At 42.9% G+C, this 128,767-nt stretch overlaps 3 protein-coding genes across 4 annotated transcripts; 2 read left to right on the forward strand and 1 right to left on the reverse strand.

Moving 5' to 3' along the window:
- Positions 1-37,015: 37,015 nt before the first annotated feature.
- On the forward strand, positions 37,016-63,369 carry STEAP3 (STEAP3 metalloreductase). Of its 2 annotated transcripts, none has more exons than XM_063288726.1 (5): positions 37,016-37,167; positions 55,021-55,515; positions 56,361-56,888; positions 59,540-59,701; positions 63,024-63,369. In XM_063288726.1, exons 2-5 carry the CDS (start codon positions 55,030-55,032, stop codon positions 63,312-63,314), a joined length of 1,467 nt encoding a protein of 488 aa, XP_063144796.1. In that variant the 5' UTR covers positions 37,016-37,167; positions 55,021-55,029; the 3' UTR covers positions 63,315-63,369. The 2 variants fall into 2 exon arrangements, with proteins under 2 accessions (XP_063144796.1, XP_063144797.1); XM_063288727.1 differs by lacking the exons at positions 37,016-37,167; positions 63,024-63,369 and adding exons at positions 52,588-53,178; positions 57,866-57,942 and having other exon boundaries at positions 59,540-59,630.
- Positions 63,370-72,478: 9,109 nt separating this feature from the next.
- Positions 72,479-88,133, reverse strand: C1H2orf76 (chromosome 1 C2orf76 homolog). The gene is made up of 5 exons (XM_063288728.1): positions 87,999-88,133; positions 86,347-86,397; positions 77,004-77,041; positions 76,805-76,886; positions 72,479-72,773 (listed from the first exon to the last, which is right to left on the reverse strand). Exons 1-5 carry the CDS (start codon positions 88,129-88,131, stop codon positions 72,697-72,699), a joined length of 381 nt encoding a protein of 126 aa, XP_063144798.1. The 5' UTR covers positions 88,132-88,133; the 3' UTR covers positions 72,479-72,696.
- A 17,012-nt stretch (positions 88,134-105,145) lies between these two features.
- DBI (diazepam binding inhibitor, acyl-CoA binding protein) lies at positions 105,146-113,455 on the forward strand. Its single transcript, XM_063288729.1, has 4 exons — positions 105,146-105,317; positions 106,305-106,422; positions 111,873-111,935; positions 113,197-113,455. The coding sequence occupies exons 1-4, from the start codon at positions 105,309-105,311 to the stop codon at positions 113,271-113,273; spliced, it is 267 nt and encodes an 88-aa protein (XP_063144799.1). The 5' UTR covers positions 105,146-105,308; the 3' UTR covers positions 113,274-113,455.
- The last annotated feature ends 15,312 nt before the right edge of the window (positions 113,456-128,767 follow it).

Genomic DNA, 128,767 nt, shown 5'->3' on the forward strand with positions numbered 1-128,767 from the left:
GAAAGGGCCGACGAACTTAGAGTCCAATTTCTTGGAGGGTCTGGTAGAGATCAAGAACTTGGTAGAGAGCCACACTTTGTCTCCTACTGCGATCGCTGGCCCCTCCTGCCTGTGAGCGTCTGCCGCCCTTTTGTAAGCACTCTTTGCCCTGTTCAGCTGCTCCTTTAACAACTCCTGTGCGGCTTGTTGCTCTTTAAGAAAATCAGCTGCGGCTGGAACAGTTCCCTGCTGGGAGGAGGTGGGCAACACCTGAGGGTTAACCCCGTAGAGCGCTTGGAACGGAGACATCTGGGTAGATGACTGCACAGAGTTGTTATAAGTGAATTCTGCCATGGGCAACAGGGCTGGCCAATTGTCTTGCCGATACGTGGTGTAACACCTGAGATACTGCTGTAACCACTGGTTAATTTTTTCGGCCTGCCCATTACTGGCAGGGTGATGCGCTGATGACAGGTGGATCTGGACCCCTAATGACTGGAAAAGGGCCCTCCAGAACCTGGAAGTGAACTGTGGGCCTCTGTCACTCACCAAGTGATTCACCATGCCTCTATACCTAAAAACGTGGTCTATGAACAACTGCGCGGTGGCTGGTGCAGATGGGAGGCCCTTGCAAGGAATAAAATGTGCCATCTTTGTGAAAAGGTCCACCACCACCAGTATGGAAGTCAGGCCCTGGACCGGGGGTAAATCAGTGATGAAATCCATGGAGATCGTATCCCAAGGCCTACTGGGGGTGGGTAGGGGCTGCAAGAGTCCTGTGGGCTTCCCTGGGAGAGGCTTGGCTCATCTGCAGGTGTGACAAGAAGCAACGTAGCCCTTAATGTCTGCAACCATCTTAGGCCACCAGTAGTCTCTCAGAGCTCTATGGAGAGTTTTGAAAACGCCTCCGTGGCCTGCTGTTTGGTGGTCATGACACAGTCTCAGTACTTCTTCCCTCAATGAAGGGGGAATGTACAATCGCCCACTATGCCAGAGGATTCCTGCCTCCACATTGAATGGGGAGGCAGTGTCTTGCGGGGCCCTCTGGAGGTCATCCATCCTGGCCCTGGCATACGGGTCCTGTTGCTGCTGAGCTCTGGCTCTTGCAAATAGGTCCTCTGCTTGGCTGCCTGCTGCTAAACTCTCCGTTTGGCTCCCCCTCATCGGCTGATCAAAGTTGTGAGGTTGTAATATAGCAGCCTGTACTTCCTGGTGAGTGGGGGGGTCTGCCTGAAAGGATCGAGACAGGGCGTCTGCCAAGCAGTTTTGCGCCCCGGGCACATAAGAAATGACAAAATTGAAACGGGAGAAAAACTGGCTCCATCTGATCTGGCGTGGGGTGAGGGATCTGGTGTTTTGTAGAAGCTGTAAATTCTTGTGATCGGTGCAAACTTTCACCGGAAAGGTTGCCCCTTCTAGCCAGTGCCTCCACTCTTGGAATGCTGCTTTAATTGCCAGCAACTCTCTGTTAAACACATCATAGTTTCTCTCTGCTGGTGAGAGTAGGCGTGAGAAAAAGGCACAAGGAAGCAATGTATTCTCTGCCCTGTTTGTATATTGCAATCTTGTACGGTCTGTGCATCAATAAAATTAGTTGAAGCTCCAGAATCCACGAGGGCCTCTAGCTTGACCTGGTGCTCTGGGTTGACTTGGACTTTTACGGGTAAGTAGTAAAAGTCTTGCCTGGAATCTTCGGAATGAGCCCTCCTTAATTGATTTACGGTCTCCCTGCTGAGCTCTTGGGAGGGAGACCAACGGAGTTTCCCTGATTGGAAACAGAGGCGGGGATGGGTCCTGCTTCTCCTCCAAATTTCTCTGGTAGACTGCCCTGTGATCTCAACATTACCGGTGGGGCTGCTGCTGCTGCTGCTGCTGGTGCCGGTTGTGGGTTAATCGGAGCTGGTTGTTGCAACTGCTGTAGCATGGCAGCTTGTAATGTGTTGATCTGGAGATCTACTTGTTGCTGGTGTTGCTGTAGGGCTGCTGCCAATTGCTGGATGGCGAGCCGCATTTCTTGGTTTTCTGAAGACATTTCTAAACGTATCTGTTTAATTGCTTGTTCCTCCCTCTTTCGATGGGAGTAGGAGTTTGTTAGGATTGATGTCCTGATTACCAGGAAACACACTGAGGCGAGGACTTGGTCTCTAATATTTATTAGTAGTACTTAACAAGAATCCTAACAAACTGAGAAAGCGTGGGAAAACCCAGCCATATAAACCCCAAAGGTTAAGGCGGTCCCGATCTGTGTCTCTTTGAATGGCTGAACAGTTCCTCGGTGCTACGCATGCGCTTGACAGTCTGGGTGAGAGCCCCCTGCTCGCCATCCTTACTCATGACAGGCGGTGAAGCCAGGATGTTGGTAGTATGGTTGGTCTATGAATTAGAGTTTTACTGGGGCCTCAACATTGGGGGGTTTTTTTCTTTAATGGTTTTCTGATAATTATACTGTGTTTTTATTTTTGTTTGCCATCTAGAGTTCCTTTTGGTATATGGGCAGCCATATAAATGTGTTTAATTAATAAACTGAACAAATAAATAAATAAATATTTTCTCAATCCAGTCAGTTCTAAATAATTATAAAGATGTAATCCAGTATGGGCTGATCATATTATCCCAGTATGTCCACTTAGGCATAACAAAATGCTATGACCTTATGGAAACCCAAAGATTTTGTTTGTATCAGATATCTACTGAAAGATTGTCACAAATCCTCAACCATCTTAAGTAGGAGATTTTTGATATTTAGATGGAAAGCAGATAACAAAGCTTTCAGTGACATTCTTACAAAGCATCTTGCAATCTAGCTTCCACAAGTTACAGAAGCATTTCAAAATCATTTCTATTTAACAGAGAAAGAGCCCAGAAATAGGTCTGGCTGCAAAGGAAATGTTGGCTGCAAAGGCAGAAATAATGACACTGGAAACCAAGTGAGAACTTTTGCCATGCAATTGCCGTAATGAATGAGCATCAGCCTCCCATGGAGAGCACTAACACCAGTTGTAAGTGCATCCTTCTTCTTCAAGATTGTTCCCAGGCCTTTCAAAATGAGAATGTGAGAAGCACCTGTTAGAAAGACCAAGAAACCACCTAGTTTAGAATCCCATTTCAGTGATGGCCACCTAAATGCCTCTGGGAAGCCTTCATGCTGTATTGGAGGTATTAGGACAAGAAGTAGTCAACAAGTAGAAAATCTGAACAACAGATGACCCCCACAGAATAACAAAGCCCATGACCAGAAGATTGGGAAAGCAGTGAATGCCTCAACATGTTCATTTTCTGCTGTTTGTCAGTATTATTAAGGATGTGCTTTCATTGCCAAAGTAACTTTTCCTTTTTTTGTTTTCGGTTAAGACATACTACATACATGCATTCTAAGCTAGCAATTCAGACATAGCTGCTTCTCTTCCAGCTTGCCCTTAGCAAAGCAAGCTGCAAAGCAAGCTGCAATTAGCAAAACAAATATGAGGGTTACTAAGGATATAAAGACCCTCGTGTGGCGCAGAGTGGTAGGCAGCAGTATTGCAACCAAAAACTCTCCCTGCAACCAGAGTTCGATCCCAGCAGAAGCTGGATTATCAAGTAGCCGGCTCAGGTCGACTCAGCCTTCCATCCTTCCGAGGTCGGTGGGGAAGGTGACGACTGGGGAAGGCAATGGCAAACCACCCTGCTATAGTCTGCCAAGAAAATGTCACGAAAGTGGCGACCCCTCCCCAAAGGGTCAGTCATGACTCGGTGCTTGCACAGGGGACCTTTCACCAAGGATATAAAATGAAGAGTTCACTTCAGAACAATATAATACAGGCATCTGTAGTCATCTTACCTGTCCCACTCATTTTGCCCTATGAGCAGGATCATTCTAGGATTTTGTTGGGCAAAAAAATGTTCTATATTTTCCTTTAAAGTGTTTTTATCTTCAAAAACTCTATTATCATGCCTGTGAAGCAACCTTTGACACCTGCACATTATATAGGATGTTCTGTACAGTATTCAGAATCATATTTTTATGCAAGAAGCTGTCATTCCATGTTTGGTCTTACCAATAGCCGACGTGAAGATACACACGATCCATCCCTACACTGCAGGAAAAATCAATAATGGAGGACAACATGTTCATCAGGAGAAGCTGAACTCAAGGGAAAAAGCATGGTCAGCTTCTAAAACACTGCAGATTCTCAAGAACCCTGTTTGATAGCCAATTAAAATGCATTATCTTCTACTGATTATGGAGTTTCAAATATTCAGTTCATAGTCACATTTTCTCCAATTTAGGTCTTAGAGCCAACAGATTTCTGGCTGCCATTAAAATGAGTTCCTTGGAGATATCCACCTAAAACAATGTCTCCTTAAATCCATGAGCCTGACAGTCATGAGCCATTACTTGAAACAACAGCTGTAAAATGTCCTGTCTCGATTTTTTAATAGAAAGATTAACCAACTGTGTACATATAGTACCTCAAAAACTTAGCACCGAATCTGCTATAGTTTGATTGATCCATTGAGAATTGACAATATGTAAAATATCAACATATTTGACATCTAACCCTCTGGAGGAGAATCTACTTACTCAGTGATCTTCAGAAAGTATGTATATGTATATGTATATGTATACATGTGTGTGTGTATAGTTTGTGGGTGTGAAACACCCACACCTTATCAAAGTTTCTCCCCATTGTCAGTTTGATGCTTTTTCAAGTTAATTGGCCAAAGAGTATTGTAGATGCACTTCTGTAAAGCACTGGCTTTATGATTTAGACCAGAGTAACAAACTGGCTTTGCTCTCAGCCTATTTTGCCAAATAAGGAGAGTGCCAGGCCACTTGCTAGTTAGACAGTAAAGCTACTGTGCTGTTTGAATGAAGCAAAATGATCTTGGACACAAAGTGGAAGGATAAAATATTTGCCAGATGGGAGAAATGAATGCAAAGGAAATAGACAAGAGTCTCTCAGAATCATCCCTGAAAATACCTGCACTATGCAATGCATAGTGAAGGCCAGAAAGAGCAAAATCTACTCAACCTAATAACACAGAGAGGCCAGTCACTCTACAAACATGCAGGGAGAGAATTTTATTCATTTATTTGTGGCACTTGTCTCAGAGGACCCCATCTCCCTACTGAGATTTCCTGTTCAAGCTATTGCATCCAAGAGGGGAAGAAGGGTTTTTTTTTCCTCTCTCTCTCTCTCTTCATGGCTAAACAATTACACAATTTCTTTTTCTGTGAGATTTATTCTAAGCCATGACTGAAGCTCCAGAAACTACTTTTAACATCAAGCCTTAAGCAGGGAACACCAAAATACACCTGACCAGGCTTGAGAACATGCAACGGATGCATCCTCACACTGTTTTCTGAAAAGCTGCTGCCCCAGTGAATTTCCATATATCTACCCTGGCCAAGAGAAATATTTCAGCCCCAGGCAAATGACATTCCTCTCTGAGGATTCTTATTACTTCTAATTGGCAACAGGGCTGCTCCCATTTAGTTACTGACTCTTGTTCCATATGGCAGATTTCCTCAGCCTGGTCCCTGGCCAGTGTGGGAGGACCACAACTCTCATAACTCCCAGCCTGCATGACCGTAGGCTGTGGAAAAGGCTGTGTTGTTCAAAATGCTGCAGTCTCCACCCTAGATCTCACTATGTCTTCCCAAGAGCAAAAAGTTCATGCAGTCATCAAAACAGGCAGGGAAGAAAACGTGTGGAGTTCTGGAAAAACATTCATTCACATTCATCGGTAAGAGAACCTGAGATAGGCAATCTAATTCAGGTAGGGCTTGAGTCTGTTCTGACACAGAGGGACCACCTACTGCTTCTACTGAAGACCATGTGGTCACCTTGTTCTCAGTATTGTAGCTCCCCTCTATTCTGCCACTCTTGGTGTCCATTCATGGTTTTTATGATACGTATTCCTAACGTGCTGCTACTATCTAATGTCACTTCTATGGAAGATACTTCATTTGTTCTAATCAGGGTGTATTATATACCTAGGATCTCTACAAATACAGCATGATTTGCAGACATAAGTGTGTAAATTACAATCGTAATTGTCAATTAAAATTAACAGTGGAGTTTTAATTCTATGTTCAGATGGGGTCAGCAACGTTGTACCAGAAAATCCCATCCCACTTGGAGACTCTTATGCAGGATCTTGTGATACTTGAGGTGAGATCAGCAAAAATCTGACCAGATTTTGAGTCTCATGAAAGTTCAGTTGGGTGGGGGAAAGTTTGTTTTTTTCTTTCTTCAGTGACTCTCTGGAGCAGAAAAAAAATGCTAATCTCTTTGGCATGATATGGACTTGCTTATCTAGTATAAAGTGAAAGCAGTTGAGTGTCCCATATTACAATACATTTTCATATGCAGGACTATCACCATAAATCTTGGTTCAAGAATTTGAAGAAGAATAAACAATAAATCTTGGTTCAGCCACAAACTGGGGTTGCTCTTTGCCACTCAAGGAATCTCTATTACTGATTCCACCTATCTTCAGCTTTTCCCTGAGCTTGAGCAAAATAATTTTTCTCATTTTACCACCTCAAATGTCCACATTAACCTGGTCAAATTCTCTTCTTAAAGCCAATTCTTTTCCTTTCTCCCCTTCCTAACGTCTACCCTTGGGTTCAGTGGCATTAATGTTTATATGAAATACAAACGGAGGGTCACATTGGGCAACAGGTTTTTAAAAACTTGGAAGCCAGTGTGGTTGGGTTATGGCTTGAACCACTTAGAACACTCAATGGTAATCTCCCTCCCTGCAAATTACGAAGTTCATTTTCTTTCAGCCCAACCTGTTCTTGTCCCAAGTTTTGGCATTTTTCCAGTTACTTCCAACTTTAACACAGTGTTTCACTGAATTACTGTTTTCATTTAGTTTCTCGTGTATTGTAAATTGTTTGTTTTTAATGAATTGTGTCCTGTTTGAGGATTTTTTTAAAATGATGAAAATGTGCAGGATGAAAAAAATTATAAATGAGTTTACTTTTTTTTAAAAAAAGCTCCACTTAGAAAGTTGCTGTTGAGGAGTCATCTCATGTATGCTGTACTGAACTTTTTAAAAGAATGGAAAGATTGCATATGTCAGCAACGAAGAAATAAACCCAGCAGGTATGTATAAAATATAACTGAGGAGGATAGCAGGGGAGTTGATACCCAAGAGTTCAGCCACTGGCATCAGGATGATATCTCCAATTTCTGCTGGCTTTGTAACAGGGAGCATGAATGGCACCTTCACAGGACAGTTGGTTTGTATTTTACATGGCACCAGGAACCTTCCATCAATCCCCTTCCCCACCCTGATGTGACTTCTGCTCTTCCCCGATATTCTCCGTTTGCAAACACAAAGCCGCTGCACCCTCTTCTGTACAAACACAGCTTGTGTGGAGCACTGGTGACATGTTGTGGCTAGGCTAGCTAATCACAGGTGCTCCGCGGTTGCCTTAAGGCACTCAGCTCCTGATCTGCCTGGAATTGCAAGTCCTGTCCCCCTGCATTGTGCGCCAGTGGAAAGTGCTCAGGGAATCAGAAGCAATGACAAATATCCAAAAGGCACAGAAGTCCTTTTGTGCTTATCAAAAGGCAAATTACTCAGAAAAGGCTAAAAGGCCTGGAGCTGAAACAAAAGGAATTTGGTTGGTGTCCTGTATTTGCAAAGTTCTGTGCAACAGTCACTCAGTTGGGGCAGAAATTGGCAAGGCTGCAAAGGGAAGCAAGCTAGGGCACTGTCCACCTTGTCCCTTCACTACTCGCCTCTAAATTGGCTTTTGTCTGGAATTCAGATTGGAGGGTAAACTTCTTTCACAAAGATTATCATGAGAATGCAGTGGTATAAACCAGGGGTTCCTAAACTTTTTGCCATCACACCTCCCCTTAGTGTAATCTTAATGTACATACCTCCCTTAAAAATCCAAAATGAACACAAATGAACAATGAAAACAATACAAGGAAACTGTGGGAAAGGTGGATTTATTGCAACAACATACAACTAAAATGTTCTTCACACCTCCCTTGTACTCTGTCTGCACCTCCCCAAAGGAGGGTCACCTCGCAGTTTGGGAAACCCTGGTATAAACAGACTTGTGCCACCATGAGCATCTAAACAAATACAGATTAGCGATGGGTAGAAAAAGAATTGCCAGACAGCGGCCCATGTCTGTCTGTTGCAATAACAACAAACATATTGGGACATCTTAGAGACAAACAAGCATCTGCACTTTCATGGTTATGCATGCAATAAAAGCTTGTGGCAATGGTGAGCAACTGCTTTTGGGGGGCCCAGAGTTCACCCCTGGCAAGCTTGAAATCAGGAGATCTCGTAGTATAACATACTTGCCATTGTAAATTATTTCTCAAGTGCATCAAGACTCACTGGAATGCACCCTGCATTGTCCTCCCTCCTGAATATTGTATTAGCAGGTCCTAGAAAGTTTCCCTATATCTTTGAGGCTGGACTAAGCTAGCCTTTTTACATTGGATATATTTGCAAATAAACTAAGCTCTAGGGATATAAACAGGAACAGAGCAAATTTCGGCTGCTGCATATTTTGCCAAGATTCTACCAGGTCCAAAGGGCAGAAGCAGGTCAGATGAGGAATTTCCTGAAATAAGGTTTATTTAAATGCATGTCTTGTAAACCAGTGGGAAATTGTTCATCTGGCTTTCAACTTATTTTTAAAGACAAATTGGTACAGCTGCTGACATGCTATGACACCAACTCAAGGATTTCATAGGCATCAATTTAATGTTGCCCAATTGGTTAAGAGCTTTCTATAATTACTGTTTGGGCATAAAATAATATATAATCACATCAGGGTTTCCTTAAATAATTCTGCCTCTGAGCTTAGGGGTTGTTCTTGTTTGGTGGGCTTGTTTTGTTTTGCTTTTTGTAAACCAGCAGTGGATTGCCATTGCTGTAAGAGTTAGAGTCTCCTGAACCCTTAAGGCATGGCTTGAAGGAGTCGGATGAACTGATTCTGTCAAGAAAGGTTTGTATAATCTTCCAGGCTTGTTAGGAAAAAGGAGGGAAATCTAAATGCATTCTGACATTTGTTTTTCAAACGTTATCTGTCAATTCTGCAAGGAACAGGATCATAAATTTCCTAAGCCTCACTGTGGCTATCTAAGGTATCAGTAGCAATATGTAACTCATACATATGATTTAGTTTGAAAGTCAAATGTCTAAAAATACAAGGAAATTTCTCAACTGCAGATGCGTACACAAACATTTAGAGTGTTTTCAACAATGGGATCAGGAGAAAAGTGACGCCTGACAAACCTATCTTAGAAATATAGATAGATCCAAAGAGGTCACAAATTTGTGGGACTGTAACATATGGCATACAGGGAGAGACATGCAGATCATAGAACAGCTGGAAATATTAACTGTTTTATTTGCGTGAGGAATCAGAATTTAAGACTATTCCACCTTCCTCCACCCTGCTTTGTTTTGTTTTCATTCTGAACCCTCCTTAGGGATTATGCATACAGAAGGCCTATCGATAAAAACCACATGTCCTCAAAGACCTGCCCACAGAAAGGAAAACAATTGATTTCTTTCGTACTCCGACTCACCAATGCAGCATGGAGCATGTAACTCTTCCCCCAATGTCCATATAGACCAGCCTTTCTCAACCTTTTGACCCTGGGGGAACCCTTGAAATATTTTTCAGACCTCGGGGAACCCCTGCACATTCAGGCTCAAATATAGGCCACAAGGTACAAAATTATTATATTCATTTCATGGGTAGGCCTGTATATATGCATTAACAGTGTTCTTAAACTAAAAATAAAGAATGAAACTTACCTCTTTAATGTGAAGTTGTCTGAATTTGAAATAATTTTTAAAATAAATCATGATCTCCCAGGGCACCCCTAGTGACCTCTCACAGAACCCTGGTTGAGAAACCCTGATACAGACAATAAGAATCCATTTGTGTACATCGTATGAATAAGCTCACTCAGTAAAAGGGTAGCCCTGGATGTTCTGGCTCTCATAGAAGTCTCACCTGTAAAGCTGTACACACGAAAAGCCACTGCTCTGTGGACATTCATTATATGTGCATGGACATATGCAGGAACTATGGGATGATCACAATAGCAGAGTGGAGCTACACAGTACTGCCCTACTTCTGGCATGTTTTCCGGAGACGATGTACACAAGTCTTATACTGCAAACATGTACATACTTATCCAAGGACAGCTTTCTCTTGATGCCTTCTTCTGAATAGACTTCTTGCACTCTTTGTTTGTGAGCAAACAAATTAATATCATTGAAAGTCAAGGACTTTTTTCCCCCATACATAGAGTTTACGTGTAGATTTGTCTCATTACAGGAAAAAATAGTACCTATATTGTTGGGTTTACTTAGTTCTCTATTTTCACACTGGCCCTGACTATGTCATTGCTATCAAGTGAGAATTTCCATTTCCATTTAATTTGCTCAGTATAATTGCTGCCATTGCAATCACATTCAGTCAAACCCACTCCAAGGTGATCTGACTGATAAGCTTCCAGCAAACACATTAGATTCCTATTTCCCATCTGTGCTTGTCATTTTAACACTATGCAACAAGCCCTATTATTAAATAAAATGAAAATATATTGCTCTGGACACACTTTGGAATGTAATATACTGCATTGCCAAAGTTAAAGCAAGCCCCACCTCCCAAGCTTACTATGTATTAGAGTAGCTGCTTTGATCTGTACACAGAGAATGCACAAACCAATGAGACATTGTATGATAGTATTACAGCAAAATTACTGATGAGATATAATGTAATATAGAGAAATGCAATGTGTTCTCAGCTGTATTCATGACTGGATTCCAGGATGAATCAAATAGGGGTTTAGAGGAAACATTGGCTTCTCCAAATTATTTGAAATCACACATAGAGTGTTGATGGGGTTTTATTTTAGCTGATGATTATATTTCCAAAATAGAGTGCTATGGTTGCCCAGCCAGAGGAGGACCATAACTCATTTGTTAATCACCTAATCAAACATCAGCCTGCAAGTCAGGCCCATGAAGCTATGAAAATAACAGGTTAAGGGAAGCATTGACATGAATCCTGAACCCAGGGGTATAGAGCATGGACCTCTATGAAAAGTTGGAATAAGATTTGTTCCATAGTCAATATATTTCAGTCTATTTTTGCAGCACTGTGAAGGTGTTTCTTCTACAATTTCAAAGGAAATCAGATGGGAAAGACATGCATGGTATTCCTACCAGGGAGTTACTGATGTATCTGTGAATCAAAGTCAATCAGTTGATTTGCATGGGATGAGTCCCTCAGTCAAGCACAAGTTCCTGCTTCCACATGAGGGAACCTTTGGCTGATTTGTTTCTAGTACCAGACTAAGGATAATAAATATGCACACTGGTTTCAGTTACATATTGACAGAAGAGCTTGTATACCAGCTTTCCCCAATATTGGTACCCTCCAAATGTATGGATTTCAACTCCCAGAATTTCCATCAATGGCTTCACTGGCTGGGAAATTCTGAATGTTGAAATCTACACATCTGGAGGTTCTCCAGGTTGGGAAAAGGACTTGCATACCAAGGAAGTTCTATATTCCAAAAATGTACTTTTTCTCTCCTTTACTCATCTTGAAAGTGTCACCTTGTTTTCCTTCCTCCTTCTCCCCAGCACCAGTTTCTCCTTTAAGTTCCAAATTTGCTTACATGATAGCATTCCTGAAATAAATATATCACACATATTGTTGTTGTTGTTGTTTGCTTTTGTGACCTCCATCTACTAAAGAATTCAGTGCAGTGTACAGTGGTGGGAGTTTGCTGTCAAGCCTAGTACCGCATAGCCCCTATTTTAATCAAAGCAAGTAACTAACCTTTCCACAGAAATTCTGAGAACTTTTTTCTCTTGTCAGACCAATGAGGGCACCTGGCATTCTGATCGTGTCAGCCGTTCATTCAATAATAACATCAGCAGAAGAATCATTTCTATGCATTCTCCATTTTTGCAGCACTAAGACGTTCCAAGGCAGGATTTACAATGCAGGATTTGCAATTTATTTCTCATTTTTTTTGCTACCTCCCATCTCCCCCCCGAGAGGGACTCTGAGCAATACAATCTTATGGAAGTTAACTAAAAAATCCATGTTGTATCATTATTATGAATATTATGGGATTTCAGCTAGGACAGCACTAGCCTGTTTGACAATTTAGCTTTAAGTCAAAATGATCTCAAGAGGAAATCATGTACAGGGACAAGTTCAGATATTCTCAACTGTTCTGTAAGTTTTGCCAACCACTTGAATGGTTTATAGTTGGAGAAATTCTACTTTAGATGAATCACTGGAGACCTGCCAACTCTTTATAAAGGTTTTTTTTTACAAAGTTATATACAGAGCAAACAAAGATTAGCAAACTTTCCCAGTCTGTAGTGAACTACCCTGCTGGTTTATACCCAGTTTTATCAAACATCAGCAAGAAACTACACTGAGAAATGTAAAGAGCTTCAAGAAAGGTGTGGTGGAAAAAGCTAAGAACATGGCAACAGCTGGAGAAGATCCAACAACTGGTATAAACCAATTAAAGTTAGCAAGTTACAGTGAGTTGTACAGCTGTTAAAGTGAAAAGAGTCATCAACAAAGTTTGTACAGGGTTACAGAGATTGAAGATGAACATACAATCCATTTGATCATTGACAAAGAATTGTTTTACGACTGAAAAGGTATACAGATAAGGGTACTAAGGAATCTGGGCATCTCTGTGTCCAGAAAAATAACATTTTATAATACAGGGCACTCAGCCTTTGAGAATATGATTGCCAACCAAATTAGTCTGTTTGATCCAGCATCCCTCTTAGAATGGGGAGAGTTGTAAACATACCCTTTCTCAACATCCTTGAGACTGCTGTGGTTTACGGAGGCATACAGTTTGCAAATCAAAGGACATCTAACAAAGGGTGCAACTTCAGAAGATTATACATCATGAGGGAGGAGCTGTGGCATGTAAACAAGGAAGATTGTTAAGCAGTTAAGGCCAATGGTGGCGTTGACTTTTTACGTAAACAGGCAAGCAAAGATAGAGATATTCAGGAACTATTGATGACCTAGGTATGAGCATGTAGGAGACATTTCAAACAATAAGAATTCCCTCCACAAAGGAGGGATATGGACTTCCACAGTTGACAATATTCCTTTTTTCATATGTCTAAACAAGAGTTTAAGCCAGCCATATAACAACCAGAAAGATAGAGAAGGGAATTTTCCTTCAGAAGCAAAGAGCAGCCATTGTGTGTGTTTATTGATACATGACCTATCAAACTGAACACCTGGTGCAAACTTTGAAAGGACAGCTGACCTCCCCAAGCTGGGCTGCCAAGCCAGTGGGTGTCCTCAGACTCTTTTAGGTAGGGAAACAGTAATTCCAAGAAAGGAAAACTCCTCAGGCTCAGAAGCCTAAGGCTACAGCAACTTCTGGCCCTTTCCTCCTTCAAGCTGCAGTCAGATCCAGTGACAATGGCAAGGGCCACCAGAGAGAGGGGAGGACTTGGGCATCTGTCCCTCTTTCCTGCCCTGCCCTGCCCTGCTCTGTCTACCCTTCATCACCAGACTGGTGACCCAATCTAGGTCAGCCTGGCCTGATCAACTTGTGTTTGAGGAAAAAAAACAATCTTTCTATCATATGGAAAGATTTATTATGAGAAAGCGGAGGAAGGTTGACTCCATGGGCTGTGACCTGTATTCTGCCAGTACTTCTTACGCAGGGTATAACATGAGTTGCTCAATTGGTATGTGAATAAAGAAAATCCTCACAGATTAAACCTGTGGATGAAACGGTGAAGCAGAAACCAGAAACACCCAGGGACCTGCTACTTGGAAACAAACATATGAGCAGCTTGTCTGTAATTTAAAAGTAGGCAAAGTTTATTGCAGTTTTTACAGTTTAGCAAATCGGATGACTGTTCCTCCTCCAAACACTTCAAGAGATAAAGCATGTCTATTCATATTCATTTCTCCAGCTGGAAGAAAGGGCTGGAGCCATCAGCATTCTAACTTGCACCATACATCTATCCATGCTGTAGCAACTTATAAACCTGGAGTAAACATTTCTTCCAGTTTTTTAGAAGGTAAACAGAAGCAAATGCAGGAATCTACAGCAGAACTGTGGGCCATCTTATCATCTCTCCGATATCGACTCTGTCAGGGTGTCACTATCTATGGCCACCTTGGGGGAGAGTTCCCACAGCCACCATATTCATCCAATTTGACAAAGCATGTTCTGTGTGGATGAGACACCCTAAGTTTCATTCAGTGGCTTTGTCCTCCCAACTCTCCATACAGCACTAAAAATAACAGAAAGTCCATTTCTATTGTTTCATATCCTCACCTATTACATGAAACTTTTTTGGACACCTATTACGTGACTGAGACTAGCAGGAATTAAGAGCACAGATTTGTAACTCCTGACCCAGTCTCAGTAAAGGTATGCCTGTACTCACTGTCTCTATCACTTCAGTAAACCAATTCTATTTCCTCCCATGCTGGCATGCAAGCTACTAATCAAAATGATTCTTGAAAACAGTCATAGGCAGATATATAAACTGTATTTGCAGAATGGGGCAACTATCCTGCTCCAGGCCTTGCAATTTTTTCACGTTCAGTGACATGGCAGAACTAACACATTTAGCTACATTTTATGGTTCCCTCTCCAGATCTACTGAGGGCATTTTCATACATGTCACTCAAAGCACTTCTTGATCTCATTAGTTGCTGATGGAAATGTAAAAGCTGTGTTGGCCACAGGCAGTTTGAGCCATAGCTCTGAAAACACTCATTTGCAGCAGGCCTGTGCAATCTGCAAGCTACCAAGATGAATGCAATACACCAGCCACAATGGCAGCTCTCTAGGTGTCTGATAAAACTTCAATTTTCCTGCCAGCCCTGGGGATGCAAAACCTTGCAGGGCAAAACGGGTGAATGGAGGGTTACATTCATTTTCCCAAAGGTGAAACTGTGCCTGTCAAGGCCTTCATTTCCTCAGGGCGATCTGTTGGGTGTTGCATGGAGCTCACAAACAGAGACAAAAGTGACGATGGACATTTGTAGAAGCTCATCAAGACCTTATTCTGAGCCATAAAGTGTACTTAGCATATTATAAAAACCAGCCAACTGTGGCTTATTCAAAAAACAATTGCTAAAGCAAACATGGTTTAGTACAATGCATGAATCCAGCATTTCTTTCTGATATCTTCCCCTTTTTCTGACAAATCTTTTTCTCATTCACTTTCTAAATTCTCTCTCATGAAGCAAATTTCAGGGAAGAAACAGAAGTCAGAGGCCTACCCTGATCTCTTGCTAATCATTTTCCAAAATAAGCCACATGAAAGTAGATTGAGGACCACCTGCAACCCTATAGCTGCAGATTGCCCGTCCCAGTTTAACAGACACATATCTTGCTTTCCAACTAGTTTACCTCATGACACATGGGCAGACACACAGAAAACATACTTGCTGTGACATGGTCCTCAAACTTCACAAGCTGGATTCCAGTACAGTATGAATATTTCCATTCATTAGAAATTTTAAACATAGCATTAACTATTTAGCTCACAGCACTTTTTGCTCCACTTCTGCATCAGCTCCCATACCTCACTGTTCTCAATATGTTTTGGGGATGTGAATCAATTCATCTCTGATCTGTTAAAAACCACAGAGAAGCTGGTATTCTTCTTAGAATCATTGGCTCTCCTAAACATTCCCATTGGTGTGAACTTTTGCTTCATTCCTCCTCCTGGCTGCTTGACTCAGACCAGCCATTGTTCTGCCTGCTCCTCCCCCATGGACTTATTTAATGTGCATAGTTTTTGGTGTCCTGTTCTTGGAACTCATTTCTTCTTGTAACATTTAGAACTTACCTCCCTTCATGTAACATGTCCACAGCTATTGGAAAATGTGCACAGGTGCAAAATTGCCATTTGACCGTTGCAACTCTCAGGGATTTTTAAATACTGTAAAGAAATAGTAATAAAGCAGCTGAGAAATTAGGAGAGATTTCCATGTTTTGTGCTTATTTTTTACAATTTTCCATTCATAGTTTCCCTGTATAGCAATCACTCCAATTTTTTAGCAAAGCACCGAACAAATGTGTGTACTGAGAAACTTTTTTTTTTTGGTGTAAGGATTTTTTGTTACTCCAGAAGTGGTAGTAATCCAGGGGCAGGACACTGGTTGGATTATGTCCTTTGAACTCTCGTATTGGTCAGTTGGAGTGTGAGCACTGTCTGGCCAATGGTATTTTTCCTTTTTGAGGTCAACCAAAATGATGACGACCACAGATCAGTTTCAGACTGCATCTTCTTTGTTGCGCTTCTGAGATGCAATTAATTTATAAAATCATGCCTATTTTCTGAAGTCACATACCACTGAGATAAACCGTACTTAATTGGCTGCACAATTCCATATGTCAGCTTTGAGCTTACATTTTGCAAGGAAGCACAAGATGCAACCTCCCACATCTGTAATTTCCTTCCTTTTAGGGTGCGGTGTGACTAATCAACACCCAAACAAGGGTATGATGATTTTTTTAGTACAACATATGCAAAGAGACTACAGTTTCTATATTCTGTGATCCCTTCATGTAGAACATGAGTACATAAAAATATCATTTTGTTTATCACAGTGCAGACTTTCAGCAATGTAAACTTTATTTTTGAACTATAAATATCAAAGATGCAATAGTCACTTGGAACATCACTTGGTAGACCAGGCTGCTGACAAGTGGAATCCTTCAGTATCTGTGTAATATTGTGTCCCTGCATGTAATATTAGGAGAAGAGCCTGTGGCTGCACTTTTATAAAGTGCATTGTATTCAGAAGTGAACTGATGGTACCTCAGAGTATAAACAAGCTGCTACTTTATTCACTTAGCTGTACAAAAGCATTGCTAGAGTGCGCGGTGGCCCTAACCAACAGCTACAAAATATTTTACAAATCACAGCAATGTTAAGTAGAGTCTAAAAAAGAAGTTTCAAAAAATGTTGAAAGCCAGGTAAAATATGGTGTTTTCACTGCCTGCCTAAATGTCAGCTTATTCCCAAATTCCATCCTCCATTGAAAAGGGTATCTCACATTCCTACCATACATTGTTTTGATGGCCCCCCCCCAAAAAAATTCCCACTGAAATAAATAGCAAAAATGATAGTACTTTTAATAGATGCTGTATATTCATCCGTTGTTATTGACCAGACATTTGGCTCTTCAATGTAGAAGAAAACTTTCAGTTATGAAAACAAATGCATAGTCAAATTCCCCAGTGGAATGAATAGCAATGTTCAAAGTTCTCAGTTCTTTCTTCAGGCAGGCAGAGATTTTTCTCCCCCACCAATTCATATCAGTTCTTCATATTCTAGCTTCATTTTCTTTCATCTTCCCTTTCAATAAAATTGAATTATTGTGATCTTCTTAGCTTCCTTTGCTTCTCTGAACTGTAAATTCAGAGCAAAGACTAATTTTGATTCAACACTTAATTTTAATTCTCTTTTTTGTTCCACAAACCAAAGATACGTTCATTTACAAATCTGGCTTTCAAGAAAATACTTTAAAGTTTCTGATCTTAGGAGGTCAGTGAAGAAATTTGTCTGGAAAAACTGTTGCTCAGTTCACATTCAAATCTGATTCCAATCACACATCTCCTCTATCTTATTTCAAGGAATTAGGCTTTTCCAGTGTAGAAATCCACTCGCTTTTTGCCATATACTTTTAATTAGCATGTAAGACATATTTGCAGTGAAACATACAAATCCTGTTTTTCAGATCCGCTACATTAAAAAAAAATCTACAAAATCTCAAAATGCCTAAATTTCCTGCATTAAGGACATTTTAACATGATGCAGCAAAACTAGCAATGGGCGCGTACATATACTTCTTTTGTTGTGTGTGGGGCGGGTATTCTCAGCAGGCCCACCCTAGAGGACTATGGGGCAGGTTCAGTTCTGGCAAGGTGTATAAATGGGGGAGACTATTTGAGGGAAACAAACACCGGAATGTCTTCAGGTCTCTTGGAATGGGCTCAGCTCATCAAATGCTTTGGGGGACACCTACAGTGTCCCATCAGAACTAGATGTTTGCCACACAGCTGTTAAGCCAACTGTAGTATTTCATGGGAAAGTGTACATTTTTCAAGTGAAGAATGCTTCCTCTTTATCCTTTGAAGATGTAATTCATTATTTATTTGTTCTTTATATTTACTTGTACTGCATTTTATATGTAAGTTCTGTAAGCCGCCTACGATCCTTCTGGTTTCAGGCGATAGACAAAAAATAAATGTTTTCATTCATATGTATGGAACAAGAAGTAATCCCAAGGCCTTCCTGTTTTACAGCAACCTTTCTCGGCCTTGGTGCCCTTCAACTGTCTACCCTTCTACTCCCAGAATTCACAACAATGGCCATGATGGTTGTGGATTTCTGCAAAATGAAGCTCTCCCTATCTGGATGGTGCTTAGATTAGGGAGGACTCCTCTGAAGCTTCCAGAGGTTTTGAGAGGTCTATAATCCACTATTGTATCTTTCTTCCAGAGACACACTTGCTTAGCATCTGTTTACCTCCCAATCAATGTAGATTTGGTCTCTATCCATCCACTATTGCCACCTGCTGAATTTGGGGTCATTACAATCAATGACCCCGCTATCTGATTATGGCAGCACAGCTCTCCACATATTTTCTCTGTATGAGCTTAAGGCAAGTTCCAAACATGTTGCCTCTTTCTTTCTTTGCTGAAAATACTTCAACCATCTTCAGTGACCACTTCACTCAATGAGCTAATTAAATAGTGTTTCAGGGTGTTTTGTTTTAAATGCCTTTTCATCTAATCCGTTTCAAAGTGAAAATGATTTTCCCTAAGGAAGTGTGAACAGCTGCTAGGGGATGTGTAAAGGTGTCATGACCTCGTTGAAAGGCACAAAGAGCCTCACAACGTAGATCATGATCATAAAGGAATAGAGGAAGGAGATAATTTAATCAGAGATTAAAACAAGCACCCAAAGCACCCACACCCATGGACTCATATACAGCAGAAAAGAAGGGCTTCCGATAAGCAGAGATAAGCCACACCTGGTGGCCTGGACGACACACCGGAATCAAGAGGACAAGGGAAGACACCGGGGAAACGCCCACGCAACCATCAAGGCACCCATCAAGAGAGATTAGGGACAATGAAGAGTGGAGAAGCACGGGACCCCGAAAGAGGGTATAAACAGGGCGCCTCACCACCGCACCCCCGTTCCCGTTTTTCGTTCTGTCAGCTACCATTCCAATAAACCGGAAATCCTTAATACCCATTAAGTGAGTCCGTGTCTTATTGTGAAGCGAGCCTGACCCTGACAAAAGGCTTTTCTGGCCTGTGAAGAGACTCTCCATAAACAAGCTTTGCTTTGCAGAGGACGGCAAGGCTTGAATGCAGTTGTGTCTTTTTTGACTGAAGGAATGCATTGCTAGACCTGCAGCGAAGATGCAGCAGTGTACATGTTATGAGGACAGACTTCCATCATTGTAGCTTTTCTAATTTGATTTTCTTTATCGTAGTGATATACATAGACTGCAATTGCTGATCACGCCATAACTGCCCTGTGTCTAGGGCACCATTGGCATCCATCAAAATAATTGCAGAGTGGATCAGGGGCACCTTCCAATTCATGGATTAGAAACTACTTATAGCTCTGATAATGTCTTAAATGATAACTCTAAAGTTGCCCCAATCAAAACACTAAGTCTTTTCATTCCTGGTTTAAGAACAGAGTTAAAATAGAGTAACTGGGCAAACCCCATTCTTATTTAATTACCATTGTATTCAATAGGCTTATTCCCTTGTAGGTGGAGTTTAGACTGTAGGCCTAAATGTGTTTACTAGAGAGTAAGTTCTGAATACAAGGAGCTGTTGATTAAGCATGGATAACTTCCCAGATCGAACGACTCAGCCCTGTACTTCCAACTTGCATCTTGTTTTGAAAAGTTCTTGAAAAAGATAGGAGGGATTTTTAAAATGTGTTCTCTTTGCTCTTTACACTAATTGCTACTGTCTTCCCTCCATCACCATCCCAGTATGCAGAGAAGTTTCTAGATACTAAGCAACTTCTTCCCTCATCTTGCCTGGTCAGACTAGAAGGAAGGCACACCTAAATACACTGGAAAGATCACCATGGGAAATCAGTCACAGATAAAAGTTTCCTTTGCTCTGTAAATGAGCCTCCATGCTCACCACATTCAAGTAGGGGTGGGGGACTGTGGCTATCCAGATCAGGCCTGCAGAACATACAAGAACATACAAGCAGCCCTGTGCAGCTTGTCAGCATTTAAAAAAAATCCGTACTGTAAATTCACCACCACCACCCCAAAAGAGCACTGCTGACCACCTTCATCGCCTCCAAGCATCACCACCAGCTTCAGCACTGCTGCCACTCTGCAAGCCACCAAACAGCTGATCTGCACACCAGACATTCCTTTGCAGCCCATGATGCTGTTCCTATAGTGGCAATCAGGTGCTTTTGGAAGGCCATCAACAAAATTTGAGCACAATGATTTCCTGCAGGAACTGATACTGACACTATTGGAAACAATGACAATAATCTTATGTCTCCCATAACAACTGCCTGGCCGATTCAGTCCTGCAAGGTTGGCACGCTCTAGGTTCCTTCGATTAAGCAATGTCATCTTTCGGGGTCCTGGAAGCGTGCCTTCTCTGTAGCAGCCCCTGCCCTCTGTAATGAGGTTTCCCCAAGATCCAGATGGCCCCCACCCTGCTGTTGTTTAGAACAGCCACAAAGACCTGGCTCTTCACGCAGGCTTTTGTGAGGGAGAGGGAGACCCCTCGCTTCATCATGTTTGTCATCTTTTGTCTTTATATTTTATGTTTTGTTGATTTTATTGTAATTTCTTTGCTTGATTGTTGTGAGCCACCCAGAGTCATTGAGAGTCGGGTGGCATACAAGTTTAATAAATTATTCAATTATTATTATTAATAAAAGACACCAACTGTTAACAACTTTGTTCTTCAGGAATTTGTCTAACCTCTTTGGAAGCTATCTAAGTGGCTGCCATTTTGTAGTAGTGAATTCTTCAGCTACAGTCCGGAACAATAGGTGAATAAGTCAGAATCATTACTTAGGAATGTGTTACCAACAGTTGTTCCTTTTTCAGGATTAAACAAGGAATGCATTCTTGAAGTCTTTCTAAAGTTGAAAAAAGTTTCCATTTTGTCCACTAGGTGGTGATCAGAGTGATTGTTCCTCCCAACTATGTTCAAAAGAATACTTTTCAGCTTAGTTTTCCTTGTAGTGAGAATGCTAGATACATCTCTATCACAGAAATTGTTATAATTGTATTGTTGGCTAAGGAAATGTCATCTCCAGGGAGCATGATTAAACTGAATCTGAACTGAAACAAGAAGCCAGTTCATGATCAATCTCACCAAATTGTTCAGCAGCAGCTTAGGTTTTTGCTCCATTTCACAGCTCCACGGTAGAGTTCATACAGCCATTGTCAAGTCCATTCAGTGTGACTTTGCCCTCCAATGTTGCAGGCGAAATGGGTTAAGCACAGCCAGTTCTCACCTGTCACCCTTCCCGTGCTACGAATCTCAAGAGATGCTGCTTGGAGAGAAAACAAAACTAAACAAAACACGGTCTATTCAATTCCGTTCCATATATTTGCTCAGCCAAGAGTTTATGAAATGGACACTTTCAACAGGCAATTATCACTGTGTGTAGCTCCTGCATTTCATTTCCCTCTGAATTATTTTTATCCTAATGTCCCACCCCAACAATGGATGGCTGGATGGCCTTCTTGCTAACCTAACCTTGTCTTGTTTGTATCTGTCACGGCCGCTTCACAGAAGACATATTTCAGATAAGGAGCTGCATAATCCCCCATGTAACTCACTGAATTGCTGGACACTGGTGTACTATTATGTACCTCACGCTATTTTACGTGTATGATTGCACTGAAGACGCAAAGGAGAGAGCAGAATATAAAAACGAATACAAGGGGAGGAGAAAAGGAGGAGGAGGAGGAGGAGGGAGAAGAATAAGAGAGAAAGAAACTGGGGGAGGCGCAGGGAGAAGAAGCTGCTCAGAAGGTTGGTTGAAGGAACGATTGAATACTTATTCTGCACGGACCTGACGTTTTCTCAGCACATTGTGCTAGCCAGAAGCTCCGGTGGTCCACGCATCCACAGGGCATCAGGCCACAATATATATTTAGTTTGCCAGCCAACAGAGTGCCCTTCATCCCTTGTCCCCAGGCTGCTTGGCTAAATGCCAGGATTCCTCCCAAGATTAGAAAGTGATTCTAGGGTAGCAGCCAAAAATAAAAACAGCAAGGCCATGATCTGCTGTTCACTGGCTTCCTTGAAACTGCCCCTTCCCCAACCTGCATTTTCACAAACAAACACAATGGGAAAGGGAAAAGAAGAAACAAACATTTTCCTTTGTATTTATGCAGACATCCAGGTTGTGGTCATCTGCAGTTCTCATGCTGAGTAAATAATGATAGTCAATTTTCTGGCATGAACTATGGGTGTTAGTTATGAACTTCATTTTTTAAATGCCTTTATGATTCTGAAATGTATGAAAACTGTGACTCTATAGCAGAATCCTGGAATATCTATGATACCTAACTGTTAGTGAAGAATACACTTATATTCGGAAACAGAGTAGACAGAGGCTGAGAAAATTAGTATCAGGAAAGGAAACAACACAATACCACTGTCATTACAGAATAAACCAGTGTTTCTCAAGCTTGGCAACTTTAAGAGGTATGGACTTCAACTCCCAGAATTCCCTAGCCACCCTTGCTGTTTTTTTAAGTCCAAATTCATTGCTGGCTGGGGAATTCTGGGAGTTGAAGTCCATACCTCTTAAAGTTGCCAAGCTTGAGAAACACTGGAATAAACACATTGTTAATATCCTGTTGTGAGTGACTTCATTTGGAAAGGCTCATGAATCTTTTAAAATAAATAATAAATAAATGTTGGCAACAGCTGGAATTTCAGCACAATGAAGTTATGGCACTGAAATTCACCTAATAAGTCTCATAATGTCATGGCTCAGATGTAGCTCCTTTGTACAGGAATGGAGAGAGTACATCTATAATCATTTGTTTTGATGCTACTACAGCTCTACTAGCAGTCAAGAAGGGTTCACAGGGGCACACAGCTTGCAAATACTTAACCCTTGAGAAATATTGCACTGTATGTTTGTTTGTTTGTTTGTTTGTTTATTAAATTTATATCACCGCCCATCTCCCCCAATGGGGGACTCTGGGCGCTTTACAATAAAATAACACTAAAAACATAACCACCTAAAAATCACCATTAAAATATACATAAAAACAAATGTAAGATCCAAGTGGAGATGGAACACAATCGCTAAGAGGTGCTATGGCACCAGCCATCCCCAGGTGGAGCTGTCTCTCTCCCCCTCCCAAGCATATATATATAGTATGACCTTTTCTAGTCACCCAATTATCATTTCCACAAATCTGTTACGAGATATTTCTCTATATCTCAGCTTTCACTTTAGAGAAAAGTGGAAAAGTTTATATTCTTTTACTTATGGCAGCAAAGGGGAGGGGGGACCTAGCAGTATATGAACCATTTTTTTCAGTAAAAAGTATGGTTGCCCCAGTGTCCAATACCATAGCTACTAGAAATGTTTTGGGTGAAATCTTTTATTTCTAGTAATTAAAGATCACTGTGCAAATCCTTGCTTTTTTCCTGAACTGATTTGTGTGTATGTGGAAAGAAAAAAAAGGCAAAAGAAGTAGAGAAATATGGGAGTTTTATAAATGGAGAGCAACTTTGTCTGAACACTTTGTAAAATTCCAGAAATGATGTAGGGTGATTATACCTTAAAAGCCTCTTCTGGATACCCTGTAAGGTTAATATAAAAGCTTGGGTAATCAACACCTGCACCATTTTATTAAATGTATGTGTCTGTAATGGTATATGGGAATGACCTTGGGACACAGGGGGAAGAGCTGAAGCTGGGGCAATGGTTAAGAGGCAACTTAGCCCACAGCAGGAATGTGGGTGTGGCAAATGTCTCAGAAGGGACCCTCCCTAGTTTCTTGGGCTGTAAAGGTGACAGGAGAAATTACTTTCAGACTTGCAAAATTCTGTTAATGTAACCTTACAGTAAAGTATAATTAGTTCATCTGGGTGTGCTTCTCTGGACTACTTTGCAAGGCTGACATCAATCTTGCAAGCCGCTTACTCTCTTCCAAAGAGACACAGAAGATCCCACTCAGAATTTTAGGAATGGCCCCTTATCTGACCATTTCCCTGGCTGCGGCTCTTCCCCATCTCCAAAGGTCATTCCCACATGCCATTACAGTGTCACAGCAAGTCTGAGCCTGTAGGGTGAACAGCTAGAGGTCTTTCTTTCCTAGAAGCCCTTTGGGATTATACAGCCTAGCTGTGTCTCCTGTCTTGGTATGCATCTTGGTAATCACTGCTGCCACCACTTATCTTCCAGGGGGATGCCTTTACCTGTGGGTGTGTCTGAGAATAAAGTTTCCCACAACCCATGCATCTTACAGACAAGTATAAGGGAAATAAATTATAAAGTACCATCTCCTGGCCCTTTAAAATTGAAAGATGTGTCTAGGGAGGTCAGCCCCTTCCCCCTTGTGAGAAGACAGACCAATCTCACAAAAGATAAATACAATCAAACATTAAAAAAGAGAAAAAGAATGAAAGTTAAATGCTTCTTTTTAACTCTAAGGACAGGTAGTCCTCGTTTAGTTAACACAGTTAAGATGGCAACTCAGTTGTAAAGCGAAGCAGTTGCCAAGTAAAAAATCACATGACCACAACTATGCTTACCATTTTACTTCAGCGTTCCTTTGCTTTAATACAGCATCAGAAGCATACGACCCCAAACAGCCGGGTGAGCCTGAATGGTGGGAAGGTTTCCAGAACGCATCTCATGAGGAAGCCAGGTAAAAGGGCAAATCTTATAGCCCTTTTTCCCTACTCTCTCACCTTTTGAACTGCTCACCCCAGCAATGGGATAATTAGCAAGAAGAGAATTGATGTTTGTAGTTATTTTCATTGGGAAGGGTGGGATTACAAGAGAGTAAGCAGGCACACAATGGGGAATACACATTGAAAGGAATGCCTTAGCACAGCCTGTTTGCCTAGCCACTGCCAGCCACTTAGGAGCAAACAAAGGTCTGTAGTGTGAAACTGATTAGGGTCTTGTCAATTTCAGGCTGCAGCTGCATATTTTAAGGTCACAGAGCTGAGCTTGCTAACTGCCTTTAGCACTTTTTAGGGCAGCTCAGGAAGAGATCCTTGTTTAGGCAATGTCTCTGCTCTGCGAGGGGGGGTAGAAGAAAACAGGTCAGGCACAGGACAATGCACAATAACTGACTGTAATGGCGAACACATACTGAGAGATTGTCATGAGTGCCGTTGAGCTGAAGTCATCAGCGCAATGGCACACATGACAATAGCAAGGAAACAGGAGAAGGGGCTCAAGATAAGTAGCCATCAACTCACAACGACTAACGGCCAACAGACAAAAACTAAACGGATCACGGAGCACACCCAAGCCATCAGCGCCAATACAACGGAGATCGCCCAGCTGACAGCAATCACCGGATGAATAGAAAACCCGATGATGGGCGATCCCGGAACGCCAGCGGGGCCTCACAACCCCTCACCCACCGGCAGGGCAACGTATTGGACAAAGGGGGGTGACGTGACCGCGAGTGAGGGGGCGCTGACCGGCGCGGGGTATTTAAACCCCGCACCGGCACGCTCCTGTCACTCTCAGCTTTTTTCTTCCAACGCTGTAACTGCGCTGTGAATAAATCAGAGCCTGATCCATCGAACCAGTGTCTGAGCCTTATTCAGAGGCAGGCAGCGCATGACATAAAGCTGAGAGTCATAAACTCAGCCTCGCCGAGCCCCACCGGACAACAACAAGCCGCGGGAGGAATAGACGGCGAGAAGACCAGCAAGATGAAGCCGGAGCGACGCGGGCAAGGAGGGCGAGCCGCACGGCAAGAGACAGAGGAGGACCGACCAAGGCCAGAGGCACCGCGGACTCCCGGAGCCATGGACGCCCACCCCACCCGACCCAAGCCTCAGCTCCAACCCCAAGGGGAGATGGCGACGGAGGCAACCCGACCGCGGGAGGGAGCAACATGCCTTCCGAAACCAGCGGAGGACCCCGCGCCCCACATCGCACCCCAGCAACGGGCGTGGAGCGACAGCCCAACGGCGGTCAACACGGAGGAGGACGATGGAGACACCCAGCAGACGGAGGAAGCGGACCAGCGGCAGAGGGAGGATGAACCCCGCCGGCAACCCACCCCCGCCGACGCACCGACGGAACCGGCCCCAGCGGCGGCGTGGGCCGTGGACGAGGAGGCACGAGCTGAACTCGCGGCCATGCGGGCCCAACTGACGGAACTCCGGACCATGCTCCAGTCGCTTATGCCCCCCGCGCCACCCAACGACGTCCCCGCACAGGCCCACACCCCGAGCGAAGCACCGAACCCCCACGGGCCAGCGGAGGGTCAGCAGACGGCCCAGGCGGACGACACCACAGGCCGGGAAGCGAGAGGCAGGGCCACGCAAAACGCCCGGGCCCCAAAGGACTTCCCCATCTTCTTCGATGGGAACCCCACGAAACTCTCGTTCTTCGTAACGAACGCCAGGGAGTTCATGGGGAGGCACGGACACTCCTACGACTCCGAAGCCGACAAGATCGCCGCCGTGGCGATCAAACTACAAGACAGGGTGGCGGACTGGTACGTCCAACTGTACGAGTCCAGCTCCCCCGCCCTCGCCACCTTCCCTGCCTTCATCAATGAGATGAAAAACTACTTCGAAGACCCCCTAGCCAAAGTAAGGGCGAAAAGCGCACTCCAAAGACTTAAACAGGGCACACGCACGGTCCCAGACTACGCCCTGGAGTTCAAAGCCCTCGCGGGGAAGGTCAGCGACTGGTCCGAGACCACCCTGCTGGAAATGTTCAAAAGGGGGCTCAATCGCGACGTTCTCCAATGGGCCCTCTACCGCGACGACCCAGAAACGCTACACGGGTGGATCCACCTCGCGGGGAAAGCCGAACACGCGCACCGCACCTTCCTCATGACAACCACGGAAGACACAAACTATGCCGGCAAAAAGGTACCCGCACCACACGTGGGGATGGCCGGCCCCATATACCCAAAAAAGAAATTCAATCGGGAGCCCTGCGGGAAGTGTGGCAAACTAGGGCACAAGACGGTGGATTGCTTCGCCAACCGACCGCCGACCAGTGCGCCTAAACCCACCCCGAAAATTAGCCCCAAACCACCCAACCTGGGGCCACCCCCTCACCGCCGAATGACCGTGGCCACAGCGACACCAGAGGAAGGCTGGGACGCCTACTGGGGGGAAGAGGATAACGTAGACCCCGACCAGCCGGCGGGAAAAGCTCCCCGCCTGCCCTGAAACGCGTTGCGAGGCAGGCGGTGGGACAGCAGCGCGGACCACCTCGACGGAACGGCGAAAGCCCCGTAATAATGGCGGCAATCAAACTCTCGGGCGGCAACGGAGCCACCACGGCCGCGGCACTAGTGGACTCGGGGTGCTCAAAAAACCTCATCCACCCCGACCTAGTCGCCAAACTCGACCTCCGCTGCTTCCCCCTCCCCACGCCGCTGGCATTCCACCAGCTAGACGGCTCTACAGCGGGAGGGAAACCAGCCACGCTGCAAACTGAGCCGGTCACCCTGCAAATGGGCACTCACACCGAACGCACATCGTTCGTCGTCACTCACATCGGACGGCCCATTGCAGTCCTGGGGATGCCATGGCTCGCGACAAACAACCCGCGCATCAACTGGGAGACCCGCACCTTCACATTCGGCGACGGCGAGTATCGGGCACCAGTTCCAGCGGGCAGAACCAACCCCACTGTAGGACGAGCAGAGGCGACTACACAGGACAACGCCGCTACCACAGCAGACCTACTGGAACAATACGCCGACTTCTCCGAGGTCTTCGGAGAGGTGGAAGCTGACCAACTACCCCCCCACCGCAAGACGGATTGCCGGATCGACCTACTGCCCGACGTCCCCTTACCTAGACCAAAGATCTACTCGATGACCCCGAAGGAGATGGCAACCCTCCAGGGGATTCATAGAGCCAGCATGCTCACCGGTCGGAGCCCCCGTCTTATTCCGGGAGAAGAAAGACGGCACCCTACGGCTCTGCACCGACTACCGGGGCCTAAACGCGGCTTCCCTGTCCAACAAATACCCCTTACCCCTGGTGAAGGACATGCTCGCCCACCTGTCCACGGGCAAAGTCTTTTCCAAACTGGACCTTCGCGAGGCGTACTATCGCATCCGAATCAGGGAGGGGGACGAATGGAAGACTGCGTTCAACTGCCCCCTAGGCGCCTTCCAGTACAAAGTGCTGCCCTTCGGACTCGCGGGGGCCCCTGGGGTGTTCATGCAGCTCATCAATGAGGTACTGCATGAACATCTGTTCAAAGGGGTCCTGGTCTACATCGACGACGTCCTTATTTACACAAAAACGCACGAGGAACATGTGACCCTAGTCAGGCAAGTCCTTGACAAGCTCAGAAGGGCGCAGCTCTATGCCAAGCCTACAAAGTGCGAGTTTCACAAAGCGCGCCTAGACTACCTGGGGTACCGAATCTCCGGGGACGGCATAGAAATGGACCCCGCAAAAGTCGAGGCGGTGCTAAACTGGGAGCGCCCCCGCAACAGACGCCAACTCCAGAGCTTCCTCGGATTCGCGAATTTTTACAGGTCATTCGCCCGGGGATTCGCAGAGATAGCCCTCCCCCTAACGGACCTCCTCAAAACCAAAGGGGTGGGGGACACCCGACGCGCCAAGAACCCGGGCACAGTGTTGAATTGGACTCCCGCGTGCCAGACCGCATTCAACAAGCTGAAAGCGCTGTTCACCACGGAGCCAATCCTCGCGCACCCGGACCCAGAACGGCCGTTCGTGGTCCAAGCCGACGCCTCAGACTTCTCCCTGGGGGCCATCCTGCTCCAAAAGGACCCCACGGGACTCCTGAAACCATGCGCCTACCTGTCAAGGAAGTTCTCCGAGACAGAAAGGCGATGGCACGTCTGGGAGAAAGAAGCCTTCGCGGTAAAATCAGCGCTGGAGACATGGCGACACCTACTCGAGGGAGCCACCCAACCATTCGAGGTCTGGACCGACCACCGGAACCTCGAGGCCCTACGAACGCCCAGACGCCTTAGCCCAAAACAGGTCCGATGGGCCCAATTCTTCAGCCGCTTTAATTTCCAGCTGAAGTTCATGCCGGGCAAAAAGAACTTCCTGGCCGACGCCCTCTCCCGACTGCCCCAAGACGAAGAGCCCGCCCCAGACACCATTGGGACGGTCCTATCCGCCTCGCAACTGGGGATGGCCGTGACCACCCGAAGCGGCGCTCGGAGGCAGCTCGACTCTACGGCGCAGCCGACGGCGGGACAACCTGCGACCGGAAGAAGCCAACCGCAACTACCAGGGGGAATGCGCGCGGACCTCGCCGCCGCCCTCAAAACCGACCCCTGGTTCCTGGCAAACCCCGACAAGGTAACGATGGCACAAGACCTGGCATGGGGGGAAGGCAGAATCTATGTCCCGGACTCGCAACACCAGGCGATCTTGCATAGGTCACACGACGCCAAACAAGCGGGACACTTTGGGTTCCTCAAGACCCTACACCTAACACGGCGTCAATTCTGGTGGCCCGCGCTCAGGCGAGACGTAAAAGCATACGTAGCGTCCTGCCCAACGTGCGCTAGGGCCAAACGGGCACCAGGCAAACCCGTGGGGCTATTACAACGGGTGGCAGAACCCTCCCACCCATGGGAGGAAATCTCTATGGATTTTATAGTGGACCTCCCACCCAGCCAGAAGAAAACGGCCATTTGGGTGGTGAAGGACTACTTCTCAAAGCAGGCCCACTTCATCCCCTGCACGTCGGTCCCATCCGCACAACAGCTAGCCAAACTCTTCCTCATCCACGTGTACAGGCTACACGGATGTCCCGCACGTGTGGTGACCGACAGGGGCACACAGTTCACCTCCAAATTCTGGCGGGCCTTCCTAAAGCTGACGGGGACCCAACAGGCCCTATCTACGGCCTGGCACCCCCAGACGGACGGAGCCACAGAGGTTCTTAATGCCACCTTAGAGCAATTCATATGCTCATATACTAACTATCACCAAGACGAATGGGCTGAACTGCTCCCGTTCGCTGAAGTCGCATACAACAACGCCGTCCACACGAGCACGGGGAAAACTCCGTTCGAAGTAGTCTCGGGGCGCGACTTCGTCCCCATACCGGAGCTACCTCAACCCCCGGAACCCCAGATGGACGCTAGCAACTGGGGATGGAAGATCGCGGAATCATGGCCAATAATCACGGTGGCGCTGAAGGATGCAAAGGCAGCCTACAAAGAGCAGGCCGACAAGCACCGGCGCCAACAACCGACGTTCCAAGCGGGGGATATGGCCTACCTATCCACCAAGTTCCTAAAGTCTCCCCAACCCTCGAAAAAACTGGGGCCTAAGTACATCGGGCCGTTCCGAGTCACCCAAATAGTGAACCCGGTAGCAATACGCTTGGACCTGCCACACAACCTACGGAGACTCCACCCGGTGTTCCACACCAGCCTCCTGAAACCGGCAACCACCTCTCGATGGCACCCAAGCACGCCACAGCCCTCACCGGTGATGATCGACAGGCAACACCACTTCGAGATAAGGGACATACTCGACTCCCGCAAGCAACGAGGAACTCTACACTATCTGGTCAGGTGGAAACACTTCCCCCACCCGGAATGGGTGGCGGCGCACAACGTTAACGCGCCTGACCTGACCAGAGCATTTCACCGGGCATACCCCGACAAGCCACAACCAAGGTCAGCAAGCCGTCCCCTGCAAAAACCCCCCCCCGCAGGCCCCCCCCGCCTCCCGTGCCCCAAGGGAAAGGGCCCCCCCCAAGCCCGCGACTTGGGTGGACCTCCCCCCCCTGGGACTCACTCCCCCCGCCCCGGGCCCACGAGGCGGTGACAAGCGTTCGCCAGCACCCTCCCCCCGCCCCCCGGCCGCGGGGGAGTGGCAAGCAAGTCAACAGGGCAACCTGGGGGCAACGCCCAGGAGCTATAACAAAGGTGACGCACTTTAAATAAAAAAAAAGAAGGGCCCTACCTGGAGCTGATAAGCACCCGACCAGCCACGCCTCTCTCCTCGCCGAACTGAGCCAAACAAACAGGGTGTGGCTGGAGCATGCGCACGCCAGGACGTGACCCGGGCGTGCGCACTATGGACACACCCTGGGAAGGCACGTGGTAGAGGGAGGAGCAAAGGGAGGGGCGACAACTACTCCGGCGGGAATTTCGGAAAAAAAAAAAAAAAAAAAAGTGCCGTTTGACAGCTCCACCGAAAAGAAAAAAAAAAAAAAAACCAGAAAACCGGGGGGGAGCACTATTCGGACAGGGGGCAGTATGTCATGAGTGCCGTTGAGCTGAAGTCATCAGCGCAATGGCACACATGACAATAGCAAGGAAACAGGAGAAGGGGCTCAAGATAAGTAGCCATCAACTCACAATGACTAACGGCCAACAGACAATAACTAAACGGATCACGGAGCACACCCAAGCCATCAGCGCCAATACAACGGAGATCGCCCAGCTGACAGCAATCACCGGATGAATAGAAAACCCGATGATGGGCGATCCCGGAACGCCAGCGGGGCCTCACAACCCCTCACCCACCGGCAGGGCAACGTATTGGACAAAGGGGGGTGACGTGACCGCGAGTGAGGGGGCGCTGACCGGCGCGGGGTATTTAAACCCCGCACCGGCGCGCTCCTGTCACTCTCAGCTTTTTTCTTCCGACGCTGTAACTGCGCTGTGAATAAATCAGAGCCTGATCCATCGAACCAGTGTCTGAGCCTTATTCAGAGGCAGGCAGCGCATGACAGAGATGCTGCAAATGTCATAAATGCAGGCATTGGTTGCAAAGTTACTGTTTCATCACTGTAGTAACTGCAAACGGTCACTGTCCAAGTACAGCGGACTACCTGTAGTCAAATTCCTTGGCAAAGCATATAAAATGTAGAGCTACTCAAAAGACAGCATCTGAAAACAACCGCCAACAGAAAAATATACAGGACAACAGAAGACTCTGAACTGATCATAAGATGATAGATCTGTACTAATAAATGAAACAAATCTGAGAGGTACCAATTTGCATAAAATCACAAGTGAGCTTGTATAGAAATAATAACTAGAGATGATAAAATGGATTTAAATATACACACTGTTACACACTATGTAGTAACCTTCCACACTATTTCTAGCTACACTTGTTACCTATTCCTTAGGATGAGTGCTGCCTGAAGGTACTAAATTCCCCTTGCTTGTGTTTGTGGAATTTTTTTCAGCTTCTTTTAGTTACTTTTTTCAATAGAAGCAGAAGACCATCCTCCCCGCATCAGTCCACAGCTACTTCCTTCTTTTTTCCCCAGAATTCTGTATGGAGACTTCTAGGACCAAAATGCTTCCTCTCCAGCAGAAGGGGAAATCTGGCTTTGTAACAATTCAGGGCCAGCAATTTTCGCTTGTCCAAATTAGTCTAGCGGTGAAGGCACCAAACTAGAAACCAGGAGACTGAGAGTTCTAGTCCCGCCTTAGGCATGACTTTGGGCCAGTGTCATGACCCCGTTGCAAGGCACAAAGAGCCTCACAACGTTGATCATTAAGGAAAAGAGGAAGGAGATAATTAAAACAGTGCTTAAACCAAGCACCCAAAGCACCCACACCCATGGACTCATATACAGCTGAAAAGAAGGGCTTCAGATAAGCAGCGATAAGCCGCACCTGGTGCCCTGGAGGACACACCGGAACCAAGAGGACAAGGAAAGACACCGGGAAAACGCCCACACAGCCATCAAGGAGCCCATCAAGAGGGATTGGGGACAATGAAGGGTGGAGGAGCACGGGACCCCGCAAGAGGGTATAAACAGGGCGCCTCACCACCGCACCCCCGTTCTCGTTTTTCGTTCTGTCAGCCACCATTCCAATAAACCGGAAATCCTTAATACCTATTAAGTGAGTCCGTGCCTTATTGCGAAGCGAGACTGACCCTGACAGCCAGTCACTCTCTCTCAGCTCAACTCACCTCACATGGTTGTTGTTGTGGGGAAATAGGAGGAGGAAGGAGTATTTGGTATGTTCACCACTTTGAGTTATTTATAAAAATAATAAAGGCGGTATAGAAAATAAAAAATAAAAATAAATGCAGATTCCACATCTGAGTTGGGTGAAGATGTGTTCTCAGCGAAGGTGCAAAAAGAGCCTGCCTGCCCATTCATAACACGTTGTTAAATATTACTAAAACAATACTATAAATTACATAACCTGCTTGTTGCCTGGGGGGGTTGTTTGTTTGTTGCTCATCCTGGCTTGAAAGGTTCCCCTCCTTCTCAACAAAGCACTACAACTGTTTTTGGACTTGAGCCAGTCTCACACAGCACCAGACAGTTTTTCTAGTCCTCTTTTTGACCTCTTGCAATGTTAAGCTTCCCTGCTATAAATTCCCAGCCTCAACAGCAATAGATACTAGGTTTTCCTCCCAGGAATGGCAACAAGGTGGCAGCAACCTCTGAAATCTTCTCCTGAGGTTGAACTTGCCTATTTTCTTGTTTATAAAACAGCCCACCTGACTGACTGTAGCTGGAGCCCTTTGCTATCAGATGATTACATTCATAAGTTTTCCTTTCTTCGCAGCACGGGTTAAATATAATCTTCTTGGCTTTGGTATAACACTCTCTCTCCCTGCCTTCACTTGGCAATCCTGGTATGCATTTGGGGACTAATGGAATGGAGCAGCAAGGGGCCAAATTAGCTACATTATTCTCAGGACATCAACATTCTGCCTGTCTATCCAGGGTAAGTTCTATTATCTGTCTTTACACCCTTTGGCACTTTGGGGGCTGTAAATGACTGGCTACTGATAGCATGCAGAGAAGCTACTTAAAAAAAATCATCATACCCTCCCACAGAATGAGGCCACATATCTGCAGTATAAAATGCGCTGGCTAATAGAAAATTAAAGTCTAAGTCGGTCTCCTGTCTGAGAAGAGAAACTGGTGCTATCTTGTCACAGCATGCTGATGGCGGCATAATCCACCTGTCATTATTTCTTCTCTGTGGGTTTCTGCAAACTGGATTTCACGTATAATCAGCTCAGCAGTCGTGAAGCCCTCTCCTTTGCCCATTTTCTGCCTCTCAATTGCTATTGGCTTAAAGCTTGGTTCACATAGAATGAGGTACAGTACTAGTATATACCAAACCTTTCAAAACATTCTTTTTCAATGGTATGCTTTCCAAAATGCTTCTTTTGGGGGTAGGAATGAAAGCTGATACATCAGGTATCATAGAGGAAATTTCAGTCTGAATTTCCATGTAACTTTGCTGGCTTTCTACTTGCAGGGAAGTTTGTTGTTTGTGTTTTCTAGAAGGAAGTGCTCAAAAATGGGATCTGGAGAAAGAACTGATACCATTCAATTTAAACAGCTCATTGGGCTGCACATGTACACATAGTTCAGTTTTCTCCTGGTGCTGCCCATATGTGTTAAAACTACAACTCGCAGAATTCCCAGGAAACAGTGGCAGTGCTGGTTGAGAATTCTGGGAAATGTAACTCCAAGACATCTAGAGGGCATTTGATTGAGGAAGGCTGATAAAGCTTCAGAATACAAGGAATAAAGAAAAGTCCACAATTGCCTGGATAATTTCTCATAGTCCCTCCACACCTACACACACTTGGCAGCAGTGACACTACAAACTGAAGGCATTCCTTCAGTGTAAACAATCAACTTTCCAGCCTTCTCAAAGTTTCTATTTATAAAGCACCACAAAGTGCTAAGTGTCTGACAATCTTCTTTTTTCCTGCTTTAGCCAAAAGCAATGCTGTTCATTGAATATGGGAGATGGTAGAATATTATTCTGAACTGTAACACTGTAATTTGCAAATAATTGTTTGCAGTATTTTTCTACATTTTGCTTTTTTCTTAAAGGCTTCAGAACCCCATTTCTTCTCCTGGAGGCTAAGACAGTTTAAGGCTTATACTGTTTTTTTTTTAACTTTCTACAGGCCTATTTTGGGAGTTCTATGAAGAAGCAGTATATAAACCTTATAATAAATCATGATTCCCCCAAGTGTGGTTTTCTATGTTCTTTCAGCCCTTTCTCTCTTTCAGTGTTGACCACAACAAGGAGAGAAAAGCAGAAAACTCTACAACCTCAATTTAAATAGGGAAGTTTCAGTGAATGAAACCAGACTCAAGGCCCAGGTGTTACTTACTTTATCTGGGGCAGAAATGCTTGCAGAAACCTCACGAAAGGCAAAAGCTGTCTCAGAATCTGGCAAGCACATTTAGCTATTGGTTCAGAAATCTCCTTTTAAAGCTCTCTAAACCAGGAGCCATCACATCCCCAAAGTCCTTTTGAGATATCGGCACTGAAGAGTATTTGAGGGCCATAGCAAGCAGAGAGGCAGGGACATTAGTATATCTGGGGCCCAAGATCCCAACCTACATATCAGAGACCTGGATGACCTTTATAAGTCAGGATAGAAACAGCAGGCTTCTTGCCTAGGCCTAATTGCCACTCCAGAAAGGAGAGGCAGCAGATTTCCATTGGAAAGGAAAGAATTAACCCTGATTACTTTCCACATGGCAACTATGCATAGAGAAAAAACAAAGTTGGCGTCAATAGAAGTTTGTGAGCAACTCTGTTAACATGCAGGAGACTGGGAAGTTTGCCCTGCATGCTCTGATCCCTCCATGCAGCAATTAAGCTTGAAGGAAGAAAGCCCTCTTCTATTAATCCCAATGGAAGCTTTTTAAAAGCCCAGCTGCAGGGAAACATACCTGTTCTCCAAAAGGAAAAGAGAAAGAAAATGACAAGAAGGTCAGAGAGAACGAAAGAAACACCTTTACTGTCCAAGAATAAAAAAAGCAGGCAGGAGGCCCTTCCCTAAACATCCTAGTAGACTTGAATATATATTTGTAGTATGGCACCTATACTTTGTACTATGGCTTGCTTTGCACATGTGCATACATCACACACAAGTTACTTCTTTCTGTATGGATAAGATCTCTGTGTGAGTGCTGTAGTATGGGAGAAGAATCAAAAGATGCAGAGAAAAGAAAAAGGAACTCCCAATATACAGGTAGTCCTCGACTTACAACCATTCATTTAATGACAGTTCAAAGTTACATCGGTGCTAAAAAAGTGCTTTGCAACCAGTCCTCCTGCTTACACCATGGTGGCATCCCTATAGTCACATGATCAAATTTCAGGAGCTTGGCAACCAGCAGGATTTTACAATGGTCGTGTGGTCACCATTTGCAACCTTCCCAGGGGACTTCCAACAAGCAAATTCAAGGGGGGAAGCCTTGGATTTCTTGGTGGTCTCTTCCCAAGGAAAAAGCTTTTTCAAGATCAACTTAAGGAGGCTCCCTGCTTTGGACACAACTTTCACTGTCTTCTAATGGAATTTATGTACTGCATTTACCTCTTGGAGCTCAGAGGAGATTTTACGTTTTAGCACCAAAACACCCCAGCAAGGTAGGTTCACCTGAGATCAATTGGCCCCAAAACCACTCAGGGGTCGCAGCTGTTGCAAATTGAAACTGATTTGGGTCGAATTAACGGTATAATTCGCTTTCCGGCGTTTTGACAGGGAAATTATTTAGCTAGCTTTGTCTAGGGTGAAATGTTAAACATATTTGTTCGAAATTTGCACGCGTGTTTCTCCCTATAGAGTAAGGAAAAGTGAGACCGATTTGTATCCTGGAGCCGGCCATGCTTTGAGCCACCCACCAGCAGCTTCCCCAGCCTTTGGGCCCAGAAAGGCAGGGAGCTGGCGAGCGACGGGGCATTTCCAGCCGCGACCGAAGCCCCCGCGTAACACGTGCACCAGCGCCGGGCCCAGATCAGGAACGAGCGGGCAGGTCGATATCGCTCGTGTAGTGAGGCGGGGAAAGCAAAGGCGAGCTGGCGGGAGGAGAAGGGGTGGAGTCCAGCTTTTTTATTCCGTCGCTCTCTGAGCACCGCAAAAACATTACCCATTTTCTCCTTGCTTCGCTGTCTGTCCTGGCCCCCATAGAGCGGTGAGTATACAGCCCGAGCGGGCAGCCTAGCCGGGGACCTCGACAAAGCGTCCCTTGGGCTGGATTCAGATTTGGTCGTGGCTCCTTGCGCGGCGGGGCTGCGTGGCTGAATGCCATTTGCTGGCCGTGCGTGGAAGAGCAACGGGGAGTGCGGGGTAGTGAGCGCCTGAGGAAGGGGCTTGGACGCCCGGCTCTAGTGCGAACTCCTGAGGCGCAGGAAAGGGCCCGACCGAGGGGTAACGCCGCCCTTGCCTCTTCCTGCTCGGCAAAGCATTTCCTTCCGCAGGTCCCTCTTGTGAAAGACAGGCCGCCCCTTAACTGGAAGGTGCGCTCTCTCGAGGCGAGGATTCACATCCAGCCCCGCAACTTAAGGAGGCACGCTTTGCGCGGCTCTGTCCCCGTCCCGATAACCGTTTCTCTCCTGGGAATCCTGGCCTCGACGTTAGCTTGCCTCTCCTCCCAATTCCGGGCAGTCCCGCCTCTCATGCTTTAATTTCTCCCTTTCTCCTCTTTGCTAAAGCCGAGGAGACTTTATTGTTTCTTATTTCAAAGGATCCTGTGTAGAAAAGAGTTGGTTTCTTTTTCATCTTCCACGCCTTCCGGAAACTAATCGTTTGGCAGATAAAAATCTAGGAATAATCTGTTAAGAATTAGATAAAAGAGGGCTGTTTCCTGTGCTCGGCTGTTTGAAGCGTGTGTACATAGGTCTGATCTGTGGTCGCGCGGTGCTGCTTAAACCTACAGTGAATGCCTCATTGAATAGAAGACCAAACTGAAACCAGTTTGGGACGAGTGGCCGTGTTGATATTTCTTGCAGCGCTACTCCATCTCCTGCCTCTTGTTTTCCAGTAAGTGCACCTGGGTTACTTTAATGTAGGTGGTGTTGCCTTGAATCACTCTGTTGTGGTCACCTTAACCACAGCAGTTGATTTTAGGGGGGGGGGGAACTTTTCCAGTAAAAAGCTTTACATCACCACACTACCAATACTAATTTAAAAAAACACACAACCTCCTGTTAGGTGCTTCCCCTCCATCCCCCATTAATGTTGTTAGTAAAAAAAAAAAAGCCTACCTAGAGCTGGGTTCTATTCCTGATTACTTCATAGACATGGTTTTCTTGGCAGCAATATGAAAGTTGTTAGTCACTGCTCTTTTCCAGGGTATTTTGTTTAACTTCCCAGTCTAACTTGCAGCCCTATGTTTCCTGGTGGCCCCCCATTCAAGCATTAACCACATTCCTGTTAGGGTTTGTTTGTTTTAATCAACAAAGGACAACTAGGTGCTGGGTCTGAGCAGGGCAGACACACAACACTTAACTGTCTGAATGCTGGATTAAACTTGTTTAATTTAAAATTACAGATATCAACTGTTATTTCATACCTATTGTGAACAGTTAGTGGATTAGAGTGGGAAGGTATGGGATTTCTCACCCTCTCAGTGAAAGTAATATGGGGGAAAGGATGAGCTTTTGAATGAAGTGCTCAATTGTTTCCCAACTTGCCTCTAAATTTTTTATTGTGGCATAAACTAACCTTCCCAGTCTGGTAACCTCAGGATTTGTTGAGACTACAAATTTTAGGCTATGCTGGTTAGCATAAGCTTTCATGGATGAAAAGCTTCATTTGAGAAGTTTTAAAAAAAAACACCATATGTTGTTCAGCCTATTCATTGTGAGTTTCTCTGCTGTCAGTTCTGAAATGTTTCCTAACTTTCTAAATGTGATCGTGAAATATAATAAATTATCTGTCATTAAACATCCTATACTGCACCTCTCTTGATAAGAATTTGCCTTATGCCTGTCAGTATCTCTTACAAGCAGCATTTTTGTTTAAACTAATCATTGAGAGCCAATGTGGTGTAGTGGTTAAGGCACTAAGCTAGAAAGTGGGAGATGGTGAATTCTAGTCCTGCCTTAGGCACAAAGCCAGCTGGGTGACCTTGGGCCAGTCCCCCTCTCTCAGCCCTAGGAAGCAGGCAATGGCAAACCACTTCTGAAACCTTGCCAAGAAAACTGCAGGGACATGTCCAGGCAGTCACCAGGAGTCAGCACTAACTGGAAGGCAAACAAAAAAAAGCTAATGATGAAGAGAGCATACATTTATATTGGTTGTTACACACAGCAAAATGCTAATGGCCAGGCTGGAAGTGAAAAGAGTGGAATTTTGTCAGAAAAGTGACCTTGAGTTTTTGACTTTTTTTAGAAACTTGTGTTTGTTTTAGAAACTTTTTTCTTAAAAAAGGGACTGTAGCAATAAAGCAGAACTTATATCCTTAATTTCAAAGGGAAAATGTTAAAAACAGACTCATTTACTGATTTTTCTAGTAGTTGGTATCAGTTGGAAGGGTAATGCATGCATTGATTCTAAGTTTCAGTGCTCTTGAGAAGTACATTAGCTATTTTGGTACCTGTGACAGTAAGTGACCCACTGCCTCCCTGTATATCAATATGGTTCCCTGGTGACTCCTAATTATTTCTGGAACACTATGAAGTTCTTTTGCCTGGTTTGCTGCAGTACGTAGCTCACATCAACTGCAGCAGGGCTGTATGTAAGAACTTGTGCTGACTTTGTGTGGCCAACAGACTTCAGGTGGAAGATGTCATATGATCTTCAAGATCTCCAAAGGTCCCTCAAATTCAGAAAAGGTAAAAACAGGCAAAGGAGTATCAGATATATTCTGAATACAGTATGTGAGGGCAGAGATCAAATGCAACAAGTTGCTTAGTTGAAGAAAGTTAATGTATCAGCTACAGTATGTTTCCATTTGTATTACGGTCTCTAACATACAGTCTCAACTCTTATTCTGGCCAGGACAAATGTGCATTTATTACAGGAATGTGATCTTTCCTCCTAAGAACATTTAAATTGCTTCCTGAATACAACATATGCCTTGAAATAATCCACTTCCTTGGAGTGAAGGCCAAACAGGCTGGGAGAGGCTGTAACATAAGAGTGTTACATTTTCTCAACCTTTTCTTTGTTTAAAAAAATTAACATATTAAGCTTTATTGGGCTGATCATGATAAAGGTCAGTACTTTGATAGTACTGTTTTGAAAGCCCTAAATATACAGATAGCAAAAAGTAAACTGACAAAAAACAAAGAGGACCAACTAGGACATGGAAAAGGGAAGTGTTCAGAGTGGACTTAATACTGATTTAATGCTGTGTCCACATATATTTCTCAAGATAGACTATAGATTGCCCATAAGAGAGCAATTGAGAATCTTTCATCTAAATATTTTAAAGCATACTATAGCAGACTTAATTCAGCTATTTTGTAAAAAAAAAAAAAAAAAAAAGACACCCCCCCCAAATAAAAGATAGTAGCATAATCCATTGAAAACTCAGTGGGCTCTGAAAACAGTACTATTTTTTCAGGCTTGGTAGATTGGGGGGAACCCTCATGGAGAAGTGACAAACCATGTAGTCACCAAAATTATAACGCAAACCAAAACAGAAAACATGAACACATGGAATTAATCCTTATCAGAATCACATTAAAACTGAATACAATGCCATGTATTTTAAAGCCTGTATGTAACAAAAGGTTGAAATTACACATTACAAAAATAAAAAGAGAAGCTAGTTATTCCAAATGTAGAAGTTTTAAAACACATTGATATCTGTCTAGATGATACGGTGAAGTTCTATGCATGTTACTATGGAAATGCACTCTATTGAGCAAGCAGGTACTAGACTGCACAAGTAATCATATAATAAAACAATTTTAAGATAGATTTTTCTATTGCAAATGGAAATGTAGGAGACCTGGTACACTCATAGATATATCCAGGGACGCAACTAGTGTCTGTGTCACGTGGGGCAAACATGGATTCCATGCCCATTTTGGCGCGCGCCCCCAGCGCTCATTTTGGCACCCCACCAGTGTGGCGCCTGGGGCACATGCCCCAGTTGCCCCCCCCACCAGTTGTGGCCCTGGATATATAGGCCTCTAATATCCTTACTAATATCTAAAAATATGTCTTCTGAAAGAACAATGCAAACAAAAGGGTGGCATAACCTGATTTACATGGATCTATGGATCCTTCAGATAGGCTAATTGAGGGACTTGATAATATCATCTTCTACTAGGGAGGCCTTGTTTTTCAAAGCAAGCTAATATTAAGTTATTGCAAAAATGCAAGGGACGGGAAGTGAAAAAGACATTGGCTCCATGGTTAAGATCTAAAACTGCTTCAAGTTTTACCATACGCTGAGCTATTGAGATCAGCTGAGAATACATAGGAGCAGCAGACTAAGAATAATCCAAAGCACAGAACCAAATCTACATATTAATCAAAAAACAAGTTACCTAGTTTCTTACTGGGTACCTGGTGACATTAACCACTTGCACAGCTACACTGAGGAGTAATCAATATTAAGATAGTTCCGTAAATAACAGTGGTCAGTCCTGGAATAAGTCCTTGGAACCCAGTCACAACTTGTCTTAAAGATAGCATCATGTGGTATAAAATATTGTGTAGGTCCTGAAAAAGAGTGGTTTGGGTTTTTGGGGGGAGGAGACTAAATTTAGGGGAAAGAGGTTTTGTTTCTGGTGTTTCTGAGGACAGAGATCATGCCTTTCTTTGTCAGTGTGCTTAGTTTGCTGAAAAAATTATTATTCTTTCTTGCTGTGATTCTACTTCATCATCACATGTGAATCTTTCAACTCTTTAAGAGTGGATTTTGTAATTTTTTTCCCAGTCAAGTTATGAAATGTATCTTCTATATCTATATCCATCAAACAACGTTGCATGTAAATTCTAAAAATGATTCTGGACAGTGTTTAGTAAAAAAAAATGAATTAAACTGCTAAACAAAATCACATGGACTTAATTGGTCAGTGCCACCAGAACACTGATGGTACCCAGCTATATATTTTTTGTTGTTTATTCATTTAGTCACTTCCGACTCTTCGTGACTTCATGGACCAGCCCACGCCAGAGCTTCCTGTCGGTCGTCAACACCCCCAGCTCCCCCAGGGATGAGCCCATCACCTCTAGAATATCATCCATCCACCTTGCCCTTGGTCGGCCCCTCTTCCTTTTGCTCTCCACTCTCCCTAGCGTCAGCATCTTCTCCAGGGTCAGCTATATGTGCCTTTTCCATTTAAAGCTAAGGGAGCTGTTCAAAGGTCAAATTAGCGCAGTCAAAAGAAGGGTTGCTGTTGGTCATTCGAAAGGCAGATCAGAGAATAGGGATTGTCCTTGTACTGAACAGGAAGACACATTACCGTACTTGAAGAATTGGGTCTGCTGTTTGAATATGCCTACACTGACTTAAAAAGAAGTATGGCTAAATAGCTGGTGTCTTTCTGATGAAGTGAGGCAAAGTTACATCTCATTTAGACAGTTTGGGCTGTATATGGGCCCACCTTTGAAAAGAAAGTCAATATTTCAACTATCCAGACTGATACACCTAAACTATTAAGAATTTAGCGTTAGACAAGTCTTTTTGAAAATCTTTATTTTCAGAAGAGACTAATTGCGCATAGCAAGCAGAGAGACACAAAAGTGCTTGCTTTGTATGCTGTAAATAATAGGATAGAATTTAGATTTTAAAAAAAGTTATAACAACTAAGTCCTTAGGATTGCCTCTTGCAATTTTTTTTTTCAGAAAATTATCCACCATGAGAATTCTAGAAAATGTTTTAGTTTGCAGTCCCCAATTCAGCAAATATTTATATTAGTGTTAGCTCATCAATCAGTAATTTCTATATTAAGAGAAAGTATTTGTGAGGCTGAAATCATGGCTGATCTGTGTAGGATGAAAGGGTACAGAAATTGGGTAAATGTAGGGGGGGAAAAGCAACAGGAGGTATCAGTCATATGTTACATCTTATTCGGTATTAATAAGGGAATTGATTTTTTTTTTTACTGTCACTAGGCAAAGTTCCAAGAGATTTAACTTTAAAGAATGCCAGAGGCTTCAGATCAATTATGCCTCCCTTATCTGATTACCGATAATAAGCTGTAGCAATTGTCTTGGAAAATACAATCAATTCTACCTAAGTCTTTTCATAAGCAATGGGATAGGTGTAATGGTTGCCTAATCCCTGCTTCGAACGCCTGTTGACAGGTTGGAGTCCATTTAAGGAGCGCTCCTGGGTTTTTTGAACGCCGCGTATCCCCCTGCGCCCTAGTTTTCAACAGTTCAGTGAGGGGGAGGGGGATTTCAGCAAAATTTTGGGCGAATGCCCGATAGAAATTGGCGAATCCAAGGAAACTTTGTAATTGTCTCCTGGTACGGGGAGGCTCCTATGCCACAATGGCTTCCACTTTAGCAGGGTCCATTTCAATGCCCTTAGCGGAAATTCTATATCCTAGATAATCAATTTGTGATTGATGGAAGGCACATTTAGACAGTTTAGCATACAACTCTGCTTTTTTCAATTTAGCCAGCACCTGACGCACCAAGTGAATATGTTCTGACATGGTTTCAGTATAAATCAATACATCATCCAAATACACAAGTACTCCCTTAAACAGGTGGTCATGCAAGACCTCATTGATTAGTTGCATAAAAACCCCAGGCGCCCCTGACAAACCAAAGGGTAAGACTTTGTATTGAAAAGCCCCGAGGGGACAGTTAAACGCCGTTTTCCACTCATCCCCTTCCCTTATGCGAATACGAAAATAAGCTTCTCTCAAATCTAGTTTTGAGAAGATTTTGCCTCTGGCCAGATGTGATAACATATCTTTGATCAAGGGCAAAGGATATTTATTTAATATTGAGACCGCATTGAGCCCGCGGAAATCGGTACAAAGCCTCAATGAGCCATCCTTTTTTGGTCTAAAGAGGACAGGAGCCCCTACCGGGGAGTTAGCAGGTTCAACGAAACCCCTAGCCAGGTTTTTGTCAATGAACTCCCTTAGCGTGGCTAGCTCTTTGGGAGACATGGGGTAGATTTTTGGGTGAGGTAACTTTACATTTGGTAAGAACTCAATGGCACAGTCTGTTTTTCGGTGAGGTGGCAAGCGATCTGCTTCCTTTTCCCCAAACACATCAGCTAGATCCTGATATTGACTGGGTAGTCCCTCAAGAGGTTGAAGTGTTTGTACAGTGGTGTGCGCTACCCCTCCACCCTCCATGTCGTCTAGGAGATCCTTTTCGGGTACTTTGTAAAATCCATCCGCAAAGGTGACAGTTCTATGTAGCCAGTTGATGAAAGGATTTTGTTGTACAAACCAGGGCATACCTAAAATCACTAGGGGGCCCCCCACTGGAGCTACAACAAATGGTAGCTTTTCCCGATGGGAACCCATTTGTAAAGCCACCAGTCCTGTGGAATGAGTGACTGCTTTTCCCCCCGCCATAGTTCCATCCAATTGGGTGAAGATCATAGGTCTTGGCAAAGGGAACGTAGGCAGTTCCAGAGCCGCTACGACATCAGGGTGCATAAGGGAACGGGAGCAGCCCGAGTCAAGCATGGCCCAAACTTCCACAGTTTTGGTCTTTGAGCCTAGTTTAATTTTTACAGTCAGCGTAGGGAAATTCCCAATCACCGAATCGTGGTCACGCCCGGTTTCTTCCACCTGCCCAACGGCGCCCTTCAGGGCAGGTGGTAGCCTTTTCCCGCCGGCTGTTCGAATTGTAATTCCTCTTCTTCTTCCCCGAATGGTAGTTCTGGTGGTTCTAGCTCCGCGATGGCAGCTTTCATTTTCCACGGCAGGGCAGGCGACTTCCCTGAAGGTTTCGCCTGCCGTTCCTCCGGACGGCGTCTAGGGCACGAAGTGGCGCGATGCCCTTCTTTTCCACATCTCAGGCATTGACCTTTGGAAAACCGTCGTTCCCTTTCCTCTTCCCAGGATTTTGGTTTAGGGCGGCTGGCCAGCCCCGTCGTACGCGCTCCTCTGGCGATTCGGGATTGTCTAAGTTCTTTAGTATGGGCATAGGTCTGCAGGGCGTTCTCCGCGCTGCCCGCCAACTGAATCCATCCGTATAGCGTTTTAGGGTCGTCTCTTCCTAGCGCCCAACGGAGGATTTCTGGTTCTAGCCCTTGCTTGAACATTTCAATTAAAGTTGGCTCGGACCAATCTTCCACCTTCCCTGATAAGGCTTTAAATTCCAGCGCGTAATTGGCAACGGAGAGGGACCCTTGATAGAGTTTCCTCAGGGCATTTTTTGCTGTCTCTTGGGCTAAAGGGTCTTCGAAGTGCTGTTTAAGTGCCCACAAAAAGTCATCGAAGTCCTCTAACTCTGTTGCCTCGGTTTGGCACAGTTGCACATACCAATCAGCTGCCCTCCCTCTCAGTTTATTGGCAATAAAATTGATTTTGCCATGTTCCGACCGAAAGCTTCGGCCCCAATCCTCCATATAATGCTTGGCATTGGTAATAAAGAAGGAGAGTGTAGTGGGATCCCCATCAAACTTCACCCCAAACGGTGGGAAGTTTCTTACCGGCTCAGCTGGCGGTGGCGGCTCCGTAAACGTCAACGTACGCCGAGCCCCCAGGGGTGGCCGATCTCTGGGCAGTCTTGCCTCTCGCCCCCCCCAACTGGCGGGACGCTCGAGTCTTGCTCCTTCCCCTGGGTGGCAGGGTGCTGTGTCTTGGGTAAGCCAGCTGTGACGGCTCTTCCTCCCAATCTTCCTGAGTTGGCTCTGCACCCCTAGGGAGATCCTTAAGGATTGTCACTATCAGATTCATTTTATCCTCGATTGCTTTTATACGAGCAGGAGTGACCGGCTCTTCCATAGGTTGGTTGGTTACCACCACCCTCGGTGACAAGGGGATTTCGGGCTCCCAGGATAGTTGTGGGGACCCCCTCCCCATGGCTCTTTCCACTATGGATTTGTGTTCACTCCTGAGGCTCTCCTGCATGGACATCAGCAACTCATCTAATTGAACTTCCCGCATCTCTCGACGTGCTGCTCTTTGCGCTCTCGAAGTTAGAGCGGGCCGGGTCCTTGTCGACTCCTGCTCTTCCTCGCTCCCTTCACTCACGCGAAGCTGTTGGTCGGTCATCGCTAGCGCTCCCTCTTATCCAACGTTTGGATGGGGCTAGCGGAAGATGATTGAAATGATTCTCAGCTTTATGTAATGGTTGCCTAATCCCAAATACTCAGTCTCACAAGCTCGGGCTTAAAGATAACTGATTTATTAAAGGAATAGTATGCAAATACAGAGAAAGCTGAGAATGAGCAAAAGCGCGCCAAATACAAACTTAAAGCTTTGCCTGTGAGCCAGTCCCACCCCAATCACCCGTCAGTGCGCACCCCCTCCCAGGTGCTAGGAACCGTTACACGCGCCTGGGAAAGTAGCCTTGAACAGGAGCGCAAACCCAAACACACATTCCAAGGCTCCAAAACAACGGAGGGCGGAGGAATGGAAAAAGCCTGAACGGGCTAATGAACACGGGAAAGGAGTTGACATGTGAAACGTTACAATGTTAACAGAACATTGAAATGGGAAACATGACACAGGTGATTTTACAACAAAGTAGGGAGCAAGAAACATCTGAATTTCCACAAATCTCTTTTCGACCCAGTTTTATTATCTGAGGCATCCAAGATTCTAGATCAGTTCACATTTGGATTCAGTCCAACAGAAGCTTTCAGTAGTAAAAATCTCACTCTGAAAGCCTTTCTGGCTGAAGAGCAGAGCATAAATGCTTTAAATAATATATAAAAGGCAGAAATATATGGATTGCTAGCTAGGTCCATATTATTTATTTATAGTCAGTTTTGCTGACTTTTCCATGTAAAGGGGGTGGGGTAGAGTGTTCCCATTTGTGGTTATCCTCACAGCAGCCCTGCAAAGTAGGTCACAAATATTCTTATTTGACAGCCACACCAAATGAATGCTAAGAAAAAGGGATTCCATGAAGCTACTATTTCATCAAAGATAAAACCTAAACCCAGGTTTCTTAAATCCAGGCCTACCCCCTGGGGAGTAGATTGCCTCTTGTAAGTCTCTGGTTCAGAAATGAAAGGTCTAAATTCCATAGCAAGGAACTAGTTAAGAAAGGCTAAAATAAGTGGTGGATTTCTGAAATGGGAAAATGAACTGTACAGTATTACAGACTTTAGGTAGGTGATGCCAATTTAAATTGTCCTTTGCTGCAGTGTTTTGGGACAAAAGGTGAGATGAAATTGTTTGTTATTAGATTTACCTGAAAGGAAGACCAAGTCTTCTCTCCAAATAATTTACCTTTAAACTTGGAGAGTCTTCGATTTGCTGAAAATATGGGAATGGATGCAGTTGAGGTTCCTTTCCCTGCATGGGGGAATCAGTTTAAAGTCAGCCTCTTTTCAAATGATTGTTAAAAGTGCAGTTAATGAATTCTAGCAGTGATTTAAGAGGGCTCTTTAAAATCTAAAGAGAAAAAAGTATTTTGAAGACTAAATGAAAGATGTCCAAGTTTCTATATCAATGTTAACACCAAGATAAGCAATTGAATCAACTATGATATTCTTTTGATTTTCCATAATAGTTTTTTTTACTGTAACTTGCATCTTTTTATATTATTTTATTCATATAGTACTATATTACTTTGTTGAAAAAAAAGGACAGTGATCATGCAAAACATTACAATAGGTATATTACCTTGATGAATGCTGCTTATTGATTATATAAATTAATCATTCCATCAAAAATTTAGATAGATTACATACATTTACATGACTGCTGTATTGTCAAAGGAATATAGTTGTCCAAGTCATAGTGATTCATAATAGTAAAAATTAATGGAGATTTATAAATTATCAGTTATCTGGGTAGAGAAACATTTTCCAAAGGCAGTTATTCCCCACTCATTCTAAAGCCACCCAAAATGAAATGGGTTAAGGAGATAGACTATGAAAAGGCATTTTGGAGTAATCGCCTTTGTGAATTTCTTGGCAATGAAAGATAGCAGTCACAAATTATTTTTCTTTGACCAGACAAAAAAGAGGGAAGGATTCTAACTTTAAACCCTTAAGAAAAAGATAGTCTCGGCCTCTGTTAAGAATGAATGGCTTCCCTGCACCTACTGTTTGGAAGAGAAGGGAGACAAAAGAGGATTCTAGGAAAGAACAGGTGTTCCCGCCCACTTTGGGACCTAGTCTGGTTCATGGTTTCATTCAACACATGCACACATACACACACACGCAACACACACTGTGGCCCTCAGTCTAATTCCTTTCAAATACATGGCTCTTTAAAAATATTTTTTTCCAAAGTGGCAATTGATTGATTTAATAATTTAATAATAAATAAAGAAGTTATTATTTAATAATAAAGACTTTAATAACTGAGAGTATATACATAAATGTATGAAGATAGATAAGATAGATCAATCTTGAGAAACATACATTTTAACTTAACATCCATGTTCAATAGGTGTGTCCAAAATGACATTTATACATGAGAGGATATTCGATTGTGGGAATTATTAATTCAGCTAATAAATAGTGACTATATTTGACCTTCACACTACAGTTTGACAATGCTCTTTGTTGCTGTGTTAATTTTTTTAAATACTGAGAATCCAGTAGGAAAATACAATCTTCTCCAGTGTTTTGCCATGACAACCCTAGCATTCTCATGCCCAGGACCAAATTCTGTAGATTAAGGCAGACAGCTGAGTCAGATCTTAACAAATTCAAGACCTGGAGGGAAGGTGGGGATGAGCTTGCCCTATTATTGGAGAAGGTCTAGAGAGAGTGGGACCCCTACGGAGTCAGGATTCCCTATTGTACAGTGAACATATACCTGTGCTATTGGTGGGAGGGCTTAAAGCAGATGGGGATAATGGCAAATATGGGCAGGATCTCCTCCCTCCCTCCCTCTTTTCCTCCCGCCCCCCTTTTTTTTCCAGCCCAGCAAACTGCCAGGAAGAGGACAAATAGCCCTTGCCAGGGGTCTGAATTAGTCACTGGGGGGTGGGAGAGAGGAAATTAGGCCAAGGACAGCATGAGGCCCTAGGCTGCAAGTTGACTCTCTCTCCAGCTAGTCCACAGGCAGCATGTATCACTAGAAAATCGGGGATTTTGCTTGCTTGGAAAATGTGACTTCCTAGAAGCAGTGCATAATTTGGGGGAAGGCCATGCAGACTGCCCACTGCCATTTAAAAAGCAGCAAGCAAATGTGCTGAAAGAGCCCTGAAGTGATCAGTCATTAGCCGTTCATCACTGTGGGCAAGGAAGCAGCCTCTGTGTGCCAAAAGCAGGCTCTTGTGTTGTATCCTGTTAGTGCTTTGTTTTGCCTGTTCACTTGCTAGCAACCTTGCAGATGGCTGTGAATCTGTCTTGCCTACAACAAAGCATTTATGCTTTTAATCTGCAGATTTAGCTAAGCCTGTAGAAAAATGATTCAATTCCAAAGGGATTCAGTTGGCTCTATTAGTGCAGAAGGGAATGCTGGGTGTAACTCCTTGACTCCACTTCTACAAAAGCAACTATATTTATACCCAGTAGATTATACAATATGTCTTAAACTTGAATGATGTGCTCCAGTGAGCAACAGCATTAGAGAGTAAATTATCTAATACTAGGGTTTCAGTTGTTGGAGCAAACAGAAAGCATGTTGTTTTTGTGTGTGTAGCACAGATGTACCAGTTGTATTTGCTATGCTGGGTGGACTGGTAGCAATTCACCCCACTGCGCCAGGATTTAATTAAGCACCTATGCAGTATGGGTGAGCTATATGTGAGGATTTGGGGAAGTTTGAATGTATGGAGGTGTGAAGGTGAGTCTCCTTTCAGTCAAGTTTGACTCGTATCCAGGTGACTCCATGGACAAGTTGATGTTACATTCTTGTCAACAGTGATTTGCCATTTCTGGATTTACATTTACCTACTCTGCCTAATCTGCAGCTTGTGATTTCCTGATAGTCTTCCATTCAGGGACTAGCCAAGTATCACCCTGCTTAGCTTTCTTTCAAGCTAGGTTAAAAGTACTTGGTCACTGAGGCATGGCCACCTCCTGTTATTGTAAACCTTGCAGTTTCCAAAGCCATCAAAGAAATTTACTGCAATCCCACCTGAGTAATAATAGCACTTTGAAAGACAAGAGCAGAATATAGAGGCAAGACCACACCCCCATAAGAGATGAACACATGAAATTCCTGATATGCAAGATTTGGCAATGGTAATTCAAGATTATGCAATCTTAAACCAGAAGTTGCTATCTTCTAGTTTTTGTTTGAATTTAGATATGTAAAAGATAGGTAAAAGAAAGTAAACTCTTTTTCAAATGGAGGTCATCCCCTGGTAGCTTCATAGTTGCATCCATGTAGTTTTCTTAGCAGCATTATAGAAGTGGTTTGTTGTTGCCTTCTTCCAGAAGTTTTTAAAACTTCCCAGTCTGGCTGACAATCCTTAGATTCCCTGGTCATCTCCCATCCATGTATCAACTAGACCTAACTCTGCTTAGCTTTCAAGTCCAGATAAGATCAGCCAGGTGCTGGACCTGCTGAGATTTAGATGCATACCATATATGTTATTCAATGCGGTTTGATCAGTTGTCAGTTATTCTTATGAACAGTTCATGTCCCATTTTTCCAGGAAGAAAATTTACACATTGAAGATTTTTAGTGAAATTAAATGTTTGATAGATCTCTTCTGTGTCCTTTTAAACTAACCTATTTTTCTGAACTTGAGAGTATGTAGCAAGCAACTGTTAAATAAGTTAAAGTCATTAGTCCCTTAGTCTTTCCAAATTCTGTTTGTTCAGATGGCATGTTGGCTCCAAGTCCATTCAAAAATCCATGGTGTGCATGTGTGAATGTTGCAGGGGAAAAAAACTCTGCCTCTTCAAATGCTAGAATTTATGTATTTTCACAGTTAAGATCTCTTGATTCTCATCCAGTAAAACTTTTGATGTACACACATACATGACTTCTGCTGATACTACCAAAGTTATCTGCATTTTTATCAAATAAGTGAAGGGCCCCTCAGAAATGCGCTCTCCTCACCTGTCAATGGGATGATACCAGTGGGGCTCGTGACATAGCAAGGGAGAAACTAGAATTAATCATTGTCAGCAACCGCCACCCCATATCAGTAGCTAGATGTGAATTGTCCTTTTGCAAGGTACAATCAGTCAAGAAATAACTAGCTAACATTACCTTCTCCAACTAGCTGAGAATTCTGAGAGCTATAGTCCCAGTGAATCTGGTACACACCAGCTTGGGGAAGGCTTTCTTGAGTGATGGACCTTATATTCTTGTTGAAGCTATACGAGGGAATTGTCAGAGGATTCTCTGTTTTGAATTCCATTGTAAGGTACTAAATAAATAAAGTAAGATGATAGAAGTTATTTATCAGAGTATTTCAGTTTGGTCTAGTGGTTCAGGTGCTGGGCTAGAAACCGGGAGACTGGGAGTTCTAGTCCCGCCTCAGGCCTGAAAGCCGGCTGGGTGACCTTGGGCCAGTCACCTTCTCTCAGCCCAACTCACCTCACAGGGTTGCTGTTGTGGGGAAAAGAGGAAGCAGGAGTATTAGGTATGTTTGCCGCCTTGAGTTATTTGTTGTATTAGTAGTAGTAGTAATAATAGCGAGATAGAAAATAAATAATATAATATAAATTTCTCTCTCTCTCCTTTCTCTTCCCACAAAGATAGATAAGTGATTAAACTAATTTTCAGTGGTTTCACATACCTCCTAATAATGTCATGGGCAAGCTTGCAAATAAATACTGCGAAGTTTGCCATCTCAGCTTAAAAGGGTCCTATCCATGCCATGGAAATGCCACATTCCATTCTTTTTACTGCATAATGATACAGCATCCATTCTTTTTGTTCAGGCGAGCTGTTCTGGTTGTTGCTTCTGTTCCCTTGTATATAGTAATCTGGTTTCTTTTATTGTGTGTCCAAATAACATGTTTGCTAAATGCTGGATGTTGTTGTTTTCCCCCCATTTCTTTCCAACGGTAAGGAACAGTAAGTTGCAGATTAAATTGCCCTGAAATATCTACTGCATTGAACAACATCATCATCAATAAAAGCTTAACTCTCCAAAGTTGTTGCATTTTTATAAAGACTGTTTTGGCTACTTCCCTCCTAGTCTGTAATTATTTATCTATTTAAAAGATTTGTAGACTGCCATTTAAAATAAAACCTCCCAAGACAGCTTCCTGTATATATTTTTACAATAAATAATCAACTGTGAATTTTTTAAAGCATAAAACATTATAGCTTTAAGAATAATAATTCAGAACAGGTTAATAATTCATAATATGGTTCACTAAAACAATAAAATAAATAAATGCAGCTAAAATTGCATAATACTTACAGTAGATAAAGAAATAGCAAACATATGAATTGGGAAGCTTTAAAAGCCTAGTGTGGGGATGAAGCCTGGCATATTCCTACTAGAACTGAGTTCCATAAGAGCGGAGCCACCACTGAACAGGACCCCTGTTTTAACAGGGTTAAAAAATCAGCTTATTCTTCCCCCAGCAGTATGGGTTCCAAACAGAACTAGACCAAGCTGTACTATTACATCAAGGAGGAAGTCATTTCCATTGGATTTAAGACTTGGTACCAATTTTGGAAAGGAGGAACAAGTCATTTCTGTGTATCTGAGAGACTGACTCGCCACAGGTAAGCACTGCATTTGAATCAGCAAAAATAAAGGCTTAGCGGACCACCAGTGGTGACTGACTCACCTGTTTTAAACAGCTGTACTAGACCACACTGCTTTATAAAGAATCTTTGTACAAGCTGGCTTAATCATGTTGAGTTCATGATAACACAGTGATTAAAACAATGGTCTTAGTTAAACCTACCACTAATTAGAGACCAGGCCTAAGCTGGTCCCCTCCCTTAAAAATATCCCTTTTTTGCTTACATTTTCAAATAGTGTAATAGTTCAGATTTAGACATATTGCATCATCCATTGCCTTGACCTATCAAAACAAGAGAGCTCAATGTTTAATTTAAAACTTGACAGATCTGTCCTTGCTCATTTTGAATGGCAGTTTGGAAAACACAGGTGCCAGGCTATAAAAGAGACGGGGGCAGTTCCTTATCCATAGGGAGAACTGATTGCACGTTTGAGGCATCACTGGTTCGCGAGAGAAATCTCCAGGTAGATTCTATCTTGACATTACTGAATATTTATATCTCTTAATTTCACTCAGACAAATGCAGTTCTGTTTGCTTGAGGTGGGCAACAAGTGACCCTCCAGATGTCCTTAGAATATAATTCCCATCATTCCTAGCTAATCCATCCAGTAGTGGGGGATAATGGGAGTTATAGTCCATGGTCATCCAAAGGACTACATGTCCATCATGCCTACTTTAAGGGAATAGCTTTTAACACTACTTTTAAAAGGAACTTTTGAAATAGAGCTCAGACTGATCTGTTTTTCAAGGTGATAATTTTGTTCATTGGATTAAAAAGATTGTAATGTGGAAACATTTCTGCCATAATTACAGGAATGGCTTCTCAGGTCAGGGGTATCAGATTAGGGAATGCTATTCTAATCTATATTTAGAATGTATAAATATTTATTCCAGAATAAAATAGATTAAGATAAGATGTTGAGGTTTCCTACAAAAAGAGGACAAAACAATAAGGGCTCTCAGACAATGTTTTAAATAAAGTAATAAGTACAGAAACATCATGAAATTTAATTCTCATGAGCTAATCCTGGAAATGTGTAATATTTTCTAACTCATACTTATTCATGTACTAAAAATAAGTATTAATTGTTAAGCGTAAAGGATTGTATATTTATTAAAATCGTATTAAGACTTGCTTTCAAAGTGGAATTTAGCTTTTCATGAGGAATGATACTAGAGGTTTTGGAAGTAAGATTAAATAAAGCTTGCAAGTTGGTGTGTTGTCCTTTACTTAACATCCTTGAGTATAGGTCAATGTGTTAATGACAAATGCATTAAAAGCAGGTGGAGTGGTCCAGGATCAGGCAACGTCAAGGAGTGTGGCTTTGTGAAGGCCACCTGCCCTTTGCAAAAGTGATCCCGTCCCCATCCATTTCTCATGCAGGACAAGAAGGGAAGCTCTTTTTCCTTCTCTCCTAGCAAGAGGAAAGTGTTCAATGTGCCCAAGGAAAAAAGGGAATTTTGTGAAAGGGGACAGTGGCTTAACTGGCAGGAGCTGCTTTTTCAGGTGGGCTGACAGTGATCGGAAGAGGCCTTGCTGAATAGACTAGTGGTCCTCCGTACCTGAAATAGAAGACCCTGATTGTGGATAGGTGTGTAAGAGAGAAGAAGATGGTGAGGGAGTTACTTTGTCTGTGCCCCTAGTCACATTGGTTGGAGGGATCTGTTTTACATTTTCTGCATCCCATAAAATGGGATATTAATTAAAGGCAAAACTGAAATACTTTGGCCACATAATGAGAAGACAGGACACCCTGGAGAAGATGTTGATGCTAGGGAGAGTGGAAGGCAAAAGGAAGAGGGGCCGACCAAGGGCAAGATGGATGGATGATATTCTAGAGGTGACAGACTCATCCTTGGGGGAGCTGGGGGTGGTGACAACCGGCGGGAAGCTCTTGCGTGGGCTGGTCCATGAAGTCACGAAGAGTCGGAAGCAACTAAACGAATAAACAACAAATAAAATGGTGCTCTGGTCCTGTTCAAGGAGTCTAGCAATTCTTCTGGATTAACTATGAGGAGTTCTGGAAGCCTTTACAATTGGAATTCTGAAGCCTGTTTTAATTGTTTAATGATTAGGCTTATAACAACATTTAGCACTTTACCTTGTACAGTATTGCTATATGATATAAAAGAAACCATTCTGGATTTTTTGTGAGATGCCTAAGGAACCTTTAGTGTGGGACTCGAGCTATACACATCAATTGAGCAAGTAAATGCCTCTACCTCCATAAAATGGCCAGTGGGGGAGGGAGGGCTGCCATTTTTAGTTGGGCCTTTGATGCAACCTTGTATTTATTTGCTTTAGCTTTACGGGATGCCTGGAGGCGATATGGCAAAACCACTGCTAGATCATCAGAACATGGACAGTAATGTAAGCCTGGCCCCGGCTGCTGAGAGCAGGACAATTGGGATTCTGGGAAGCGGTGACTTTGCACGCTCCTTGTCTATGCGCCTGGTGTGCTCAGGTTTCAAAGTGGTGGTTGGAAGCCGGAACCCGAAGCGCAACACTAGCCTCTTCCCTTCAGCAGTTGAACTAACGTTCCAGGCAGACGCCATAAAGAAGGCAGATATCATCTTTGTGGCAATTTTCAGAGAACACTACACCACACTCTGTGACCTCAACAGTGAGCTTTCTGGCAAAATACTGGTGGATGTTAGCAACAATGCTGAAATAAATCATCACAAAGAATCAAATGCAGAGTATCTGGCCTCCCTTTTCCCAGCCTGCACTGTGGTCAAAGGATTTAACGTCATTTCAGCTTGGACCTTGCAGTTGGGTCCCAGAGATGGGAATAAGCAGGTATGAGTTTCTTTCTTGGGTACGTGGCAGACATACCAGCACCTGTGAGATTCTGACCTCCTCACCTCATATGAAGTCATTGTTTGTTTAACTAGTTTCTTGAATAGGCTTCAGACGCAGACAAAGCACATCAGAGTCTAGCATGTGTGAATTTAGCTTGAGAAAAATGGGAAAGCGTGACTCAATATCTGTGTAATCAGCTGCCCATAATGAATATCTGTGAATTTTGCCTCACAGACAGTTGCAGTCCTGCACATAGTTCAGCACCTCGAGACTCTGACATCAAACTCTGGCTGGCCTTGTAACTGAGATAGTCATGATTATAGAAAATTATGATTGACTAATTAAAATTCAAATAATCAAGTACCTTTGTACCTTTTTAAGATTCCTCACCAGAAGCCTCCTGTTGTTCATAATGGTTCACTGGGGAAAAAAACTTACCCCAGCTTTCAGGAATTAGGCTCAGTTATCATGGGAAGAAAAAGCATCCAGGAGCAGAAAAAAAATCTTTTAATGTGACCCCTGTTTTCACTGCTGTTCTGGCTGCTGCTGTTGTCATTCATTCATTCATCCTCATTTATGTCCCATCTTTCTCCTGAGAGCTCAAGACAGCATATAAGTGGATTTCCTCTCACTTGACTCTGTGAGATAGGTTGGACTGAAAGAACATGAATGGCCCCAAATCACCCAGTGAGCTCCAGGGTTGAATAGGAATTTAAAACAGGGCCCCACTGGTCCAAGTCTAAAACTAGGCTACACTATGCTGCTAAGATTCCTTTGATTGTGCCATTGCCTTGGATTCCTGGTTACAGTTTCCCAGTTGCTCCTTCCTCCTTATGTTGCAGGTCTTCGTTTGCTGTGACAACCAAGAAGCCAAACAGGCTGTTGCTGAAATTGCTCATGCCCTGGGCTTCACTCCTGTGGACATGGGCGCCTTGTTCTCAGCTCGGGAAATAGAGAATATTCCCCTGCGGCTCCTCCCTGCCTGGAAGATTCCTGTCTTCTTGGCCCTAGGTCTCTTTCTCTGCTTCTACACCTACAACTTCATCCGGCAAGTCTTACATCCTTACATTCGAGAGAAGAACAACAAATTCTACAAGATCCCGGTGGAGATCGTCAACACCACCTTGCCTTGCGTTGCCTACGTCATGCTGTCCCTAGTCTACCTGCCTGGAGTGCTTGCAGCCACCTTTCAGCTGTACCACTGCACAAAGTACCGGCGTTTCCCTGACTGGCTTGACCAGTGGCTGCAGCACCGGAAGCAGATAGGCCTGCTGAGCTTCTTCTGCGCAGTGCTGCACGCTGTCTACAGTCTGTGCCTACCCATGCGTCGGTCCCACCGGTATCTGTTACTCAACGAGGCGGTCAAACAGGTACGGTACTCCCAGGTTGTTGGAAAACTGACTGCTTACTCCTCCTTTCACTGCGTGATCTTGGAGGTCCCTGGCTGGTGTCCTGGCTTCATTGCATTGTTCCAAATTGCCTCAATCCAGCAGCAGGCAGCCTTGTGATGGCCGGTGGGCCAAAGTTCATATTGGGGGGGATGGGAGCAGCAGGGAGTGGAGTGGTGGTACATAGTGGGTAGGGTCAGAATTTCATGGGAGCTTTTTCTAAGATTTGGGAGTGAGAGAGTTTAGAGATTGTTGTTTTAGAAAAACAATGTTTGTTGAGCTTCTGTTAAGATTAACCCTACAGTTTTTGAATATTTTCTACCCCCAAAGGGCTTCCTATTGGATCCATGGAGCTTGGATTGCCCTCTACCCACTCATTCCGTAGTTGTAATGTTTGTGTATTTAAAAGATGCAAAATTGGGGCTCTTTCTGGCACTTTGTCTTGATTAAGCATGCTGTCTTGTATAGAACCAGCTGAGCTTGGCAACAAAACATTAAGAGATTTTAGTTCCTTTCCTTTCTCATTCTCTGCTTTCTACATCTTGGTGTAGCAAAAATTCTATGGCCATTCTTAGTTTCTGTTCTGTGTTCCACAAAAGTGGCTACTATATTCTAGCTAGCTAAGATTTCCAAGCATATCCCAAAGGCATGAATGATTTAAGGCCAGGTTCCCATTCTCTAAGAACTAGAAGAATGAGCTCCTGGACATAGCCATCCTCTGAGCCGGTAGGAGGAAAGCTGGGTCAGAAAGCACTGGCAAGTGTGCACTTGATTCCTGACTTTTTTTCCCTTCTGAGAGTTGGAAAAGTGGGTTTCTTTCTACATGGAAGTCAAGATGCTGTGCCCAGCTACCAAATCTAAAGTGTGAATAGATCATTTCTGTGGAACACTTTGATAGAACGATTTCATTCCAGTTTTTAAGTCAGCATTGGTTGTTTTATAGATTTATTGTTTCATAGATCAGCCCAGGCCAGAACATACAGATTCTAAACTTGATGAAGTTCCATTGAAGCCAATGGACCTCAGTTCTGCATAAGTAAGTGAATATGAGGTGCAGTGTTGAAGCAAGGATTTTCATTCCATTCTAGCTTGCCTGCATTGTCTTTTGCCCATTTGCCTTCCTGTATTTGCTGCTAGGAACACAATATCCCCATCCCCACCCCAGCTCTTAATTCCACTTGTGTTTCTTTTTGGTGATCACTGTAAATAAATCTCAGGCAAGCTTTCCTGGCCTGTTTGTTTCTTTTCTTTTCTTGTGCTTGTTTTTCTTTTCCCCCCTGAGCTTCATGAATCACATTGATTTAACAGAATAAATGGAAGGAGCTAAGCATCAGTTTCTGTAATATAGTACAAATCCCATTTCTGGGTAGTTGTTTTTGTTTTTTTTCCCCATTAGCCTGAAGACTTCTCTCCTAAATGCATTTAAACCAAATCTCATTAAGCTCAGAGAGCTATGTTTGTGGTCTTTGCTTGAAACTGGAGCTGCTTTGCCATGTTAATTGTATGCTTCAGTGGCAAAGTGTGGTTTGACCTTCCAGGCACCAAGTTCCTGGCACATTCCTCCAGAGGTCAGTGAGAGGTATGGGTGTTCTGTTTTCTTCCAGCCATGCTTCAGCAATATTGGGAAATCATAGTTCAGTGGCTCATATACATGTGATTGAGTTTAGAATAATAGTTTTGTTGCCAATCCAGCTGTCAGTTTTATCCAGGTACCTACATGTGGCTTTTAGAGGGATTCATTCTTTTTATTGGCACCAGATGGTAAATGGAAGACACAGTCCTGCAGCAGGCTAATTCACATTCTTGCTTTAAGCCACATGTGTCCACCAAGAAAGGAATAGACCAAATCTTGCTGGTGGATACAGTTCTGCCCAGCCCTAAGTCACATGCAGAGTTACAAAGCTTGACTGAGCCCTGAAGCTTCTCTGCATAATATTTTTTGTACCATGATATACAAATGCTGATTGGATTGATACTTCTCTAGGAAAGTCATCTCTAAACAGGTTATGATCCAGAAAGCGTGTTTCATTCAGCCTACGGGAAGCAAAACCCTAAGTAAACTTAAATGTCAATATCTGATTTAAAGGGAGGTTTGGGAAGACTACTAAAAGTCCAACACATGCACACACAGTGTACTATATTGAAAACACAGGTGAACACTCATTTGTATAAGGAGTAGGTAGGAGGGAAGCTGTAACTGATTGCCAGTGGTGCAACTGAAGCATCTGCACTTCAGTTGTGGGAGTCAACCATGTGCCAGCTTAAACTATTGAAACCTGACTATCTTTGACAAATAATTATGAAACAACCCCACACTGTACATGCACTGTGAAGCTGCCTAGGGCAGTAGTACAAGCTGGCCAAAACTGGCTGTCAGTAACGTGTGAGTATTCCCAGCTAGGAGAAGTTCCAGCTCCTACTTACTTCTTCAAGTCAAATGGAGGCTAGGAATCAGTATATGACCAGAAGAAAGGTTGGCTGGAAGGCAGGCTTCCTTTGTCCAAAGTTTCCAGATATCCTGTGGCTGGCAGGCATTATATGGAAATTAATCCCACCCTTGGGCATTATTCAGTTCACCACCCTGCTTCCTGTTTCTTAGCTTATTCAACATGACTTTGCCACTGTTCTTTCAGGTGGAGAAGAGAACAGATGCCTGGGTGGAGGAGGAAGTCTGGAGGATGGAGATTTACATCTCTTTTGGCATCATGGCTCTGGGCTTGCTCTCATTACTTGCCATAACCTCACTTCCATCCATCTCTAACTCTCTCAACTGGAGGGAATTTAGTTTTGTTCAAGTAAGTGCTACAGTTCAAGGTCTTTCTCCAGAAATAATTCTCGAAGCCAGACTGGAGGTGAAGGAACTGTTGTTCTCAGCTCTGTTCAACATAATTTCATGACTATCCAGCCTTGCTGCTAACCAGAGATGAGTATCTCTTCTGTGGCAGCACCCCTGGAATGGGGGACCAACATGTTGACAATGCACCCATAAAAAGGGGGTGGGCCGTTATATCACCTTTGAGTGGCTTTTACAGGGGATCTCCTAAATGCAAGAAAATTGCATAGCCCCCTTGCATTAAATAGCCCCAGATAGGTTAAGTTCTACCCTGTGCTCTGAGCAAGATAGAAACTAGATTCCAGAAGCTCAAATCATCACATGATGTTGATGACTGGCCATCTAGATTTTGTCCAACTCAAGGCGACATACATACATAATGATCCGACCTCCTATTTTCCCAACCACCACCACCATCCTGTGAGGTGGGTTGGGCTGAAAGAGAGTGACTGGCCCAAAGTCACCAATCTGACTTAGGCTGACTTTGGGCCAGCCTAAGTAGGGACTAGATCATGAGCAAAAAAAAGCCCTGGAATCCCTAATACGTTCAATAACTGGGGGAAAAGGGTTGCTGGATGTAGAAAAGCATCTCCTTCCTGAACAGCATGCACTGTAATAACGGTTTTACAACTTTATAAATCCTTTTGGCGCTGAGGGTAACTATTTCAGTGCATGGCAAAATTCCACAGTAACTTCAAAGAAAGCAGTGTACCAAGAAGGTCTTGTAGGAAATTTTGACATTTCATTGGTTTCAACAGAGACATTGGTTGACTGCAACCTTCAGCTGACATACAGTGTGCTGCTCTCGTGAAGCAGTTGCAGGCATTACCCAGGGCTGAAGAAAATAACAGACAGAAAGGGATGCTGGCAAATGAAACTGGTTCATTCTGATGAGAGAAGCAAAAGAGTTTTGAGCTCCATAGAGCTGTCTCATTTTCAAAAGAGATCCTAGCAGGAAGCTGCTCTGCTTTAATGGGAGGGAGATTTAGCTTTCATGGGAAAAAGACCAGAGCGCTGCAAAGTCACCCAGAATATAAATAGATTTTCCTAGTTTTGAAACAAGTCCTGATTTTCTAGCAAAATCAAACTATGTCTCCACTTGCTCACCAATTACCTCTGTACATTCACTTAGGTCAGTCTGTTTCCTGTTCTGACGTGACCTTCTGGGCCCTTGTTCTGATTGTAGCACTCCTGTGATCAGCCAGAAAGGCAAAACCCCTTCAAGGTCACTCTTTCTGCCAAACAGCCTTGCATGCTTTCAGGGATGGCTGCAGTACCACTATGTGTAATAAGATAATGCATAATACATAAGAGACTTGCTGAAAATACGTGATCCATTCAAGAAGGATGCTTGTTGAGTCACCTTACACTAAAGCCCTGGTTTTGTTCTAATTATGGTTTGCTGAATAAGCCACAGTGGTTGGATTCACCTATGGTACTAAGGTATAAGCAAAGGGGAATCCATTTATTTATTTTTATTTGGATTTGCTTAAATTTATAAATATAAATAATAGAGAAGAACCCATGTCCCTCTCCAACAGAGGGTGGTCCTTCTGAAATCTTTCCACTGGCTGAGGCTCTGCTAAAAGATTACAACATCACACAAAGACTCAAAGTTATTGCCCCACGTAAGTATTTAATTCAACATGTTGGGTTGGATCTGAAGGAAGTTTAGAAGTTTTTGAACTAAGCCTCATCTGTTAGCTTAGGTACATATTCCTACTATGTGCACATTTGGGAAGATTTACTGCACAGGGGTTGCTGGCATGTGAAAGTTTTCAGCCATGTCAGCATCAGGCCTCCCAAATGGTGATTGCTTATAAACCAAACAAGTACTTCATATTACCAGTTGCTGCTCCTAAGTTATATTTGTTCTGTCCTTATTTCTAGAGTCTTATAATGACTCTTTTGAAAGAATGAATGTTCTTCCTTACTCTTCTTGTTTAGAACAATGCTCCAGCAGAAAAGCCAAATCCTCATATTACAATTCAACACAGGACAAGATGCTTTAATAGATGTCAGTGCCTTACACATTTACAAATTACTATTTTAAAAGTCAAAGCAAGCCAGATTTGCAGTCTAATATATTATTTGGGATTCTAACCATCCCTGACTGTGTCCTTGCAAACACAAGTACCTCCTTCACATCTTTGGTTGATGAGGACATGTTGCTCAGTCTCCATGCAGTTTGAAGCCCACCCCACATTCAGCTGAACCAAACTCTACCCGGATATTAGCTGTAACTCAGTCTTTTGAAGGGGCAGAGCTACATTTTTTGCACCCATTTTGTGCTCAGTTTGGGAATTTGGGTTAGGAATGGTAATGGGATTGGATTTTCTCCCAGAGCTTTTCAATTTCACTGTTACTTTTCAAAATCTCATTAGGCTGTGGGTGCGGGTTATCCATCCCTGATCTAAATGACTGAAAATAGCTTGACTATATCCTTTTTTAAAAAGAACTTTATTGATTCTCAAAGTATAGTTAAAATACAAAATATAAAGTATAAATAAGATAGAGTACGGAACTAAAGAAAAAAAAAACTACACAAGTGCAAAATTAGATAGAAAGCAGAAAAAGTGACTTCCGACCTTCTCCAATACAGATATAAATGCATTTTATACAGATATAATCTCTTACCATTAGTTAAACCTTAGTAACATTATTTCTATAAAATCAAACCATTTAATCATCAAAACCCAAAATCAAAACTTCATTTTTTTCAGACACAAGCAAATAATCCAAAAGTGGTTGCCAAGCAGAAACAAATCCAGACACAGTATTTTCTCTTATCAACGCTGTTAACTTGGACATTTGCGCCAGTTCCATCAATTTAATCATCCATTCCTCCACTTGGAATTTGTGAATCTTTCTATCTTTGTGCATATAAAAGTCTTGCTGCTGTTATCATATATAAAAGCAAAGTCCCATGCTGTTTCTCAGGCTGTTTCTCCATCAACCCCAAGAGAAACAGTTCTGGTTTCTTTTGTAAATACTGCAGGGCTTGACTATATCCTAACAAAATTAACAGTTATAATTTTTTTCATTAATCTCTGCAGGAATTAATATGATTACATTTCAGGGACATTCTTCATGTGCACTTTAATTGTGTGCTTGCTTAGAAATAAATTCTGTTGAGTCCAAGGGATTCAGTGCTAAGTAACTGCATTGAATCAAGGTAAAGGCCAAGTAACTATACAGGTATTTAAGTGTGTTGGCAGAATGTATTAAAGTTAACACTGCAGAAACTAACAGGTCTTTTCTCCTCCCCACTTTTTTTTTTATAGTCTACCCTTGGTTTTGTTGCTCTGGTGATCAGCACGCTCCACACCTTGACTTATGGCTGGGCAAGAGCCTTTGATGAAAACCAATACAAGTTTTACCTGCCTCCCACTTTTACCCTCACCCTCCTGGTGCCATGCACCATAATCCTAGCTAAGCTCTTTTTCCACCTTCCTTGTATGAACCAAAGACTGCAGCGCATCAGGAACGGGTGGGAGAGGAGCAGGTACGTCAAGTTCACATTGCCAAGAGCATCTGGGGAATTTTCCAGCGGAGAAAGCAGCAGCACTGTGTGATGCTGAACTTCTGTTTCCATTACAATTGTGAAGAAGCATTATGATTCCATTTTTATTGTGTGGGTGTTTTTTTTTTTTTTTAAGCCTGTCTATTTGGTATCATTAAATGGTGGGCAATACCTTATTCTGGGTGTTTCAGGAGAAAGTAATCAAACAGAGTAAGTCTGTGCATTTAGAATACACTGGTAATTACCTAGGTTAAAAAAGGTTGCCTTAAACAATTCAATGCAGAATTTTCAGTTATACCATTGAAAGATATATAAGGAAACATAAGGATTCTGCTCCTTCAGTGTAGGGGTAGAACAGAACACTAGAAACTTTGTTTTTCCCCAATAGCTGGCAGTCTTTTTTCTTAAGGCTGCAATCAGGCACACGCTCACGATTAACATTTGGACTTCCTTCCAAGCAGAAGATTGCCTTAGCTGCTTCTACAGAACATTTAGTGTGCTAATGTTGTTCACTAATAGACTGGCTAAGGAGATTCTCTAGCAAACAAATTATGTTGAATTCTGTGAAATTAACTTTCAGCTATAAGCAATGTCAGCCCCCTTATCAACCAAACAATAAGAACAAATTCTCACAAACAACGAATACCTAGTTATTAAAGAAAATACTCTAATTCAGACCAAAAGTACTTCAACTCTGCTGCCTAGAAATTATCCAACACAGGTTGGGGAAGGTACTTTAAATAGCCTGCTGCTACTTACGTAGCAACTGTGTTTTAACTCCTTTCACTTCTTCCATAACCTTTCAGCATAGTATATTTCTATATACCACATGGCAGGGGCAAAGAAACTACGAGGCTTCAATATCAGCTGTTATAGAGATAGAACTAATAAATATGTACGTACTTAGCTGCAACATATAATTTTAGCCACATTTCTTTTATATGGGCCAATGTCACACTTAGGGTCTTTGATTCCTCTAAGTGCAGCTGTAAGTGTGCTGCAGATCATAGTGCAGACTTTGGGGCTGCTGCTCTAGATCGTTGTCTTTTAGCACTTCAACAAGCTAGGTAAAATGAACTTTTGATTCCTTTTATACTTAATGTTAGAAAAAGCTGCTCTTCCTTTCCAAAGAAATAGTCATCGGGGGCAGTCATCACCTGTCAGATGTAGTTAAGCCATTCTGAATATTTTGTCCTGTGTTTTAACCCTGTAGCTCTATCATCCTCTTTTGTTTTTTCATTGTCTCAGCCATGGGGTAACTTAGAGGGAAGAGCTTGCTTTTCCTGAAGAGTTTGGGTAAACTCCCAGAGTTGTTCGTGAGATGGGTGGTGCAGAAATAAATAAAACTACAGGTAGTCCTCACTTAACAACCATTTGTTTAGTGATGGTTCAGATTTACAACGGTGCTGGAAAAACTGACAACCGGTCCTCACACATATGACCATTGCAGTGTCCTTGCGGTCATGTGATAACAATTTGGGTGCTTGGCAAGCAGTTCGCATTTATGACCATTGCAGCATCCTGTGGTCACGTGATTGCCATTTTTTACCTTTCTGGCCAGCTTCTGGCAAACAAAATCAATGGGGAACTGTGTGATTCGCTTAATGACCATGTGGTTTGCTTAACACCTGCAGTGATTCACTTAACAGCCACTGCAAAGGAGGACGTAAAATTGGGTCAGATTTGCTTAATGACTGCTTCGTTGAGCAACCAAAATTCCGGTCCCAACTGTGGTCATTAAGCAAAGACTATCAGTACTTAGAGCAATGCTTGAGTGAGGGCTCCTCTTTTCTCAATTATCCATGGCAGCGCTAGACAAACGGGGACAGGACCCGCCCAACAAAGATAAAGCTTGGCCTATTAACTGGCCAAGTGGCAGCAGCTGCAGATAGCAACCTATTTGCACACACGATCAAAGTAATGTGACATTTTCAATTGTCTTACAACTTTGAAGAATGAAAAGTGTTCCAGCCCTATATTACTGCATGTATACTTTATTATTAATCGGTGGCTGTACACCCACCCAGCCTCTGTGTTGTGATGCCAATACTTCGTATCTAGTAAAATAATCCTAGATTCAATGTGAACTTTAAAAGCATTAGAATTGGGGGCAGTGGAACATATAAGAATTGGTTCTAAAAAGATACAGTTGCCACATAATCCAAGGAGAAAGCACAGGTGCTTTAAAAAGGTGTTCTGTATACTCCAAAGCATCTTTTTACTATGAATTGAAAATGCTGAACAGCCTGGCTGCAAATTATGTTTACCAAATCTCTCACCTTTGAAGGTGTACAATGATCCAATGAAGAACTTGCCCATACAGTACACACATCTAGAGCAGGATTTGTGGCTTCTGTTCTGCTGCTTGTTCAGATTTTGAAGTCAGGATTTACAGAGGTTGGAAGAGTGTCCCACTGCCCAACTGTATGGCCTGGGTCACATACATCACTAAAGTATAAGATAATATGATGTTTGGCTGAGTTTCATATAAAAGCCAGACCACTCTAGCTTGTTCAACAAACGTGGTTAAAATCCTGACTTAATATGTGAAATAGATTATTGAGACTCAGGTGAGTTCACAGAAAGCCTAATGACCTGCAGGGCCCACAAACCCTCATAACGTGGCGTTTGATTTATCTTTGCCAGCGTCTATGTTACACATGAAGTCTGTCTAGAAGGGAATGTTAGCACACGCACACACACACAGGATTCCATACATAACCAGACCAATTTCTGTTGAGGTTGGCACAGCTGAGCAAAGATTATAATGTTAGATAGCAAAGATTTTCAGGTAACCCTCCATAAATTGGTCTTGAGCCATCATTCCCATGGAAGCTGGCAGCAAGAAATGTAATTAGTTACTTCACAAGCTGGGCATGGATCTTGGCTGGAAATAACTGCAAAGTAGCAACAGGAATAAGCTGTAACGCTTGAATAACATTTCTTTACCTGCTATTTCAGTCTGGTTCTTGCCTGCCTGCGTCTGGAATGCTAGAAATGACTAACGTTAGGACTGTGACATTTTGAGTTTCTAAAAAAAAATGTGTCCTGTGTCACAGTTAACTAAGCCAGTTTTAGATACACTTTGAGGAGCTTTCTCACAGATAGAAACCAGTGAGTAGTGTAAAGGTTATACTTATGTACTAGGGCTCTGCAGAACTTCCAGAAGAGGTGCTTGGTATGAGGAGCTTTCTCAGATAGAAACCAGTGAGTAGTGTAAAGGTTATACTTATGTACTAGGGCTCTGCAGAACTTCCAGAAGAGGTGCTTGGTAGCCTGCAGAAGTGCATACAAAGCCCCATTCCGAATCATTAAAGCAGCTGTGTGGATTGCAAGGCTGTGTGCATACGTTTGGTTCACTCCTCAATGAAGCAAAGTGGCTGTGCGTGCCAAGCATAGAGAGGCAGTGGGGAGCAGCTTCCAAGCCAGCCATGCAGTCCCTCCAAACGACATGGCTGCTTTAGCAATTCATGAAGAGGTGTTTCATATATGCTCCCGCCTATTTCAAAGGCTTTACCCACAATATTTCTGAACCTGGATGTCCCCCCCCAACATATGGACATCAATTCCCAGAATTCTCTAGCTGACATGGCCATTGCTGAAAGAGCACTCAGGTTGGCAAATACAGCCTAAAATCGTTACTAAGAAAACGGTGCAAGGATTGACGACTTTGTCCCTGATGGCTAGAAATGATGTGGCATCCAGCCTACCCAGTTGCCCGTTTCTATCAAATAGTGCAGAAACCCTTGTTAAACAGCCGGTCCAGCCCAGGCCTTTTGCATACAGCACATATAAGATATACAGTCCTGGCAAGTACAATTTGATAGACCATTTGTCCATATTATCCAAAGATGCCCATACAGTTATTACATTAGTAGTTGACTGCTGCCAAGAACTTCGCATGCACATGTTGCTGAGGCAAAGCATCAGAACTGCTTTTGTTTTTGTGAACCATTCCTGCCTGCATGAAGCATTTTAAAAGTGACTTTGATTTTGTTACAGAAACCAGTCATGTTCTATCTTTGGTCGCAACAGGAAACAACCCCTCTGTAAACAGTTTCTGCATTTTTAACCAAGCAGTATTGGGACAGAAAGATTTATGTAATGCTAGCTTGAAGATTATTTTTATATCTATATTCTGTATGGATATCTGCTGCAAAACTGAGAAATTGAAACATATTGCCTATATCAATGTTTTCTGCACTGCCTAATTTGTGCCTTGGGAATTGTAAAGTCACCATCCTGCTTTACAGTGGACATTTTATTATTCCTGTAATCATACTGTTTAAAAAAATGTAATCAGGATATATCTATGAACTGATGCAAAGAACCTGCTCTCTCTTTTTCTTATTTGCAGTAAAGGGCTATTTCTAGATCTCCTTTTCATTTTATCCTAGATTTTCAAACTTGGGGAAAGGGGTTCAAGGCATCTCAGAAGTTGCAAAGTTCCCGGGAGAACAGGCATCCTGAAATTTGAGCTTTTCCTAAAGTAGGTAGAAAATAGTCCTGGCTTAAGGCAGGAAGGGACTTAAAAGAGGATAACTGAATGGACTGAATGCTTCTGGCAGGGGATTCTCCTTGATCCATATTGCACTTTTGAGGATGGGAGCAGATTGCATTGCTCACTTTGTGACTGCTTAGGGAAGACTCATTCTTCAATGTCTACGTCAAAAAAAAAAAAAAACCTAATATAAATAACTGAACCAGTAGAGGAAAAAATGGCAATGGGTCCTATTCAAGGTTCATCACCTTCATTTTTAACAATTACCTCAAAAGAACCCAACAAGCCAAAGACTCTATCTCCTGGTTAGAGGTTACACAATTTTAATGAGCTTATCTGGTAAAGCTTATCACGTTCCCTAGGTGTCTGTGCTGGAATTTCAGCAATTGTACGTGTTTCCACTATGAGCAATTTCCTCTTTAAAGTAGTACACTCTAGCCACAGCATTAATTTGAAATGGGATTTAAGGGATTATATTTTTGATCCAGCATTAAGACAATTCCCACCAACAACTCTACCACTGGACATATACAAAGCAATCTAGATGGTCTGAATCCTTGGGTGTGGATTACCCTTGCAAGGCATTTTATACATTCATCCATACAGGTTACAGCTTTAAACTGACCATATTTATTCAAAAGTAGCACCCCAGTTAATTTTAACAAGTTTTTTCCAATGTCAGTACAGAGACATGGAACCTGATCTTGTATCTATTTTTTTTTCCAAAATAAAGGTACAAGGACATGCTCCCAAGAAAATATGCAGATTAAAGCTTAGTGTTTTTAAAGATCGTATGGTAATATATTAGCAAACCAGACGTCCCTGTTTAAACATACGAAGAGTTCATGTCCACAAGAGACAGCTGATCATCATATAAAGACTATTATGCTATGCGACTGATAGGCCCAAGTTTACATTAGTTTTTAGAAACCCCTACGGTGTACATTTTTCTCAGCAGCCTTTGGTATCTTACTAGATACTCACTGTGTGCATCTTAGGTTAAATTCGCCAATTGCCTCTTCGCTGAGACATCTTTTCCCCACTCCTGCATGAAGAAAGGGATAGGCTATGCTGACACCTTGTGGCTTTTGCTGCAGACATAGCCATTACTTGGTCCCAGCATTTGAGTAAACTGCACTGCTAGTTCAGCATCGTACATTTCTTGTAGAGGTGCCTGTTGTCAATAAACCATGTGCTTGGTACTAACTGAATGACTCCATGGAGATGCGGAGGACTTGAGAACATCAGCAAACTAAAATTACATGCACGCGTCAGCCTTCAGTTACCAAAGACTTCAATTCTATCCAATAAAATATGACTGAATTTGACTGTGTTGATGCTGGGAGCCGAAATCAAAGATACAGGAATATTTCCTTTTGCGTGGAAATGGCAAGACCCAGCCAACTAAGGAGAGTGGGTGAATTCCCCCCCCCCATCACTTCCCATAGGATCAATGGTGAGAATGGCATATTTTCAATACTAGCTACAAACTCATATTGTGTCGAACAGGGTTGCTTGGGTCGCTGTATCCAGCCCATTGCTCAGTGAGGACTTAAGATTAAAGCATCCCATTCTTGCTAGTATACACTTGAGCTAGCATATCTAGGCTGCAAAAATCCTTACTAGATGGCAGAAAAGTGTGAGTGTTTTCTGTATCTCTCTCCTGGGGTGGCCTGGATTTTTGCAGACAGATCTGGTAGGCCTAACTATACTTCCAACTCTCTTGATTCTTTTTCTTCTTATAGCTAATTAGATTCTTTTGGGCATTATGCTGCTTACGGCCAATTTAATTTGGGCATTCATTCTAGAATCCAGCAATTTAGTTTTCACCCTGAAGCCAAAGATTAACTAAACATTCTGTCTTCCCTCCAAGGACAGTTATTTCCTATGTGACAAAGACAAAACCACCTTTTTCTATATCCAAAGCAACTTAAATCCTGTAACATAGTAATTCAAAAACAGGATCATCTACACATTTTGGTTGTGAGAAGTGCATGTAAGAAGGCTTCTCTCTCTTCCAAATAACGGCTAAATCCCTAACATTCTTGACTCACTGCCACATTCAGGTGTCTGTTATGCACCAAACAAAGAAACATCTCCCAATTATTATACTGAACACTATCTTCGCTTCCTAACTTCTTTTAATCAAGGAGCCAAAATTGAGCAATTTTTGCATACAGAATTTCTAAAATCATAAGTCATGCATATCTCAAAAACATTTATTGCTAGCGTTTAAATTCTAAATAACTCTATTTGGTATGAAAAGGCCTGGCCATTGTCACAGCTACTATCTTCATGGCAGTAAGAGCTGAAAACAAGTTAACATTCAAAAATTGCAAATCAAGCAAGGTTTAACATGAGTTTGGGATGAACAAGCTCCATCCTCATCTTCCAATTCAAATATTTATTCTTCACAGAGTAAATTTACTCTTCCTCATTCAGACCGGATTCACACTGCATTAATTATGATTTAGTTAACTATGGTCTGTTGAATACATCACAACTGGTGAGGCTCATGCAGCACACTAAATCACAAATAAAGGTGTATAAAGTGGCTAGTACCTCAGACCAAGCCATAGAGTGGTTTGTTTAATTTGGCTTAGTAAAATTGCACAAACCAGACAATGTCAATCCTTGGTACCTCCCCACAAAGCCAGTGTGACTGCATATTTCTCCCTCTTCTCTTTATGTATACGCTACAAGCAAAACTGGGCATTACAGGAGAAGAGGATGGGACAGCATAAGAAAAAATGAACAAAAAGGTTGCCTTTTTCAAGTCAAGCCTGAATCCCAGTGACTCCATAGTGATAACCATGCAGCAATACAGAAATGGTCCACACTGCCTCCTTTCTGGACCCCACCCCCACCCCTTGCTTCCCAGTCTACCCTTCAGCCTGTCTTCCCCAGAGGTCTCTCACTAAGCATGACCCAGCGCCATCCTTACTGAGCTTCCAAGCCAAGACAATGACAGCCAGGTGCTGCCATCTGTTGAGACCAATTAAAAAAGAGCTATTAAAAACACAGTAAACGGTACTTGGAGATTCATAATACAGAAACATCATTAACAGGACCACAATTTGCCCCACTGTTCGGCCTTGGGAATAACCCCCGTGCTCTTTATGAAACAGCAACATTAGCATTTCCCTTTGAGCTGATTCATTTCTAACTTTTTTCAACATGGGCCAGCATAACTAAACCATTAGGCAGCAAGTGAAGTGATGGAACCCACCTTCCAAGGAAGTTAATACATTAGAAGCAGTATCTCTCAACAAAGAAATGTTGTCCAGTCTGAACAGAATCCAAAGCGCAATTATATACTGCACCACTTAAAAGCAGCAGAAAAAAAAAAGACAGACTTTCATTCCTGGCCACACTGGTGCAGGACAGTTTTTGCAAAGGAATCAATTAATAGTGCGGATGCATTCCGGTACCAAACCTCATCAGCATGTTATCACAGCATAAATCACAGCAACCAACTACTCAGTGACCAACTCTTACCATCCTGGAAACTAGATATTTATGGCTACACTGAGGAAAGTTTTACCCAGTCACAAATCAAGGGAAATGGAAGAAGTTACTTGGTGATTAGAGACTGTTAGATGCCCACCCTGCAAATGACAACTTTTTAGCTATTTTTCTTCCTTCTACACAATTAGCTGACAACAAAGGCCCGCATAGTTAAAGCAATGGTGTTCCCTGTAGTAATATATGGCTGTGAGAGCTGGACCATAAGGAAGGCTGAGCGAAGGAAGATCGATGCTTTGGAACTGTGGTGTTGGAGGAAAATTCTGAGAGTGCCTTGGACTGCAAGAAGATCAAACCAGTCCATCCTCCAGGAAATAAAGCCAGACTGCTCACTTGAGGGAATGATGTTAAAGGCAAAACTGAGATGATGTCATGAGTACTGATGGCGAGCAGGAGGGGGCCTCTATCCAGGGGGAAAAATGCATGCGTAGTACTGAGGAATTAAGCAGCCATTCAAAGAGACACAGATCAGACCTGCCTTAACTTTCGGGGTTTATCTGTCTGGGTTTTTCCCACACTTCTTCAGTTTGTTAGGATTCCATTTAATGTAGCAGTAATAAACACTAGAGACCTACTCCTCGTCTCAGCGTGATTTCTGACTGTTAGGACAGATACTTTGGCCACATAATGAGAAGACAGGACACCCTGGAGAAGATGCTGATGCTAGGGAGAGTGGAGGGCAAAAGGAAGAGGGGCCGACCAAGGGCAAGATGGATGGATGACATTCTAGAGGTGAGGGACTCGTCCCTGGGGGAGCTGGGGGTGTTGACGACTGACAGGAAGCTCTGGCGTGGGCTGGTCCATGAAGTCACGAAGAGTCGGAAGTGACTAAACGAATAAACAACAACACACAATTAGCACTATATAAACACCACTATGGCACCCTGCCTCAAAACCATTTCTTAAAAACAGTATAAACCCTGAAAAAAGCCCAGCATAAAGCCTTTGTCCCTATATGGCTGCCAAATGAAATAAGGCATTTCAGACATTTCCATCATCTTGAAAATGCTATGGAGAGACGGGGGGGGAAGAAATGCAAAAGACTCTAAACAACAGCTGTAGTCTGGAAAGACAGCCCAGAATTCTTATGCTTGGTTCTTCTCTGGAGTTCAGAATAAATATACATCCTCATTTCAGAATAAATGGCTATGTCAATCTACATTCAAATATCTATTCACAAGCCATACAGAGAAGGTATCAATATATGTTTATTATAAAACACCACACATTTCAGGAAGTGAAATTAATCATGTCAGAAAGCAATGTCAGTTTGTATTCTCGCCCTCTGCAATGGGTCTTGCATTCCTGCAAACAAAAGTTGCAATGCTTATAACACACCCTTTGAGGATCTCAGCATAAACCCTCTCATAAATGGTGCAGGAAAAAATTCTCTCGATTTCCTTGGTCTTCACCAGGTTGCAACAGGATTGGTTTTATATTTCTTGTAATCGTCCATGCAGAAAAATGCTAGCTCTGTTTCATTAGCTGAAATGAGAAAACACACATATTTCACCTACTTGATGAAGACAGGAGTTTTCCCATCACAGAAAAAAATAGCAATAATTAAGCTGTTACTTAAGGCTGTTGTTGGTTAACGACTTTTTACATCTAATCCCAACAGCAATAAGACATAGTAAACTTGATAGAAGGAATGGGAAGCACCCTTGCTTAAGAACAAAATTCAAAACAAAGACATTCATATATCATTCCACAAGCTGAAAGTACTAGTTCTTCTCTTCAGAATACAAGGAAACAGCTAAACCTGTATTTTAAAGTTCCTTGTTCTATTCCGTGAGAAGGGAGGGAGTTCCCCCCTAAATTAACCTGTAGCCGTAATAATTTAATACTTAGAGGATCAGTAGAATATTTTACAGGTCACTTTACATTCTCCCTCATGACCCATCAAATGTGAGACTGAAGAAGCTAATTTTTCCCCTCTGCCCATGATTAATTCATGAGGCTTCAACAATATGCAAAGTGAAAGACACAAATTGGCTTCTCCAGCAATATCTTCAAATGCCTCTAATTATTCACAGGGGATCTGGCAGAGCTAAAGGAACCACATAGGTTCAGAGCAGGCACAGTTCTTCCCACCAGCAGGTCAAGGACTTCTTCTAAAACAGTAAGTCAGCAACATTACTAATTCAGAGCAGACACACTGCTGATGGAAAGTCATCACAATTAGAAGACGTGGGAGCCTTTTGAAGTGTGAAGCCACCAAGTTCTGCACTCGCTTTTTAAAATTAAACCATAAGTTAATGAAGTCTGCCTGTGTCATGAAGGAAGGAGCAGGGGCGGGGGGAGCGATGACTGAATATTGACTAGGAAATCTGCAGAAAGCAAGGAGAGGGTCTAGGAGGAATGAGAACTGATTGCAGCCACTTCGCACAGAACTTTCGGGTGAAACGCACAAGTTCAAGCCTTGCTTATCAGATAATGATTACCAAAAAAAAAGTTATTCTATTCTCACAATTTTTTTTTCCAATGAGGGGACCTGTTCAGAAAGTCACATCTGGGTTTGTAGACCCAGGGAGTCATCAGGAGCAAGCTTCAGATTTGCACCCTTACTCTAATACTTCTACAAATGAACAAAAACATTCCATGTTTATTTGGATGCTGGATCTCTCCCCCTTGGAATTATTCAGTTTTCTATGAAAACAAGAGAAAGAGCATCAGTGCTCAGGTGCTGATCCCTTCCTCCCAGGATTAGGTTGGCTTTCATTCTACTGGCTTTTCAGAAAGGCGTAAAAACCTGGCTTTTCTGGAGAGCTTTGAAATAGCTTGGTGATGAGGACAACCTTCCTGCTATGGGTTAGGATGCTGTGGCTCTATGAGGCACTGTTGTTTTCTTTTGCTAATGTTTACTATGGTTTTTTATTTTAATGCACTATAATTATTCTTATGGTTATGGTTATTGTTGTTATTCAAGCCACTTTGAGCACAGGCATATAGACTGCAGATAATAGTTAAACACGAACAGTGCTGGTACTCGCCCCCTCGCTGCATATACCAGAAAAAAGACGTGTTTCCTTTTTCTTACCCTCAAGCTAACTCTATCTTACAAAGAGACACATTCAAGTCATTTCAAAATATCTTATTTAAACAATACATTCTTCTCAGCTGCCAGTTTAATTGTTCAGATTATTTTTAGTACTTTTAGGGGGTTTCATAACCGCCCTTACTTGGAGGCTTAAATGTTGAAAGAAAAGCTTCCATGGACCAAATGGCCAAAAGGACAGCCTGTCCAATGATCAGAGAACACTCTACTTTTCCTGTCCTCTCTTCACCATCAGAAGTTATATTCTCCTAGGGCATTGAGCTCCCCCTGGGACATATCCACAACTGGAATACTTAAGGCTTTCATTAAAGCAGGGATGGGTAACCCACAGCCCATAACCCACATGAGGCTGCCCAGAACCCTGTTTCTGGCCCCTAGACTGGAGCAGGACCAAGAACTTTCAGGCATCTTGTTCGGGGGGATGGAGGGCCCACAAAATTACTTCCAGTCAGATGAAAACTTCATCTGGGGGGTGGGGGTGGGCAGGGGAATGTCCAAAGCTTTCTGGTCTGGTGGGGCTTAGTGATTACGGGGGGAATGGGAGAGGGGAATGTGTGTGTGTCTGAGGCCTTGCAATCATTCCCATCATTATTTGGAGTTCTTATACAGTACCAAAAATTGTACACCAGAATTTGGCCATTTTGCTGTGGAATTTCTGTGGTGTAATCTCATGGTGTTTGGAGGACTACAGATTGGATATTCATAATAGTACATTCTGGTGTCTTCTGGAGTAGTCCAATGTTTTCCCTGAACATACAGATCTGGTCATTCCGAAGGCGGTTTAATATTTCCCCAAAATGTTAAGTCCCAGACCACATTTGGAAAATGGCAAATTTTCTTTTTTCTTTATTTCTAGTTCCAGAATAATCACTTTAGGAAAACAACAAGAATGGAAGCTGGGGCCAGGGACACAGAGAAAGGAATCAGCAATGATCACCTCCTCTTTTCCATCCACTGAGCATTCTGAGCCAAAATCTTCTCAAGGAAGCTAACATCAGCAGAAAAGAGACAATCTTCCCTCTACGTTCACTATTCCGATACTGAATGTTACATCATGAATTTGGGGGGGGGCATTTCTTGTAGGGATGATTCTGGAGGGTGATAAGTTTAAAACTTCTCACCTTTGCATCATCCTGATGCAAAGAAGATGGTTACAGAACATCTCACCAGCAAACCCTCCCATTGATCCATTGCACCAATCCTCATCACTTTCCCTCAACAAATCACAGCAAGAAAATGTTCCTAATCATGAAATGCTTGATGCTATACAAGAGTAAAGTCCAGACCATTGATGATTTAGACAGCTCTTGCCCTGTAGTTGGAAAATATGAATTAAGTTGAAGGTTTCTCTAGAATCATGGATTACGGTGAAAACACTAGAGGATTCATATAGCCCATGGGCCATTGGTTACCTACACGTGGACCTACCCAGTGTACAGCTTTCCATTAAAAAAAATCCTACACCAATCTGTGATCAGCTTCTCCCATTTTCAGTCATTTTAATGAGACACTTCATTCAAAGACCCCGTTTTCTCTGATGCGGCCACCTGATCATTTCCTATTCTGAGTTATTACTGTAACTTCAAGTATTTACATTTTGTAAGCCACCTAAAATTGTGACTGAGATTGTGGCCTTTTAGTTTGATTAAATAAATAACAATGAATATACTGTTTTAAGCAGGATGCTGTGTGTCCAGAGAACTTTATATTTATTTTGGCTTTGAAGGGGAGGTATAGGTAGTCCTCATTTAGCGACCACAATTGGGTTTGGCAACTAAGTGAAACACCATGCTTTTACAATTTTACTTCAGCTTTCCTTTGCTTTACAGACTTGCAAAGGTCGTAAATGCAAGGATTGGTTGCAAAGTTACTTTTTTATCACCATAACTGCGAACGGTCATTAAACAAGGCAGTCGCTAAACAAGGACCTACCTGTATTGCCAAATCAATGTTTAACTGACACCCTGCAGCCACCTGGTTTGGCCTACACAATCCTCTTTCCCTACATTTCTTACAGCATAGCATACCCCAGGGCACTCTGCTTCAGAGATCCAGGTGATTCCAGCACTGTGCTTTATTAAACAGATGCCTCTCTCATGTCTCCCTTCTTAAATTTCCAACCAAAACATCTATTTAAATGTTACTGAAAAGACTAAGCCGGCGTGCTACTAATAACCAAACTGTCAATCATTTAAAATTATTCTCTGCAGAGTTCTCTTCTTAAAGCAACGCCTTCATTGCCATTCTGTAGGGAGAGACACGGTGCCCTCAAGCCCAATGATCTGAATGTACATTAAGCTGACCTCCTCTCCTGCTCCTGAATAATTACCGCGCTGTGCACTGAGCATCAGGAGTAGCTTTTGCTTTTCGGCTGGCTATCCAAATATAGTCACCTGTTCCCAGGATAAAGGCAAGCACAATGAACCACGTCTTCAGTCAGTTCAAATGAACAACCTACCTACTCCAGCCGCTTTCAAGGCGCTGTCCTCTGCCAAAATGAGTTTGTCGTCATCTTCTAAACTCACAACAAGTTCATTGGTCTAGAAATGTGGGGAATGGGGGAGGGGGAATGAGAGAGTAGACGTTTTCCAACATCAAGAAAAAGAATGTAGGCAAATAAATCTAGGGGGAAATGAGGAAGCAATGATAAAACGTACCTTAGAGCCGTGTGCCTGATGGATGATCTTCATTGTGTCTGAAAGATTAATTACTTACTTTGAGACATATTTGATCTTGAACACTCACTGTTACTTGCCAGATTTCATGCATACTTCATTTATTCTGCAGTAGTTCTGTTATACGTAGGGTCGCCATGAGTTGTGAACAACTCGACGGCAACTAACAACAAGTATTACTTTTACTAATTTAACTAGAAGTAGAGAGTTATCACAGTTTGAAATACAAAACCAACTCGTCGAGCGATACCGCTTGCGATAAACGAACACAAATTTAGACCCATAAAAAGAGGTCTCAATGAATCAATAGGACCCAAGTAAGCATACAGAAGTTTGCAGCCAGTTGTTATTTATTTCATTATAATTAATTTGCGCATAAATACATCCTTGTATGGGTTTTAACGATTAATTTGTTGCCAGCCTTAAAAATATTATCAATTGTAACCTCTGTCTTAAAATAAAACGTTTTCATACATACAGATCTCCTATCCAAACTGCATGAAACGCAAACACAGGGCAGCATTGTTAAGACTATGCAAAGAAACAAATCAACAACAACCAGCATCTCTTTAGTCAAATTCACACTCCAGTATGGATTCCCTTTTTTTTGAATAAGAATTTTATTAAATTTGAAACAAAGATAAAAGCTACATAAAAAACAAAAAACTACAAAAAGAAAAAGAAACTGAACAAGTGTAAAACACAAGAAAAAAAGAATTTTAAAGATTACATACAAAGGTGACTTCCAACTTTCAACAGCGATATCGTACAGCAATTTCCATAGTCAAACCCTTACTCTCTATCAAACCAAGATCACGTTATTTCTATAAATCAATCCATTAACACATGTGCAAATCACTAATACAATTGTTCCTTCCCCTTACATAAAAAAGTATGCCTGTGTGTGTGTGTGTATACATAAATTTCTAAATCAACTTCCCTCCCCCATAAGACAACAGCCATTTCATTATTTCCTTCCTACTACTATTCTAAATATTTCTGTCTGTTGTTGTTTATTCGTTTAGTCGCTTCCGACTCTTCGTGACTTCATGGACCAGCCCACGCCAGAGCTTCCTGTCAGTCGTCAACACACCCAGCTCCTCCAGGGACGAGTCCGTCACCTCTAGAATATCATCCATCCACCTTGCCCTTGGTCGGCCCCTCTTCCTTTTGCCTTCCACTCTCCCTAGCATCAGCATCTTCTCCAGGGTGTCCTGGCTTCTCATTATGTGGCAAAGTATTTCGGTTTCGCTCCCACCGCTGAAGCCATTTTGTGAAAATGCCCTAAGATGCTTTCAATATTCCAGATGTTCGAGCAAGGAAAGGGACTTCTGTGTTACTGATTTGCTTCCGATTTCTGTGATATGTGAAGCCACACATTGTTGTGTGAACTGTATCACTCTGCTCTCTTCCAGCAGTGATTTTAAATCTCAGTATAGCATGATGCATGAATGTAGCCTATCCAAACAATGATTTCTTAGCTATTGGGGCCCACCTCTGATCTGGTTTACATGGAAGCCTTTTGCCAGCTGAGTCGAACTGCTTGCCATCCATCTATGAGTGGGCAGAACATTATATAAGCATGGAATCGGCTGATCCTCCTCCTGCCTTCTTTTCAAGGCACTGCAGCTACCTGATTTGCCTCCCAGGTGATGGATTTTATGTACCTTGAGGCTGCCCTTGGGTGGTGTGGGGAGCAGGGGGGGAACACCCTGCTTTAACAGTGGGACAATTAAGGACTGTTTAAACCTGCCTCGTTCATAGACTGAGGAAGAGATACAGGGCATGTCATGGTGGTTGTTTATTCATTTAGTCGCTTCCGACTCTTCGTGACTTCATGGACCAGCCCACGCCAGAGCTTCCTGTCGGTCGTCAACACCCCCAGCTCCCCCAGGGACGAGTCCGTCACCTCTAGAATATCATCCATCCACCTTGCCCTTGGTCGGCCACTCTTCCTTTTGCCTTCCACTCTCCCTAGCATCAGCACCTTCTCCAGGGTGTCCTGTCTTCTCATTATGTGGCCAAAGTATTTCAGTTTTGCCTTTAATATCATTCCCTCAAGTGAGCAGTCTGGCTTTATTTCCTGGAGGATGGACTGGTTTGATCTTCCTTCTCTCAGCCTTCCTTATGGTCCAGCTCTCGCAGCCATATGTTACTACGGGGAACACAATTGATTTAACTATGCGGACCTTTGTTGTCAGTGTGATGTCTCTGCTCTTAACTATTTTATCGAGATTTGTCATTGCTCTTCTCCCAAGGATTAAGCGTCCTCTGATTTCCTGACTGCAGTCAGCATCTGCAGTAATCTTCGCACCTAGAAATACAAAGTCTTTCACTGCTTCTACATTTTCTCCCTCTATTTGCCAGTTATCAATCAAGCTGGTTGCCATAATCTTGGTTTTTTTGAGGTTTAGCTGCAAGCCAGCTTTTGCACTTTCTTCTTTCACCTTCATCATAAGGCTCCTCAGTTCCTCTTCGCTTTCAGCCATCAAAGTGGGATCATCTGCATATCTGAGATTGTTAATGTTTCTTCCAGCAATTTTAACTCCAGCCTTGGATTCCTCAAGCCCAGCATGTTGCATGATGTGTTCTGCGTACAAGCTGAATAGGTAGGGTGAGAGTATACAGACCTGCCGTACTCCTTTCCCAATCTTAAACCAGTCCGTTGTTCCGTGGTCTGTTCTTACTGTTGCTACTTGGTCGTTATACAGATTCTTCAGGAGGCAGACAAGATGACTTGGTATCCCCATAGCGCTAAGAACTTGCCACAATTTGTTATGGTCCACACAGTCAAAGGCTTTAGAATAGTCAATAAAACAGAAATAGATGTTTTTCTGAAACTCCCTGGCTTTTTCCATTATCCATCGGATATTGGCAATTTGGTCCCTAGTTCCTCTGCCTTTTCTAAACCCAGCTTGTACATCTGGCAATTCTCACTCCATGAATTGCTGAAGTCTACCTTGCAGGATCTTGAGCGTTACCTTACTGGCATGTGAAATGAGTGCCACTGTTCGATAGTTTGAACATTCTTTAGTGTTTCCCTTTTTTGGTATGGGGATATAAGTTGATTTTTTCCAATCTGATGGCCATTCTTGTGTTTTCCAAATTTGCTGGCATATAGCATGCATTACCTTGACAGCATCATCTTGCAAGATTTTGAACAGTTCAGCTGGGATGCCATCGTCTCCTGCTGCCTTGTTATTAGCAATGCTTCTTAAGGCCCATTCAACCTCACCCTTCAGGATGTCTGGCTCTAGCTCACTGACCACACCATCAAAGCTATCCCCGATATTGTTATCCTTCCTATACAGGTCTTCTGTATATTCTTGCCACCTTTTCTTGATCTCTTCTTCTTCTGTTAGGTCCTTGCCATCTTTGTTTTTGATCATACCCATTTTGGCCTGGAATTTACCTCCAATGTTTCTAATTTTCTGGAAGAGGTATCTTGTCCTTCCTATTTTATTGTCTTCTTCCACTTCCATGCATTGCTTGTTTAAAAATAATTCCTTATCTCTTCTGGCTAACCTCTGGAATTTTGCATTTCGTTGGGCATACCTCCCCCTATCACTGTTGCCTTTTGCTTTCCTTCTTTCTTGGGCTACTTCTAGTGTCTCAGCAGACAGCCATTTTGCCTTCTTGGTTTTCTCTTTCTTTGGGATGTATTTTGTTGCCGCCTCCTGAACAATGTTGCAGACTTCTGTCCAGAGTTCTTCTGGGACCCTATCTACTAAGTCCAGTCCCTTAAATCGATTCTTCACCTCCACTGCATATTCCTTAGGAATATTAGTGAGCTCATATCTAGCTGATCTGTGGGTCTTCCCTAATCTCTTTAGTCTGATCCTAAATTGTGCAAGAAGAAGTTCGTCATCTGAACTACAATCAGCTCCAGGTCTTGTTTTTACCGACTGTATAGATGTCTGCCACCTTTGGCTGCAAAGGATGTAGTCAATCTGATTTCGGTGTTGTCCATCTGGTGAAGTCCACGTATAAAGCTGTCTCTTAGGTTGCTGGAAGAGAGTGTTTGTTATGCGGAGTGAGTTGTCTTGGCAAAATTCTATCAGCCTATGTCCTGCTTCGTTTTGTTCTCCCAGGCCAGGCTTACCTGTAATTCCAGGTGTCATTTGACTGCCCACCTTAGCATTCCAGTCTCCCGTGATGAAAATAACATCTCTTTTAGCCGTGTTGTCCAGTAGGTGCTGCAGATCCTCATAAAACCGCTCTACTTCAGCTTCTTCAGCATCTGTGGTTGGGGCGTATATTTGGATCACTGTGATGTTAGATGGCTTGCCCTGAATTCGAATTGAGATCATTCTATTGTTTTTTGGATTGTATCTGAGCACTGCTTTAGCCACTTTACTATTAATTATGAAGGCTACTCCATTTCTTCTGTGGTCCTCTTGTCCACACTAGTAGATCTGGTGGTCATTTGATGTGAAGTGGCCCATTCCAGTCCATTTCAGTTCACTGACACCCAGAATGTCTATCTTTAATCTTGACATCTCACCAATAGCCACATCCAATTTGCCCTGGCTCATAGATCTTACATTCCAGGCTCCAATGGTGTGTTGATCCTTAGAACATCGGATTTGCCATTCACCACCAACACTGTCGGCCGCTAGCCGTCCTTTCGGCTTTGAGCTAGCTGCGTCATCACGTCTGGGGCTAGTTGAACTCATCCTCTGTTCTTCCCCAGTAGCATTTTGACCATCTTCCGACCTGGGGGTCTCATCTTCCGATGGTAGACCGACATATCTCTGGTTGTACTGATCCATTGAGTTTTCACGGCAAGAATACTGGGGTGGGTTGCCATTACCTTCCCCAGGGATCGCATTTAGTGTGACCTCTCTGTCATGACCTTCCCGTCTTGGGTGGCCCTTCACGGTTTAGCTCATGGCATCATTGAGGTGCTCAAGCTCCAGCACCACGACAAGGTAACGATATTAAAGATCGAGTTATATAAACATGTAAATTGTCTGCTTTTATAATCAATAATGCTACCACAGTCTTAACCCTATCAAACCTAAAGACCAAAATAAAATATTATTGTATCTCACCAATACCTTTTAAATCTTACAAATCAAAAGTCATGTAAATCTTAGTCCAAATCGTTAGAAAAAATAAAATCATAATAGCCTCATTATCAGTCCAGTTACACATTCTTAATTGTTTACCCCTCCTCAAAATACACCAGGGCATTTACATATCTCCCTATTACACATGAGGGATTTTTTTTTACGAAAGTCAGACAGCCCAACTGCCCCCTCAAAAACTCAGATCTCTCAGCAAAGAAAAAACTCCCACAAAACATATTCTCTTTCCCATAACACTGGCCCAGATAGCCATAAAATTTCCCCAGCAAAGCAACTCCCTGTGCAGTCTTAAACTCAGACTGTCGTTTTAGTCCCCTCAGCACCAAACACTCCAATACGGATTCCAACGTTCGGTTCTCTTATGCTTGTTTTAGAATTATATAGTTAAAAGAGAAACCACACAGACAGGAGATTTTAGTTTAATTAGATCGCTAGGATTATTTCTAGTTCCAGTCAAGTAACCATTGTATGTTTTGGGAGCATGTGGACTGTCATTTTTTTAATACCCCAATTCACCTTGTTTTAAGAAGTTAACAGTTCTGTTTCCAGTCCAGTTATTGACATAAAAATTCTGTTAGCGTACATACCTCATTATTCCTCCACTTCTAATGCATGTACTTAATTATAAACACAAAATAAAATCTGGTATGAAGCAAGCTAAGAATGTGGTTTATACTGGACATTATTTATACCAACAAACTGAGCTCACACTACAGCAGCTGAATTTCTCTTTATCAATCAACCGACTGGGGAAAAAAAACTAGCACATCTTAAAAATATGAACAGTTTCTCCAAGTTCACGAATTTATCCATTTATAGAATGGCTTAATCTATTCTGTCTCACCTAATTATATGAGACTGCTAAGAACTACCAGGCTTCAGATGAATGATTCTTGTTAGCAGTCAAAACTCAGGTTTGTTAGAACCAACAGTTTTTGCCATTTTTTATCTTGGAGCAATAACAGTGTTTCACAAGAAAACTTCCGTCTATCTGATTTTGCTTCCCACCCCATCCCTGCTCTGCTCCCCAACTACCCAGAGCAGATATCTTGGGAGGAGAAATCCATTCCCCTGACCCCAACCCATCTGGAAAGACTTTAACTCAGCATCACTTTCTCTTATGTTTGAGAATGCAAGATACTATGTTTCCAAAAGGGGGAAATACACCATTTTCACAACAAAGAGAAAGCTAATTAAATCCTCAAGGGCTTATTTCTTGTCATTTGAAAATAAAGGGTATTCAGTGGAATGAGAAAACAATGGGACTGAATTGTATTAATCAATACCTTGTGATTTCAAGTCATAACCAGATTGTGGTAGAAACCAGCAACTATTAAAACACCACTTTGATTTTTCTCACACTAATGCTCCATTTAATGTATATAAAAATTAAACTAATGAAATTAAGAAATCATTAAACTTGAAAACATACTAATTCCTACTTCAAGCTTTATTGTCAGTGTACCCTGCAAGGGCTTTACTATGGAATTCTGCCATCTACTGTCTCGTAATCTCAATAGGCTGGCTACACAATATTGCCAATCCCTATTATTTTTGATATAACATTTTCCAAATCAGTTTAATATATTTTGTTTTTGGTTTTAATATTGTTCTGCAAGCAAGCAATGCAATTCTACTAGGAAAATTTTGAAACTCTAACTATATCCTCAGAATTAGTTAAATACTGTAATAGAGGCATTACTAATCCCACTAGGTATATAATTCTTTACCTGTGCCAAAAGGATGTGCATTATTTGGTTTACTTTTAAACATTTCCCAGCTAGGGCACTGTTTTTATATTAGCATGTTCCAACGCATTACAGTACACAAATTCATTTACTGAAAAACTGACATGGTCATTAAATGAATGTTAACAGAGATATAGCTAAACTTCTAATTCTTTCAAACATCCAGTATCTGCATTATTGGCATAAAAATTGGGCTCCTATAATTCATTAATTTACCTGTTAATTTACTAATTCTTGTTTTGATTTAAATATTACTTCATCTAGCAAATTCATCTTTAAGACCCTACTTCTTTATCTCGGCTCTCATTTGCTTCTTATTTACTATGTAAATTCTGTCAGCATGTAAGTTCTTATCCCATGCTTCCAGCCCCTACTTGGCTCCCCCTTCTGACCTCACAATTAGTTGCTGGATATTGAAATGCAGAAGCATGGAAGAAACTGATTTCAAAGGATTGTGGGTCATGACTGGCATTTCAGCACGTGAGCCAAGTCCAAAAGGCATTTTTGGATGATGATAAAAAATTCATACCCCAAGGGCAACTCTGATAATTAATACACAATGAATGAATAACGTGCAGGGTAACGTGGACTTGAGTTCCAAGAGGTACAACTCCAGGCGGAAAAGTTCTAAGCACAATGGAATTGCAATGCTATTTTTTCATTCCTAATCCTTTTTTCTTTCCTAATTCTTTCAACTGGTCTCACCAGGAATCCAGCTTTGTTGGCACCAGTGGCCAGCTGGCAGCCAACAGGTTCATAGGATTCAAACCAGGCTCAAGACAGAATGAAATGCCAGCAAGAACATTATTGAAAGAGAATTACAGATTAAAAGAAAAAGCATACCAAACTACATCCCTTCAGCTTGTCAGGACCCCCAGAATGACAGCAGATGCACCCCCTTGAACCAGCTGGCAGTGGTGTAGTACCATTTTCTGGGTCTTTAAGTCTATGCAAGGTTCAGGGTCTGGGGCCTGTCGTCTCCGGGAATATAAACAACACTTGGGGTTGGCCTAGTGCAGGGTTTCTCAACCTTGACAACTTTAAGATTTCTGGACTTCAACTCCCAGAATTCCCCAGCCAGACATCTTAATGTTGCTAAGGTTGAGAAACACTGGCCTAGTGGCACATCTTACCAATGATTTGGTCATAATTCACAGTTGATCCACTGTCAGCGGTATTTTTAAATAAAATTTGGACTCCAGTCCCCAACACCTGGAGATGTTTGATGACGTATCTTGTAATGACTTGGGAACCCAGACTCTTGATCCTCTGCCGTGAGACATTATTTCTGACATACCTCTACTTTTCTTCCCTTCTGCAGGTATCATACTAGAGAATGCCTATTGTTCCCTTGATCTGAATTGTTACAAGCATCAGTACAGGTAAAGGGCTCAAAGGCAGGAGTGATTTACAATACAGTGATGCCATCTGCGAAGTTTGCTAAGAAACTTTTTTTAAGCAATACAAAACTTCCTTGGTAAAAGTGATTACATGCTATTTACAACAGTTTGTTACCTTATCTATGCAGAAGGAAAAAGTAGACGCCATTAGCTCCTCACCAACCAGCGCCACTACCAGCTTGCTTCAACATTCACTGCATTTTTAACCCTGAAACCATTTTACATGTAAGTACTCAAAAATAATTACTCTCTTTTTAAGCTAGCCCAAGTCATCATACAAGGAGATTCCTTTCAGATGTTAGAACAGATGTTAGATTCCTGTCAGAGGTTAGAACTGGAGTCAATACCAGAAACAGGTAACCAGCACTATATAAGGCTAATGGGAGATCTGAACAAGAGTTCACTTCTGAGCTGGGATTATATAATATATTGCTGAATTTCTCTGAGGGGAGCCTTTGGGACTGTCAAAATGAGGGCAAAGATTGCCCATCTCAGAACTGAAGCTTAGCATGATGAGTGAATCAGACAACTGTGACTTATTCAACAGACTGTAGTCCAGGCAGTCCTCACTTAATGACCACAATAGGGACTGGAAAATTGGTTAAGCGGTGCAGTAGTTAAGTGAGTCACCACATGACTGGACCCGATTTTATGACCATTTTTACAATGGCCTTTAAGCAAATCATGGGTCATTAAGTGAATCACCACAGTTGTTAAGTGAATCCAGCTTCCCCAATGACATTTTTTGCTGGAAAGCAGCAAAAAAGGTCACAAATCACGATCATGTGACCCAAGGACACTGCAACTGGTCGTAAATGTGAGCCTGCTGCTAAGTGCCCAAACTGCAATCACATGACTGTGGGGATGGTGCAACAGTCATGTGAGTACAGGTCATAAAGCACTTTTTTTGAGGCCATCGTAGCTTCAGACCATCGTAAAACGGATGGTCGTTAAGCAAGGACTACCTGTAAAGCAAACCATGATCTGATCTTGTCAGGTCAGGTACTAAAGACTGGCACCATTGCCCAGAATGAGCATCACTAAGTCAGTAAGTTCTGTTATTTTAAAAATAAGGAAAGAATATTACCATATGTATATTTTCGAAAGGGTGGCAGAAGTTCTGTCCGTGATGCCACATCTAGAAGGGGAGCAAAAATGACAATCAACGCTGTTTTACCTTACGTTTAGCAGTGTATGTAAACACCTGGACCATTATCTTAGACCAAGAGAAAAAAAGCTGCATTTCAAATTCCAGTCAAACTCCACCAGATCCAGTGGAACTCACTTCCAAAGTATAAATATTTATCAATGAGATCTTTTCCCAAAGAGTCCAACAGGGGGCAGCAGCTAATCAACTTTCACTGATCTTGAAAGGCTAAGCAGGGTCAGATCTGGTTAGTACTCAAAGGGGAGGCCACCAGGATGGTAGGCTAGACTGAGAAAGCATCCCCCAAGACAGCAGTGACAAAACACTCCCCAGTCAAGAAAACTGCATAGTTGTATCCACATAGTCATCAGGGATTGAGTCTGACTGATGAGGATCTTTGCATTTTGGTAAAGACATCTTCGAGGCAGGCTTGACTTCTTCTGACCACATGGATACTCCATAGAGTTTTCATGGCAACAATGTGAAAGTTTTAACAGGGTTTTTTTTAAAACTTTTACATCCAATATAAGTGGTCCTCATTTAACAACCACTCATTGGTTCAAACTTACAATGGCACTGAACAAGTGGTAGTTATAACCAGCCCTCATACTTATGATGGTCACAATGTCCCAGTCATGTGGTCACAATTTGCGATCTTCCCTGCTGGCTTCTGACAAGCAAAGTCAATGGGGAAGCCGGTAGGAAGTAGCAAGTCGTGATCATGTGAGGTCCTCACTTAACAACCCACACAGTCCTCACTTAACAGCAGCAACCGGGACTGCTATCGCTAAGTGGTGCCATCATGTGGTTTTTCGACTTACAACCGTGTTGCTTAATGATGGAGTTTCCAGTCCCAATTAATGTTGTTAAACAAGGACTACCTGTAAACATAGTTAAAACAGACAATGGATATAATAACCATAATGATGTTACAGATTATCGAGTGAAATTATATAATTCAGAATCTGCCATCTAAAATCTTGATTTTTTTAAAAATTTTTATATTTTGGTGCCTTTGAGTAAATGTTGACTCCTGGAGACTGCCTCGACATCTTTGAAGTCCCTGCAAGGTTTTTCGGAAGTGGTTTGCCCTTGCCTGCTTCCCAGGGCTGAGAGAGAAGGACTGGCCCAAGGTCACCCAGCTGGCTTTGTGCCTAAGGCAGGACTAGAACTCACGGCCTCCCAGTTTCTAGCCTGGTGCCTTAACCACTACTCCAAACTGGCTCTTAATATCTTGACATATGATACTATAAAAAACCTTGCATTGTAGGTGGATCTTCCCAGGGAAACCATACATTCTGGGAGAAACAGAACTTTACTGAGTTTGACTTTTCCAAATCATGGTGTAAAAGAAATACTGTAGGAACAAAGGAGATAATATATAATCAAATCAGACAACTGGCCCAACCAACACTATAATGATGTTCCTGGCTGGCTGACTGCAGCACTCTAGTTCTGTTTCATTTTTCCAGCCTTCCCTAAATATGTTCCAGTTCTTCTGCCAGAGAGCTATCAGCAGAATCCCCTCCCCATTTTTTCTCTCTCTCCTGCCAATTAGTTTTTGAGCAAAGTCAACCCTCACAGCTTCTTACCCTTCTTCACAAATGCAATGAATTCTTTTACAGTCTGGTCCAGGTTAACATTATGGTACAAAACTGGTCTGAAATTACGATGCTCAAAAGATCGAATGAGGCGAACAGTAACCGTCACACTTTTGGAGGACATGTGAATTACCTGGAAGGCAAAAACATAATAAAACACTGAACTATTGCCTTTGAAAAAACTTGTTTTCTTTGGAAAATAAGAATATAAGAGATCAACTGAGAGGTCCAAAGAGATTTGCAAAAAGTTTGTAATTATTTCATTAATTTAACACCTATTGCAGAAATTTAGAAACATTTGAGTCCTATTTTGAAATGAGGACAGTCAACAAGAAGCCTTGAAAGATGCAGAGAAAAGGAGACATAGCACAGGTGATGTTGAAAGAAAACTAGTTAGTGGATACTGACCCACTGTACTTCCATATTCTTCCTCCCAGTGTCCACTACTTTCTCTTATCATTTCCTCCTCTGCCCCTTTAATTTTTTTAAAATCTAAATTTAAGATTTTCCCCGAAGATCTCAAACCGCAGGAAGTTCTCAGATATAAGAAACAGATTTCATCCACCTTCGGAATGAAGGCAAATCCTAGGGTTACCCGATCTGGCCGGCAAAAGTCCAAAAGATCGGTAGGCGGCAACAAAGAGACCCTTCTATTTTGAGGCACTGTAGCCTGCGATCTAGCGATCGTCTGGATTTCTTCAGCCCATGTCTGGTACCTCTAGTGAGTCCAACAGTAATTGAGCCATTTCAAAAAAGATCATACAAGGCCTGTCACAGTACGGTAAGCTTCACATGAGTCGCTACACAATGGGGAGGAGCAATGTAATCAAAATACGAAGTTCCTGTTTGCACGTGCATTTTGGTGCACGCGTGTATATATATCTGTGATGAGAAGCCTCGTGCGAACTCACGGCTGCAATAAGAGCATTACAGCTATACGGGGCTGCGGGGCAGCGTTTAATTTACTTTTATTTATTTATTTACATTTAGTCGCCGCCCAACTCCAATGGACTAATTACAAACCCCCACCCAGCTGCGGGCACCGGGGAAACGCCTTCGCCTGGCGTAGTGGTTCCCCAGGTTCTAACGCCTCCCAACTTCAAGTACCGATAAACCTTGCGCGTGGCACCCCAGTCCGCATCTCCTTCAGCCTCATCGCAATGCACGTCACTCTGCCTCCGAAATCACCTGCCACTCCCCGTGACACCGTCGCTAAGAGTCCGACTTTTCTCCCAGGCGAGCCAAGAGCCCAGCTTCCTCCCCTCGCTCGCAGGCTCGCATTAGCGAAACCGCTCAAACCCCGCCCCTGCCGTAGAATCACGTGGCTACAAGGCACGTGAAAGTCATTCATCCGCTGGTTCCTCGCCTACCGCCTCTCATTTCCTGGTGGGAAGAGACGTCCGTCTCCACGCTTCTACTATTCTCCGCCCCTCTCGTCAACGATTGGCTGTTCCTCCCACTTTTGCGTTCCACCTAATGACGACACCTAGAATTCCCTTTTCTCTTTTGGGAGCTTTCGTCGCCTTGCAATGCCTGGTGCGTGCGTCCGCCGCCCTTTCTCTCCTTTCCCTACTTCGCTTGACCTCGATCATAAAGATTTTTCACTGATCACCTAAAACTTTCAGGGAGAATGTTACGCATTTTGTACCTATACCAATTTTACTGTACTCCACTTCGAGATTTCAGTTAAACAAAAATAATTAGTGTTACATGCCTGTTCGAAATAAAGTATGTCTTACTTCAAAATAATTCAACTTTCTCACCAAGTGATTCAGGTAGGTTTCTTCCCCAGCCGTCCCCCGAAGCTGGGTATTTTTAAATTGCTATTATAAACGCTTATTCTCCCGACTGGGTTGCAAACTAGGATGCGGCCAAGAGAGCATTTGCAACAATCATGCAAAGCACTCCAGTAATATATTCGAATTTGAAAGTAAGGCCGAGAACTGTCAATTAAAAATGAAATACCTTTCTTACACTATTGCACCGTTTGCCCGTTTTGCGGCTTCTCCAACCTCACTCGTCGTTAAGTTTCATGTTCTCCAAAAATCATTTATTTGATTCGAAATAAGACCTGGACCAGAAGACAGGATTGCTGTCTTGTAGGGGCATCACAGTTTTGCTAAAATACTATAATTTCTTTCACTTGTCTATGGGTATTTTTATACACCCTGGAGAGATACAAATCACACAAAAAAAACCCGAAAGTTACAACGTATATGAAAGCGAGAATTTTCTCTCGGTTAAATACGGCTTGCGTTCTGACATCACGCAACCGTGATGTAATTTCCACAGCAATTTCTGATTGGCCACGTGGGGTTCTATATGCCACCTCCGCGACCGGCTTGGGTAGATGCCAAGTGACATATCAAAGGGCTGAACTCAATTATTTCACAACTAGACTCCGGGTTCCTCGTTGCAGCACATCGAATGCTTTCTACGAGGACCAAGAACGGGAAAAATACGCGAGAGTTCCTGAAAACAGAGCAATGAAATGTCAAAGCCTGCATTTTCATGAGAACCTCACTAGGCAGCCTTCATTGGAAGTGCGCGCAAACCACGACCCAAAATGCATTTCTAAATGTATAATCCCCGGGAGTCAAAGTAAGGAACAGGAACCTATGAAAAAAGGTTGCAGATCTACAAGGAGATTGGAGGATTTAGGGAGACAAAGTGGATCCCTTGATTTAGACTCTGCTGATCTCTATGGAATAGGCATTTAGCTAGAAATCTACATTAAGATGTTGTGCTTTAATTTGGCAGTGTCTTCTTAAGTCCACACTTTTATTGACTCTGATATTTTGATTGTGCTGTGATATCTTCATTATCAAAGCAAATTTAGTTTTTCAGTGAGTTTTGTTGTTTGTTGTTTATTCGTTTAGTCGCTTCCGACTCTTCGTGACTTCATGGACCAGCCCACGCCAGAGCTTCCTGTCGGTCGTCAACACCCCCAGCTCCCTCAGGGACGAGTCCGTCACCTCTAGAATATCATCTATCCACCTTGCCCTTGGTCGGCCCCTCTTCCTTTTGCCCTCCACTCTCCCGAGCATCAGCATCTTCTCCAAGGTGTCCTGTCTTCTCATTATGTGGCCAAAGTATTTCAGTTTGGCCTTTAATATCATTCCCTCAAGTGAGCAGTCTGGCTTTATTTCCTGGAGGATGGACTGGTTTGATCTTCGTGCAGTCCAAGGCACTCTCAGAATTTTCCTCCAACACCACAGTTCAAAAGCATCGATCTTCCTTCGCTCAGCCTTCCTTATGGTCCAGCTCTCGCAGCCATATGTTACTACGGGGAACACCATTGCTTTAACTATGCGGGCCTTTGTTGTCAGCGTGATGTCTCTGCTCTTAACTATTTTATCGAGATTTGTCATTGCTCTTCTCCCAAGGATTAAGCGTCTTCTGATTTCCTGACTGCAGTCAGCATCTGCAGTAATCTTCGCACCTAGGAATACAAAGTCTTTCACTGCTTCTACATTTTCTCCCTCTATTTGCCAGTTATCAATCAAGCTGGTTGCCATAATCTTGGTTTTTTTGAGGTTTAGCTGCAAGCCAGCTTTTGCACTTTCTTCTTTCACCTTCATCATAAGGCTCCTCAGTTCCTCTTCGCTTTCAGCCATCAAAGTGGGATCATCTGCATATCTGAGATTGTTAATGTTTCTTCCAGAGATTTTAACTCCAGCCTTGGATTCCTCAAGGCCAGCTTGTCGCATGATGTGTTCTGCATACAAGTTGAATAGGTAGGGTGAGAGGATACAGCCCTGCCGTACTCCTTTCCCAATCGTAAACCAGTCTGTTGTTCCGTGATCTGTTCTTACTGTTGCTACTTGGTCGTTATACAGATTCTTCAGGAGACAGACAAGATGACTTGGTATCCCCATACCACTAAGAACTTGCCACAATTTGTTATGGTCCACACAGTCAAAGGCTTTAGAATAGTCAATAAAACAGAAATAGATCTTTTTCTGAAACTCCCTGGCTTTTTCCATTATCCAGCGGATATTGGCAATTTGGTCTCTAGTTCCTCTGCCTTTTCTAAACCCAGCTTGTACATCTAGCAATTCTCGCTCCATGAACTGCTGAAGTCAACCTTGCAGGATCTTGAGCATTACCTTACTGGCATGTGAAATGAGTGCCACTGTTCGATAGTTTGAACATTCTTTAGTGTTTCCCTTTTTTGGTATGGGGATATAAGTTGATTTTTTCCAGTCTGATGGCCATTCTTGTGTTTTCCAAATTTGCTGGCATATAGCATGCATTACCTTGACAGCATCATCTTGCAAGATTTTGAACAGTTCAGCTGGGATGCCGTCGTCTCCTGTTGCCTTGTTATTAGCAATGCTTCTTAAGGCCCACTCAACCTCACTCTTCAGGATGTCTGGCTCTAGCTCACTGACCACACCGTCAAAGCTATCCCCGATATTGTTATCCTTCCTATACAGGTCTTCTGTATATTCTTGCCACCTTTTCTTGATCTCTTCTTCTTCTGTTAGGTCCTTGCCATCTTTGTTTTTGATCATACCCATTTTTGCCTGGAATTTACCTCCAATGTTTCTAATTTTCTGGAAGAGGTCTCTTGTCCTTCCTATTCTATTGTCTTCTTCCACTTCCGCGCATTGCTTGTTTAAAAATAATTCCTTATCTCTTCTGGCTAACCTCTGGAATTTTGCATTTAATTGGGCATATCTCCCCCTATCACTGTTGCCTTTTGCTTTCCTTCTTTCTTGGGCTACTTCTAGTGTCTCAGCAGACAGCCATTTTGCCTTCTTGGTTTTCTCTTTCTTTGGGATGTATTTTGTTGCTGCCTCTTGGACAATGCTGCCAACTTCTGTCCAGAGTTCTTCCGGGACCCTATCTACTAAGTCCAGTCCCTTAAATCTATTCTTCACCTCCACTGCATATTCCTTAGGAATATTAGTGAGCTCATATCTAGCTGATCTGTGGGTCTTCCCTAATCTCTTTAGTCTGATCCTAAATTGTGCAAGAAGAAGTTCGTGATCTGAACTACAGTCAGCTCCAGGCCTTGTTTTTACCGACTGTACAGATGTCCGCCACCTTTGGCTGCAAAGGATGTAATCAATCTGATTTCGGTGTTGTCCATCTGGTGAAGTCCATGTATAAAGCCGTCTCTTAGGTTGTTGGAAGAGAGTGTTTGTTATGCAGAGTGAATTGTCTTGGCAAAATTCTATCAGCCTGTGTCCTGCTTCGTTTTGTTCTCCCAGGCCATACTTACCTGTAATTCGAGGTGTCATTTGACTGCCCACCTTAGCATTCCAGTCTCCTGTGATGAAAATAACATCTCTTTTAGGCGTGTTGTCCAGTAGGTGCTGCAGATCCTCATAGAACTGCTCTACTTCAGCTTCTTCAGCATTTGTGGTTGGGGTGTATATTTGGATCACTGTGATGTTAGATGGCTTGCCCTGAATTCGAATTGAGATCATTCTGTCGTTTTTTGGGTTGTATCCAAGCACTGCTTTAGCCACTTTACTATTAATTATGAAGGCTACTCCATTTCTTCTGTGGTCCTCTTGTCCACAGTAGTAGATCTGGTGGTCATTTGATGTGAAGTGGCCCATTCCAGTCCATTTCAGTTCACTGACGCCCAGAATGTCTATCTTTAATCTTGACATCTCACCAATAACCACATCCAATTTGCCCTGGCTCATAGATCTTACATTCCAGGTTCCAATGGTGTGTTGATCCTTAGAACATCGGATTCGCCCTTCACCACCAGCACCGTCGGCTGCTAGCCGTCCTTTCGGCTTTGAGCTAGCTGCGTCATCACGTCTGGGGCTAGTTGAGCTCATCCTCTGTTCCTCCCCAGTAGCATTTTGACCATCTTCCGACCTGGGGGTCTCACCTTCCGATGGTATACTGACATATCTCTGGTTGTACTGATCCATTTAGTTTTCACGGCAAGAATACTGGGGTGGGTTGCCATTACCTTCCCCAGGGATCGCATTTAGTCTGACCTCTCTGTCATGACCTTCCCGTCTTGGGTGGCCCTTCACGGTTTAGCTCATGGCATCATTGAGGTGCTCAAGCTCCAGCACCACGACAAGGTAACGATCCTTTGCTGAAGTCAGTGAGTTTTAGATCACTTGAAATCTCTGGGCAACAGAGATTTCTGTTAGCAAATCAATGCTGTCACCTATTGTGTCCAGAATCTTCCAATTCTAAACTTCCCCTATGTATTCTTTCTTGACACAAATTCTCTAGAGACATTTTCTATACTTTAAGAAGGTAGATGGACATGATTCCCTGGTCATATACTCTAAAAGTTACAGGGCTGGAAATTGGCATTAAAGAATTATATCCCTTTTTCATTATTTTTCATTATGTATTTATTCCCCTCTTTCTTGCCATTGACTATAATATTGCTAAAAGGAGGTGGAGAAGCTCAATTATAGCATCAAAGATATGGCCAGGTGCTGACTGTGGAACAGATCATGAGCTGCTTATGTGCAACTCCAAGCTAAGCTAAAGAAGATGAAGAAAGCTAACTAGTTTCCATGATACGAGCTTCAGCATACACCCCACAGTATCAAGGAGAACATCAGGAATCACTTTAAAGTCTGAACCTCACTAATAGTGAACCAGAGGAATTAGGGATGAATTTAAAGAAGTTGTTAAGAATGAATGTGACAAGAGACTTCCAAAAATGAAGAAAGAGAAGATGTCAGAACAAATAATGGAAATTTCTAAGAAGAGAAGAGAAACCGAAGACAAAAATCTCAGAAAGAAACTTAACAAAGAGTTTCTGAGAGCTGTTAAAAAGAGACAAGAAGCAGTATTACTACAACATCTGTAAAGACATTGAAGATGGAAATAGACATGGGAAAACAAGGGAAGTCTTTCAAAAGATCTCTGAACTCAGGAGGTTTCAGCCTTGAACTGGTATGCTAAAGGATGCCAATAGACAGACAGTAACTGACTCAAAGGAAATCAAACAAAAATGGAATAAGTGTACTGAAATTCTTGGTTGTGTTATTTGAGTTGTTGTTTCTCCGCTGCCCGTATTTTAACTTTTATGATGTTTGTTATTGTTTTTATTTTAATTCTGTTCACCACCCAGAGTCACTTGATGAGATGGATGGCCATATAAATTGGATAAGGAAATAAAGAAATAAAACTGTATGGTAGAGATGTCAACATCCAAGATATCTCAGAAGATATTCCCTACTTACAAGAACCTCTAATACAAGAAGATGAAGTTACATCAACACTCCTACCAAGTCAGAAGACTATAGGAACTGATGGAATGCTCACTGAAATATGGCAATCAACAGAAGAAGAATCAGTCAAGGTTCTAACCAAGCTATGCCAGCAAATCTGGAGAATGACACAGTGGTCAGCAGATTCGAAGAGATCAATCTATATTCCAATACCCCCCCCAAAAGGAGACTTAACAAAGTGGGCAAACTATTATACACTATCCTTAATTTCACATGCTAGCAAAATAATGCTTAGGATCATCCAATGCAGATTAGAGCCGTACATGGAAAAACAGATGCCAGATGTTCAAGCTGGCTTTAGAAAAGGCTGATGAACACAAGGCATTATTGGTGATACATGCTGGATAACTGAGAAAGCCAAAGAATACCAAAAAGTCACTATGTGCTTCACTGATTATAGAAAAGCCTTTGATTGTGTCAATTATGTCAAGCTGTGGAATGTGCTCAATAAAAATGGGAATCTTAGAACAACATGAGAAACTTATATACAGGTCAGGAAACTACAGCATGGACAAAACATGGTGAAACCAACTGGCTCCAGATTGGCAATTCTGGAGTGCAACAAGCATATTATATATTCTGAATATATGATAAGGGAAGCTGGATTGGAAGAAGATGAGTGTGGTTTTAAAACTGGAGAAAGAAACATCAATAATCTACACTATATTGATGACACTACCCTGACAGCCAAAAATGCAAAGGATCTGCAAGCCCTAGTAATAAAAGTTAAGGGGCACAGTGAAAAAAGGGGACTAAAATTATAAAATGTAAAGAAGACTAAACTAATGACAACTGGTAGAACAACCAGCCTTAGAACTGATGATGGAGATATCAAAGTGGTGAATAGCTTCTGCCTTTTTCCTTTACCATCAATAGTAAAGGAAAAAGCAGTCAAGAATACACTGCAGACTAGCACTTTGTAGAGCAGTCATGAAGGCCTTGGAAAAGTTATTCAAAGGCCATGCTGTATCTATACCTACAGTACAAAGATCAGAATTGTGCAGGCCATGGTATCCCTGTAACACTCTATGGAAGCAAAAGTTGGACTTTAAAAAAGCAGGATAGAAAGAATATTGATGCCTTTGAACTTTGGTGTTGAAAAGACTCCTGAGAAGACCATGGACAGCCAAGAAAACAAACCAATGGATCATTGAACAAAGCAACCCAGAGTTCTCACTCGAGGCACAAATGACCCAGCTCAAATTATCCTACTTTGGACATTATGCAAAGACCTGGCTCTCTGGAGAAGGCTCTAATGCTGGGAAAGGTGGAAGGAAAGTAAAGAAGAGGATGACCAGTACAAGGTGGATGGACTCAGTTACAGTAGTGATGAGTGCATGGTTGGAAGACCTGAAGAACCAGGTTAAGAACAGAACATCATGGGGAAAAAAGTCTATCTATATGGTCACTAAGACAATGACCTGATGGTACATAATCAATCAATCTCCCTTGCCAGTAAGGCACTCAGGTTGTGGATTCCCTACCTCTCTAACGTGTTGGACTTAAGGGGGAGATGCCAGGTAAAGGCATCTCTCTCTGGAAGATAGGTGATGGCAGCAGCATCTACCAAGCACAGCACCACAGCAGGAAAGTGGGCCAAGAGCATCTAAAACTCAGAGAACCTCTGGGTCAGGAGAGCTGAGACCTCTTACCTTTCATCCTTGTTCTACACATGCTTCCTAACTGTCTCTATATCTATGTATGTTAGGGGAATATTTTAAAAGACCAACTATTAGATTCTTGGTGTTTGCTGAGCTGGGCTGTATTCTTGCAGATATTTTATTACTTTAATGATGGAACCATCAAGGAAGAAATCACACCCCAGCCAAGACTGGCAGGTCAAGCTATATTTAAACAGCCATCAAACTCCACTCCTCCATGCACTGATAATGTTACCTAACCTGGTAAAGAAACATCTGCAAGAAAACAATCCAGCTCAAGAACCAAGAACCCAGCAGTTCAACACTGAGCTACATATATTCTCTACTATTGGAAAACAACTCTTTGCCAGTCCTGAAGCCCTGCTTGCAACCACGTTAACAATGTGAGTAACCTTATTAACCCAGTGGCCTGAGTTTCCACAATATTCTGAACCACAAAACCACAACACCCAAGTATGTTCACAACATGCTGAGTCATAAACTAGGCAACCACATTTTAAGCCCACATGTCATGCATTTATTTACTTTTTATTTATTTTATTTATCAAATTTATCAGCGCCCATCTCCCCCCAAAAGGGGGACTCTGGGCGGTTTGCAATAAAACAAAGTTTAAAATTCAGTAGCAATTAAATACAATAAATACATAATAAACAGTAAAAATATAAAACATGATAAAATCCAGATGGCTAAGATTGCAACTCAACCTGTGAGTACAGTGGGCCCCTCTAGGGTGCTAGCCATCCCCAAAAAAGACTGTTCCCCTTCCTGCCCCAGGCATGTTGACATAAGCAGGTTTTTAGTTTGTTGCAGAAGTCCAGGAGCAAGAGGCCTGTCTCACCTCTGGGGGAAGAGTGTTCCAGAGGTCAGGAGCTATTGCAGAGAAGGCTTGTTTCCTGGACCCCGCTAGTTGGAATTCTTTTACAGATGGGGTCCGTAACATGCCCTCTCTGCATGACGGGTTGGGATGGGTAAATGTGATGGGGATGAGACGGTCCCTCAGGTAACCTGGCCCCATGCCATGTAGGGCTTTAAAGGTGATAACCAACACCTTGAATTGGACCCAGAAGCAAACTGGGAGTCAGTACAGCTCATACAGAAAAGGTGTTACATGTGCTGGTGTTACATATGCTGACCTTGGGGCACCTAAAATTGCCCACGTGGCTGTGTTCTGGACCAGTTGTAGCTTCTGGATATTCTTCAAGGGTAGCCCCATGTAGAGCACATTACAGTAGTCTATATGGGAGATGCTTCAGCAAAGGATCATTACCTTGTCGTGGTGCTGGATCTTGAGCACCTCAATGATGCCATGAGGTAAACCATGAAGGGCCACCCAAGACGGGAAGGTCATGAGAGAGAGGTCAGACTAAATGAGATCCCTGGGGAAGGTAATGGCAACCCACCCCAGGATTCTTGCCGTGAAAACTAAATGGATCAGTACAACCAGAGATATGTTGGTATACCATCGGAAGATGAGACCCCCAGGTTGGAAGATGGTCAAAATGCTACTGGGGAGGAACAGAGGATGAGTTCAACTAGCCTCAGACGTGATGACTCAGCTAGCTCAAAGCCGAAAGGACGACTAGCGGCCGACGGTGCTGGTGGTGAACGGCGAATCCGATGTTCTAAGGATCAACACGCCATTGGAACCTGGAATGTAAGATCTATGAGCCAGGGCAAATTGGATGTGGTTATTGGTGAGATGTCAAGATTAAAGATAGACATTTTGGGTGTCAGTGAACTGGAATGGACTGGAATGGGCCATTTCACATCAAATGACCACCAGATCTACTAGTGTGGACAAGAGGACCACAGAAGAAATGGAGTAGCCTTCATAATTAATAGTAAAGTGGCTAAAGCAGTGCTTGGATACAACCCAAAAAACGACAGAATGATCTCAATTCGAATTCAAGGCAAGCCATCTAACATCACAGTGATCCAAATATATGCCCCAACCACAGATGCTGAAGAAGCTGAAGTAGAGCAGTTCTATGAGGATCTGCAGCACCTACTGGACAACACGGCTAAAAGAGATGTTATTTTCATCACGGGAGACTGGAATGCTAAGGTGGGCAGTCAAATGACACCTGGAATTACAGGTAAGTATGGCCTGGGAGAACAAAACGAAGCAGGACAGAGGCTGATAGAATTTTGCCAAGACAACTCACTCTGCATAACAAACACTCTCTTCCAACAACCTAAGAGATGGCTTTATACGTGGACTTCACCAGATGGACAACACTGAAATCAGATTGACTACATCCTTTGCAGCCAAAGGTGGCGGACATCTATACAGTCAGTAAAAACAAGACCTGGAGCTGACTGTAGTTCAGATCACGAACTTCTTGCACAATTTAGGATCAGACTAAAGAGATTAGGGAAGACCCACAGATCAGCTAGATATGAGCTCACTAATATTCCTAAGGAATATGCAGTGGAGGTGAAGAATCGATTTAAGGGACTGGACTTAGTAGGTAGGGTCCCGGAAGAACTCTGGACAGAAGTTCGCAAAATTGTTCAGGAGGCGGCAACAAAATACATCCCAAAGAAAGAGAAAACCAAGAAGGCAAAGTGGCTGTCTGCTGAGACACTAGAAGTAGCCCAAGAAAGAAGGAAAGCAAAAGGCAACAGTGATAGGGGGAGATATGCCCAACGAAATGCAAAATTCCAGAGGTTAGCCAGAAGAGATAAGGAATTATTTTGAAAGAAGCAATGCGCGGAAGTGGAAGAAGACAATAGAATAGGAAGGACAAGAGACCTCTTCCAGAAAATTAGAAACATTGGAGGTAAATTCCAGGCCAAAATGGGCATGATCAAAAACAAAGATGGCAAGGACCTAACAGAAGAAGAAGAGATCAAGAAAAGGTGGCAAGAATATACAGAAGACCTGTATAGGAAGGATAACAATATTGGGGATAGCTTTGACGGTGTGGTCAGTGAGCTAGAGCCAGACATCCTGAAGAGTGAGGTTGAATGGGCCTTAAGAAGCATTGCTAATAACAAGGCAGCAGGAGACGACGGCATCCCAGCTGAACTGTTCAAAATCTTGCAAGATGATGCTGTCAAGGTAATGCATGCTATATGCCAGCAAATTTGGAAAACACAAGAATGGCCATCAGATTGGAAAAAATCAACTTATATCCCCATACCAAAAAAGGGGAACACTAAATAATGTTCAAACTATCGAACAGTGGCACTCATCTCACATGCCAGTAAGGTAATGCTCAAGATCCTGCAAGGTAGACTTCAGCAATTCATGGAGCGAGAATTGCCATATGTACAAGCTGGGTATAGAAAAGGCAGAGGAACTAGGGACCAAATTGCCAATATCCGATGGATAATGGAAAAAGCCAGGAAGTTTCAGAAAAACATCTATTTCTGTTTTATTGACTATTCTAAAGCCTTTGACTGTGTGGACCATAACAAATTGTGGCAAGCTCTTAGTGGTATGGGGATACCAAGTCATCTTGTATGCCTCCTGAAGAATCTGTATAATGACCAAGTAGCAACAGTAAGAACAGACCACGGAACAACGGACTGGTTTAAGATTGGGAAAGGTGTACGGCAGGGCTGTATTCTCTCACCCTACCTATTCAACTTGTACGCAGAACACATCATGCAACATGCTGGGCTTGAGGAATCCAAGGCTGGAGTTAAAATCGCTGGAGGAAACATTAACAATCTCAGATATGCAGAAGATCCCACTTTGATGGCTGAAAGCGAAGAGGAACTGAGGAGCCTTATGATGAAGGTGAAAGAAGAAAGTGCAAAAGCTGGCTTGCAGCTAAACCTCAAAAAAACCAAGATTATGGCAACCCGCTTGATTGATAACTGGCAAATAGAGGGAGAAAATGTAGGAGCAGTGAAAGACTTTGTATTTCTAGGTGCAAAGATTACTGCAGATGCTGACTGCAGTCAGAAAATCAGAAGACACTTAATCCTTGGGAGAAGAGCAATGACAAATCTCGATAAAATAGTCAAGAGCAGAGACATCACACTGACAACAAAGGTCCGCATAGTTAAAGCAATGGTGTTCCCTGTAGTAACATATGGCTGCGAGAGCTGGACCATAAGGAAGGCTGAGAGAAGGAAGATAGATGCTTTTGAACTGTGGTGTTGGAGGAAAATTCTGAGAGTGCCTTGGACTGCAAGAAGATCAAACCAGTCCATCCTCCAGGAAATAAAGCCAGACTGCTCACTTGAAGGAATGACATTAAAGGCAAAACTGAAATACTTTGGCCACATAATGAGAAGACAGGACACCCTGGAGAAGATGCTGATGCTAGGGAGGGTGGAAGGCAAAAGGAAGAGGGGCTGACCAAGGGCAAGGTGGATGGATGATATTCTAGAGGTGACGGACTCATCCCTGAGGGAGGTGGGGGTGTTGACTGACAGGAAGCTCTGGCGTGGGCTGGTCCATGAAGTCACGAAGTGTCAGAAGTGACTAAACGAATAAACAACAAAATATGGGAGATGACCAGGGCATGAGTGACTGTTTGAAGGGCCTCTCAATCCAGGAAAGGGCATAACTGGCACACAACCCGAAGTTGAGCAAAGGCCCTCCTGGCCACTACTGCCACCTGCTCTTCGAGAAGGAGTTGTGAGTCCAGGAGGACCCCCAAATTACACACCAGGTCTGTCTGGGGCAGTGTAACCCCATCCAGAACCAAAGATGACAATTTCCCAGATACCGAGGAACCATTAATCCACAGCCACTCTGTCTTACCAGGGTTCAGCCAAAGCCTGTTGTTCCCCATCCAGGCCCCCATAGCCCCCAGGCACTGGGAGAGGGAGGTCACGGCATCACTTACTTATCCTGGGATGGAGATGTATAATTGGGTATGATACCTCTTCCCGTGGTGACGGATGATCTCGCCCAGCAGTTTCATGTAGATGTTAAAAAGGAGCGGAGAGAGTACTGAGCCCTGCAGTACCCCACAGAGAAGGGGCCATGGGCTGGATCTCTCGCTCCCTATCAACACTGATTGGGACCAGCCCTGGAGGAAGGAGGTGAACCAGTGCAAAATCATGCCGCCCACCCCCAACTCCCTGAGCCAACCCAAAAGGACACCATGGTCGATGGTATTGAAAGCCACTGAGAGGTCAAGAAGAGCCAGGATGGATGCACTGCCCCCATCCCGCTCCTGCCAGGGATCATCCATAAGTGCAACCAATGCCATTTCCATCCCATAACCAGGCCTGAAACCTGACTGAAAGGGGTCTAGATAATCCGTTTCATCCAGCATCCTCTGGAGTTGCAGTGCCACCACCTTCTCAACCAACTTCCCCAAAAAGGGGAGGTGGGAGACAGGACAAAAATTGTCCAGTACAGTAGGGTCCAGCAATGGCTTCTTGAGGAGGGGGCACACCAGCACTTCCTTTAAGACTGCCAGAAACACCCCCTCTCTCAAGGATGTGTTTACCATCGTCTGGACCCAACCACACATCACCTCCCATGCTGCCTTCACTAGCCAGAAGGAACATGGATCTAACTGGCAAGTGGTGGCATTTACAGTCCAGGGGATCCTGTCCACTTCCTCAGGCCCAACAGGATTGAACTGTTCCCAGATAACTGGGTAAGTATCTTCCCCAGGCATCTCCACAGACCCTGTCCCACGCTCAGAGTCCAACATGGAGCGGATCTGAGCAATTTTATCCTGCAGATGCATAGAAAACTCCTCAGCACAGCCCTGTAGATGGATTTCTGAATCCCCTTTCCCCAAAAAGGATTGGGTGATCTTAAACAGGGCCGCCAGGCAGCATTCCATGGATGCAATAAGAGCGGAGAAGTATTGAAGTTTCCCTGCTCTTACCACCACAAGGTAGGCCTTAATAGCGGCTCTAACTTGTGTTTGGTCAGGTTCAGTCTTTGTCTTCCTCCAGTGGTGCTCCAGACATCTCTTGATCCTCTTCAGAACCCTCAGCAATTCCATAAACCACAGGGAGTGTCAGGTTCGATGGAACAAGAGAGGCTGCACAGGTGCAATCCTGTCCAAGGCCCCGGTGGCCTCCCTATTCCAGGCAGCTGCCAGGGCCTCCACTGGACCATGCAGCAGGGCCTCAGGTATGACCCCCAGCTCCCTCTGAAACCCTGCCAGGTCCATCAGTCGCCAAGGGCAGACCAATCAAATGGGTCCTGCCTTCCTGCAGAGAGGGGCAGCATAAGAAAATCTCAAGGTCACCAGGGCGTGATCTGACCATGACAAAGGGGATAGCTGTAACTCTCCCCTCAGATCACGTTGCCACTGCTCAGACAAGAAAACTGTATCTGGTGTGAGGCCACTGTCCCAAGTTGGGTCCCAAATAATCTGAGACAGGCCCATGGCCACCATGGTGGCCATGAACTCCCAAGCCTCTTCCAAGGCCCGCCCCAGGGGCAGCAGGTTGAAGTCCCCCAGAACCATAAGCCTGGGGAACTCCACCGCCAGCCCCGAGACAGCCTCCAGTAGCTCAGGCAGGGAGGTTGCTATGCAGCAGGGGGGCTGGTACCGTAGCAAATCTCCCAACTGTTCTCAGAAGCCCAACTTGAAAAACAGGGTCTCACACCCAGCCACTTGTGGAGCAGAGCCCCTGAAGGCCACTAGAGATTCCTGGGTGACAACAGCCACCCCTCCTCCCATGCCCTGAGGTCTCGGCTGGTGCCATACTTGAAACCTGACCAGGCACATCTCCAAAAGAGGCATGCCTGCTTCCAGGCCCAGCCAGGTTTCAGTAATACATGCCAGGTCTGCCCCTTCTTCCCTGATTAAATCACATATGAGGGGGGGCTTGTTGTTAACTGACCTGGTGTTAAGAAGCAGCATCTGGAGATCAGGGACCCCACAAGTTTGCTGTCCAGGACCTGAGTCTGAGCACGGAGGGCCGGAACACACCACAGGTAGTAAACACTGGGGGCATCTTCCCCAGAAATGGCCTGCCCTCCAGCTCCCATCGTTGCATCCCCGGCCTGTCACCACCTTGATAACCTGCCCTGCCCTATAACCCTCAGAGCCTCCAAGTCCATTAGCCCCCAGTCTTGGACTCCTAAGATCCCTGGTTAAAAATAGGGATCCCTCCATTCATTCATACAACTCACACAATCTCAGTCACAAGGTGATGGTGGGCCCTTCCAGTGCACCAGCTCACGCTCTCGGCACTGTCAGAGCCCAACCACCCACACACTCACTCACTGTGCCCCCCTCGGCCTCCCTCACTGGTCAACAGGAGGGGCACTCCATCCACTCCTCCTCACCCCCTGCCTCTCACTCAGGGGGTGAGCATCCTCACACACTGCATCTGAATCCATACTCCCTCCCACGTCTCTCACACCTGAGAGGGAGTGCGCCACTCACCCTGGAGGGATCCTAATAGCCCCGGTCATATCTAGTGTGGCTGGGGAGAGATGGCCAGTTTTTAATCCTAGACTCCACGGCGCCCACTACCCAGCTGTCCCAAAGTCCACCAAGCATATGGGCCAAAGCCCCTAAAGAGTTTTACCCAATGCTGCCACCAGCACTAGGGCCAGGGAACCCTGAAAATCATAAATCCACCTTTGGCATACCTTCTTTTTGCCTTTAATGATGAGATGGGACCCTTATACTGTATGCCCTTTCATCAAACCATTTCACATTTTGCACTGACTTAAGTTCTAGCACCACCATAACTACAAAAAAAGAAAATGGGGGTCACTTTGGCAGGCCCAGTATTAAATGGATTTGAAAGCCATGCCTGATTTGTTGCAGAAAAAGAAATCATGCTTGAAAATGGGTAAGATAGCAGTGGCAAAGCTGGGCACACTGTGCTGCTCTGACACCTGCGTCTACTGAACAAGCCTTTGTCACCCTCTCTGCTATTGTAGGGTCTTGAAGTCCAGCCCCAGCTGTACAGCTGATTGATATAGCCAGACTGGGCCTAGCCAGCTCAGCTGAGCCTAAGAAAGCTAAGCAGGATTGGACTTGATTAATATTTGCAAGGATGTGCCCCAGAAATCTTAGAAACTGCAGGCAAAGGGGGAAGTTTCTGAAAAAGACAACGACAGACTGTATTACTACTAAGAAACCTCACCAGGACTAGAGGATCCTTTTTACTTTAATATTTTATTCTGTTTATAAAAACAGGATTTTGTCCTCTTCTATCCAACCTCGACTTACACGAGAGGGAGTCTCCAAACTACCCTCAGCAACCGGACGTGAGGTTCACTCGCCAGTCTTCAGTTAGTTAGATCTCTAGCGACCCCGTCGATCAGTTCCTTTAGGGAAACGTGATTGAACGAAAACTCGGGGTTCTCCGCCCTTCCCCTGTGATTGGTCGGCATTAACTGGGTCGATGAGTGAAATAGTGGCGCTGGCAAAGGAGCGTGAAAGGGAAGTGTGTTCTCGGTAGTTTGGCGGTTCTTCGGTCCTGCTGAAGATCGCTGGGGTATCTTGCCATTATGACGCAGGTGAGTTCTAATACCCCCTGTAGCGAAAAGACAAAAGCGTCTTTCTCTCTCTCTCTTGAATTAGACGGTCTTTTGTCTTGCATAGTGGGAGGGAATACGGACGTGGGTGCCATGCGTTCTGGGCTTCCGCCTTCCTTCCTTCCTTCTTTTCCTTTCGTCGCCAGAGAATTCGCGCTGAGCTAAGCCTCATCGTCCAACTAATTCTTCCATTTTGTATCGCGCGCGACGTCCCCTAGCAAAGCCGTCGGGACTAGTCCCTGCAGTGTTCTTGGCAAGGGGCTAGTCCCTTCTTTTTCGGAAGCTTGCAGTGAATACAGGAGTGATATTTGTTCAGCCGACGAGGCTTCTGAGAAAGCATATTCAGGGACGGACCTTAAGTTTTTGCTGATAGCGAAAGTGTGTTCAAAAACACAAAATATTTATTTTCCCCTCCCCCACCCTTATAATAAAGCAGCTTCTGATTTCTTGCGGGTGGGGGCGGGAGGCAAATAAGTCTTTTGTTTCCAGTGCATGGATGTAACAATTGCTAATTGTGGCTACAGTTGAATGCTGAAGCAGTTGGCGTTTGCTAGTGTAGCCACTTATACTTGACAACTTTCTATGGAAGTGACTTGTAGAAACTAATAGCCCATAAAGAAATTGTGTGATGTAAGTAGTAGGCCAAATTACAGTTTTGAAAGCTGCTCAGCTGCCAAGTGTTGGAAATTGATTTCACAACATTTTGCAATCCATATCACACATTTGATCTCTGTAGTCTTTGTTCAACTAAATACTCATGTCTGTATCAAGGTTGAAATTAGAATTCAATATGCATGCATCCCATAATTCAAGTTGAAACTTGCAATCTATTAAATGTGCTGTAATTAGGTAAAACTGAAGAACACTTTAAAAATTACAGTCCTTGTATTACTTACAATCAATCAAGAATTGTCAACTTTCAACAGTGGGAGCAGTAAACGTATTTTCTTACTGCCACTCCTGAAATAGGCAGAGTTTGATAAAGCTGCTGAAGAAGTTAAGAAACTGAAGACACAGCCGACAGATCAGGAAATGCTGGATGTCTACAGCTATTTCAAGCAAGTTACAGTTGGAGATGTAAATACAGGTAAGAACTAGTGACTATATCAGTTCAAGGGTTCAGCATCTCAGATGAATAAAATCTGGGAATACAGCCTCCTTGCTTAAGCAAAGACTTTTCAGAATTGATGTGAACAGAACTATTTCCATAAATCCTGTATACTCAAACTACAGATGAATATTGGGGTGAAGTCAAAACCTGGTTTATTTAGCTACACACTTAAATATTAAAGTGAATACATAATAGGTTCTATTCGTGACAGTCTTGCCAATAGTTCAGCTTGACTTCCAGGTTGAAAACTCCTTATTTGGTCAGAGATAAGCTACCGGCACAGGCAAGCACCACTTTAATATGCCTATAAGATCATTATTCCTGACAGTACTAAAATGAACCCTCAATGACTCATAACTCCCCAAAATATTAAAATTAATTTTTTGGTGAAATATATTCCCAGTCATATTTAAATTGTGCTTGATTTATGTTCCATCTTGTCTCGAAGACCTTGAAGAGTCTTTGATCAAGCAGGGACTTGAACCTGCTTCTCCCAGTCCCACACGCCAGCACTGTACCATGTGTGATATAGCCACAACTATAACATAGCTGTTAAAATGGGCTCATTTGATGTTAAATCTGCCTATTATTAGATTTACATCCTGCCTTTATTTTGTGCGACTCAGAATAGTGTACATAATGTTCCAGACTATTATTTTCCTTGCAACAACCCTGTGAAGGAGATTGGGCTGAGAGAGAGGGACTGGCCCAAAGTCACTCATCCAACTTTCATGCCTAAAGCGAGACTAGAACTCACAATCTCCAGGTTTCTAATCCAGCACCTTAGGCCGAACTGTTGCTGTAGCATTTCTGGTCACAGCTATTGCAGTGGCTCTTTGACACAGTGCCTGGTAGTGTTCAAGGTAGCCACCTCTCTCTTTAGATGTCCTGGGACAACGGCTTCCAGAATTTCCTGGCCAATATGCTTCTATGCTGCTTCTGAGAATCTGTATGAGGTTGCAAACAGTGCGATACTACAGTGCATCTTAGGATTTTTGGTCTACTCATTTTAGCTAATTCTCATAAAGCAATAGAGACCAAGATGGTGGACCTTGTGGTTAGTGCCTTAAGGAATATTCTACACTCAGACCTAGTATCTTTTGATCCTTGGAAAGATTCCATGTTCCAAGCAAGATAGACAATCAAAGATAGGAATTCAAGCATTACAAAACTAAGAAGTCGGCCTCATTGGCAAAAGCATTTAGCTGACACACTGTCTAAGTGACTTGGGCACAACTGCAAGGACCGCCACACTTGAGGTTTCTACTGCTTATTCGGATGAATTAAAATGACTAGACCAAGAATCTTAGCACATATCATGGAACTGCTCCACAACAGGAGTTGTGGGAATTGCAGTTTCAGCTTCTGAAATGATGGTGGCTATGCAGCCTTCATTTCCGTAGAGCTTTCTTTTATAGAATGGGAGTTAAATTGAAAAATTATAAGCAGCATCTTGTTTTTCCTTAGCGTGTACTTTGCATGAATTGTGATATAAGAAATAGATTATAGAAGCCTTGCCATGTTAGTACATGAAGTGTTTGATTCTGTGATTGCCAGGAAACTGAGACCAAAATATCAGAAGTTTGATTTTAGTTGCAACAGAACTTGTTGTAACAGATTAGTGTTAGCAAATATAAGTTTTGTTTTAAACCACCATACTTAGCTTTATATTTTAAGAAGAATATAATCTGGTGCCCTGATGGAAGATGGGAAAAATATTTACTGGGGATAACATCCAATTAATACCTTATAATTAACTAAAGCTTCTAATACAGACCTGGATAATTGTATGTTATGGGGAGATTATCTAAACACAAATCAAGTTGGGTTAAATGAGCCATAAGCATCTATTTCATAAAACCATTAAACTGGAATAAGCAACCAGGTATCTTGCCTTTTATAAGCCATCTTCCCCAATCAGCATAGCCAATGGCAGGTGATTGTGTTAGTTGCGGTCTGATTTATGTAAATGGTACCAGATTCCCGTGCCTTTGCTTCAAGATCTCCTGTGTGAGAAAGGTAAGTCTTCTTGGAAAGAAACTGGCAGTCTAATAGTCCTATTTAAAAATCATGAGAATACACTTGTGTTAATCATGAGAATTAAGCCTGGAGGCAATTCTTACTCATTGTGTCATAAATTGTTTCAGTCACTGCCTGCGATTATCTGCTAACCTACTTGAAGATTTGGGCTGTTGAGTAACTGACCCAAAATTGAGTTTGTTTGAAATACTGTTCCTACTTTATATTTAGATGTTTGTTACAGTTTCAGATAATTTTGTAACTCGTATAAGAAAGGAAGCATAAGGGCAACTTGGATATCAAAAAGAGGTGACATGGAAACCTCTCCCCTAATACAACAGTACTGATACTGTTGGACATTTGAGGGGGAAGTGAAACTCTTGGCTGGGCAATGCTGGGACAGGTGCTCAGTTTTTCTCTGGGTTGGTGCCGCCAGCTCAAGGTCATCCATTCTTCCTTGCAAGCAGAGGATTTTTTCAGACAGTCTCATTGCCAACTTTGAGAATTAAAGTGGTAGATTGGTTGGATGACACCACACTGTTTTTGTAGCTTAGACCAAAAGTTTAGGCCTGGAATGGGTCTCCAAAATATATTTCATGTGAGATAAGTAGAAAAGCTCTGTGTCTTTTGTTTTGCTGGCCCCATTGGAACAAATAGTGCCCAAAAAAATTAATAATAATAATAAATGGCAGACTGTCAAGAAAAGGGAGGCTGTTCTGCTCAGATAACCATCTCACTAGGCAAAGGCACATGCCATTCACTGAGAGCCAGTCAGAGACCATGTTCACAGAACAGCATGCTAAAAGGAAAACTTTAGGTTGTATGAATGTGCACAGCACTATTTTCAACCATCCACATGCTTAGTTTTACCAGGGTTTCAGACTCAGTGTATCATTCAGAATGGGTGCCATCTTAGATCCCTTTCACTTGGATATTATACTTTAGGTGTATTGATGAATACACTGTTGGGGTTAATCAGGAATCTAAAACACTACAGATGGTCCTCGACTTACAACCATTTGAAATTATGATGGCACTGAAAAACTGACTTATAACTGGTCCTCGCACTTACAACTATTGCAGTGTCCCTGCAGTCACATGATCAAAATTCAGGTGCTTGACAACCAGCATGTATTTACAACAGTTGCAGCATCACAAGGTCACATGATTGCCGTTTGCAACCTTCCCAGACAGCTTCTGACAAGCAGAATCAATGGGGAACCATCTGATTCACTTAATGACCACAGCAAACAATTTGGAAAATTGGGTGTGGTCACATGATGCCTCACTTAACGACTGCACCACTTAACAAAATTTCCAGTCCCTATTGTGATCATAAGTCAAGGACTACCTGCCTTCATTTTGAATTCAAACAACATAATGAGTCTAGAGTCTTGGATAAAGCAAGCACAGCAAAGGGTTAAAAGTGGCACTCTGTGCATTCTCACTGGTTAAGTTTTTCTGCTCCGAGTAAACATGCAAACATGGCCAGAAAGTTCCACTGAGGTTCTCTAGAATATGGGTGCCATCTTTTGTCCTCACAATGGCTCTGAGGATCCCAGGACTATAGGTCAGATTATTTGAATTCTTGAAATACACCATAAAACAATTACTTGTACAGTAATTACAAGTAATATGCAGTATGATAAAGAGCATGACCTCTTCTCTAAAAGAAAATGGGGCTTTCATGTGAATATTTTCAGAATGGAATCTGTTTCTATGTTTCATTAATAAAAGAGCTACTTGCTAGAACCAAATGCAAAAAAAAAATATTGGGTATATGTCCTCATGTATTTATGTACTTTATATCTTGCTGTTCTATCTACTGGGAAGGGAAGCAAGCATATATAAAATAAAGCAAATAATTAAAGCTATGTACATACATAGCCATCATACTTTGGGATAAGCAACACTGTGTAAAGTGTAGAAAAAGTAGGAAGCATTGAGCAAAATAAATTATATCCTGCCTCTGCATATAATATAAGAGAACAGGAAGCTAAGTAAATCTAGTTTCACCAGGTGGGCTCATGGATATTGACCTATGGGACACAGTACTGGTAAGCATTGGTATAGTTTGGCCAGTATGCCATAACTGCACCCAAAGCCCAATTTTACCCCAAGCATGCTCATGATATTCAGCACAAGCTAAAATCTTTAATCTACAGACTATCTTTCAAGCCAACATACTGTTGTCTGCATCCTCTCAACTAGGAGCTAGGAGCAGTGTATTGACAGGACTCAAGGTACGGTCATTAATGTAAACTTAGAATTCACAAAATACTGTTATAAACATTCAGGAAACCTAGTTGAAGAGGTGAGCCATGCGTTTTTTCCTAAATGAAGCCAGAAGTGGCCGAGTGCCAGACTCAAGGGACTGTTTCCCTCTAGCTTGTGATGAGTGGTACAAAAATCCTTGCTTTGTGTACCTGGAAAGCTTCTGAAATTGGGTGGTACCTTCAGGTGAGCCCCTCCTGCAGGTTAATAAAGGCTATACCAAACAGAACCCATTTATATAAAAGTGCCCTGTTGATAATTAACAGCTAAAATATGTAGCAGTGAATCAGAGGTAAATCACAGGTGAGCAGCTGGTTGCTACCAATGTTACTCTGGAAAATTCAGGAACAAATTTGTAAGTGATATAACTTGAGTATGAAAGGCAAGTGGTTTCTTGTGGAGTTAAAAGTTTGTTTTTAAAGATGGGTTTATACTCCACCATTTCACACCCAGTGTACCTTTTAATGCAGTATAGAACATGTTTTCAAATCCTTGTAACCTAATTTGCAGGAGAGGAATCTTACCTATGCATGAGTGTGCACATAGATAGGCATGCTAAACTGAATGATGCAAGCAAAGTTTGTTCATATGTATGTCAAAGTCTCCATTGTAGTGGAGACCATGCTCAGCTTCACATACTGAATAATGGTAGCTGGTTTTCAGGCTGTATAAGAAAACTGTTTGACAAGTAGTACTCTGACATAGCAACAACTACACTATGTTGATTGGGCAGAAAAAGTTATCAGTAGCAATTCTTTCGTGGTTTTCTAGTAAATGTCATGGATCACTAAATAGTAATGGTCCCACACTGCCAGGATGTTAATTTAAGTTAGAACATCTAGAATTTTTTCAGCACACCACAAGATCTTGTCCATTCTACTGCAATCAAACACTTAAAATGTTGTAGCTACTCATTATTGTCTATTTATAAAGAATATGCTTCTAGTCTCTTAGTAAGTAAGACTAAATTTATAAGCTCTTAATTTAGCATATAAAATAGAATCAGAAGAGCCTTGCATTTTTATTTCAAAACTGCCTGATTCCAAATGATTTTAGGAAATCATTTTTTCTGGTCATAGCTGTGATTTGTACTACAAGCACACCTAAGAACCATGTGAAATGTTTTATTTCAGAGCGCCCTGGAATGCTTGACTTCAAAGGCAAAGCCAAGTGGGATGCCTGGAGTGCTTTAAAAGGTAGGCCTTGGCAAAGACAAATGAAGTGACAAATGTGACTCAAAACTTAGAAGTACCAATTCTAACATCTCAAACAAATCTTCAGCCTGCAAATGGAAAGAATGTCACCTCTGAGTTCTTACAGATTATTTATTGGTGGCATTAAAGGCAGTTAACCTTAGCACATGCTTCATTTGCACAAGGGAGTCATTGAAGTTCAGTGCCAGTCTAAAATTCTTGAAGAAGTAGAAGGATAAGAAATCCATTACATTAGCTGATGTTTATTTATTTTATTATTTATTACTCAAATTTTGTTACCACCCATCTCCCCCAAAAGAGGGACTTTGGGCAGTTGCTCTCTAGGCAAAGTCTTATTTCAATATTGATAGTTCTACATAGGAAAATCACCTAGGCTTCTACACCAGAGCTTGAAAATCATAAGAATCTGAACATTCGGTTAGTTGATCTGGATTCCCAGGTAAACTGAACTGAAGAAATGCCTTGGTTATTTACTGAAAGTTATGGCTTAAATTAAGTCTCAGCATCATTAACCATAAGGCTATAAGCTAGGAGCAAGAGTCCTATTAAATGCACAGTGCTCAGCATAAGATAACGTATTAGTATACTTGCTATTCTTCTAATTGACTACTGAACATTTTTCCCTGGAAGTTTACAGGGGGGAAAATGGAGGCTTTGCAGAGAGCTTTTAACTGATACAGTTCTGAAAGCCATGCAGCAGTCTTTTGATCTTGATGATTTCTCATAAAGGAAACTTGCATGCATCCTGGTTGTATTTAAACTATATTGGTATCACTTAATCTGTAGAGTAAATATTGTTGACTTTACAGTATTAGTTTTCTGCCTCATTAAGCCCATAGTTTCTATGGCAAAAAAAAAAATCCTTGCCAATATCTAGTACTGTCACTTTGTGGACAGAAAGTCTGTTGTCAAAAGATGCAGTGATAGGCGTGAAGTGGAGTACATCCAGATTCAAACTTTTTCACAACAGGTTTTGTCAGTCTTCTGTGTAATTTCAGGTTACAATTGCAATGGCCATCACTGTTTCTTCATAGGCAAAAAGAATAAGTCATTTATCTTTATGCAACAAATTGGCACACTAGAGCCATTACTTACACAACAATTCCCCAATTAGGCTGTCTTAAGACATGAGTACACTTTAAGCTTGCTGCCAAAGGGAGAAATTGGGGTAGAAGATAAACAGGAATTGCCAATACTTTCATACTGTATTTCTGCTCAACCAGCAAAATCTTTTTCTTTTCAGGTATGTCCAAAGAAGATGCCATGAAAGCATATATAGCAAAAGTTAATGAGCTGAAGGAGAAATACGGAATGCAGTGAACTCCTGCTGAATGGAAATATGCTTTACTAACAGTGTGGATACCTAAACTGTATAGTACACAGTACTACAGTGCCAAAAGTTTGCCACTTCTGAATTAATAGCTGTGTAAATTTCCTTCTAACAGTTCATAGAATAAAAATACCCAGTCAGTCAGTGTTCAACTGATTGGTAGTGACAGCTTCTTCTGCTTGTTCCTCGGTAAAGACCTAAGCATGAATTTTCCATTGCCAAAAAGCTTCCGTGGCTGTATGCATAGTAACATGTGGAGGTGAGGTTTGTTTAACTGTGGTTCACTGGAGAAGCTACAGATGGTTGGGTTCACATCATATGCTTATTCACAAATAAGCAAACCACATTTTAGCTTGGTGTATTCCATGAGTTAGCCCCCTGAATGTCTGTTTCTGCCTTTGGATGTTCATGTCCTGGTGTGTAGGCTGTTCTAGCAACTCAGCAACATTAAAGCTTAGCCAGTCTACCATCCAGTTAGGCAGACTGCTTCATAACTCCAATTAAGATCACCTTCTAGATCTGAGACTATCTAATGGCGATTACCATGTTAGTATGTAACCCTAAAACCATATGAAAACACAATTACTGACAAGCAGATTTGCATCTGCTGATTCGTCTGCAAACAGGATGATTAACTGTCGATTTTTCCATGCATGGTTTGTTTAGAATGGCCTGCAAACCAGGTCCAAGCCATAGAAAGGAGCATGGGTTGTGCAACATGCTGTACAGGTTTGTTAGCCATACCTGTTAATTTGCACAGCCACTGCTAAGTAGGGTGACCATTATAATTTATCGTACAAACTGGGTCTCTTATGCTGAAATGTGGAGAACGAGCGAGAATCAATGGCTCAGGAGTTCAAGGTGGGTAAGCCGGCTGCAGCAGGGAAGAAGGCAGAGGCTGCCCAGAGACCTCACAAGTGAGGTAGAGTAGGAAAAGGGTGCTCAGCGCTCATCTTGCCGATATATGTTGTTGTTCTTGTTAGTTGCCGTCGAGTCATTTACAACTCATGGCGACCCTGTGTATAACAGAACGAAATGCTGTTCGCTCTTGCACCAGATGCCTGACTGTTCCAATGTTTGCATCCATTGTTGCGGTAATTGTATCCCTCACACTGAAGGTCTTCCTCTTTTCCGCTGGCCCTTGACTTTACCAAACATGACGTCCTTTTCAAGCGATCGGTCTTTCCTGACAATGTGCCCAAAGTATGAGAGTCTAAGCCTAGTTAACTTCGCCTCTAGGGAACATTCTGGTTGTATTTCTTCTAAAACCTATTTGTTTGTTCTTCTGGTGGTCCATGGTATTTTCAATAATCTTCGCCAACACCACAATTCCCATATATACACAGGTTAAAAAGGGAGAAAGAAATGCAGGACTTGTAGCACTGGCTTTGCTCCACTAGTAAACTACCATTAATAATGCTTGGTTTAAAAAAATGAGTATGATACAATTGTTCACTGTCAGTTACAGATTTATACTAAACGTCAAAGTTGCAAGCTGATCCTGGCTGTGTTTTTCTGTATAGCAATTGCAAAAAAATGCTCATCCAAAAGCTGTAGAAATAACCTCCTTTGGCAACACTGAGTTGGAGTTAGTCCAACATGTGCAGGTCAAATAATAGAGCACTGGCTGTATTCAACCTTATTGGTGTTAATAAATCCTTGGTTCTATCCATGCAACATGTAGCTTGCTTACTGAAAAAAACAGAATTGGCAGGGCTTGCCTAACGTACTAGGCCATAAGACGTTATGATAATGTGTTGCATGAGCCTAGCCTTAGGCTGAAAGTATGCAACATATTGAGCTATAAATTATTCAACTGCATTTCAGCCTACTGTGCTGTATGAACGTGGCTTGCCAGATTAGCTGATGGTTTAGTATGCCAAGCAAAGCTTTGTGTTAATTGTATTAATTGACCGTGGCACATGATCATAGCTCCTGAACAGAATTTAGGCTAGAAAATAATACACAGGTACTGAATTAAAACGGAAGTGTAGGAAGACACACTTGGCCAGACTGTATAAAGTATTTTCACCTTGCAAACTTGTTATCAGCCTTTATCATGTATAACATATAGCGTGTGCAACAGTGACCCACAAAAAAGAAATCCAAGATTAACTAACCACTTTAGAAGCAATCTTGGTCAGCAGAGGGAGCCAGCTCCCTTTGAATAGAGGACCAACATTTAAGCAAAAGTTGAAGTGTCTCTTTTTCCTCCACAGGAAGGATCAGTAGATTTTTTTTTTTTTTGGCATTTTCTAACTCTAGCTCAGAAACCAACAGTTGCTTACTTAATATAAAATATTAGTTTTGCCTTCATCTAGAGCAACTAGAAGTATCTGAAATTTGAGATCAAGAATGGAAGATTAATGTTAGCAAGACTCCTATGCAAGACTGTAAGGAGGTCAGTATCAGGAACTGGGAAGAACTCTGAGTTCCCCATGAGGACTACAACACTGAAAACTTCATACACTGATAACAGAAGTCACTAGTAACTTAAGTGTAAAGAGTATGGTGGTATTCTATTATGTTTATTAAATAATAAATTTAAGAAACAGCTAATCTAAGAAATAGGTACTTGCAAAGGGATGCTGTGACACAGCAATTTCACTTTTGCCACTCGGAGGCATTTTTCAATAATCGGAACACTAATATTTGGTATTATTTTATAGGTTGGCATGTAATATTTTTGCAAAATCATATCTAGAATGATATAGTCTTAAAAAACCTATTTCACTTATAGCTCCCCACATCTTGCTTTTCTTTTTCTTTCTTTCCTTTGGTCTTTATCTCTTGTGCCTTTCTTTCTCTTTCCTTGCTGGGTAGGGACCATCCTTCCTTCAGTTGCAGAGCAGAGAGATCTATCTTGCTTTTGGTCCTTCCTACTCCTTTCAGATCCTCATGATGGGGTAGACAGACTCAGCCTTCCTCAAATGGTTTTGGCCTGTCTTGTCAGGCCAGCTCTCAGAAACAACACCCAACATGGGGTAAGAGAGCAGGCAGGAGTTCCCAGGGGGCAACACAACTTGCTGTGAGAGGCCTTGGGGTACTGCCAAGACAGCCCAGCCAACCAGGCCCTGCTATGGCGAAGAGACTCACCACTCAGGCTAAGGTGAGTTGTGAGGTGTTCCTGCCAGGCTGTTTCTCTTCCTGGAGTACTTCTGACAGCCCAGCCAGCCCATCTACACCTTCCTAGGTACCATCCTCAGCATCTTCAAGTGTTGCAGTCTGGGTAAATGATTTGGAGGGCGGCTGAGCCCCCTGGTGAACACCTCCATTCCAAAATGAAATCCCTACAATATTTATGAAAATGCACATCCCTAAAATAGAAATGCAACTCAAAGAAAAGGATTTTCATGCTTAAGGAACTAGGTAAGAAGGTTATATAGGTAAAGGTAAAGGTTTCCCTTGACGTAAAGTCCAGTCGTGTCCGACTCTAGGGGGCGGTGCTCATCTCCGTTTCAAAGCCTTGGAGCCGGCGTTGTCCATAGGACACTTCCGGGTCATGTGGCCAGCATGACTCACGGAACGCCGTTACCTTCCCGCCGAAGCGGTACCAATTAATCTACTCACATTTGCATGTTTTCGAACTGCTTGGTGTGCAGAAGCTGGGACGAGCAACGGGAGCTCACCCCGCCGCACGGTTTCGAACCGCCGACCTTCCGATCGACAGCTCAGCGGTTTAACCCACAGCGCCACCGCGTCCCTAAGGTTATATACACATCAGAAAATCCCAAAAGTTTGCATATTCATAATTATGTTGACTACTATTCTTTCAAGAGCCATCATGGATGCCTTGTTCTTTGAGATATTGTAGGTAAATGATACAAAAAATTTGCAATATGTCAAATAAGATAATAGATCACACTTTATGGCTGGGTGGGAAACCTATGACCCTGGCAGCATCCTTTATCATTGGTCATGCTGTCTGGATGTCTAGGAAGTTGTACTTAAACAGCATCTGGAGGGCTACAGGTTCTCCACACACATTTTACTGAATGTTGAAGAAGAAGCTGCTGTCTGAGTGTTCTGCTATGAAGCTTGTTAGGCAAAGTTAGGCTACAGATCTACCTAGTTAGGTATCTTATACTTAGATTCATAGTATAGAATCTATCCCAGCACAGATACTGGAGTTTAACTGGAGGGAAGGTGCTACAGTTTTCCTATATGGTAGGCATGCACAAAACTCTGCATGGCACAGAGAGCTTTTGTAGTCATAAAATACTCTCATGCCATGAATGGCTAATCACAATACCCCATCTCACAAGAAGATAAACCAATGAGGTTGTTTGCTACCATGTTTTTAATCTTCCAAAAAGCTTTCTACACACCTGTGTCTCTTTTTCTGGAAAGACTGAAGCACTTCCCAACAAGTACAGACAGACACCATGAATCATTTTTATCTTCCAAGAATGTTTAAGGGTCATGTGGGCTCCAGAGGCATTCTGATAATAAAAGACCGGTGCTTTGTTTTGCAGTTGCTAGCCTCCCATTTTTTAAAAAAAACTAAGTTTAAAAATTAGTCGTCATGGAATATGGAATGTAGTATGCTTTCCTGGCATTTTGTTGTCCACCAGTGCTCGGTTGTCCATCCTTGCTCAAGGGAGTTGTCAAACATCCTAACCATGCTCTAATTAAAATTCTAGATTGCCATAGTTATAGGAACAAATTTGGACTTTGACAGAAATACTGCTGCAGAGCCTGATAAAATAGGGTGTTTTTCTTTTTGATTCTCATGTTGTAACTTTTTATGAAGCAGGAACCATTTGATCAAATATGGCAAAAGTGTGCAAAAGTTGACCACTTAATCTCAGTGATAAGGTTTTCTTGTACCTTTCGGTAACTAGAACACTATCTAATCCAGTGTATGCAAAGTCTAATGTTAACGTCTGAGACCTTTAGCCTACCCCCTGAACTGCACAAGGCTGTAGGTGTGTCTCTTAATGATTCCTCCCTATATGGCTCACCAAGCTGTGCCACTGACAGAATGACTGGGTGAGTGCATCAGATGGTATCCACAGCCAAACCTGTGAAAGGATAAGCTAAGGATGACAAAGCTGTCTCCTGTATGAGCTGGGAATCAGTTGAAGGCAACATTAGTGCAGACAGAAGAGTCTGCAAGGACTTTCTAGAGTTGCTCCTGTTAGTAAACCAGAGAAGCTTCCTTCAAAAGAGAAAAATAGGAATAAGTGCCAACGTGTACACACACACATAAAGAGTCCATTGTAAACACACTAAAGTGTAAGTTCTATTGAACAAATCTATTTCCATAACAAGAAGCATGCAGAGGAATTCTGTTGTTCATCAGTTCGTGGGGTGTTGAGTCCAGATATTCCTGTGGAAGCATCTTGGAAGAGGGCTTAGTTGCAGTCATATCAGAAGTAACTGATAAGAAAAAATGTCTTTAATTTTGATTGAATCATGCTAATTCAGAGTTCATAGAATGTGAAGCTCATGTATTTTTCATCATAGCCACATTTGATTACTGAAGTCAGATGGAGGGGGGGATTGTTTGTTTGTTTCCATTCTTCTGCACGAGTCATGTGGTACATCTGCATGCACTCATCCCTGGCACTTAAACTGGGAAAGAGAGCAGAGTAGGCAGGCTGGCATCGGGACTCTTGCACTGCTATCTTTGCTGCACGGTCTGAACCCTTCTTCAATTCTCTCTGAGGCCCTAATATTCTGAGAAAAAAAGGAGTATCTCGATCTAACTACTCTTTTAATGTCCCAGAATGCCCCTGGCTTAGAATTGATCTGGGAGGCACTATGGGAAGTTTAAAGCAAAACATTTGCATGAACAAGGATGTATCATGAAGACACGGCCCATTTCGAAGTGCAGCAAAAATGAAACATTATGTTTCAAGAAATTTAAATCTAAATGTGTTCTTCACCTTGGAGCATTGTTGCCACAGCCAGATAAACACATTACAGTCTACCATGAGGCAAGGAAACCACCCACAAGAGGACACTGCCAGGAGGTCAACCTGAAGGTTGACTAGATGGCTACCATCTTTAGAGACCCTCTTCCCAGGTTTAAAACAAAAACAAAAACGGAAAGAAACTTTTTTACTCTGTTATCATTTCATTTCCCTTCTCAATCGTTGGTTTAATGACTTGCCTCCCAAGATGTTATGAGAACACAACCCCCAGCCCAAGCCACAAACCCCCATCTATATCCAAGCCACAAACAGTAGAGAAACTGCAGTACTCAGAGTCTTCTTGTTGCTCCATCATCTTACTCCAACAATCAGTTCATTGCATAGGCAAGGAGGGCCCAAGTCAAACAGTCTTACTCCTATATGTTTCCCTCATTCTGCAATTCCCTGATGGTTAATTCATTTATCTATCTCATTTTTTATTGTTACACAGATTGGGAGAGGAGGGTACTTCATTTTATCCTCTTAAGAAGAACCTTCTGTGCCAGGCTGGGCTGAAAAATAATGGGGATTTGAACCTGGATCTCCTTTATCACTGCCTGATGCCTCAAGAACTATGCCATTCATGTTCCCTACTAGTTCCAACTTGTGAACATAGGAAAAGTGTGAGAGAGAGGAATAGTAGAACATTGCTCATGGATCACCTTAGCATAGTGGTGCCAGTTTCATGGAGATTAAAAATGATCAGCAAAAGGCAAAATGCTGACATTGGTTCCAGTTTTTCCAGACTCACTAGAGTTGGCCAAGTGCCATATTTCTCCTGGTCTTCTGATGTTATGTGTTGTGCAATTCTTGCTGGGCTGTCCCATTTATGAAGAACACACAGATGTGTTAGTCTGCTTTATAAGAAGGGATGGAGATTTGTAACATCGTAAAGACTTAGCAACGTAAAACTCTGCAGACTCATTCAGCTGTCACTCATATGAAATGCTTTCCTCAGTTGAAAGATTTTACACAGATAGGTTTTGAGATATTGTTTTGCATTTGTTTCATTGTTGCAGGCAAGGTGTCAAGTTAATAAGCAAATGAAACAAAATAGTGGGATTAGATGACAATGAGATGCAAGAAGCAACAATTGGTTAATTCCTCTAGCTTTGCTGTCCTCCCTCTTCTGCATATCAAAACATCTGCCAGTCATGGCACTGCAGTAGATATGTGGGGGGTCTGATTGGATTACTCTATCACAGTGTTTCCCAACCTTGACAACTTGAAGAGGTCTGGACTTCAACTCCCAGAATTCTCCAGCCAGCTATCATATCTACACTCATTCTTGTGACTCCTCTTATATCCCATTCTCTTCTTATTCCAGCTGAATGAAGTTTTTGCTTTAAAAAAAAAAGATTAGAGTCATTAAGGGAGCTGAGTCACAAGCAGCACTTTACTTAGAATTACTCTGCTCTTCTTTATCTTTCTTCGTGTGTAGACTTCAGTCCAGGAGGAAGTGGGGAAGGTGGTTTGGCCCAGTCATTCCATTGGTTCACTATTTCTCTCTTGTGCTAAATCAGTAAGGACCATAGAGTTAAAACATGTGCAGTTCAGTGCTAGTGTGGAACTCTGATGGGCAGTTAGCAGAACGTTGCTGTTTACAACATACAGCAGAATGGCAGCAGACAAGGTTGTCCATGGATGGAGCGGGGGGGGGGGGCATGTCTACATCAGCCTAAAACAGCCAATAAGTGCTGCTCATATCTTGTCCACTACTGGTCCCCTGGCTTCTCCTCTGACATAACAGGTAGCAAAGTGTAACAAATCTTACACACTTTGCAGCTGCCATAGGATGTTGTTGATTTCATGGAGAAAAGACTATCTTAGCAGCAGTGCAGCTATGGATGAATTAAGCTGTCTTACTCACAGGAGACGTCACTGGGGACATGGCACCATTTTTTTTTTTAAAATTAGCCAAGGCATAGTGGGCCATGGTTAGGTGAATATAGAGAAAGGTCTTTTTATCAACCTAAGCTGCCACCCTGAATTTTTTTTAAGGCTTTTCAAAGCGAAACTGTAGTGTGGAACAGCTGAATTGGAAATGTTAGCCTGGATTGAGTCACACACTAGCCCAGTATTTGGGCAAACCCAGCTAACAAGTATTTTAAACACATAACATTTTAGGTAATAATGGTGTATTTAAATATTTTGCACTTCTCCTGTTTCTTCAAGGAGTTCCTGGGAGCACGCCTGCTATTCTTTCTACCTAACTTTGCATGAATCCCATCAAATAGATCAGGCTGAACAGATGCTAAATAGTCAGACAACAAGCTCTGAGGTTGAACTAGAGTCTGAATCCAAGTTTTTTTTTTTTTTACTCCTAATGTGACATTCTATCAACTAAATGTTGCTGTTCCTCCTTTGTTTTGTTCTTGTAGGGTTTACAGTTCATCAAACAAAATTAGAGCATTACATAGTGTTGCTTTCACTTCCTTTCAAACCTTAATTTCTGCCAATAGCACCTCTTGAGCATATTATTTGATGCATACATTTTAACACTACTTATTCTAACTGGGCTTCAGCAAAGGATCGTTACCTTGTCGTGGTGCTGGAGCTTGAGCACCTCGATGATGCCATGAGCTAAACCGTGAAGGGCCACCCAAGACAGGAAGGTCATGACAGAGAGGTCAGACTAAATGCGATCCCTGGGGAAGGTAATGGCAACCCACCTCAGTATTCTTGCCGTGAAAACTAAATGGATCAGTACAACCAGAGATATGTCGGTATACCATCGGAAGATGAGACCCCCAGGTCGGAAGATGGTCAAAATGCTACTGGGGAGGAACAGAGGATGAGCTCAACTAGCCCCAGACGTGATGACGCAGCTAGCTCAAAGCCGAAAGGACGGCTAGCGGCCGACGGTGCTGGTGGTGAACGGCGAATCCAATGTTCTAAGGATCAACACACCATCGGAACCTGGAATGTAAGATCTATGAGCCAGGGCAAATTGGATGTGGTTATTGGTGAGATGTCAAGATTAAAGATAGACATTCTGGGCGTCAGTGAACTGAAATGGACTGGAATGGGCCACTTCACATCAAATGACCACCAGATCTTCTACTGCGGACAAGAGGACCACAGAAGAAATGGAGTAGCCTTCATAATTAATAGTAAAGTGGCTAAAGCAGTGCTTGGATACAACCCAAAAAATGACAGAATGATCTCAATTCGAATTCAGGGCAAGCCATCTAACATCACAGTGATCCAAATATACGCCCCAACCACAAATGCTGAAGAAGCTGAAGTAGAGCAGTTCTATGAGGATCTGCAGCACCTACTGGACAACACGCCTAAAAGAGATGTTATTTTCATCACAGGAGACTGGAATGCTAAGGTGGGCAGTCAAATGACACCTCGAATTACAGGTAAGTATGGCCTGGGAGAACAAAACGAAGCAGGACACAGGCTGATAGAATTTTGCCAAGACAATTCACTCTGCATAACAAACACTCTCTTCCAGCAACCTAAGAGACGGCTTTATACATGGACTTCACCAGATGGACAACACCAAAATCAGATTGATTACATCCTTTGCAGCCAAAGGTGGCGGACATCTGTACAGTCGGTAAAAACAAGGCCTGGAGCTGACTGTAGTTCAGATCACGAACTTCTTCTTGCACAATTTAGGATCAGACTAAAGAGATTAGGGAAGACCCACAGATCAACTAGATATGAGCTCACTAATATTCCTAAGGAATATGCAGTGGAGGTGAAGAATAGATTTAAGGGACTGGACTTAGTAGATAGGGTCCCGGAAGAACTCTGGACAGAAGTTGGCAGCATTGTTCAGGAGGCGGCAACAAAATACATCCCAAAGAAAGAGAAAACCAAGAAGGCAAAATGGCTGTCTGCTGAGACACTAGAAGTAGCCCAAGAAAGAAGGAAAGCAAAAGGCAACAGTGATAGGGGGAGATATGCCCAATTAAATGCAAAATTCCAGAGGTTAGCCAGAAGAGATAAGGAATTATTTTTAAACAAGCAATGCGCGGAAGTGGAAGAAGACAATAGAATAGGAAGGACAAGAGACCTCTTCCAGAAAATTAGAAACATTGGAGGTAAATTCCAGGCAAAAATGGGTATGATCAAAAACAAAGATGGCAAGGACCTAACAGAAGAAGAAGAGATCAAGAAAAGGTGGCAGGAATATACAGAAAACCTGTATAGGAAGGATAACAATATCGGGGATAGCTTTGACGATGTGGTCGGTGAGCTAGAGCCAGACATCCTGAAGAGTGAGGTTGAGTGGGCCTTAAGAAGCATTGCTAATAACAAGGCAACAGGAGACGACGGCATCCCAGCTGAACTGTTCAAAATCTTGCAAGATGATGCTGTCAAGGTAATGCATGCTATATGCCAGCAAATTTGGAAAACACAAGAATGGCCATCAGACTGGAAAAAATCAACTTATATCCCCATACCAAAAAAGGGAAACACTAAAGAATGTTCAAACTATCGAACAGTGGCACTCACTTCACATGCCAGTAAGGTAATGCTCAAGATCCTGCAAGGTAGACTTCAGCAGTTCATGGAGCGAGAATTGCCAGACGTACAAGCTGGGTTTAGAAAAGGCAGAGGAACTAGAGACCAAATTGCCAATATCCGCTGGATAATGGAAAAAGCCAGGGAGTTTCAGAAAAACATCTATTTCTGTTTTATTGACTATTCTAAAGCCTTTGACTGTGTGGACCATAACAAATTGTGGCAAGTTCTTAGTGGTATGGGGATACCAAGTCATCTTGTATGCCTCCTGAAGAATCTGTATAACGACCAAGTAGCAACAGTAAGAACAGACCACGGAACAACAGACTGGTTTAAGATTGGGAAAGGAGTACGGCAGGGCTGTATACTCTCACCCTACCTATTCAACTTGTATGCAGAACACATCATGCGACAAGCTGGCCTTGAGGAATCCAAGGCTGGAGTTAAAATCTCTGGAAGAAACATTAACAATCTCAGATATGCAGATGATACCACTTTGATGGCTGAAAATGAAGAGGAACTGAGGAGCCTTATGATGAAGGTGAAAGAAGAAAGTGCAAAAGCTGGTTTGCAGCTAAACCTCAAAAAAACCAAGATTATGGCAACCAGCTTGATTGATAACTGGCAAATAGAGGGAGAAAATGTAGAAGCAGTGAAAGACTTTGTATTCCTAGGTGCAAAGATTACTGCAGATGCTGACTGCAGTCAGGAAATCAGAAGACGCTTAATCCTTGGAAGAAGAGCAATGACAAATCTCGATAAAATAGTTAAGAGCAGAGACATCACACTGACAACAAAGGTCCGCATAGTTAAAGCAATGGTGTTCCCTGTAGTAACATATGGCTGCGAGAGCTGGACCATAAGGAAGGCTGAGCGAAGGAAGATCAATGCTTTTGAACTGTGGTGTTGGAGGAAAATTCTGAGAGTGCCTTGGACTGCAAGAAGATCCAACCAGTCCATCCTCCAGGAAATAAAGCCAGACTACTCACTTGAGGGAATGATATTAAAGGCAAAACTGAAATACTTTGGCCACATAATGAGAAGACAGGACAGCCTGGAGAAGATGCTGATGCTAGGGAGAGTGGAAGGCAAAAGGAAGAGGGGCCAACCAAGGGCAAGGTGGATGGATGATATTCTAGAGGTGACGGACTCGTCCCTGGGGGAGCTGGGGGTGTTGACGACCGACAGGAAGCTCTGTCGTGGGCTGGTCCATGAAGTCACGAAGAGTCGGAAGCGACTAAACGAATAAACAACACATTCTAACTGGGAATCTAATCAATCAAACACTGTTAGCTGCATGGCTCATTAGTCTCAGATTCAAAAAATACATTTTTAAGCATCTTTTTCCCCCTCCCTTTCCTTCCACCAGCTTGCAGAAATCAAGGGGATGGGGAAAAATGCTGAAATCAGTCCTGGAACAAGAAATTGCCAGAATCCTGATTTTTGTTTTCCTGCATGGATATTATTTCATTTTTGCGGCACTTCACAATGGGCCATGTCTTCATGATACATCCTTGTTCATCCAAAAGGCTGTCCTCCGGTTCTGAGAATGAGAAAGCAGCCTTTGAGAACAGTTGGGAGGGTAGGATACCCTTCCCTAGCCTAGCACCCTCCAGATGTATTGGATTATACTTGCCATCATCCAACCAGCAAAACAAATATTGGCTAAGTATGTGTTGTGCACCAGTTACGCCCCTTCCTGGAGCAAGAGGCCCTTTGAACAGTCACTCATGCCCTGGTCATCTCCCATATAGACTACTGTAATGCGCTCTACATGGGGCTATCCTTGAAGGGTATCCGGAAGCTACAGCTGGTTCAAAATGCAGCCGCGCAGGCGATCTTGGGTGCTTCAAGATCAGCACATGTTACTCCTTTGCTCTGCAAGCTGCATTGGGTGCCAGTTTGCTTCCAGGTCCAATTCAAGGTGTTGGTTATCACCTTTAAAGCCCTACATGGCATGGGGCCAGGTCACCTAAGGGACCGTCTCATCCCCATCACATCAACCCATCCCACCCGGTCATGCAGAGAGGGCATGTTGCAGACCCCATCTGTAAGTGAATTTCATCTGGCGGGGTCCAGGAGGTGGGCCTGCTCTGCAGCAGCTCCCGCCCTTTGGAACACCCCTCCCCCGAAAGTGAAGTTGGCCCCCTCCCTTCTGGACTTCAGAAAACAATTAAAGACCTGGCTTTGTCACCATGCCTGGGGCGGGAGGGAGAATAGTTACTTCTGGGGATGGCTAGCTCCCTAGAGTGGCCCTGTTGTACTTGCAGGTTTATAGAGAACTTTTAGCTATCGGGTTCCCACCATATTTATATTATTATGTATTATATTTATTCTATAGTTTTGTATGGTATTTTAATTGTGTTTTATTGTAAACTGCCCAGAGTCCCTCCTCGGAGGGAGATGGGCAGTGATAAATTTGATTAATAAAATAAAATAAATAAAAAGTAAAATGGGAGGTGTAGTCTTACACACAGAATGATGCCAGATTTGGAAAAGCTGGTTTATGACTAGAGATGACAAAAAAACCAATGGTTCCATTATCACATTAGTCAAGACTTGTCCTCCATCCCTCTCCATTTTTTTTTCTATCCTCCACTTTTGGGGGATTTTTTCCCCTTAATGTTCAATCTGTAAAAGAATTTCAGTGAATTGTAAAGTAGGTCTTTAGAGCTGTACTTCTAGGCTGCAAATATCTAGATGACAACAGATAGAAAAACTCTAAAAGTTTGTTGCCATTTACTAGTCCACTGGATTCTGTAATTCTGTCTAATATAAGTATTATGCAATTTACATTATTTTTTCTCCCAAACGTCCACAACTATCTTTATTTTTCCCTCTTGGAAATGCGAGTGATTATTTTTATCTATTTACTCAGAAGTAGCCCCACTGAACTCAGTGGGACTTTACTCCCAGATAAGGGCATATATGATTGTAGGCTGTTCACCTACAAAATTTGTCCAGAATGCTTTTCATTAACCATGCTTCAGCAAATGCTCCCATTATCTCTGAATTTCATAGGAACTGTCATTCAGAAGGACACTAGGTTGGGAAGGCTATCCTAGTTCAATACTCAGCTGTTCTGGATCAATTTCAGGATGAAAAGCAAGAAAATACTGTTAAAGGGGAGTCTGCATTAGCAACATTTTCATGATACCTTTACCCATGGTTTAACTTAATTCCATAAGCCATAAAAAAAAACAATTTTCTAGGTTTGCATAGATAAAGCCAGTTTCGTCTAGTGGTTAAGGCACCAGGCTAGAAACCAGGAGATTGAGAATTCTAGTTCTACCTTAGGCATGAAAGCCGGCTGGGTGACCTTGGACCAGTCACTCTCTCTCAACCCAACTCACCTCACCTCACAGGATTGCTGTTGTGGGGAAAAGAGGAGAAAAGAGTATTAGGTATGTTCCCTGCCTTGAGTTATTTATAAAAACAATAAAGGCAGGATAGAAAACAAACAAACAAATAAATGTTCATGCAACATTCTTGGTTAAAATGTTTTGATTACCTTTTGACTCAGTACTGTAACTATTGTAGCTAATTTATGATTCAGAGTGCCATGCAAATCAGATCTCATATAAATTGGATGACCATATAGAATCTGAGGATGCTGATTCCCAACTTAACACACCAACAGTGAAATCTGATGCTAGGTATTAAACTCTGACTGGATTTGCACATAGTGCTAAGCTATAATTTATTTTGCCATGGTTTACTGAATAAACTGGAACTGATTAGGTTAATGCAACATGCTAAGCTATAAACTGTGGTTTACAAACCAGAAAGTTTGGGCTCAAACGACATAAGCTGAAGCTGTATTATGGCTTAACATATTATGCAAGCTCCACCTTTCTGTTGGCAATTCTCCACATATGTTGTAAGAAGTGCTCAGGACTGTACAGTACTGCATTTGATAAAAATGAAAAGCTCCCTGATCATTATTGAACAGTTGGTTTGTGGCATCTTCTTTGCTTGCCCTGGCCGCCAGTGAATGGAACACATCGCACTAACTTCAGCACATTCCAGTGTATACCATAGTAGTTGAGAGACAGGTCTTTAACTACCTAGTTGTGGCAGGAGGGTGTAGCATTTTGGATTGGCAGCATAGGGCAGAGCAGGTTATATCCTTATCCATAATTTAATTACTCTAATTTCCTGTCTTGTGCAACACACTGATCCAGAAATTAAACAGAAAGGCTGGGTTCACACACAATACATTAAATGAAAATGTAACTGGGTTGTTACTTGCAACCCAGTCACTGATTACAGTTTGAAAGCAGAAACATTCCCACATGTTCCCATTTCCACAATTAATCTAGCACTGGGATGGGGTTACCAGATCTGGTCTGGAAAACTCTTGACAATCACTAGATGACAAGATAGATGGGAAACGCTTAACCTCTTTGCTGCCATCCAGTGGCCATCTTGATAGCTTTCCTTTTGGAAGTGTTTGATATTGTGGCCAGAAAGTCAATATGGTTGTGATTATATGATTACAAGTAGCTCAGGCAGATTCCAAGAAGAAGAAAACTTTTGGGGGGTGAGGGGGTAGGGGGGTTCATTATTAAAGCATCTGATTTCCTAACCTCTAACCCTCTTACTCAGTTGCTTTTTAAGACGGATAAGCAGTGGGCTTTGCTGCCCTGCAATTCTTCCTCCCGCGTTTGGTGGGATCCAGGCAATGAGATGAGACTGAGGCATTGCAACATTCCGGCGGAATTTGCATAAGAGACTAATCTTGATGAGTTTTAACTTTGTTTAGATGTTGATGTTTTCTGTGGCAGCCAGTTGCGCGAACCCAGTCAGTATGATTAGTCCGTAATCCGTTGTGCAACCTCAAGCAATTGGGGTGATTCAGGATCCCAGTTTTCACAAATCAAGGTTTTCAGCCACTGACAGTGCAACACAATCTCGAAGTCTGAATGACCCACTGACCTCCCAACTCCACCACAAAACAGCCATCCCTGTATTAACTCAGCGTGGGCCATCCCCGCAGCCGGCCAACGCGCTCCCTTTACGGCCCAGCGTGTGGTGCGCGAACCTAGCAAATCTCGGGTTCAGTAGGGAAACTGGTCCAGTCA

This window comes from Candoia aspera, chromosome 1, assembly GCF_035149785.1.
Source record: "Candoia aspera isolate rCanAsp1 chromosome 1, rCanAsp1.hap2, whole genome shotgun sequence".
In the NCBI taxonomy this organism is placed as follows: Eukaryota; Metazoa; Chordata; class Lepidosauria; order Squamata; family Boidae; genus Candoia; species Candoia aspera.

Coding starts and splice junctions, on each gene's coding strand:
- STEAP3 (XM_063288726.1), top strand. CDS start 55,030: ATGCCTGGAGGCGATATGGCAAAACCACTGCTAGATCATCAGAACATG. Junction 55,516..56,360: donor CCAGAGATGGGAATAAGCAG/GTATGAGTTTCT, acceptor CTTATGTTGCAG/GTCTTCGTTTGCTGTGACAA. Junction 59,702..63,023: donor GGGAATTTAGTTTTGTTCAA/GTAAGTGCTACA, acceptor TTTTTTTTATAG/TCTACCCTTGGTTTTGTTGC.
- C1H2orf76 (XM_063288728.1), bottom strand. CDS start 88,131: ATGTCCTCCAAAAGTGTGACGGTTACTGTTCGCCTCATTCGATCTTTT. Junction 86,398..87,998: donor CATTGCATTTGTGAAGAAGG/GTAAGAAGCTGT, acceptor CTCCCCTTCTAG/ATGTGGCATCACGGACAGAA. Junction 72,774..76,804: donor CTTGAAAGCGGCTGGAGTAG/GTAGGTTGTTCA, acceptor TTCTCATTTCAG/CTAATGAAACAGAGCTAGCA.
- DBI (XM_063288729.1), top strand. Junction 106,423..111,872: donor AGTTGGAGATGTAAATACAG/GTAAGAACTAGT, acceptor GTTTTATTTCAG/AGCGCCCTGGAATGCTTGAC. Junction 111,936..113,196: donor TGCCTGGAGTGCTTTAAAAG/GTAGGCCTTGGC, acceptor TTTTCTTTTCAG/GTATGTCCAAAGAAGATGCC.